The 111,056-nt window shown below is 38.8% G+C and overlaps 2 protein-coding genes across 4 annotated transcripts in view; both read right to left on the minus strand.

Moving 5' to 3' along the window:
* The window catches only part of LOC139140158 (cyclic nucleotide-binding domain-containing protein 2-like), a 19,217-nt gene extending 7,338 nt beyond the window's left edge, over window positions 1-11,879 (minus strand). Inside the window, exons 1-4 of the mRNA XM_070709216.1 lie at window positions 10,742-11,879; window positions 8,325-8,513; window positions 7,011-7,180; window positions 6,112-6,274 (exon numbers count right to left, since the gene is read on the minus strand). Coding sequence (XP_070565317.1) covers window positions 6,112-6,274; window positions 7,011-7,180; window positions 8,325-8,513; window positions 10,742-11,602 — 1,383 coding nt within the window. The 5' untranslated portion in view covers window positions 11,603-11,879. The remainder of the gene's footprint in view (window positions 1-6,111; window positions 6,275-7,010; window positions 7,181-8,324; window positions 8,514-10,741) is intronic.
* Window positions 11,880-38,910: 27,031 nt separating this feature from the next.
* On the minus strand, window positions 38,911-109,812 carry LOC139140159 (uncharacterized). 3 transcript variants are annotated; one of them, XM_070709218.1, is made up of 7 exons: window positions 109,042-109,812; window positions 58,120-58,218; window positions 55,165-55,399; window positions 43,258-43,427; window positions 41,840-41,914; window positions 40,678-40,800; window positions 38,911-40,294 (listed from the first exon to the last, which is right to left on the minus strand). In XM_070709218.1, exons 2-7 carry the CDS (start codon window positions 58,184-58,186, stop codon window positions 40,071-40,073), a joined length of 894 nt encoding a protein of 297 aa, XP_070565319.1. In that variant the 5' UTR covers window positions 58,187-58,218; window positions 109,042-109,812; the 3' UTR covers window positions 38,911-40,070. The 3 variants fall into 3 exon arrangements, with proteins under 3 accessions (XP_070565319.1, XP_070565320.1, XP_070565318.1); XM_070709219.1 differs by lacking the exon at window positions 109,042-109,812 and adding an exon at window positions 106,151-106,555; XM_070709217.1 differs by lacking the exon at window positions 109,042-109,812 and adding an exon at window positions 80,834-81,024.
* Window positions 109,813-111,056: the final 1,244 nt, after the last annotated feature.

Genomic DNA, 111,056 nt, shown 5'->3' on the forward strand with positions numbered 1-111,056 from the left:
AAAAACTATCACCGAAAATAAAGTTAACTTAGAATGAACATGAAAACAATGCATGACTGGCTAATTTGATGACTGGAGATACATTTTATATTGCCGTTTAAATTGATGTCTATTTTTTATGTCTCTTATACTGCAAGGTATGCTGTTCCATAACTTCGTTGCAGCATACTTAACTGTAAATTGACCTGCTTTGTGTCTGACTTTTGGTATGGCTAAGTCTTTCCGAACATTTTGCCTTGTACTGTACACATGTGTGATAGGGGTGAAAAAGTCTAAAAGGTATCTGGTAGCCTAAAATTCAAAGCATCGTGTACGAAAAGTGCGAGTTGTAATTTATGTTGTTTGAAAATGTCAAGTATACCTAGTTTCTTGAAAAGTGGTGCTGAGTGTGCTGTCCAAGTACTAAAGGTCATGATGCGGACTAGCTTCTTTTGTATTAAAAAAATGTCATTCAAGTATGTGGGACATGTGTTTCCCCATACCTCTAGACCATACATAATGTGAGGAAGGACAAAGGCATTATATAATAGTACAAGGGTAGACTGTGGCACAGTATGGCGTAGTTTCAAAAACACACCTGTCAGTTTGCTAATTTTCGTTCGTACATGTGTAATATGGTGTTTCCAAGAGAGATTACTGTCCACAATTACCCCTACAAATGACGCACAATCAACTTTATCGATTATTTGATCCTTCAAAACGAGGGACCCATTACATGACAGGTTTTTTCTACTACTTTTATAATTGTGAAGTTCGTTTTTGTGGAGTTTATGGTCAGTTTGTTAGCATCACACCAGTTAGTCACATTTGCTAAATTTCCATTAACATCGGTTAAATTAATGAGATTGGACTTGTGTCTAATTGTGTGGAAGAGATTTGAATCGTCTGCATACAGTCTGAAATCAAAATTGTCAGACGACTTGGGGATATCATTTATGTAAATGAGAAAAAGAGTTGGCCCTAAAATCGAACCTTGGGGAACACCGCAATTTATATTCATATTATGAGACTGTACACCGTTGATGCTAACAAACTGACTCCTGGAAGACAAATAACTTTGAATCCATTGACGAGGTAAACCTCTGACACCGTAATACTCTAATTTGGAGAGCAAAATACTGTGATTTATAGTGTCAAAGGCTTTTGAGAAGTCTATAAATAAACCTAAGGTGGGATTTCCTTTGTCAATTTCATCAAGGAGATACTGGGATAGGCTGATTAGTGAAAGTTTAGTACTATAACGTGTACGGAAACCATACTGGTGATCATATATTATGTTATGTTTATCAAGAAAATACAGAATCTGTTTATTAACGATTTTTTCTAAAACTTTACTAAAAACTGGTAGAATTGAAATAGGTCTGTAATTTCCCAAATCTTCCACATGACCCTTTTTGTAAATAGGCAAAACCTTAGCTATTTTAACTCGTCAGGAAACTGTCCCCGCGAGAAAGACAAATTTATGATATGACATAACGGCAATGAAATTTCGTTCATGGCATCTTTTACAAATCTAACATTAATATTGTCATGACCAGTTGCCTTCCCAATATCAAGTGAAGCAATCGTGTTCCTAACATCATTTTCAGTTACAGGGCGAAGAAAAAAAGAATATGGGTTGGGACTCTTCAAATAGGTTTTAAAATCTGCCATGGGTTTCGTCGTGGCATCTATCTTGCTAGCAAGGTTTTCACCTATGTGGACAAAAAAATTATTAAATTGTTCGGCTATGTCATGTAAATGAGAATATGTTAATGTTTGATCACCTGAAACAACTTTAATTTGGTGTGGGATGTTCAATTTCTTACATTTCTGTTTACCTAAAATTTCATTAATCACTTCCCACATCTCTTTACTATTACTTTGATTAGCCCTAAGAAGATTTGTGTAGTATATTTTTTGGCCTTTTTAAGAATATTAGTCAGGATGTTTCTATACTTTTTAAATGACTCAATAACGGTTCTTTAAATTCATTTTTAATCAATTTATTATACATTTTGTGTTTTATATTTATTGAATTTCTAATACCAGATGTGATCCAAGGTTTGCGTTTTGTTTTCTTAACTTTGTGACTAGACTTTAAAGGTGCATGTTTTGAAACAACATTGAGAAATTTTGTACTAAAAATTGATATGCGTCATTGACGTCCCCATGGCAGACTAGAACATCTTCCCATGTTTCTGCTTTAAGATCATTACTAAAGGCGTCTTTGTTGTACTTTGATAAATCCCTGGAAAAATTATTATTGCCGTCCGATGTCGGCGTACAGAAATTATTAAAAAATACAAAAACTGGAAAATGATCAGACATGTCGGCAACAATTATAACTCCAGCATCAATACGTCTGTCACATAAATTTGTGTAAATATGGTCAATAATAGTTTGGGAGGTACGGGTGACACGAGTTGGGTGTTTAACAACTTGTGTATAATTTAAACAAGTAAGAGTGTCCAAAAGCTTGTGAGAAATGTTAGAACACTGACATATATCGATGTTGAAGTCGCCAACTAAGATACAACCATGATATTTACGATTGATATTACACAATACATTCTCAAGTCCATCAATAAATGAGACTTCATTATCACTAGGTGCCTATAAATAATACCAAGAACATACTCTTTTCCTTTCTCAACAAATTTTAACCATAGTGACTCGGCATTTGGGACAGAAAAATCATCAAGTACAGTATACTGCAAGGAAGAGTGCACATACACTCCCACCCCGCCACCTCTACCATGATCTCTGCATCTCAATTCCAAGGCATAGTCTTGGATATTGTACATGTCCTTGTTATGGATTTGCCAAACTTCAGTCAGGGCTATAACCTTAAATTTGTTATTAATACTATCTTCAAATACGTAACGGAAATCATCAAAGTTTTTACTCAAGGATCTAATATTTACATGTGAAACTGAAAGTACGCGGTTTCTATTTGAGAATTTGTCATTGAAATCTGAAATATGTAGGTGCCACTAGATACTTCAAAACATTTGTGTCTGGTAACTGCATGGTTGATTGTCGAAGTAAAATGGAGGATGGGATTAAAAACCATTTTAATTTTTATAACTTACTTTATTTTGATCAAATCTGTTTCATTTCTGATGACAATTGAAACCGCATCTTGTTCTTTTTTAACATAAATGTTACCATTATATGTCCACAGGTATTTATAATGCAGAGTCTTTCTCCTGTCATTGGCCTTTTTCATCAGATTACGTTTGATTGGTGTTAGATTTTCATTGACGTACACTTTGTTTTTGACGGCGTAGCCTAGTCTGTCTGTAGTAGTATCTTTCAGTTTCTTTCTCTCGTTGTAAACTTTGTCCCGCGTTCTTCGACTGGCGAATTTAACGATGACTGGTCGATGCCTTGTCTCGTTGTCTTGTCTTTCCTGTCTTCCAATTCGATGGGTGACTTCAAGATCATCGATTGTTACCCCGGGATCGATGCGTTTTATTACTGTTAGCGATATGTCATCTGTATTTTCATTCTGGGTTTCTGGAATACCGTGAATTTCAATGTTTTGTCTTCTACTATACTGGTTTTGATCTTCTTGTTTTTTCTCAAGTTCAACCATTCGTTTCGTCAATTCCTCATTATGTCGCTGTAGCCGCTGGTTGTCATGTTGTAACTGGTCTATTTGACCTCTCATTTCTTCGACCAAAACGTTGAAGTATTCTAGGGAGGTGGTAATTGTAGTTTGAGATGTTTTTATCTCATGAATATCCTTCACTACAGCTGGCAGGCAAGCCAGCTGCTTGGTAATGTCATTCAATTTCTTGTCTACCATGGTACTGTCACTTTCACGGCATGAAACTGACATAAACTTTTTACCGTCTTTCTTTTTCGTGCCTGTAGCTTTTGATGGGAAACGATTTTCCTTACAATTTCTGCACAGACATAAATCTCCCTGGGTAAAGCTGACACCAGAGGTTTCAGCACAGTCGTTGCATTTCAGCACCGTCTCATTAGCATTCATTTGCATTGGAACAAAAGGACTTCGCAGAAGAGAATGTTCGGCTTTCCAGTGCAGTCTGTACACAAGACGGAAAGTTCGTTTTCTTCTTTTAAATGTTGAGAAAATACGACAAGCAAAGTCTTGAAAGTTACCTCAGATAATCATAAAGATGATATTCCAGGATGGTCGTGAGTAGATGTACTGATAACCATGTAAAAATAGCAAATTGAAGAGACGAAGTGACGACTTGACTTGCTCGGGAACAGCGCCCTCATCATAATGAGGGCCCCTCAAACTTTTCAAATTCTTTTCTGATCTACCACTTGTGGGCATTCATTTAAAATTTCTTGATGTAAGAAAACTTTCTACTGTCTTTGTTTATCCAAAATCGAAAATTTTATTTTTCTCCATAGAGTTACCAATGGGAGCAGGCGGCAGAAGTTGCAACTGAAAATTGACCTGAGGGCAGCACTGCCCTCAGGGCAGTTCAGAGCGGAGTAAACATGTGCACAACATTCAATGACGTCACTGCACTATGCATTATGCCATAATGTGTAAGGATAGGAACTGTATGTCTGCCTTAATGGCAGCTCAGATGTATTGCTGCCCTCAGGGCAGACCCGGGTAGATAGGATAGGAACTGTATGTGTGCCCTGAGGGCAGCTCAGATATATTGCTGCCCTCAGGGCAGATTGGTAGATAGGATAGGAAATGTATGTCTGCTTTTAGGGCAGCTCTGATATATTGCTGCCCTCAGGGCAGATTGGTAGATATACACTTATGCAATGCTGTAAGGATAAGAAATGTATGTCTGCCCTGAGGGCAGTTCTGATATATTGCTGCTCTCAGGGCAGATTGGTAGACATACACTATGCAACACTTTAACATGTATGTCTGCCCTGGAGACAGCAATACATCTGAGCTGCCCTCAGGGCAGACATACATTACCTATCCTTACAGCATTGCATAGTGTATATCTACCAATCTGCCCTTAGAGCAGCAATATATATCAGCTGCCGTCAGGGCAGACATACATTTTCTATGCTCACACACCAATGCATAATTGTATATCTACCAATCTGCCCAAAGAGCAGCAATATATCAGAGCTACCCTCAGGGCAGACATTTATTTCCTATCCTATTTGCAAATCTGCCCCGAGGGCAGCAATATATCTGGGCTGCCCTCAGGGTAGACATGCAGTTCCTTAGTGACGTCATTGAATGTTGTGTACATAATTACTGCGCTCTGAACTGCCCTCAGGGCAGCGCTGCCCTCAGGTCATTTTTCAATTACAACTTCAGTCGCCTGCCCAATGGGTTGGCGGCCATTTTGAATTTCAAATATCGGTTAATCTCGAGTAATTTGTTTCTCCAGAAACAAAATTTGACCCCCGATTTTTATTATTGATTTTGAAAGAGAATTGTCGAAAGATTACTTTTAGAAAATATGAGCAAAAGTTTTAGTCTTTCACTTTCGAGGCGCATACTACTTGAACGCAGGAAATAATTCTCTGAAGCCTCTGTGCCCTTTCTATCATTGAAATTGACATATATTTTCAGAGACAATAAGTTTTAATTTCTGCCGTACATTAGTTAATATCGTCTCTTTTGTGTAGATGTGGTATCGAAATATATGACGTGTCTGTTTCTGGAATGATGTAGGACAGCATTCATGGCTTCAACTCCAAACGATAATTTGATGGCGTTGCCTGATTAAGCTAAATTTGTCAGTTTGGGACAATCCTGGTGGATGGAGAATGTTTCAACTTGGCATGGTACGCTTACCCATTCCCTACACCAGGTACCACCACAGTGGTTCAAGATGACCATGTTATTACTGTCGTTTTCTGTTTGTGTCTTTGATCTGGAAAAGTGTCTACCTTGAATATTGAACCTGTTTTGATGTCATTCTGCTGTATCACAATTTATATTTGTGATGTGAAAGCAGGCATAATTGGTCTTCAATGTCAAGTGTAACGGCCCCTGCCTCGCTGGTTTTAAAATATTAGTCTTTATGTAGGTGCATAATAGAGATTCTTTAATATTTGTAACACTTCTAATAGGGAAAATAAAAGTTTGTAGAACAAGGAATGAGTTAGGTTTGGCCGCAGAGCAGTTTTTCCGTCATGATCGTCAATGCTGTAACTTACCCCAAAGGCATCTCCTCTAGATAACACAGCTTCTGTCTTCACAAATGTCCTCCTTGTTGCAGGGTTTAACTCTTCTGTGTTGACGAACACGGAGCCGGAATAGATGAAGTAAAAGTTCTGTCCAATATGGCCTTTACGCAATATAATCCGTTCTGGCTCTATCCTGTTGACAAGATAATTGAGTCGTTCCAAGTGAGGGTTGAAATTGTTGATTCTGACGACATTAATCTATTACGCTCTGTCTACCTTGCCGCTGGCTGTCGACATGTGTGTCTGTTTGTCTGACTGACATAATCTATCTGCCTGGCTACCTATCTCTGTCAATTTCTGTCTTTGCCAGTTCATCTGTCTGTCTGTCTGTCTGCCTCTATATCTGTCTCTGCGTCTCTGGCTGTATGTCTGCATCTCTCTCTCTCTCTCTCTCTCTCTCTCTCTCTCTCTCTCTCTCTCTCTCTCTCTCTCTCTCTCTCTCTCTCTCTCTCTCATACAGACATGCACACGCCTCTCCATGTTGCAGTGCGGTTATATATGAATATGACGAAATTAAGTACTGGCTAGTTAAATAAATGTGTAAACATATCATACTTTTAATTTCTGTGATGTAGTATTGTAAATAATTTACATTTCTCTCTCTCTCATACACATACGCACACGCCCATCTTATCATCTCCATTTTGCAGTAAGGTTATATACAATGAATATGACGAAAGTAAGTCCTAGTTAGTTAAACAAATGTGTAAACATGCTAATACTCAAGCACACAAATGGATTTAAGTTAACCCTTTCACCCCCAGTTCCCTGTGTACAGGTCCAACTTTACCATAGAAAAAATGAATTTGGGACAAACCATGGTGGTAAAAGGGTTAAACAGTGAAAGACATGATATTTACTTGACTCACAATTCATATGTAAATGCTTTGCACATCACCATCTGTATCGTGTGTGTAAATTTATCAAAACTTTTCAAGCCTCTGAGGAGAGCATGGATTTGTCTAAGTTCACCGTCAGTGCGCATGTCCGAGGGTTTCTCAATGATCTCCTTAGCCCAGTTGGGAACCCGTGAAAATTCCTGAAAAAGAGCACTCACAGTAAGATACGAGAGGTCACCTTACCGAGACAAGTGTACGCAAACCAAATATAAGTAATATCTAAAGATGATTACGCGAACAACCATAGAAACAACTGAGAGAAAACGATGACGCAATCCTAAATTTTATTACCACCGCAGCACATAAAACTGGTACACTGTTATGGCTTGTTTTTCTCAGCTCAGGGAAGGACCACTATTTCTTTGGATGGGTAGGCCGTCTATTTTGTTCGCGTTCCAAGATTTGACGCTTTTTTTTCAGAGTTTTAGTTGGCAGAACATGTATACGTACATTTTTTTCCAGATACCTCACTTTTTCAGTTTCAGGTAATGTCGGTATATATTTGGTGTGTAAAAGCAGCAAAACTTTCAAAGTTTTGAGACAATATTCGTTAACAGCTGCTGAGATTTTTTTTTTATTTTGGACATTGCACCTCAATTCCTTGCAGACCCCCTTCTTCACATACGATAAGGTCGGCGTAACTGTTACAACTTTATGTTAAAAGGAATTTAACACTGAGGAAGTGACAGCAACGTAGTCGACTTGGCGAAACTGTTTGACTTCACCTGTTCACTCCCGCCTCCCTATAAACAGGTCCACAATCACCATTTGATAATAATTGATTTGGGCCAAAACAATGTAAGGTAGAAGACTCCTCGGGGACAGATATACGGACTCTCGAACTTTTACAGTACGTTTTTGGTCTACCACTTGTTTGGGCTCATTTTGAAGCTTATGGAGTAACTTAAATTTTCAATGGATTGGTTTTGTTAAATCTAAAATTCATATTCACCGTAGAGTTACCACAAGGTTGGCGGCCATTTTGAATTTCCAGCACCAGTAAATAATCGAAAATTTGTTCTTCTCGTGTCAAAATTTGCACGGTGACCCCAGATTTTTCTTCTTGATTTCGAAAGGGAACGATTTAAAGTTTCTCTGAGGAAAATGTTGGCAAAAGTTTAAGTATTTCAATTTCGAGACGCGAAGTACCTTGGTGAAAGGGTTAAACTTTAGCAAACCAACGTAACTTTTCTCGGTAGATCTGAGAGTTGTTCAAGTTTGCGCCAGCACTATCGAATACTACTCCTAAATTTTGAAGTGCACAACACGCGACTCCAAGTTTACCTTGGTGCCTCTCATGAACTTTGCTTTGTTGAACGCCATGTCTGAAACTACTTTGCTGTTGTACACGGTGTGGTAGTGGGACTCCGCGGCAGTCTGCATGGTCTTCTGTACTGAGAATATCTTCATCCTCTTGGTGATACCACACAGCCGCCGTACAAGCCGTATGATCCGCTGAAACCGTTGCCGCGCCTGTGAAGAAACGGGGGAATACTGATAATTGCAGAGACATGTGTATCGGTGTGACGTCATTCACGTTCATGGTCGAATCTACAAGGAAGGAACCAACTCTTTACCAAGAAACCATATAATCAATGGTAAGTAGGGCTATTGTCAATAATTCACGGGAAAAACGGAAAGAAGTTTAACAATATAATTGATTTTGGTCGCTTGAAATCTGTCTAGATGCTATAAAACTTCTGAAATGTCAACAACTGAATAGTTAATGAAAGAAAAAATGGAGCTTTTCTCTATTTTAGGCGATGTACTTGTCATATCAATGAATTCCGAACACACCCAAAGTCAACTCGTGTTTTCTGTGCATGTTAAAATTTCAAAGTCAATGACTTATAAGTCGAAATAAATAAAGAAAATATTCGTCTTTTGTTCCTTCACCAGGGCAATTTAAGTGAAACAGGCGGCAATATTTTAGACTGAAATAGCAAGTCTTCGAAATGATACCATTTTCCAGGTCAGCCCCCATGCTTCCATTTCAGAAACGACGCGTGAAATAAACACTGAAACTACATGCTTATTGTTCGTTTTTAAACCGGAGATTTGACCTGCTTTAAAATTTTCCATGGACTTGAAGATCTAGACTACACGTATAGGTCACTGTCAGGTATTATCTGCGTCATTGGTAAACGAGTACGTTATATGGGGATGTAAAACACATTAGCCCACTATTGTTTCTGCGTCGGGATAATTTTGGACATCACTGTTTCCTCGTCAATATACGACAATAAAGTCGAACCGCTTATCAGGGCATGGATTTGTGATCTCTTCAAATGTGAAGGCAACAACACTTACCACATGACCAGAATTTTTTTTTGCGGAAAGACCGCAAAGATAGAACGGCAGTTTGAGTGAACTAAAACAGTCAATTTTGCTTTTAATATCTTTACCGTAAGACGTGTTGCGATTTTGTCTCTAGTCAACTGCGATGTCGTGATGGGTATGATAATTGACTCCATCCCACTAGGGAACGGAGGCAGAAAGTGAATGATGAATAGGGCTTGACGTATGAGTACCATCATCATCTTCATACTTGCGAAATACTTGAGTTACAAATGGATTTAGTGATTAATCCAATTAAACAATCTCTGTATCGAACACAAATTAGGTTCACTGTCAGACGTCAGGAATCTGTGAGAATCCGTGATGGAAATTTTGTTTCTCGCAGATCTGGAGACGGTGATGGCCGCCAAAAATGCGAAAAAAATTGAAAATAAAATTTTCTTTCAAAGATCTACGTTAAGATTTAGGAAGTAATGGGTTGGAATGTGCACAAAAACAGAAAACCTGGTTCACCATTAACGTTTCTTAGAAACGTGCGCTGAAGTGTTAAAAATGGATAGAAATAAATAAATACATAACAATAAGGTATGACTAATCTATCCGCCTTGACGGCCGTTATTTTTGCCTCGTTACTCTTCAGACAACAAACCAAAGAATGCGTTATGTTTACGAAGTCCTACTTGATGGTGCACACGTAGTTTCTGGTCCTCAATGGACACAATGCAGTGGTTGTACATGTCACAGAGAAGCTTTGAATCACCGAAGTGCGATAGCAGAAGAATATAGAATACAGAAATGAATTACAGCCGGCAGGGTAACATCCATTATAGAATTTGTGACGCGGTATCGCGAGAGACAGCGACTTTATCCTTTCCAGGAATAGATAACTCTTTTAATACACCTACCTGAAATAAGTCCATAATTCACAAGGACTTGCTTAGTGAAATATTAAATTGTTTAGTGTACCACGAGTAATATTGTTATAAACATTCATATTTAACGAGGTATCGTTTTGATCATAGATGACGAAACGTGGCAGTATGAGGAAACGCATAAGCTTCGATAGCTTGGTTTAAGAGAAATTGAAACCTAATGCATGGCATGCAAATTTTTGTTTGTTTTTTTAACGTTTTCTCCATATGCCTGTAATTTTTACCTTATTCTAAATGCATGGAGTATTCATGAGACGTTCTTTTGCATGAGCTAGGATCCGAAGTTTTGCGCAAGCGAGAGTATATCTGTTCCAGCAGGGCGATTATACATATCGCAATGAAGTTGACAAATTGCCCAATGTACGAAAAGAAAACAACAACTGAAAAACGAAAGAAGTTTTAAATACCGGCCTCATCGTTAAGCAATGACATGTAGCATGGTTTCGAATTTCACAGTCAAGTTTAACATACCCTAGCTTTCCTTCGTTTGATGAAATCCGCATCCTCATCGGCCTTTCGTTTCTCTTGCAACCACTTGACAAGACTTTCCGCCGACATCGTTGAAGAGCGGTGTTTCTTCAGCATCTCCCTTCGTTGGTCTTCGCTCATGCGGCTCAGCCTCCGCGCCCTCGATTCGGCCCTAACTTTTGACAGAATTTCCTTGATGAAGTCTGTCTTGCCGGCCTTTACGGACGACGACGACGCGGAGATCGTTACATCGGTGCTTATCGTCGCTCTCGACTCGGACTTTCCGTTCGAAAGAGATGTCCGCGAAAGTCTTCGATTTTTGTTGTTGTTGGCTGTGGCTGGCCGGCCGGGCCGGCCGTTGATTCGCGCTCGCTTACCTCGCATGCTTTGAGGCGGGCATGAATCCGATCTGAAACTGGACATGATCGGTGATACAGATATAGCGCTGTCCTGGCCACTGCTTCGACGGTCCTGGTTTTCGCTGGTTTCTCCACTTTTCCGAAAACCTTGGAGGGTCTTGTCACTGTTCAAACGTTCTTGGTTGCTCTCCATGTCTCCTGACGCTGATGATTCACACGATGGTTTGTTTACAGGGAAGACATTCCGGCTGTTATTGCCACGCTGGGTGTGATCTACCAAATTGTGATCAACAGCGGCAAAGAGCGATAAACTTGGATCATGGTCACTGCGCGCTGTCGTTATGGAAACCGGCATCAAATACACCTTGCTGGTTCTACCGTTGAAATTTATCCTAGGTCTGCCGTCGGGAGGTGTTCCAACTGACGGTGTCTTGTCTTCCAACGACGAATTCTTGTCACGGCAAGCAGTAAAACTACAGACATCCTCACAATCATTTGCTGGCATCTTGTCATTGGCGAATTAAAAAAAATCTAGTGTTACAGCTACCGTCGTTAAAGCCACAATTGTCCGTTTCTAATAGCTGAGACAAACAAAGGGAGACAAACTGTTAACGACTGCGCGTCGCTCTGAACAGGAGACAATACCAACTTTTACGGCCATAATTTGCCTCGGCTCCGGAACAAAGCAATACGAGCGACGATCGCTAACGGTGACGTAATCGGACAGGCTATGGTCTGCTCCGGAGATGTCGTGAGTGGGCCAAAACGCGCTCTCTTCAAAGCTAAAGAATTAAAAATACACAATAAAAATATTTTCTGCTGTAATTTTTATCGTCCTCAAAGTGCGCATGCGTACTTAAAATCACCCTGGACACCACATAAATGCGTGGGAGAGGTGTGCACTTTTGATCATTAACCAAAAATATCTAATATAAGTGAAACAAGTAATTTTGAATAAATTCAGAGGTCATTTTCCTCTTAATCTTTTCATCTATGTGTCAATAAATGCTAAGAATAAGATTTTATGAAAGTTCCGTAAAAATGTGAATCAAACAATTTATAAAGTCCAGTGTCGCATAACGATTATCTGGTGAAACAAAAGACATGCCTGTGGAGCCATAGTTTATTATAAAGTCGCGGTTCGATGGCAAAACGATGAAATCGCCATCATAAATTTTTCTAACTAATCGTTTAACGTCCCCAGCACAGTTCATTTTGACAATAACATTGATCGGGTTTTTTTTTGCAAAGCTTGGATGTGTTTGTTTTTCCCTCGATCGAAATTTTCCGAATGAAAACGTGATTTCTGGTTTTTACTTTACGAGTTGGAACATTTGTGTTTTTTGTTTGACTTAATCGATACCTCACTTTAGGAAATCATTGCTTTTTTATGCATTTCATCACCGAGGTGGTACGTAACGGAAATTTGCGACCTGTCTGAACAAAGGCGCCACATTTCAGGCGAATCGACCGTTTGTCAAAAACTGTGTCTCGGCATCGGACGAGACTCGGTCACGTGACTCCGTCGGCCCGTATACTTTGCTCTGACGAAGTTTAAATAAGGTATTGAAGAGGGCTTTTATTGAAAAATATAGTCAAATTTTGTGAACTTCTCCGCTTCTTCTTTTTAAATAAAACCCGAATTGTTACATGTTTGTTGAAGGGTCAGTAATGCGAACTTTTAATGAATTTTTCATTATTTATTTTTATATTGTATATCAATTGCAACTTCTTATTCTACTCCCCAAAGAATGTTGAAACACCCACTATTTAGCTTGTCAACTTAGCGTCTATATGTGTAAAATGCATTGTTATTGTTTACATTTGAATTCTTGTCCGGACCAGAATTCACTTGTCAACAACAACAGCGCAGTCTACACATGTACAGGCTGAGTTTACAAGCTCAATATTGTGTATATCAAAATGCTTTGGTGAGTAGAACAAGAAATTATGGCTGACATTAAAAACAAAAATAATGAAAAAAATCACCAAAAGTTCCCTAGCCTTTTGAGTACTGTATGTGATGTGTTGTGCAAAATGTGAATACGCGGAACTGTCACTGGTCTATTCTCAATTCAGAATGCGACTCAGGGACAGATGTTCGGGCACTCAAATGGGAAAAAAACAACTTTTTCCTGGCGTTCTTCTTGTAGCAGACTCATTTTGAAGCCCATTGATTGAGAGAATGAAGTTTTCACACTCTTGATCGTGTGTCTGTGTGTGTGTCTTTGTCTGTGTCTGTGTCTATCTGTGTCTGTGTGTGTGAAAATGTAAAATTTAATTTTCGCCCAAAGAGGAATATCGGCCGGTTTGATGATCAAATATCGGTATGTTTTAGTGGTTTGTTTCTGTAATCCAAAAAACTGCATGCGGTGACCCCTGATTGTGTTTTGATAGTGAAAGGGAAAAATTTAAGGTTTCTTTGATGAAAGTTTTAGCAACAGGTTGACTGTTATCTGTTCCGTACCATAACGCTTCCCTTCCAATAATTCTTCCCATGATGCGTCACGCGCCATGTTGTACCTATTTATTAGGCACAATCAAAGTCACCGGGTATTATGAATGTGTACACGATCATAACGGCGGCACATAAATCTTACATTTGCGTTTTTCTATTCATAAGGTAAACTGGGATTCTGAGTTTAAATCCGGAAAACAATCGTCTGAAACCTATACTATAATCACGGCCCTTTTTGCCCAGACATGTTCATCAGAAAATGAATTCAATTGAATTTTGATCAGCGAGTAACTGCATTTTTAAACTGTCGGATTTATTAAAGTAATTATAGCTGTAATCTTTGATAATTTTAATCAGAAATTTGTCCTAAAAACATTTACATAAATATTTTTATCTTCGGAGATTATGTTTCGAATGATGCAAAGCATTAGACTTTCCAACACAATGCATTATGTTCAACAATAACTCTTTTTCCAGTGTCTACTAAACAACATAAGGCGTTATTTTTGATAAAGGAAATTCTTCTCGGACTCAAATTCAGTCATAATCTAACGCAGACACACTGAGATTATCTCGTTTCTACCTCTCATGGTACACTGGACATAAATTACGCGGTACAGGCTGTGTTGACAAACTGAATACTAGGCATTTCAACATTACTATTGGAGTAGAACAAGGATGATAATTTTCAAAACATACAAAATAGTGGAATATACGTAAAAAGGTCATTTAATGGAGCTCACTTGCTGTCTTTTAGAATAGCACTGAAAAAAGTGGGGTAAACATGTTTTTAAGTCCATGACACGTAAGATCAGGCGAAAAGAATCCAGAATATTCCAGCTTCATATATACGCACCTGTTAATTACTTGACAGGGTCATCGTATCAATGGACATACTGGTGATCACGTGGTATCATTGGACACCTGAAGTGTAGGACCATCCATGTGAAAATCGAACAAATCATCTGTTCGCAACCAAGACTGTCATTGGCGTCGTGCAACATCGGGGAAATCCGGCATAATTCGACCTATTCGGTTTCGCATGAAGTCATCTTTCTGACATCAAACCGGTTTTCAAAGTATCGCAGACAAGACGAATCAGTAGGCCCAACACACCAGGTGCACCAACAATCAGCTTGTCCAAACAGAAAAGGTGGACTCACGGTCACAAGAACCATGAAATCTTGCTGTGAACGTTTGCCAATGAAGATCTTTTTGACGAAGAAAACTGAACGTTTCGAAAACGAGGTGCGGAATTCTACGTTTGCTCCCTTGCCATTTGAGCGATGCTGCGTCCACGATAGCGGAAAAAAATCTACCAATGAACGCAATGGCTGATTCAAACACGGCATGTGCACTCAATATTTTCACATACGTGGATAGGGAACTGGCAAACACGAGCATTCCTTTCCAAATAACCGGAAAACGAAACACAACAAACTGGCGTACTTGCATTATCACTTCCGACGGCTGCTATGACAACGCGTCCATTTGAGGCCCAATGAACGGGATCTATTCGGCATTCTGTTCTCTGACACTCTGGACAGCCTGCGGTGCCGTGGCGCGCGGTAAAAGCCCAACATATATTTAATGTATTTTCTTTACCGTTACGAACTAACAGCCGCTTAAATTGGAAGTTGAATAGTCGAGAGAAGTACAAAAATGCATTTTTATACGAGGGAGCAAAACATATACACGACCTTAAAAAGTAAATATGTACCCAATAGATATCGATGTGCATTGATTTTCTTCCCTACTGTTAAGTATTGCGCGTTCACACATAACAAGATTCACCATTCTTATAGCTCGCAAAGAGCAGTATGTTCCCCAGATATCGCGGCAGAGAATCTGATGCAGGCGAAGGTATCAACTTCTTTAACTCGATTCGTTTATCAACGCCGGTAACCTGCGTCGAGCAAGCCACCCATAAAAATGTAAAATATTTCGCACAAAAAGTTGAAGTGAATTTTGAGCCTATGTGTAATTTTCATTGGTTAAGTGGTAAACCTGTAATTGACATATTTTGAGAAAAATAGACATAATCGCTCACACAAAAGTGGCAAAAAAGTGCCTCTTCCTTAATCCGACAATGTTTCATTCGCGGAATTTACGAATCATTAACGGTGTATTCAGTACAGACGACGTAATGAAACTCCCATAGGATTGATGAAATTAATAGCATTTAAACGGTTATTTAATTTTCTGAGTTAATGGCAAATTACTGCGGCAGACGGGTGTTACTCCGACGACCAACCCGTATTATGTTATTTTCTTCTATTTTTCGACATCCCCTCTCGACGCAGGTCATCTCAATACACGCTAAGTGACGTCACAAGTTGACGTCACCCGCCTGTAGACGGCACCTCGCCGCAGCCGGTCTGGTCACGTTTTCAGACAACTGCTCCGTTGATATTTATTTTCCTTGATGCGAAGAAGGGACCTTACATCTTGCTTTTAGCGGAAATGTACCCGATAACAAGGAGGATTGTGGGTACCTTTGCAGATGTGGGAAATTCAAACTGCTGAGCGGAGCACGACTACAACGCGGTCATTTTTTCTGACCATTTGTTGCACATTCGGATGAAATGGGGATAATTTAAGTAATCGTGCTTGCTTTAATAGTTAAATCATTGTATGGACAAAGGGAACATTTAAAATTTTGAGCCATAGAATGCACAAGGTGACACCTATAAAGTCATCCAATTATTATGCTAATTGTTTTATCAGCCAAATTTGTTTTATAGCATATAAACAAAAACGTTAACATCAATTTATTCATCACTGTGCGCATGTGCATCTCGTTATCAATTATATTTGCCCGATCTTGATAGTGGACATGAACTGGTGTTAATTATTTCGAGGTATACTCACTGGTTGGTAACTTGTACATATTGCTGATATGTTGATTCCTCCAAGTTTAATCTGGAAAAAAATTAGCGTGACTCTTTATGAAACTTTGTCTTGGGCGGTCTGTATTTAGAATTCGTGTCAAAAATTAAGTATGCATATGAATCTTATAGTGAAATGCTATCATATATCCCCCGTGAGTATCGTATGGTGGTATATTTTTGTCTATTCAAGAATGCTCTTGAGTATTGTTGCATAGTGTGGGGCAATGCAACAGAAAAATATCATTGACAAAATTTTCACTCTTGACACAAACGAGCGTTACGTATACTTTGTGTACTAAACTTCCTTTTGATACTCCTTCAGAAAAGTCCTTTTCATTCATTTTTAATATTCATGTCATGTCGATTAAACATCGTATTTTTAACTGTGGGACAATCTTAAGGTTTTAAATGCATTGAAGCGACTTGTCCTCAATATTTATGCAGTTTATTGACCAACGTTATTTGCAACGTTCATGATCATAATATTATAGGTCTGAAAGACGGTATCAACTGGAATGTTCTCCTGTAGCTTCTCTCTTCTCGTACGTATTTATTTTTTAATTTGTAACAAACCATATTTTTCTGTATGAACCCTGATGGAAATTACTGTACATTAACTCGGTCACTCAGTAAAAGAGTAAATAATATAATATAAAATAAAACGGCGTTCTTTCAAATACAGTAAAGAGCCCAAACTTTTTGAGATCTCGTTCGAGTACATTCACTCGTAGAGGGCGCACTTGTTACAGAAGTGACTAATTCTGCGAGTGTCGCCTTGTGCTTCAGTTGTAGTAGGATTGATGCCTAATGTATCGTTCATCTGCAATTCGCATATTTCATTTCTATCCTATAGTCGCATTTGCGGTCATTTGATCCCGGTCTATTATATCAAACAAAAATATGAGAAAGTATGTTTACTTCTCTTAAATGGCAATAAGTTACCAATATACTAAGCGGTCTGGTAGCGTTCATCACTGACCTAATTTTGCAGACCTGTTATATGAAAGGAAACGGTTGTTCCAATTATCACTAAAAGACCGCATTCAAGAACCGTGCATTCATTGAATCCATCAAACAGGAAGTGTCCCAACGAAGCGTAAAGAGATCAGAATCTTCCGATGGCAATCTGCCTCGATGATAACCCGATTAAGGAACTAAATACCCACGATCCGCTATATGTGCTGTGATTTATCAATAATTAAAGCCCCAGTATTTGTAACTTTTAACAATTTTTTTCCTATTTTTGATTAAAATGACATCCTCAGTATATGAAAGTAGACCATAATTAATACTGACTCGCATGGTTTGCATGCCCAGCCCGCCTCACGATTAACAGTAAAAGGAGTGAAAAATGACTTCTTGTCCGGACCAGAAGTCAGCTTTGTTGACACACGAAACGAAACGTAATCACACCACCGCGCATGCTCAACCACATCTTCGCAAGATTTACTGTGGCGTCCGTAGAAACTATACGCTCTTCGTAAAGGTTCGGTCCATCGAAACTGGAGACTCAGCTAAAAACGCGCGAAAGTTGGTGAAATACCGGAAAGATATAATATGTAAGTGTTTACAGATTGTTCCGACTATAATGAGCCATGCAAACAAACGTCTTGAACAGCTAAACTAACGACGGAGGCAGTCGATTGTAAGCTTCATGCAAGGCATTGCACGTTGTGACCGACGGTATGGAGATCAAGTTTGCTGAATGAATTGAGAGAGAAAAACATATATGAATAAAAATTCAACACTTCACCATCGTAATCATTGAACTAGTCGTTTCTTCAGTATGGAGTATAATAAAAATTTCGTTGAAAATAAATGACGGGACTGATTCTACTCCGTCTACTCGAACGAAGTTTTGTGTACGGCCAGGCTAAGCTGCAGGCAACACAGCCTATCAACTTCGCATATCGTTGCCGTAATTGAAAACGCTCAGAAAGGAAAAATTATATCTTGAATGCAGTACAAAAGTCTCACTTATTAAATTTAAAAGTATTTCCAAATAATATCGATCGTAACGGGTATCTAATCCTCACAAGGACTACAGTGGTACAAATATCGGCTAGCTGCGATGCGATGGAGCTCCAGGCATGGTAGAAGTTCGAACACAAGAGAGATCCCGGCCTCACTGCAAAGTCGTCCCCTGCGCACCCGGCCCGACAGCAAACTAAGCGCTTGGTTTGATTCTGTTGTTTAATATTTTTGTATAAAATTCATGATACATATATCTGACTTTCACAACTGTACAATTTGCTTAGGACTGTGATTTGGGCTGTAGACTACAGACGATCGGAAGGAGCTAAGGCAGGCCCCAAATTTGCATGGACAATGCCCGGGACAATTATAGACGCAGCTCGATGAGAAAGTCATTCACATAACCTACATGAAGTGATCAATACAAAACTTTTAAACATCACTGGTTCTGAAAATTTATGATCAATGGTTCTGACCTACGGACTTTACACTGCGGCGTTGTTGTTTTTTGTGTTTGGCCGGCTGCTAGTCCTGTAAGGCTGTACTACATGGAGGTAGTACACTGTACAAGTGCAGCGGGGCCGGGCCGAGATTGGTGTGGGGCCTGCAGCAAGGTAAAGTTGACAGCGTCCATTGCAGAATGCCCGCGTGTTATCCTTTCGCGTTTGGGAGGAAATTTACCTCTGTATTCAGAATGCCTTTTTACCAGTATAAAAGCTAAAAAACTGATGCATCAAGAGCCAAGAGTCTGTAAATTTCTTAGCAGTTGCTCCATTGTTTTTTTCTAAATTGTCGCTGAGATACAGCCGTGCGTATACTGTTCCCGATCGTTCTGACTCAGGCGTTCACAGCTGTTTAGGGAGCCGTCATTATTTACGACCTGGGGGTCGGAGGAATTACATTAGAAACTCCGAAATTTTGAGTCACACCCCAGCCAACCATGATGACTTTGAGTAACCCCCTCTCTAACAGAAATTTTTGCTTACCTGAGCCCATGTAACAATATGTAGATATAAAAGCTCACCTAATAAGCAGTCTCCGACCATATAGTATTGTTAAATTTGGATGGGTAGCATGTCATTATGGTATGTTAAATGTCCAAATGGTTGTTGAACTCAAGTCAATTAAAATATACATTCCTATGATAATATAAAGGGTGGATTCACAACAGTTCAGTTTAGTCCTAGATCCTGTGCACTTATAGTGATATCTGTCGAGAACATTTCTCCATGACCGGCCTCTCCTTCCACCTCTGGTAACGACTGCAGAAAACTACTGTGTGACATCATCATCACCACTGTCGATCCTCATCTTTACTGTCGCTGGTGTCATTGAGTACATGAACAACGATATCATTCTCATCGTCACTATCTTCTCTTTCATAATAAGTATTGCTAGTAGTAGCAGGTACTTGTAGTTTTTTGCCTTGCTTCATCTAGTTGATATTTATTTGTTCTGGTAAAGTATTTATTTTCCTTTTATTAATATGTATCAGAGTAAAATATTTATTGTCAACTCATCATTATGCCATTGAAGACAGAGTAAGACAAAGAAAAAACAACCCCTTACAGATTTCAAGTTTTGAATGACCCCCAGGTCGTAAATACTGACGGTTCCCTTACTTGCTGCCAAAGGCCATCGCGTTCACTGCATTCGACAGCCTACCATACATTGCCAAACTATGTTGCTTCGATTTCGCAAACACCTCGCCGCTAAAGCATGAATCAGATGAAATTTATTACTTAAGTTACTCAATTTTGATGGCTATTTGCCTGCAGAAGTGAGCAAAGTGTATATAGTGTCGTCTTGATTTTACATCGGTACCCGGAGTTCTGAGTGACCAACTGCAGGGTGCGTATGCCGACTGCAGTTTGAATAATCCGTATATAACGCACAAGGTACCAGAATAGAATGTCAGCCTCCTCTGCCAAAGTTCTTTATCCTCTGAAACACAGTAGCAGTACGTATTTGAACAGAGAAGAACAAAATAAAAAAATAGTGACAATAATCACTGTTCGCTCCCAATAGTTATCAAAACAAACCAACAATTGTATGAAACATGGACATACACATACAGGCAGACTGACATTCACAGACTGACACAGAGTGATGACATTGACCCCAAGTGTGCCTTGGCCAATGAAGAGTGATAAAGATATAACAAAAAGCTGAATGTAATGATAAAATAGTTAAGTATAGGCCACTGAGGGTGAATATGTTACAGCAATTGATTAGTTTCTTTTCGTTTTCTACTTCTGTGATAACTTTTAAGACAATCAAACTACAAGGCAGTTTTAATATGTATTGACAAACATGTTATATTTTACAAGCACACAGCAAACTGTTCATGATTTTCATTTAAAATATTTGACATAGACTGAAATACATAACATGCAACTGATATTTACATTTTGCCCATGCACCAGATACATGGAGAGATTTCAACATACAATCATCAACTCAGAAACCCTACAGGGAAAAGTAAACATTGTTGTCTTCCAGAACAGCTGGTACATCCACATCTGGAGCAACTTACAAACTTAACCAATTACACAAGGATGATGACACAAGAGATAAAGTTAAGAAATTTAACTGTGGTGAACTTGACTATTCCTTTCAAATCCTTACCTAACTTGATTGACATCTTAAACTAAAATACACTGCATGGTTAATTGCACACAAAAATACATCAGGGGTGTACCATTTAATAAAAGGGGGTTGTCTGGAAGATTGATGAGGAACATTATCTTTTTTATCCGATACATTGTACATTCTTTTTTCCCACTATCCCACCTTTTCTTTTTGACAAACCTTCTGTGGCTGATTTTTTTTATTGACATTTGTTTGGATTTTTTTCAAAATCTGCCAGGACTCCCCCCCCCCCTCCATCACTCTTTAACATTGAAAAAAGCTTTGAATATATTTGTTGGAAACCAAACCTGCTGAAATCAGCTCAGCTATGTTTTCTCATTTTTTACTGCATTTCAACACCAAATACAGTAGTTTACCATTTCAAATGCTTACTGAATCACCGCATTATCTTAAACATAGGGCCAATGTCCCTGAAGCTACTATAGACATGGATACAAAATTAAGTATTTCCTCACTGTATGAAATCATCTCACTAAGGTCATCCTAGGGACCTGTTAGCCAAATATTAAAGCTGTCTGACCAGCGGTTTTGAAAAAAACAAGCGACCCAATAGTCGACAGAGCTCTGCTGTGTTATGTAGAGAGCAACTTTTCATGACATATGTATTGATGAAGAAGATTGAGATCTTTGATAGCTCATTTCAGGATGGCCTGACCTAAAATGGCAAAATTAGCTGCAAAAATACAAAATTGATGATTTCATCATAATTATGTATAAAAATGTATACCAAATATCAAAGCTATCACATGACTAACTTTTGAGAAACAAATATTTTGACCAAAAACGGCAAAAATTGACCCAAAAATACAAATATTGAAGATTTCATCAAATTTCACTGTATCACACTAAGAGAAACCCTAGGAACCTGTATACCAAATATCAAAGGCATCAGACAAGTAGTTTTTGAAACACATTTTTGACAAAAATGGTAAAAATTGCCACCAAAAATACAAAATTGCAGATTTATCTATATATCATATTTAGTTTATCTGTAGGAACCTGTATACCAAATATCAAAGCTGTCAGACGAGCGGTTTTGATGAAATAAATTTTTGACCAAAATGACAAAAAAATTCCTTAAAAATACAGATTTGCATATTTCATCACTATTTGAACAAATCCAAGTTGGGTTATCCCTAGGGACCTGTATACCAAATATCAAAGCTGTCTGACCAGCGGTTATGAAGTAGAAGATTTTTTACCAAAAACGCCTTTTTTGGCACTAATTTGCATATTTTCAACAATATCAAAAAATCAAAAAAAGCACAATTATTTCAGGTCAGCCCAAAGTACCTACATGCAAATTTTTCATGTAATCTGCTCAGTGGTTATTGAGTTTTTCAATTTTGACTGTTTTTACACTTTTTCATTTAATTTGCATATTTTTGGCAATGACAACTTCATTTGAACAAAATCTCATCTACAGCCCATCATCCATGTACACACCAAATATCAAGATGAAATGTGCAGCGGTTTTGGAGTTTTTGATGTTGACGGACAGACATACAGACATACAGACATACAGACATACAGACACACAGACATACAGACATACAGACATACATACATACAGACATTTTCCTAGCCTATAAGAATAGCTTCCATTGCCATATATACATATGGCTATGGGAGCTAATAAAACCATTCGCAGGTCATTCAGCCGGCGACCATGGGCGATTACCCAGGCAGTGTGGCGTGCATGGCAAGGCCCCAGGAATGTTGTAGGCTCGATGATGTCATCAGTATCGGCGTTCTCGGTCACGTGCACAGCCTACAAGTTGTCAACAAACCCGCGCGGCAATCCAACTCGATCGGGCAATATTTAGCGTTTGTATGTCACTACAGGAGCACAGATTTGGCTTATTTCTTTACTGAACAACATTTCACGATGGATGTAAGAGAATAACTTGTAATTTCGAACATAAAAAAGGTCAAAAGTTACAAATACTGGGGCTTTAATCGGTTAGTCACCGTATATTAGAAATAAAGCCAATACCTTTTGGGATACTTGTTAAAGACGGGTAGAATTTGTCATTTGCATTCTGGCCTGCTACTGTCGGTATATACTATTCTAAATTAGAAATTCTGCCGGGAGAAAAACGAAAATTCTCGTTAAAAATAACTAGTAGTGGGAATTCAGTTCGTAAATATAGTTTTAATACTGTAGTGGAGAAAAAAGTTATAAAAACTGATGGATTCATACAATGATAATATAATTAGGAAGTAAGGTCATGTTCTAGGTCATACGGTCAGTGTAACGATATCGTCTTGTTTTGCTTACAAGATATGGGCCCATCGGTCCACTCGCTCCAGGGAAAATTCTCCACTCTGGCAATCAAAACAAAATTTGTTCTGGCTAAATAAGAGGCAAAGCATGTGTCAGATAAGAGATTCAGGCACTTCAACGTAAACAAAGGACAACCGGTCTTGTAATTATCTCCCTTTCCGCCGTCGCAGAAGCTGTAATTACTCGCAAAAATGAACGGGCAACCGAAACTCAAGGCTAATTTCACAATTGGGAGAAATTAGTCCGTCTACGTTGTCTGTTTTAAGTACTGTCGAGAACAGTGAGTTGGCCTGCCGAGGATACAAATTTGGCAGCCGAATCTCCCGACTGACATACGTGGTGATTCTTCGCGAAGTCATGCTTTTCAGTTTTCTTATACCATTACGTTTTTCTTGCTCAAATAATGGACGTGATAGTATTGCACCGGACCGTTAATTTTCTATCGCTTCCATCATGAAGACTTCACGAGGTGGACAGGCGCCATCTCTGGCAGGTCCGCAAAGCTGTGTTACGAAAGCTGCAGAGGGCTATCGTACCTCCTACTTCAAAATTCAATTCTACTTCTCACTTCGAAATTTCGTTTCTAAATTTAGACAACCCGACATATTTCGCACTTCAAAATTTCGTGGCATGTCCATCCGTATGCCGTTCACCGCCACGAACACGTATTTGTCATAGCACTCTAACCGTGTACATAAAGTTGGTCATGAACCCTTGGAGAGGTGCGTAAAAGAAGATAAATACGATATCAATCAGATGTAAGGTTGTAATGATTTATAAGACTTTCAAAAGCAAGACACTGATACTTGCAAACAGAACGTTAACGGCTTGTCCCTTCCTGATCTCGAAGGTTCAGCGAACTTTCATCAGCTGTGTCGCCGTCTTCAATAAGAGGAATTGAATCGCGTGTTCAATAAGAGAGATTGAGTCGCTGGAAATGTAGGGGAAGCAGAGAACAGACTGGACGTGGTCGTCGAACTGTGACCTATGGGATCCAATCTACCACGGCAAAAGTACCACAAACCCTGGGATCATCAGCTAATAGTAGCGACTCGGAGGAGTAACGTTTGATTGATGTTAGGTATCTGACTGAGCCAACAGATCGCTCAGAGCAGCAATGTATACGGCAAATGAGAGACCTCGCAGGAATCCATCTTAATGGAATTTGATTCAGAGCCGCAGGTTACGCGAGATAACAGACTACACGTTTCAAAGTTCTACTTCAGTTCGAAAGGGGGGAGGAATCGCTCTCGCTCCTGTACTAGGCAGGTCATGGCTTGACTCTTGACCTTTGGACCTTTCAGATATGTGAGTGAGTGGGTTGGAGAAAGTCAGGATGCTCATACATGTAAACTGTGATTTTCCCTGAATCCCCCTTTCTGAAATGCGACCTTTTCTTTAAAATTGAACAACGTAACCCTCCCTGTTATCCAAATTTGAAAGTTTGGAATGTAACAAATTCGTCAAATCGTTTTCAGGCAAACATTTGTGTTTTCAAGAATGACTAATCTGTTCCATGCAGCTGATTCTCAGAAAGGTATACAAACTTTTGAATCTCCCTCTGGCTTAACATGGCTAAGTATCAAAGGAATCAAGTCTCGTTGTAACACTCGAATGTAATCGCAATTGTTTGGGTTCCATCGTATATACGTAGCTTCACATGATAATTTTTTCTTCAGAGTTTTTCAGCCATAACGTAAGGTGTTCAATATGAAATTAATATTCATTTTTAAAGTTAGTTGAGCTCCATAATGAAACAAATGCTGGTCTTTTTTTTCTCTGAAGTTTTTCTTGAGACATTATAGATTGTTACAGCTTTAAGCCAAAGGAGTTTGTTTTTTTCTCGAGGGTCGATGTAACGACATTCAAATCTAACATTTGTTCTTTTATTGCAATAAATTTTGAACAGAATGTAAGCATACCCTTATGGCACTAAACGCATCTTTACATGCGCCGTAAAAGCAAGTTTCAAACATCACAGATTTATTTAATTGTTGCTCAGGTAATATATTATTTGTTACTTAGAAGATCATTTTTGAGGGTAAAGATATTGTGAAGACATGTTAATTTTTTATGCATCGGGCACTACTACAGCCCCCTTCTACTGCCCTGAAATATTAAATTTGTCAGCACAGCGTATAGGAGTATTTGTGTACAGCCAGCAGTGATACTGTTGACAATTGAAAAGTCATTACAGACTATACGTGCACTACAAGGTTAACAAAGTGTGTTCCAACACGGAGCCCGAACAGGAAACTCATACTTGACATTTTACGGTGTATACTGTAAAATGTCAATTGTGTACTAACAACATTTATTTATAAGTAGAATAGGAAGCCATATATACTGGGTATGGTCGATTTCTGTGAACTATGTGAAGATGGCGCTCTCACTGTCACGTTTGTATGCATGCAAGGGAGACTTGTATTTTTAAAGGGACAAAGTCGGCCATTTTTCATGAATTTTGTTTGATGCAAGATACTTCTTATATTGTTTGACATGTTGAAAGATACTGAATGAATGGGTGACCATGCATATATTCGACCCCGGTTTTATACACGAAACATGAAACCATCGCGAAAATGAATTAATGGTCATGACCATTAATTCATTTTCGCGATGGTTTCATTTAATTTGTCTAAAACCGGGGTCGAATATATGCATGGTCACCCGTTCATTCAGTATCTTTCAACATGTCAAACAATATAAGTAGTATCTTGCATCAAACAAAATTCATGAAAAATGGCCGACTTTGTCCCTTTAAGGAGGAAAGCGCCTTGGGGACAGATATTCGGACTCTCAAACTTGTACAATATTCTCTTGGCCTACCACTCGTGGGAGCTCATTTTGAAGGTTATGGAGTAAAGTTTTCACCGCCTTAGTTTTGAGAAAATCGGAAATGTTATTTTCTCCCATAGGAATAACACAGTAATGGCGGCCATTTAGAATTTCAAGCATCGGTAAACATTGAATAATGTGTTTCTCTTGTACCAAAATTTGCACGGTAACCCCCCTCCTTACTTACATTACATTACTTACATTGATTTAGAAAGAGAATGGTCGAAATTTTGCTCTAGAAAAGTTCAAGTTGAGCAAAAGTTTGCTACCTTACACGCCTTAAAATAACATTAAAACTATATAAATATAAATATTAATGTAAATATCAATAAGTTGTCATTCCTTTGCTCTGCTGTCACTGTTTCGTCACATTGAATACATTTATGTGTTAAACCGATGCGATGTAATATTAATGTATGTACTATAGGACATATTTTGCTTCAAACTATTTCCATTACATAGCTTCTTTTCAAGTGATAATTCTTTTACAAAAAGTAAGATAAAGTGAAAACAATTTACACTGGAATAAAATTTAATAAAAATCAAGTTATCTACAGGGAAATGTACATTATTTTCCTTTAGTTTACGACACATCTCATTTGATTGTTGTAAAATGTTTTTCCGGCACTGTTGAAATTTTTTGTTTATCTTAGAATTGGCAAAAGTATACCTAACCTTTCTCTAAAAGATAATTTAGTACACTACGGCCCTCCTCCAAATTACTCTAGCCCACCCCTCACAATGACTGAAAACTCCCTTAGTGATGAAACTCTTGCGCCCCCCTCCCCCGACCATACATGGTGGATGTCCGAAGATCAAGCAGAGGATTAGTGAACGCATGGGACGTGACAACAATACTTGGTAAGTTTACAACGTTATGAAAAATACATGACATGAACCCTTGCACCATAAATACAAGCGCCGTCGACAATTTATTAACCAATATTATTCAACGACTCAATAAAGGGATCCACGGGGTACTGTACAAAATCAATAACACACAAGCATATTAAAATCTATTAATCGCTGTGATAGATTAAATAAAGTGGAAATTTATATTCCACTAGAGTTGATTTTCCGGGGTCTGATTGTGATAAATTGAATAAAGTAGGCTTGAGTTAGATAACAAGCTATCGCTTATACCATTGCTTCAAAAGAAATTCTACTAAATTACCTATACAAATAACATAAGGTATCTTATTTTATACTCCTATACGGATGTAAAGTCTCTCTCTCTCTCTCTCTCTCTCTCTCTCTCTCTCTCTCTCTCTCTCTCTCTCTCTCTCTCATTTTTCAGAGGAAAGGAAAAGGCTTATATGATTTTGAGTGACAAAGATGACCGCGGGTTCCATTTTAGTGTAGACGTGCTGTTGTAGGTTACCGTGACAGTATCTGATAGATTTGCGCTAAGGTTAACATGACTGTTTCAATTAAAAACTAACGTAATCGCTTTGTGCATCTATGATTTTACTGAAAGATATTTAGTAATGAATTATTCCGGTGTCATCCTAGAAATATAGCTACTTACTTATACATTATACGCCCATGCATTCAATACTAACACCACGCTTGTCTAACCCCACGCTACAAGCAAAGGGCATTACGCCGGCAACGTTACGCAAGGCCATAGTCAAGACGATTCGCTACACTACACTATACACTACGCTTTACACTAGACTGGACTGAACTAGACTAGACTAGACTAGACTAGATTTGGACTAGACCACACTTCACTGTCCTCAGCTCAATGCTCCCGATTTTCTAGAGTTATGACTGAAACATTCAACCACCAATCAAAATTTTTGTTTTCATACACAGAATATCCTTCACGCTGGGGCGAGGAAAATTAACAGGAAATTATGTGCCACGGTTGAAATTGTGTCCTGCGGGGAGGCCTAATATTCATTTTCCTCCAAATAATTTCAAGATGAAAAAACAATCTGCTGCAATGAAAGGCAACACAAGCATTTGAAATCCAAATCTGATAGTCAGATGTGGAACGGAGTTAGGGACTGGACACAAATTACAGGGGGGGGGCCGGCCGGTGTTTTTGGGGGTGGGTCGCCATTTTTCGCGCAAGCATTTTTGAAGGGTCATAAAATTTTGTGCAAGCCTATGGGGGAGGGTCACCTTTTTTCATGCATCAAAGCTGAAATTGCATGTGCACGTTATGGAATACTGAAAAAAGAAAAAATACCTCCTGGCACTTTCATTTTCTGCCATTACCATTTTCGGCGCGCCCTTCGGGCGCAAATTTCAGGTATAATCAACAATGTATTGATGATCCAAGCAGCCACATTGATTTAAGTTGTCATGATTTCTACTTATTCAACACTATTGTGCATAACTGTCCCCTATAATAACTCTTTCAATAACAATTTGGGAGATTACTTATTTGACATCATTCTCTCATTGACAATACATTGGGTATAGGTCGGTGTCAAACGTTCATGTCGCTGTATGTACATTTTTTAATTTTTGAGGACATTGACAGAATACAAACTGTTCAGAATAGTGCATAGTGTCATCAATAACAACTGGAAGCTTCAGGTCGAACAACTTTTGAATAACAATTTAGGATCAGATAACCTATGAGTTATTTGTAGTTTCCTCATAGCCTACAATGTATAGTGAATCAACATTTTGGTGAAATTCCAAAATCAAATTTCTTGCACAACCATTGACTTGAAACCACTCTAGTCTAATCATGAATATTAATACTAATAATTAGGTGTACATAAATGCACAGGTTTACCAAGTTTTGTATTGGAAAAAAATTATTCATAGTTTCATCATAGACTGCCATGTATAGTGAATGGACATTTCAGTGAAATTCCAAAATCAAATTTCTTGCACACCCATTGACTTGAAACTACTCCAGTCTAATCATGAACATTAATACCAATAATCAAGTGTACATAAATGCACAGATTTTCCTATTTTTTTATTGGAAAAAAAATTATTCATAGTTTCGTCATAGACTGCCATGTATAGTGAATCGGCATTTAAGTGATATGCCAAAATCAAATTCTTGCACAACCATTGACTTGAAACCACTCTAGTCTATCATGAACATTAGTACCAATAATTCAGTGTACATAAATGCACAGATTTACCTATTTTTGTATTGGAAAAAAATTATTCATAGGGTTTCACCATGGACTGCCATGTATAGTGAATCAACATTTCGGTGAAATTCCAAAATCAAATTTCTTACACACACATGGACTTGTAACCACTCTAGTCTAATCAAGAACATAAATATCAATAATCAAGCATACATAAATACACAGATTTGCCAAGTTTTGTATTTAAAAAAAATTATTCATAGTTTCTTCATAGACTACAATGTATAATGGATCCACATTTCATGCGAAATTCCAAAAACAAAGTTATTGTACACAGAAGCACGTGTTACCACCCTCTTCTAATCAAGCACAATTATGTCAATTATTCAGGGTCATATATACACAAATAGTGCATATTTTTAATTCTGAAAATCTTTTTTTACAGTTTTGTCATAGACCCCCATGTATAGTGGATCAACATTTTATGCGAAATTCCAAAAACAAAGTTATTGTACACAGATGCACATTTTACCACCCTCTTCTAATCAAGCACAATTATGTCAATTATTGAGGGTCCATATATGCACAAATAGTGCAATTTTTAATTCTGAAAATTTTTTGACAGTGTTGTCATAGACTCCCATGTATAGTTTTGTCATAGACTCCCATGTATAGTGGATCAACATTTTGACAGAAATTCCAAAATCAAATATCTTGTTCACATGTGCACTTGTAAACAACCCATGCTAATCAAGTATATCTATATCAGTTATTAAACATCTGTATATGAACAGATATAGCTAGTTTTATACTGGAAAATACACGTTCGTAGTTTTCTTATAGTCGACTACATGTATAGTGAATCAACATTATCGATAAAATCTAAAAATTACATTTTTTGTACAGGCATGCACTTTTTACCTGCCACTTCAAGCAAAGTACATTTACATGAATTATCACACACATATGATTTGATATTTCTTGGACAACGCGTTATATCGGCCACATTTTGCCTTCCTTTCGGGAGGGCGACTTAAAAAGTATAGCAAGTCAGAAGGGGGTCATTAACACATTGCGGGTTTTTTGGGGGGTATTGAGTAACAGGGGAGGGTCACTTATTTTCATGCACGGATAAGGGGGAGGGTCACTAATTTTGTGCATGAACTTTTGAAGGGTCACTATTTTTTACGCAGCGGTTTTTCGAAAAACACCGGCCCCCCCCCCTGTAATTTATGTCCAGTCCCTTACGAAGATCAGCTGTTCGATACCTTGGCACGCTTGTAAAGTATGTGCGATCCGGCGATAAAGCTTTAGAATCCAGGGGGAATTGAAAATTACAAGCTATTAGATGAGACTGCTCGCAGGTCACTGTCTAGATGAAAATTAATATCCTTGAGTATCACCACTGTAGACGGGACTGCAAAATAGTCAATAGATTAGGTTTACTGCAGTCTGTGAGTATTGGGTTAGCGGCAGTTTACAGCTTGAAAGTCCTCGGTTCTTTCAAATTAAAAAAATATTCTAAGTCTACAGACTTCAAATCGTGTTTTAGCTCGGCAACCTAGGAGAGCTCTTAGGGTTAGATGAAAATTTTCTTTGAAAATTCTTCGCAGAGGACCCAAATTTCACCATGGCAAACCGTTTTTAGTGATTTTAAAAACTTTTCTTGGTTGCCAATCAGCTTCTAAATCTGTCCAGTTCCGGAGTTTGCATCGATGGAGGACGATTTTTGGAAAAATAAAATCAGAAGCTTGTAGGCTGCAATTTTGTGAATTTCATTTTTTTACATGTTGCAAGCGTGGTCGACAAATCGTAACTTTAAACTCGCTTACAGAGAGAGAAATCGATCGTAATCATAAACGATTATTTCTAATATTTATGCGAATGCCAAATAATAATAACTTGTGTGTTTCCTGTAACCCCATCTACCCCTAGGTTATTTAAAACCTTCAATTTCTAAACTTCTTTTCGCATTTTCTAAAGTCACACATCAAATCACCGTACAAAGTATTGTTCTAGAGAAGCAAATTATCAAATAGTTACACTTGAAATTCAAAATGGCCACAATCCCTGTGTTAACTCATGGGAGGGGGGGAGGTAAAATTTTCGATTTTCACAAAAATAAGGAGGAAACTTTAGAGCATGAGCTTCAAGATGAAATCCACCTCTCCACACACACACAAACACGTGGAAGACCAAAAGAGTATGATAAACGTTTGAGAATCTGAATATCTTTACCCGAGGTACATTCTACCTGTGTTATCTTTAAGATATATAAACGTATTTACAGTTCTGAAGAGTGAATTTGTCGTGGTCATCTCTAACATATCTGAAATACCGCTGTATCATATTGTAAACATTTATGTTGCTGACATTTCAATAGTTGGATCTTGTGAGCTCATAAAACCCAAAAGAAAAATCTTCATTTTGTGACAGCCGTAGGACGAGAAACGAGGTTATAATTTTGTGTGACCTCACAAAGCAGTTGTGTACTAATCAGTCAACGGCTGGATGCAAATTTTAAGTTTTGGTACTGCGCGGATTCATTTGACGCTCGTTTATAATAATGCATGATCAACTTTACTTCAGGTAATATTTTTCTGGAAGGAGTTCCTGAAGTAGCAACGAAAACATCGAAAACAGCACCTATGTCAAGTTATTTATTTAGGACATTACTAATCAGATACATACACACACATTGTTGAAGTTATCGCACGGCGGAATATCATAAACGTGAAGTAAAACTTGATGTACCGCTGATAAGCCTAATTGCCAAGCCTATTTTTTCAAACAGTGCGCCCGATAGCAATACACGGGCGAGTATTTCAATCCATGTGGAACCAAACTTGTAGTTATTTGTAAATTCATCACGATGTTATCATCACATCTGCCGTCCCTCCAGAGAAGACATTTCATGCGAAGTTCAAACACACCGCCAAGGTAGTTTGATTATCGGGCCATTTGCACTTGACAGGATCAAATGACTTCTTTTAAAAGGCGACGCCGCTGCTTTAAAATTTTCGACACACCTAACTGAGTGAAAATAAGAGATTGTCAAAGTCACTTTGTCAGATTCAGAAAAATGCAAACCTCTTCATTCACCCGTGATTTTCGATATGCATAACCTTAAAATCATTTGTTTCTTTGCTTGTGTCGATAGCTTAATTGACTTTGTGTCCGTGTGTATGAGGAGCCTGTTTCGAAAGTTGGTAAGCGCATAGTCTGGTGGGAGAAAGCATATTACTGTTTAATATCTGCTAACAACGTCAATTTTAATCTCAGTTTACCTAAATTATATTTACATATGCTTTGTATAAGCTTTACGGAACTTGCTCAAATTTTAATAGACCTCTCAAATATAATCTTTGTGGATTTAAATTTTTCCTCAAATTAATGTATGTATGAACTGTCTCTCTTGAAGAAATAGTACGTTCGCTTTTCAGAATCTACACTGTTAGTAATTTCAACAATTCTTAAGTAGATATCCGTGTATTTGTGTGTTTCGTTTACCTTCTTTATGGTTCATCCGTGCATGCACTGAGATTTTTAGAGGAGCCTGTAAATTAATTGGGACTTGTTTCCCGTAAGCTGCCGTGAATGAATGATGGATGGATGGATTGATGGATGGATGGATGGATGGATGGATGGGTGGATGGGTGGATGGATGGACGAATCTTTGCCAATTTTGAATAGTATAGGCAGCGAAGTGTGGGACATGTCATCAAGCCGATGAATTAATTTACAGGATTGGCTTTGTTTCCTGTCTTAATTTGTTTCTGATCACAATGTCTAATATACGATGGACTGGAAGCAAAATGATGAAAACATTTTAACGAACTTGACTCTCAAGATTGTTTCCATTTTTCTTATCTCTTCTTTTGCTCGAATGATACTTTCATGTTAAAAACAACATATGTTGTCGACGCCATCTTTAAACCGCCATGTGTGCGAATGTTGACTCACAGTCTTAGTTGCATGCGTGTAGTCTGGTCGTTGGTGGCGCTGACTATTGAACTTTCTTACCGGCTGCAAAAATACTATTGGTCGGATTGTGGGAAACACAACTGGAAAATGTGAACCTTGCACAAAAGACGTGTCTTTATTTCTATCACCTCTCCGCAAGCTTAAGATACTTGTGTAATGCGATACCAAAGTAAAATTATGCTGTGAATTAACCAGTGTATATATATTGGCATGACTTTATATCCATAGACCCTCGAGAAAAAACGCGTGTCTAAGATTTATCTATTTAACATTACACAAAATCTAACCGACAGTTTCTCTTCGTGTGTAATTTACAAAATGTTTCCTTCTTAAGCTGTAATATTTCACAGTTATTTAGTTCAGCTCCCCATATAACGGCGCCATCGGCATTTGTAAATGATCGCGTATGGAATTTTCGTCGTCTTGTCCATCGTATAGAAAACACCGCAAATTAAAATTGATACGGTTCCGCATCGCTTAGATGTTTGATAGTCGCCCTGGGCATTTCAGGGATTATGATGCGCTTGTCTTATTTAATATCTGTAACACCGTATTCATCGACTGTAACGATTTTCAATTTTACTCGAGTTATCCGGTAATTGGGTGGCAGTCTGATTAATTTCTCAATCTTGTCAAATTATCCGCCCTCGTGGTGCGGCATGCAGATTGTCAACGGTTTTAAACATGAGCGTATACAAGACTGTAGGAAATGTCAGAAAGGTCAAATAAGCTGTTTCTAGCATCTTCGTTTCCAAATCGAGCTACTTATCACAACCATGAATAAGTTGGCGACGTCTTGCAAGCTATATTTATGTAGGTGACTAGAGAGCTATTGCGCAGGAAAAAAACAGAAAGAAGAATAAATCTCTTCACGATAAACTCTGTGTCGTTCAAACTGAAGTAGGGCGGTCATTCACCCACAAAAACTCGATCGATATCTTCAGTGTAATCGGTCAACGGTGCAGCTCCGCTGTGTATGTCACTGCACATGCACGCACAATTCAGAAAGCAATTAAGAAGAATTAAATCAGACGAAAAATTGAGTGAGCCTAGATTAAACAAGAGCTCTGATGTAATCGTACGACAATTGGATCTCAGCCAGTGCAGGCCAGTGTATTTTAGCTACAGCTATCATGAGATTCAACTTGTCAGTTATTTATATCGTAGTCTGAGCAGGAACGTTACGCGTTATCAGGGAATTTTTGATACTTACCGCGTACACGGACGGATCACTAAGGGGTTTAAACGAGAAGCTAAAATATTAGGTTCTCGTTAGTTTAGATTACAACTACAGTCAATCGTATTGTACTGCCTCGGATGCCGGAAGACATGCTGGAGTGCTTGAGGACACTTGGAATTAAAAGAGAGAGGTTTTGATCGACACAGTCGACAAGAAGAGACCTCTGTCATTCATCAAGGAAAAAGGATCATTCATTCCCTCCAACATGACTGGCAATGTATTTTAATTTAGTGGCTTACTTTGGCGTTCGAACTGCGGACTTGTTTTGCAGTTGGAGTTCTAGTATAGTCGTGGCTAATGAGTAACGCTCGTGCGGCCGAACAACGGTATACAAACAGCCGACACAGACAGCCCTACCTCACAACGACGCTTTTCCCTGAATTGTAGGTACACCGTGGGTTTAATTTCTAATACCGAATTTGCAGATCTAAAAGTTCAAGGTTCCTCAGTTTTCTCGATCAGAAACCAGTAATTTTCGGAGGTAAATGTGTAACTAGCCTCACGATTGGAGTTACTCGATCGAGCTCAAAGATCTCACAAGAACTGATGACCTTAAACATACATACATACATACATACATACATACATACATACATACATACATACATACATGTAGGTATCATGTACACTTTTTACTTCGAAAGATATGATTTTGTCGTATTGTCGTACTTTAACAAAATCATGTATTATAGAGAGCCAAGGCTTGATGGGTGCAACAAATATATTTATCAAAAATGATGTTAGACCTGAATGCGAATAATTCGTTGAGTTGTACCATGCCAAGCAAGGTATTCGCGGCATGGATTCACATGTGACGTAGATAAGGTTTTTGTTGAGCATGTGCAATAGGCAAGAAAATGAAAGCGAGACTATTCCTTCGGAACTTACGATCGCAAAATATTGCTACGTCAGCATTGTTATAGTCTGGTAGGGAAAAATACAATGTGGTTTTCGAGTCTTAATGCTTTAAGAAGAACCATATAAGCCGAGTTATTGGTTTGCATCGAACCGTTATCGGTATAAAATTAATGACATAACCGTAACAAAGGAAATGACGATTCACTAAATTAAATTATAACTAAAGTTAGTTCGGTCCAGATAAAATTTTCAAGATGTTAAAAATGTTAAAATTTAAATTAAACATGTTTTAATTATTATGTCTCATGGTTATGAAAATAAACTTGAAACAGGATATCAATAATTTTGTTTGTGTTTTATTGCCGATTAATTGTAGCATTCATTTATGATACAGTGATCATTTGTCAGCATACAAAACCATTTATCATGCACCCATGCCCACATTGGTGATGAATACTGTAAAATATCAGCCGTGATATTTCACAGTAAACGTTGAGATATGCACGATAAACGTCATCAGTTTTGGCGTGTTCCGGAACTACATTTGCAAATCGATAGTAAACGAAGTGCGCAAACAAAATGGCTGCCCCTCTTCACCTTCGATGCGATGTTGCCGACATACTTATTTGAAGGGCTTTGAAAAACAAGGCTATTTCGGTTACAGCTAAATATGTATATATTATGTTGAATCTTGTAGTGTTATCCTGTGGTTACTCCATTGAAATTCTCGTAATGTTTCAGTCAAGCTCTAGCAAACATTCGACCGTTCACATGGCATTGTCTACAGCGATGTCGCGCGCGCGACATGGCAATTCTGAGCGTCAACAAACAAATTAGTCGCCTTTCTCCGCTCCGTACGACGATTGACTGCGATCGAAATCGAAAGATTGGGTGATAACTCATCCTCGTGCGATTTGTTCAAAGTTTCAGAGAAACCATATTAGCGGTGGCACTGTACCATGTATCCAGGCGATGTACATTCCCAATCTGTGATTGTTTTTTTTTTCTGTTTGTTTGTTTGTTTGTTTGTTTGTTTGTTTGTTTGTTTGTTTGTTTGTTTGTTTGTTTGTTCGTTTTGCTAAAAATTTCAAGATGTTAAAATGTTTAATGATTAAATTAATATGACATGTCTACCGTTGGGGTAAAGGATAAAATCACTTTCAAGCGTTTGCACACTGGATTGCAAAATCCTACTTTTGAGGAGAAAAAATATAAGCGAAAGGAATGGTACGTTGCGATGAAAGAGACAGAAAATGACCAAGAATGTGTAACATGATGTGTAAGATTAATCGCCGAGCAGCTCTCAAAAATCAGAGGATATACATCTTATACCTGATGGCAATATCTATCTCTTTGATAACATATCTACATGTCTATTTTTTACTCAACTCACGGCATCGATCTCATTTCACATTTCTGTCGCTACCTTTCTCGATTTTTCAAAACAATTATCTCGGGCAAATGGCGGCGACGGCGCCTATTTGTATTACGAAGATTTCAGTGCGGAATCAGTTACTAAGTGTGGTCGTACTTTTTGAACTCAATAAGAAAAACGGGAGAGTATTTATTTTTCCAATGCCTTTTTAAATGTGACCCATTTTTTCTGATGTGTTATACTTTAAAGCCAACAGTGATCAGGTGTGCAAGGCTTGGTCTTCAGTTTGTGTAAGACTGGTTCATAATCATTTTACGCGCAAGCCGAACAGCTGAAGATGACGTTTGGTGACTGTAAAAGTTCAAAAACACTGACGTCTTTCAAATCGGTTGTTGAAAGGTATTGAATTGTATTTTTCCGGAATCGAACGACTGGTCTTACGGCGTATGTTGCTAAAGTACTGCCTTCTGGCTAAGGCTCTACGAGCACATTGTCACGCGGGACTGAGATATCGCGCATGCGGACTCGGTGACCTCGGTGCTTTAAACGAAGCTTTCACATCACGTTTGTTTTTCGGCGGTAAGGGTGGCGCCAAAATTTCCCCAAGGATTTCTCGAACATGCCGTAGATGTACCGCTGAGTCGGTTGTCACGGCGAAAGTGTTGTCACTTTCCCGATCAGAAAACCGAGATAAAGACGGTATCTGTTTTTTCAATCTTCTAAAACGATACCTGGTCGATTTTATCTCTACTTTCCACATCGCGTGTATCTTTAATCAGAAAATGGAATTTACGCATGGTGTTTTCTTGATGAAGACTTCTATTTTCTGTGACCAAAGATAATATTGATGTAAGGAACTATCCGATGCTCGAAGCGCGCCATATTTGTTATCATTCATGCAAATGAGCAAACGGGTATCGTTAAATGTAATCCAACGGGCATAACTCATTAACAGTGGAATGTATTCATGGACCTCGAATTGTGCAATGTATGTGAGGAACAACTCGACAAAAGTTACGTAAATGTTAAAATCAGAAAATTCGCCGAACGACGCGAGACATTTTATCCGTCTCCCTCGCGGTCCAGTATACAAGTCTGGCAGGTCACGACTCTCTTCATCCTCTTTCGAGGTCACAGTTGAGTTTTTCTTCCTTGCACTCCTTGTACAGCAAAATAATAGCGCTATCTGTTACCCTCCTTTCTCCGCGTTCCATTACGCTTACGAAACAAAATCTCGCGGCTAATGACAGTAAATGACAAGATACTTCACGAAAATGATACTGCACTGCTTTCGTCGTGATCGCTTGGGCTTCCTGTAGCGTCCACGGTAATGTTCTGATGCATCCTGATGTGTATCGATCATATTCCCCGATAGTTCCCGCCATCGCCTAGGATGTGACAGCTGCTGGGAATTTCGTGAGCCGACTACACTTTTGAGATCATTATTGATTATCTCAGAACGACTTAATGGACTCCTAGTTGACATTAATGGTCACAGTTGGTATTAACCGATGTAACGTTCTGACGACTTCACTATTCCTTAGGGTGCCGTGAAGAACGCTGGCGTGAAGTCCCCATGGGATTACATTTTTTGCATTTTGCACAGAACTGCCTTCAGGTCTTCCCTTCTTGACTTTGCTATCCGATTTCCAATACTTGATGCATGCTTAACTGTGTTACCTCTTCACCCGCGCAATGCGTATCATAACTGGAAAAGCTATTGCATCTACTATTTATCATTCCGGGAATATTACAGCAACAAATATTTTGTCTGCATAATACATTGGGTTTTAAATGTCAAAGCCGTCTATATACGCAGTCTGAGATGATGTTTTACGCAATTATTGATGACGACTGTGTTACGTAAGGGTTTTCGGAGTAGTTGCAAATTGGTGGCCATTTTGATAAGGGTGTAATTTGTCTACGTATTGTCCAAAGAATGTTGAATTCCCTCTTTGGCGTACAAAAACAAGATTTTTCATGCGGCACAGGTTTTAGGAAGAGGCTCTTTTCCAAATATACAGCTAAACCGAAATTCCCGGCTCAGGTGCGAAAAATCGTAGTCGACGGCAATGTAATCAACCCTTTGGTATGGATATGCCTCTATATTGGTGAACCCACTCCGACTCCTGTGTGCGACTACATGTAAATAGATAGAATGGCTACTTGTATGTAGTGAAACCAGAGATTCCTAAAGGTAAGGTTTATTTCGCCTTGGGTAAGATAAACACCTATACAATGTATTTATTTACATGTGTGTATACAAAAAAATAACTCCACGTGGGGAAAAAGCGTATTTGTGGGACATGTGTGTTCAGGGATCGCATTTCATTGTACAGTACCTATAGGTTTGCTCATTTCTTTGTGTCAGTGATGTTGAAATTCAACATTAAAACGTGCCGTATATTTTGACAAGCTTTACAGTTTGGCGGGCCCTACTAATTGCAAATGCTAAACTCGAAGTAACAGAAGAAAAAAAGTTTATCATCTTGATCACTTATTAAGTTTAGTCACAGGGAACGTTGAAGGTACTTCGGAGTTGTTCGCCGCCGCACACACGTGGATGGTGTTCCATGAGATGTTTTACTGGCATACACCTGGCAAAAGTGAGATGTATGATTCCATCTTGATGGTAATTTGTATCTAAATCTAAATGGAGTAACTAATCATGGCGTCTCAATAACCACAGCTCAGAGATTGGGGAATGCCCTGGCTGTAGGCCTAAAAAAAAACAACACAAAAAACAAAAGCAACGATGCATAAGCGACGACCAACAAGTTGATAACTAAGTCCCCTGTCGTTCGGTCATACTCTACCTGACCGGAAGTAAAGAATGTCCGACTTATCAAGAGTTCAAAGGTCATGTAAAGTTACTGATGCAGATGAGATATCCTGTTGACTTCTGGAAACGATTTCTCCAGCACGCTTTCGCAAACGCTCAAATGAGAAAATCTTCAGCAAAATTGTCGAGACACTTCGCCAACACTTCCATACACAAAGTTTCCTCTTAGCAGAAAGAGTGTCGCCGAGGACATTTGATGAAAGTGTAGAATACGCCACCATTCATCAAATAAATGTACATGAAAATAAAACCCATCCCTTTATCTCTTCGTCCGAGTTCCATAAAATTCGTTTACCACTTGACCGAAATAATATTGTACAACCTTAGGTATCGTTGTGGACAACAGTCTTCAGAAATCCCTTTGCGCAGGCAGTGTTGATGATACAAAATGATTCATGGCCTTGGTAGCTATTTTCTTGGATACTTGAACCATGGACTACGGAGTTCGTTGCTCCATACTTTAACAAAATCTCAACTACTTTTTTCTTTTCACACATTCGTCGTTTTTAATCTGACATTTCCATTCTGTCCGCGAGATAGGCCAGTTCTTTCGTCACTACTAGAGCCACAAGCTCCACTGTCTGACGTGTACTCGTCTTCCCTTCATAAATTTGGACCGTCGGTTTGGCGGCAAACGACACAACGGCGCCATTTCTCCGACTTGTAGGTGGCGTGCCGTAATCGCTGAGGGCTCTGTCTTCATTCAAGCCGGTCTCTGTCAGGCCAGGATCTGAAAATGTAACACGACAGGTTTACAAACAGAATTAAAGTAGTGCCGTTTGTCCGTAGGTTTTCATTCATGGTTAAATAAATAACCGAATCACGAATTTTAAATAAATCCGTCAGTGCACCTGCGGGTGCATACTAAAAAAGTGGTAAATTCAGATGTCTTTGTCATAAATTTGGAAGAGGTTCCGCAACGGAGATGATCAAGTTACCAGCGGTTTAAGATGAAATGGAGTTGAGCAAAGTGAAAGACTGGAAAACGAATCAGGCGCCTGGAAACAAATTAGGTATAAGCATAACCTATGGCACTATTTTCCATGTCACAAAGGTTGTTTAACTCAAAGATTAATTTGAAGAATCTTGACGTTTGTAATTTTAACCTCTGACCTGATCTGCGCGCACAGATCTGCCGACCCGTGCGGCTCAGTAGAAAGAGCAACACACAGGCAAAAAGTACGATGACGCTACCAACCACCGCACCGATGATTAAACCGAGGGACGTGTTTCCAGCTGAGAAATGGATAAAAAAAATTATCATGTTATTTGCAAACCTGTAACCGCAAACAGAGTCAAATTTCAAAGTACAGTTAACCTCAACATGACAGATTTCTAGGAAATCCTGTTTCGTTATAGGTATCTACGTCATGAGTCGTGGATACATGTTGCGTATTACGCGTTACGTCATAAATCACGTGTGCACTGTAAAGTTTTTGATTGTGTAAAAGTGAAAAGATTACCATATTTAATTGCGTTGATTGTACCAAATATTCAGTGCTACTTCGGTTATACAGCGAATGTTTTCAAACGTTGATGTTCAGGTAAAAGCGAACTCGACGAAGGAAGGTTATCACAAGATGTCGTCATTTACCAACTTTGGTGTCACGAAAACGTCAGACTATTAATTGTTTGACGTCAGATTTCTGATCATAGGCTATACATAATAAAATTATGTGATACCATTTTGTCTGTAGGTAAAACATTATATTGTCAAATGTTCAAAATGTTAGGCCTCAATTTCGCTACAGTAAAAAAGTCCCCATCAACACTCCATATGCTGAATCAGTCAACACAGAACCTTTAATGACGAAATGTATCTTCAACAGAATGCATATGGCAACAGTATGCATTGTGGGTGAAGGGTAGGTGTACTTGTCGTCATTTGTTTTTCAAATGTTCGACGACCTCAAAGTATACGATATGTATCAGAATATGAATCCCCGGTCAATCTAAAATTATCGGTCGCATTTGTCCACATCCTGCGATGGTAATTTGGCAACCATGTTTGCGATTGAATGTGAAAGTAGCACCACTGGAACATTTTGTCGGCGCATGATTTTTCTGCGTCAGCTACCAGCCCCGGACTAAAATCGATCATTCTATACCATAACTACAGGCGGTCGAATTCGTTTACTGGGATTCATTCAGGTTTTTAGAGAGTGCCAAAGCACAGCAAACCCAAGGGTAAAGTCTAACAGAATGGTTCTACACCCGTACATTAAACGATTTATTACCCCCGGTAATGTACAAAAAGTGAGAGAATATTTCTTACACGAGCACCTTTGATCCTTGGGAATACAGTAACCATTACACGAAACTTCAACGTCTGAACACAAATCACCATCATCTAGAAGAAAAAAGGTTAGACATTTTAGATAACTAGGAATCATTTGTATATCTTGACATCTCTGTATAGAGGTAAAAAGTAAAGAAAACCACAAGAAAGCGAGCGATATTATAACGAGTATATATCTCCTGTGATTCGTACACGTCAATAATATACACTGATTGCACTTTCGCATTAGTGCATAGTTTTTACATTGATTAAGAAGTCAAGCATCAGATTCAAGCAACCACATTCCATCAACCACGGTACCGTGATAGACGTGTTTTTATCTCAATAGTTTTCCACTTTGATAGTTAGGTAAATTTATGACCCATGTCCCGCGGCACACCCTGAGCCTGTTCACGGTAATATATGAATAGCGCGGGATCAACTGCCAAGTGATGCGTGAATTGCCCGAAGACTACGGATTAATTAGAAATAATATTTAAAAGCTATCAGTTATCCAACAATGTCAGTTTGTCTCCGTGGCGCAAGTCTTTCGCTTATTACTCAACTGATGTTTGTTTTGGTCTAAAATTTGCCGTCAATACAACTCTACATAACCTCAAAGATAAAACAAGATGGCGAGCAGTAACCGTTTGTCATCTATCGCATGGTAAACGGCTTGTTTAATTTTTGTTCGGTTCCCTATACACAGTGTGTGTTTTCTGTTCTCACAGTATCTACAATTTGTAATATATACTATTGCCGTTCCTAGATTCGACAAACTTAACGTTTAGCTGCAGAGGTCGTGCGATTACAAGATGTGATGCAGTGACGCTTTTACGGGGACAATATCTTGAGAGTTAAAGTGAATAGACGAAATTGCGTATTCACAGATGTGGCGATACAATACTCACACAACATTAAATAATGTAATCAGCAGAATACGTCACTCATAAATCGTACTTGTATTTGTGATAAAACCGTCAGAACGCTGCGAAAGTAGACTATCGCGTGTGTCTGTTAATTTAATCACCGGTAAAAGCGTTCATAAATCGATGGTTGGTTGCAAAAAACAGTTTAGGATAATGCATGTACATTTGACGCTCGGAAAGCGTCACGATGTATAGAAGCAGCCCAAAAAACTGTAGCTTTTGACAATTTTACGTTATTTTTTGTCCGTTTGTAAACTATATTTGCATGTTCAACTCTTAAATCGCGTTGATCTAAATCATGTCTAAGTCACAGAAGTGCCGCCACAGTGAAACCATTGGCCACATTTTAATATATCTCTACAAACAAGATGTCCATTATACGCACATTCATGATAATTGATCTTCAAGGCGAACCATCTATTGATTGCAGTTAAGTAACTTGCATAAGGGGAATATTCACGCTGACACTACGATGTGCATACTTACCGCGGACGGTGAGTTCTATGAACGATATCTCTCGCACGGCCGACGGCTTGTCCTTGTCCATGGCCGGGTAAATGATCCGGAATTCGTACGTTCCGGCGTCCGCCATCCTGACATCATTGATACGTAAATGTAATCCCTGATTTTCGAAATGAATGCGACTTGTGTCGTAGCTGAAGGGGAAAACAGAGATAAAGAAATCGTGACGTCACAAAGCAACTGGTGTCGTGTGCCGGGGACACAGGAAAACACAGATGCGTCAGAAAACGACTCAAGTCGTAGCTGATGGGAAAAATAGGAAATGCAGTTTCCTCCATCTGTTCAGTGCAATGGATAATTAAAAAATCGTGTGACGTCAAAATATTTTGTTTGTCTGACTTCAAGCTGAAGGGTAAAACAGAAAGACGTCACACATCCGATATTGCCGGTGATTAGAGATTGTTCGTGGTTGCAGTTATCCGTGTCTGTGACAACAAATTACCAACTCACCATTTCGCTGCTTGAATGTTCGGGGACCGAAGCTGAAAGTTTTTTGATAAGTTGTTAACCCTTTGAGTGCCAAAGTCGATTTTTGTTGCATTTTGTACTATAAAAACGCAAACATTTTCTTTCAGGTCTAGACAATTTTTTTTCAGATTTTTCCCAAACTTTCGGTCAAAAAGTGCAGCCAAAAAATATGTCCATTCGGTCCAAAATCATTGAAAAAATTATAGAAAAATTCATAAATATTGAAAAAATGTTTCTCTGATATTTTTGGTTGAAAAATTACAATGCTCAAACCAGCGTTAACAAGTTTTTCACCATTTTTGTTTTGTGTGTCGACTGCAAGTTCTTGTTCTACTCCTCACATGTTGACGCACCAACTATTTAGCTTGTCAACACAGCATCTCTATGCGAAAAATGCACTGTGTTTGTTTATGTTGAATTTTAGTCCGGATTAAAATTCACTCGTCAACAACAACAATGAAGTCTACACTTGCACAGGCTGAATTGACAAGCTGAATACTGTTTATCTCAGTAGAACAAGAAACTGTAATGTTGGCATTTAAAAAAGCAGTGAAAAAGAACATGAAAAGTTCCAGCTGCTATGTCATTTATTCGCTTGGAATAGTCTGTTCCAAAGGAAAAGACTGTATTCACAACACGGTGCTGGAAGTTCGTCGACCCTTTTTACACCTTGTTCTGCCAAAGATTCAAGATTCCTACACGAAGCTTCGACATTCTTCCACTGATGGCTGACAGATATTCGTACACTTCAATTTTTACAATTCTTTTCTGATCTGCAACTTGTGTGGATCCATGTTGAAGCTAGTGGAGTAAATTAAGTTTTTGTGGAAGTCTAAATTTTACTTTTCCCTGTGAAGTTAAATCAAGTATAGCTGTCATATTTCAGACATCGAGAAATTTCAGGTCACTTGTTGCATGATTGGAAACATTGCACAGAAATCCCCTGCTTATGGTTCTAAATTTATAAAAGACAAAGGTTTAAAGTTTTCGTGAGGAGAGTTTTGGGAAAAAGTTTTGTTTTTTTTTTTGTTTCGAGGCGCGTACCACACAACGCTATATATGAAACGACGGGCTCGAGACCTTTGCCCTTGTTCTTAAGGTAGTATGCGCCTCGAAAGTGAAAGACTTAAACTTTTACTCAAACTTTCCTTAATGAATCATTCAACCATTTTCTTTCATAATCAAGAATAAAATTGGGGTCGCCGTGCAAAAATTTTGGTTCAAGAGAAACAAATAACTCAAGATTTACCGATATTCAAAATTCAAAATGGCCGACATCCCTGTGTTAACTCAATTGAGAAAAACTAAGCCGGTGAAAGTTTGCTTACACCAAGAGCTTTAAAATGAATCCTTATAAATGGTAGATCGGAAAAGAATTGCAAAAGTTTGAGAGTCCTAATATCTGTCCATCAGGCGCGTTCTACCTTAAAGTGAACCAGAACTTCGAACATTGGTTCACCTGCACGAGCTGAGACAAACGAATTTGACTGCGACTTCAATTTGCAACAGAAACATGGTAAATCTACTATAATAGAACCATTTCTCTGAGATGTCCACTGTAAATACAAGTCGATGATGCATTGGCGAGGTAAAAATGTCGCATATATATATGAGTCGAAGAAAATAAATGGTCGAGACATTTTCAAAAAAATTAGCCGTAACATTTCTGTATGCACAGCGCAATAACCCCGAACATTAAAACCAAAATGTGATATACGCCGTTTTGTCGTGAAAATGATAAGGCTCAATAAATAAAACTTAAGACCTACTTGCGACATGTCGTAAATAACGATTTTACGCCATAGTGAAGCCATCGTTACTCTAAAAATACGACAGTGATTTACGGAGCCATCTTGCGGTTGGACAGTTAATGTCTGTCTTCGTCAAAGCGTAAGTGTGCGTGAACGAGACTCAGAGTTCTCACTCGTAGGCCAATAAATCAAGTTAATTACCTTAAATTTACCTTAATCGGAAATTCAACATGACCCCCGTTCCTTATGTTACTGCGCAAGGTGCCTTTAATAACAGGTTTTGTTTGCCGTCGTCGAATTTTCCCCAGATCTACGCTCTCGTCGGGTAAAAGAGCAAACACCGCGTCCAAACACGATATATGTCGAATACACACGACCAATTTTCTATGTTTTTCTCGGGCGAGACAAGTAAACCAGCTTTTTTTATTTATATCTTAAACATACGGATAACAAAAATTTTATGAAAGGTCCCTATGTAAAAAAATAAGTGCAAATGAGACTTGCACTAGACAAAAATGTTAGTCTAATTTTTCCCACAGGTTTCAGCGTGAGTCGACATACACTATGGACTAGGAAAACATTTTGATATTTTCAGTGGGCGAGAATTTACTTCCCGAGGTGCACTGTGCCTTCAGATCTCCGCTACCGATTGAAGTCTTCGCTGCAGGAAGCAGTCACCAATCTTGGGAAACTGAGGTGAATTCAACTTATAAGACAACGAATGCACACATACTTGACAGTGCGGAGCAAGACTCCAATATCGACGAAGTTAAATGACCTGTTCTACGATGCGTCGTTCTCCTTAACAATCTGTACAATTGACGGTGTGGATGTCACTTACCGTAATGACAGACATCTAACGCGTTAAACATCTATTGACTGGAAACTGGCCTGATTCAGCTTGTACAACCAGACAGTATCGATTTCTTTATGGCGATTTTCACACACTTTGTAATCTCTGATGATTGCCGATTCTAAATTAAGTTGCTACACGACTTGACCGATGACCGTGATTATCGTCGTTCATCCGTTCATCCTTCTCACACTAAACGACAAACTGACTCTTGTTTCTCACCAGTGGAAGCATTCATCAAAATGATCGGCGTAGGAATAAATCCGATGGAATATCGATTTTACATTCCTATACCCTGGCTGGCTCACCGAGAGAATCGAAGGGGTCAATATTTTTTATTGAATACCTGATTTTGTGCACATCGGTCGCGTCCAATGCAAGTTGTTTCTTCGTTCAACGTCCTCCTTTCATGATGCATACACACGGTGTAAGAAAGCCTATTCTAATTTTATAGTTTGATGTAAGAGGATCTCAGCGGTAATAACGTCAGATAGAATTCAGTTCCGAGATATCTTTAATACTGACCGATATCTTGGTTTTGTACTCTTGGCAAGACTTGTTTACAAGCATTAATATATACATTACTGTGTCGACAATCCTTTAGGCAGATATTCAGGTAATCTTAAAATTGCCCTGCGGGGTGAATCAAAATGGCGTCTGAGTGAAATATGATGAACAAAACTGATCCCCTGTATGTATTCCTGATCTACATGCAGAAGAGTGTGTTACAATCTTCAAAGGATAGAGTGCGTTTTTGACGATAGGAGGATTGAATATCTCACGGATGTTGTTGTCTTTTATTTTTAATGTGTTAGTGAAGTTTAGTGTACAAATTTGCTGATAGGTAAACCTGATTAAAAACGTGCCCTTAAAGGAATTGCCGTGTGAACAAATACCTTGCGGTTCTTATATAGATTGATTCTGAATTTTATTATACCGGCGTATCGGTCACGCCAATGCGTCTTTCTGATTGGACGAGAGCACACGCTAACCATGACTGAAAAAACCACTGTTTTACCAGTCTTAAAGCGGACCCCTCAACTAGCGTAGGAGCTTCATTCGGAGATAGAGGGCGAAAAATCGACTTTAGAACTAAAACAAATAACTAAATACATGTATATGGTGATTATTACAAGAGTAGTGAAAAGGTCTAGAATATTGCTTTTAGAACAGCATTATTAGAGCATTTGGTTCGGTGTTTGCAAAATAGTTTGCGTCACTTTTTGTCGTCTGCGTCGCTTGCATTTCATGCACTGCAGTATCCTTCCCGTCAGCAATGCTCTGTCCCGGGCGCTGAATTCCCCTTCGACGACGATCACTCAATATTTGATTCTACTTTCTCCCTTTTTGGGTGCTTAACTACGGAGAAAACAATTTTAACGCAGTAAACACAAATGTCGATATAATAATTGCTACTATATATAATGTAATAACAATAACCCCTTCGCCGGGTACACTCGATTTGGATAAAATTCGCTACATATATTATACAGGGCGAAACGTATGTTAAAACCTCAAAGGTGTCCCTGACCTCAAACATGTCCAAGTGCTAAATGTGCAGTAAGATACGGGGTTAAACGCAAGTCTGACATACGAGACTCTAGAGAAACGTTTTGTCTAGAGTCTATGATAGTACCCTATACATATCGAGGCTCGTGGCAATCGTCTAGCAATCGTCTAGCAATCGTCCAGCAGCTCGTGCTAAATATATATATATATATATATATATATATATATATATATATATATATATATATATATATATTTACATATATATATCGTGTATTGTACTAAAAAACTCGTGTTAACCCGCCTTTAGTTAAGATTAAGTTTTCACGAACTTGCTTTTGTAATAACAACAAACTTCATTTTTTTTAAATGGCCAGAGAGTTGAATCTTAACAGAAGAGAATGGTGGCCATTTTGAATTTAAAATATCGATACATGCAATTTAATTTGCTTCCAGTTGCTTCTCTCATCAAAAAATTGTGGGCTGGCTCCTGTAAAGAAAATGTCCAAAGTTAAATCATGTAAGATATGAGCAAATTTTTAAAAACTCATTGGCTGGATGCTTATAACCTTATTACTACCTGTTCCGATGGAATTGTTTGTTTGTGAAGCAACGACTTTCAAATTTTGTTCATACTATCATCAGTAGCTTTTATCTGTTCTTTCTCGATCTTGGTCTATGCGTTTCGGCTTATCACAAGGATACTATTATTTTTATGTGGTTTGCTACATTTTAAAAGAAAACCAGATATGAACTGAATATGCTCACGTGTTTTACAACAGGTTCATTAATAGTAGTGCGCTTCACAGAACAATAAGATATATGTTATCACTATAAGAAGCAGGCTTTTTTCAACATTGCACAGTAATCTCAGATTTTAATCACTAATTACAAAACTTTATTTAATATGCAAATGAGCTGTTAATTAACTTGACACTGCTCAATGCTTCATGGGACAATTAGATATCCATCAGATCAACATTTGTAGCACGTTTCATTTAATTTAATGCTGTAATTGTAGAGTAATGTCACTAATTACAAAGTCATTAAATATGCAAATAATCCCAAAATTAACTTGACACTATTCAATGATTCATAGCACAATTGAATATTGGTGCCGTAATTTCAGAGTTATATACCTAATTACAAAGTTTATTAAATATGCAAATGAACCCTTAATTAACTTTACACTACTAAATGCTTTACAACACAGTTAGATATCTGTTAGATCAGTATATGCAGCAGTTTTGATCACATTTGATGCAGTTATTTCGGAGTTATATGACTAATTATAAAACTTCATGAAATATGCACATGAGCTAATTATCAACTTGACACTGTTCAATGCTTCTCAGCACAATTGGATATTTATCAGATCAACATCTGTAGCAAGTTTCATCAAATTTAACGCTGTAATTTTGGAGTAATATCACTAATTACAAAGTTCATTAAATATGCAAATAAACCCTTAATTAATTTCACACAAGTAAATGCTCTTCACCACAATTAGATATCTGTCGGATCAGTATCTGCAGCAGATTTCATCACATTTGGTGCAGTTTTTTTGGAGTTATATCACTAATTACAAAACTTCATAAAATATGCAAATGACCTATTTGTTAACTTGACACTGCCAAATGCTTCTCAGTACAATTAGATATTTATCAAATCAATATCTGTATCCAATTTCAAAGACTTGGGTGCCGTAATTTCAGAGTTATATACCTAATTACAAATTTCATTAAATATGCAAATGAACCCTTAATTAATTTCACACTACTTAATGCTTTACACTACAGTTAGATATTAGTCGGATCAGTATCTGCAGCAGATTTCATCACATTTGGTGAAGTTATATCGGAGTTATATGACTAATTACAAACCTTCATAAAATATGCAAATGAGCTATTTATTAACTTGACACTGCCCATTGCTTCAAAGTATAATTAGATATATATCAGATCAATATTTGTTGCAAGTATCATCAAGTTTGGTACAGGAATTTCAGAGTTATCTCACTAATAACAAAAGTTCATTAAATATGCAAATGAGAAGGTAATTGACATGACACTCACAGCAGCATCATAATGTTCTGAGATTGTCATCTGTGAAATGTTTCATGAAATTTTGTGCAGTATTTCTTGATATATGTCTACACTGTCATTACCGTCCCCATAGGGAAACCATTGTACGGAAAAAAACGATATTGCATAACTTCATTAATATGCAAGCCACACTAACCAAAATCTAATCAGTTCTTGCAAGTAGCATATGGTACCTGTGTACAAACTCTGACTTGAATCCGTTCAGGCATTTTTGAGTTATCGTGTAAACAGACAGACAGACAGACACACACACACACACTAACACACACACACACACACACGGACAGACAGACAGACATCGCTATGACAATAGCCCACGTGTTTACACACGTGAGCTAATTAATTCGATGTGGCTCTATAGATCAAGTCAGACAGCAGCGAGTCACTGTTCGAGATTTAGCGGATCAGAGCTAACACAGATCAAACAACCGTAACATCATGGCAAAATTCCTCGATATGAAATGCACAAAAATTCGAATGTTTATCAATCGATCATTGTAAGAATTTCACGCTATAATCAGTTCGTGTGCTAATCTCGTTCATTGAAATTCCGTGTCTCTGTCTCCGAGGGAAGCCTTCTTGTTTCCAAAATGAAATCATTGTACATCAGTAAGTCATAATCAGTGTCTACATGAAATATGATCGACAAGCATGCTTACTATCCCATCAGGAGAGCGGGATTTCCTCTAACTATTAGTGAGCCATGTTCCACATTCCCCCCATGGGATAAAGTATCTTTGTTTCTATCCATGCTTTCGGTGATTAAATGTTCGCTTGACGTCAGCTGCAAAATATCTTAAGATGGAATATTAAAAAATCAACAGAAAGCACAGCTCCGGAAACACTTGGCTGGTGACTTTCCCCCGTGAGATTGGTCGGTAATCGACCACGTGGCGGAGTCCTCTACTCGTGTCACAAATTATTCAACTCTGTGTATTGACGAGAGCACGCGAGCGATATGCCCTAGAAAGTAAAACTCGTAAATCCTGACCAATGGCATGTACATTTACAGACCTAATATCAGCCACGTTGCCTGGGGTCAGATGATCTCCGCTTCCTTGGGATGAACGTACCAAGCTTAGGTATTTGGAGATAATGACCTGTTTTTGACTCTATATATCACACATTTGCTAGGTTGAGTGGGAAGAAAGTATGAGAAGTGTACTTTTGGAAAATTATCACTGGCGCCGTTGAAGGCACAGAATTTTCCTCTAGAAACCGACGTTTCGACTAACATGCTGTTTAAAGGTCTTCAATGAGACCTTTCAAGAAATAACATTGAATCATAAAAAAGATACGAGCTTTCGAAACCGCAGTATGACATCGTCTCGTTTTTCAACAGTATATCATCATATTTTACTATCACCGCGTTAGGGAAGTTCACGCTGTATCAGATCCGATTCGCCATGGTAAATCTTTTAATGGGATTCAGTCGTCGGAACTATACGTTCAAAGGTCGAATGCGACCCATACGACCAATGTAAACACTGTATCCAAAGTACCGTACGATGGTGATTGATGAAAGTTAAAACATGTCTGTCATAATCTACATCCTATAATTGAAATGTTGCAGCATTGATGATGATGAGGTGCATCTAGATATCATGCACGAAATACAATGTTTGTAAACAAGAAACTTGCACAGGCGCAGTTCCGACGACCGTTTCCCTTTAAGGTAGTATACGCCTCAAAAGTGAAAGTCTTAAAGTTTTGCTCAAACTTTCCCCAATTAAATTTTCAACCATTCTCTTACAATTAAAGAATTAAAATCGGATGACCTTGCAAAGATTGGTACAAGAGAAACAAATTATCTAACATTTACAGATATTTCAAACTCAAAATGGCCGTCATCCCTGTGTTGACTTATGGAAAAAAACTAAGACTGGTGACAATTTTTCTTACTCGGGGAGCTTAAAAATGAACCCCAACATGTGGTAGATCATAAAGTAATGGTAAAACTTTAAAAGTCTGAATACTGTCAAAAGTTACAGCTATTGGTTCTTTAATATGAAGCTGTAAATTGAAATCATATTTTATGCACGCCTATTGGTCCAGCCGAGTTTAGTTATGCCCTCAGTTCTTGTACAGGGATGTGACAATAAGTATAAACGTATCTTCTTCGCAGGCGCAACAAAAGTCGAAAAGTTGAGATACACGAGTTTAACAGGGACACCACTCGCAGGGCAACGTCTCGGTAAATCGATGTCGTGTTTACGAGCGAAAAAAACCCAAAAAAACGTGAGATTAAATTCATAGCAGCGTACGACAGCAATATTGATTATATTCCCTCCTTGGGGACAGAAACGTCCCGCTGTTTTTGAAATAACACTCATCGTAATGATAGCCAGATATCCCGAGGCGAGCCATGATTCACCACGAACCTGCTGGAGTACACTTTCTGACGATTTGATCAACGACAGTTTATCATTAAATGTAGAACATTCCCCTCTTGTCCTACGGATGGCGAAATGTTGTTTGACAAAACAAAGCTCAACAAATATTTCATAGCATTGTAAGACTAGTCCCAGGCCAAACATGCCGAGAATACCGGTGCTCGCTAGCGACGATTAAATCGCGCAAACACAGATTTACAGGCTTGTTCATTCCTCCGTCTTTTAGTACGCCCTCCTCAATCTCATCTGAGATTTTCCAGGCTCTCTAGTCTCTAACTTAATCACATATGGTGAAAGCCCTCGCCTGTCCTATAGAGTTTGTATCTTTTCTTTGAAAATGTTCATGATTGTTCTTCTATAAGTGAGATGCTTTATTAGTATTATTGATCTAAAGTTGGAAACGGTTAGCGAGGTCAGTACACTTTGTGTCTAGGAGACTAAAAGGGAACGTTGAATCCCGACGATGATATCTTACAGAGGCATACATGTTAAAGAAGTATGAAACGGAGTGTGCCGTTTCCTGCCCCATACTAATCTGTGGTATGCTTCTTTATGCGATGCTGCATTATGCAAAGGCATATGTCTTGTTAGGTTATGATGTGTTGTTGTACTGTGTTGTATGGTATGATATTACATTGGTTTGCTTTGAAGCATTGGCATTGCGCGAAGTAGACATATTGTCTAAATTGAGGTGTTGCCAACACTGTCAGGTGTAATTGTCAGCCGAGCAGTAATTCAAGTCGATCACAGTGAAATCAACTCTGCCAAAGTTAAAAACATCGTCTTACAGCAGGACAGATATGGTCAAAACAACTACACCTGAAAGCAAGTGATAAGACTTGGACAGTGTTTGGACATACGTGGAGGTGTTGTTTAGACCACGTCTGACCTCCTGCTAGACAATATTTCAACTTTTGCAGAGTTGATTATTTTATGATCGACTCAAGTTACCGCGTAGCTGTTGATTACACCTGACAGTGTTGGCAACACCTTGATTTAGACAGAATATCTAGTTCTTCTGATGCCAATGCTTCAAAGCAAACCACTGTAGATGATGTGTGGGGTGGTACGGCTAGGTATATGCTATGCTATGCTATCCTGCGGTGTGGTGTGGTGTGCTATGATATGGTATGCTATGCTATGATGTGGTATGGTGTGGTGTGGTATGCTATGCGGTGCTATGATAAGACATGGTGTTGTGCCTTATGGTGTAGTATCTTCTTCTAGTCCCCAAAGCATGTTGAAGCACCGACTAACTTGACTCGTCAGCACATTATAATTCTGTGTACAGATGCACTGTTACTGTTGGCATTTGAATGCTAATCCGGACCAGAATTCACTTGTCAATGATGCAAATGCAGTCTGTACATTTACAGGCTGGTTTACAAGCTGAATATATGTATATCTCATGATGCTTTGGGGAATAAAAGAAGAAACTGTAGTTGACATTAAAAGCAAAATCAGTGAAAAAAATCTTAAAAAGTTGAAGTCACTGGCCCTTTAACACGCGAGTGCCTTTCAGCAAATCATAATAGTAGAAAATTTGTTAGCATCGAAGTTCAAGGACAAGACAATGTTATCCTCCGATTATCGATCCTGGAGATCAAATTACCCTACTTTCAGCCTCGTTTCCCGTTTAAAGTTATCCAACCAATCAATCTGTGTGTATACACCAACAAAGTAGGTTGCAATTTAATTGGATACAGAAGGTCGGGGTAATCCCGTCATCCTCTTATAACGTAAATCAGACAATTTCCTGGATGAAAAATATACCTTAGCTTTACGATACTGTGCCAAACTGTGGCTTTTAAAAATAGTACGTCGGCCAATGCAAGTGCATGTGTACACCAAATACATTGAAAATGCATAAGAATGTCCGACATGTTGGCCGGCTTCAGGTTAGTAAATATATTCAGGTCGATTTTTATTTGAAGAGAGACTTGCACATATTTTTTATGGCAAACCAGAATCAGGTTATAGGGTCGCGTGACACTGACTAAGAAGACACGTTCTGGGCAGCTATACTGAGGTAATTAATATTGCCATTTGAAATGTAGACTCAATTATTCCAAGGTAAGCGAAAACAAAATGCTACCAGAGAAATGTAGCGTAATTCTCAGTGGCACGAATCAGGCGAGCTATCTACGAAGACAGCATACCATGATGACGCGTGACGGTGGACGCGCTCAGATGGACTGTACGAATGCAGACACTTCGATTAATCACTTCGACGGTAATTTACGTTCCGCGTTCGAAGAAGTGACACGCAGCGACGTCAGGTTTTATAGCTCCTGATTACCGTGGGTTACGAATGAAAGCTGTGTTATGTTCGCTCGTCGGACTTTGCCACTCGTGACAACTTAACCTTTACCCCCGTTTGAAACAGCAAAAGAAACGCGAGTTGACTCGGAAGTTAAAAGGAGCACAAGCAAAGCCCTTTTTCTGACATGTTCAATTTTGGGTACAATTCTACAAACAAGCACATGTATTTTTCCTATTATTATTATTTTCCCTACAGTTTATCGGAATATAAAGTATTAGACCTTCTAATTCATCGCATTGTGTACAAATACGTATTGATGTTGTTGACAAATGAATTCCAGGCCGGACTAAAATCCAGTCTTCAACAATAACATTGGACACTGAATACACATATGCTGTGTCGATAAATTGAACATTGGAGGCTTTTCAAAAGCATTGTTACAAAAATGAACCTAAAATAATTGAAATGTAGCAAAAGTTCAAGGTAAAGCCAGCTTGAAAGAAGACATACTGATGGTACTTTGACTTACGCTATCCTTTTGTTATCTTTGCTCCATCTAATATTGAACTGTGCGATGGGTAACGTGAAATCCAGTGACGTAATCCCTTTCAGCGAAACGTCATTTCCGGTCCAGGCGCTCTCCGTCTGAAGGTCGTGTTTGATGGTGATGAACTCTATGTGGGGGGAATTGTCGGGAGAGGTGGAAGGTCGCAGCGTTTGATGGAGGAGTGTATATTGATGACTTTCGAGCGTGTCGTTGTATCCTGTAGAAGATCAATACAAAGAAATGCTTGTCAACAATCTCGGTGATGTTTGTCGGGCAAAATGTCAGGTGCTGAACGCGTATCAATAAAATCATTTTTCCGATCAATTGATTATCATTGATACAGAAATGGACGGTTACGAATTCACCAAACTCGGTTTATGCTAAAGAAATGGCGGCTCTTGTACACGAAGAGAAATCAACGTCTAAACAGTACTGTCTATTTGTCTTTTTGATTTCAATCTTTAAAAAATGATGAAATAAAAAATAGAAAAAAGATAAGATCAAAGACGATTAAGAGAACTATACAATGATCGTGCACATTGTTGTGTATTGAACATATACTAGTGAGTGACTGATAACTTGACATTTAAATAAATAAAACGAATACATTATTTTATTCTATTCTATTTACATACAATCTGCTTCAAACTGACACAGTTTTTAATTAAATTGACATAGAATCACAATTTACTATGCTAATCGAACATGTGCTGTACAGCTCTTGATTTCAAAGTGTGATCTCATGCGCACATACAATATACGCTACCCACACACTCTATTCAGTCCCGGCATTCAAGGTCGAGTGTGCCTCGGGAACATATATAAGAACTCTCAAATGTTCACAATATCATTTTCATTTGGACCACCGCTTGTGGGGGGGGGGAGGATGGGCGGGGAGTTCATAATTTTCAAAGCTTCTGGAGTAAGTTAAGTTTTCAACTGTCCGTTGTATTTCTTTAAAAATCGAAAGCATAATTTCCTCCTTAGAGTTAACACGGACATGTCGGCCATTTTGAATTTTAAATATCGGTGATTTTTTGGTAATTTGTTTCCCTTGTACCAAATTTTGAACGGTGACCCGATTTTCATTCTTGATTTCAAAAGGAATTCTTTCAGGTTTTCCTGAGAAGAATTTTAGCAAACATTTAAGTCTTTCAATTTCGAGGCGTGTACTATCTTAAAAGGGAGCGAAAGTGTTTGTAATTCCAACTTCAAACAGCCCGCTCCCCGCTCAACAAGTAGTTATTTATCTTAAATTATTTCGTTAGTTGTAAATTTTGAACGAAACATAAGAACATCGCATTTTATGATTTTGTTTATTTTTGGACTCTAATAATTTATTCTGGAGGTTTATTTGTTCTTATACTCTTTAAGATCTAAATCATAATTGTTGATAACATGGATGCGTTTGAAATGACACTGTTGATGGTTGAACAGGTTGAACGCGGATATCGTCATGGTGAACAAGAACGAATTAGTGACATGAGTTACACACACGAAACGACAGCGCATGCGCATAGCGCATGTTCTGAGGATCCACTGAAGACCATTTTTAGCGGCGCCTTAATAATTCTGCAGATGTTGTTCCCGACATAATCAAACAAGAAGCTGGATTTTACAAACAGGATGAAAATTATGGAAAATGCATTAAAATTACCGCAATGGATATTTAAAGGGATACGGTCGTCGGAACTGCGCTCAAGGTCGTATGGGACCCATACGACCAATGCAAACACTGTATCCAAGGTACGATGGTGATTGACGAAAGTTAAAACATGTCTGTCATAATCTACATCGTACAATTTAAATGTTGCAGCTATGATGATGAGGTGCATCAAAATATCGTGCACGAAATACATGGATTGTAAACAAGAAACTCGCACAGGCGCAGTTCCGACGAATATTTCCCTTTAAGGGCATGATAAAACAAATGCTGTACGTGAAACACAATCACTCATACATTGTTCCCTGTAGACGATGATCAGTAATTTCGAGAAAAGCTTCTCAAGAAAGATGCTCACTCGAGCGTACACCCGGCTTCTTTGAAATTCATTGATCCTAAAAAGGGACGTTAATCATTGCAATGAATGATCGATTCGGCATATTCTTAGTAATTTCATACTCGGTTTGTCAGATTTTTTGTGTGATAAGGTTGAGCCGCAGTCTGACGGATTGATCAAAGTAATGGAAAATGCGTGATCTTTGCATTAATGTGTTACAAATTCCAAGGTCTAGCGATGCGAAGATTACAAGCTCCGGGCGAATCCGTTATTCCCCAAATGTCACGTTCAAGCCCCATTGTCGATCGATCTATCTGGTTTTTGCAGTCATCCATGGCAAGAAAAGAAATTTACTTTTTCATTCCACGCGTTGAAATTTCTGCCCTGTGCTTGTACTTGCGAGATTCAGAAACACGTTAACGTTGTATCGATTTGTTGTGATTGTTTCAGACAACCGATGGGGTGAAAAATCCCGTCATCCCGTTGGGCATCACACGGAAGGCCCAGATTCACGTTCTCAGGACTGGTGTAATCTCCGGGGCATGACACTGTAACCCTATACGCCATCAATCACATCGCTGTGCATCGCCCAAGCTGATACTGATTACGAATTCAGACTCAAACGAAATCGTGATGATCGTGTCTTGCCCGAATTTAGTAAATATTTCTAAACGGTATGTACATCGGCATGGTCACGAGCAGTACAACCACTCGTCCCGTAAATATTCGTCGTCACACTCGTTGATGAAAACCTTGCGATGTTTTGTCAGACACGTCTGAAGGATCCTCAGAACGTTACACGATCATCTCCTTGATCGATAAGAGAGGACGCTTCTCTCTCTGCTGTTAATGCACTCCTTCAAGAGGGTAACGTCACTGGCTACTTTACGCCAAGAATGACAGGAGCAAGATTTGAGGGGAAAAGAAATTTACTTACCTAGCGTCACCGTAACAAGAGCCAGCATTACTGAAATCTGTGTCTGCATAGTACTCCTAAAATACATGTGTACCGGTCATATTAGCCGTAAAGTTGCCACTGTAAGAGGAAAGGGAGACATCAAAAAAGTTATACGCGTCAACTAAGGCAGTCTTGTGATGCATGGATCTTGTCCAGCGTGGGCGCAGGGTAAAATGGCGCCTCGCCACGATCGCAAGAGGCGATAGCTCAAATTCGTCGAGTCACCATGGCAACATTGGTCAGCTTCGTGGATTGCGTTCGACAGAACACGACTCCGCCGCGAGAAAGACGATTACGTGATAGATTGGCAAAGTCATCGATCAGTCGAAACCTTGGCGTTATCAGCTGCGCTTGGCAGTTGAGCCCTGTTGGGTTTTCGAGTTGCGCTCGAGCAGATGTGCAGGGTCGCGTCTTAACCTAGAAATAGTCTTATGCCTGGCTTTCACAAACTCGAGCAATATTGTTCGTGATTTGTACGTGACGTTAGCTTTATTTCTCGTTTGAAGCGCCTAATTACAGACGCAGTGTTTTCCTTCAAACACGGCTGATGTTATTTATTTATTCTTTGCTAGGTGAAGGTACAAATGACGACTGCGGCGATCTCCACACACTGAACACCTTTGTTCGCTCAATACCCGCCCGCCACTGACATCATCCGCGCCGGTCAGTCCATGAGAGAATGTTTTGAGGACATGTCAGATTATCCGTGCCAAGTGTTGGCGCAGACAGTTGCATATCTGTTAGGGAAAGACAGATACAGGCAACCACGTGGCGACGGGATGGCAGAAGAGTGTGTGACTTTCCTATGATCTAACCAATGGAGGTGTCAGTAACGTGTCTCATTAAAATATCCGGCGTGGGAGGACAGAATCTCGCCAACGGATCCCGAAAGGTCTGCCTCTGCGAAATGAAAGAAAAACATCACGAAGGCGGCAAGGCTCTGAAAGGGATACCTGAGACGCCGATGTCGTGATAATGACTATCTGACTGCGGTATCTGAAGTGTCATTCCCGCGTGGAACATTTCTGCGCGCACTCAGACGAATAGAAAATGTCGGGCGTGCCATGTACATAGCCGACACCCGGGACGTAGTGTCGTACTCGGGTAATTGGTTTTGTCGAAACAAATTCAATCAGGAGATCTCTCACGGCATCTCATCGAGCGCACTTCGTGGGGATGTCATCATTTCTTATTGCACTTGAGTACTTGTAGATGCGTTCAGCGACTGACGATGGGCGACTTTCGGTCAGAACAAATTTACATAATGAGCATCACTTCCATGAACTATCTGTCAAGTTTAATAGACGATTAGTTTGTGTCAAATCTGAACGTATGTATACAAAGGGGCGTACGCTTTGACAGATCGATCTTCTTGGATTTCTGAGTCAATTCTCTCTCTCTCTCTCTCTCTCTCTCTCTCTCTCTCTCTCTCTCTCTCTCTCTCTCTCTCTCTCTCTCTCTCTCTCTCTCTCTGGTGTATATATGTGGTGTATATATATGGTGTATATATGGTATATATGGTATATATATATGGTATATATATATATATATATATATATATGTTCGACTGTGGTTTTTCAGGTTGTCCCCAGTGTTGTCGGTGGCGTGGTTATGATAAATTCGTTTGTAGGATATTACACACGTACCAATCTTCTGGTTCAAATAGTTTATTATAACAGCTTTTTGAAACTTTTTGATCTGTAGCACCTGAGGAAGTCCTACTTTTAGGACGAAACGTTGTGCTGTTATAATAAACTATTTGAACCAGAAGATTGGTACGTGTGTAATATCCTACAAACGAATTTATATATATATATATATATATATATATATATATATATATATATATATTATATATATATATAATGTACACAAGTATACCGTGGTCATTAAAATTAAAATATTCATATACAGCAACACCTTCATATCTATGAACAACTACCGCGATCTGATCGGGAAGAACAGAAAGTGATACTTTTACCAACTTTAATCTTAGAATACGCTCAAAGTATTGATGTTAATCATTTCGTGTCTTCAATATTCAACAGATCGATATTTTTGGAACACTGATCGACGAAAACTCCTTCGGGTAGTCTGTACTAAATTAGGATATTGACTCGAAGTTTTTACAGCCAGGTTGGCGAACTCTCGGAAGGCACGTCAAAACTGTGCCCGCGGGAGCTGCAACACGAATGTAGACCGTAAAGGTTCCATTGTCGGGTATACGGCGTGTGGCTGTGAGTTCAAACTCGCTGTAAACAGTGTACGGTCGCTGCATCCAATATCCACTGCTCTTGGGATTCAGTGGCTCGTGCCTTCCGGCGGACTGATATTTTTACGTCACTTCGTGACGCTCATCTCCCTTTACGCTTAAAACGCGAAAAGAGGTCTGAGCCAGATATAATGAAATAATCACATTTTTCGTTCAGCGGTACCCACTAATCCCCAGACCCCGGAGACCCCCATCTCACAGATTTACTAATATGCGGCTAAACTTTCGCTTATGTAAAAGCCTACAACATCTGCCGACTTATAAACTCATAAAACGTTTCAGATGTGCATAACGAATCACTGATAAAGACATAAAATGAAGATTTAAAATGTCTTTTGATACAGGTATGATGATTGTTTAATAGGATTTTCATAAAAATCCTTTAAGGCATTACACAGTGCGCACCACTTCAGCTATGATCAGTAAAACGAATATTATAGTTGATTCTCCGGTATATTCCTGAAACTAGAGACACAGAAGGTACAGAGTGCTTCTTTTGTCTATAATACAGGAGACCTGAAAAAAGTGCAATGCCTTAGAATCGCGCGGCTTACCACGTTTGGACAACCTATATTCTCAGGGCTCACAATAATAGTTTAATCCCCCACTCATTGAATGATTTTAGTAGCAAATTCCTGGAATGCGTTGTCTTTATCCCAGAAGCGTCTGGGTTTGAAATCCAGGGATCGTGATCTGGTGGCCTTGGTTAGCCAACTACTGCCTGTTCGTGATATCACTTCGGGGACTTCGTTCTAAGGTTAAATGTAATGAGGAAAGCTGGGCTTCAGGAAATTACACAGGAAGACATTCTCGATTAGGTCGATCATGATGGAATCGGATAAAGAAGTATAGTATGCGGGTGAAAGTTTCCCCCTCGACGGCTACGAGGCCAAGATAGATATCATTTTCGTCTTGCCAGGAAATTGATTTCGCTGGACAAAGTAATAAAAAGTGGTCCATGAAGAACAATGAACTAAGTGCAGAATTGATAAGTTATGTACACAAACCATTAATGACGGAACTAGGGATTATGGGTCGTGCCATTAAAATGGTCAAACAAAATATGTCAAAATCTGGTTCTTCGAGGCGTATTTCTCTACGGGAATGTCCTACAACCCTAGGGGGTAGATTATCAAACTCTTAAAGCGCTTGCGTAGATCAGTAGCTTACATAAAATAGGCAAAGTAAAAACGCGAATACGATTCAGACAACCAAATTCTTTCGGTGTATTGACAGCTAGTGATATGGAAGATTTGTAACTATGGTAAACCACATTTTTGCCATGATGAACGTTTATAATACTCGCCTAGTATAAACCAAAGATGTCGTATTATGCCGATTTTGTCGGCCCACTTCAGCAGTAAGACAACTTTTGTGAGACGCATAATATCACAATATGTGATCATATCATTGATCAAATGTTTTGACTGTTGCTTGGCAACCATACGCGACTATGGGATTAGTCGAAAGGCGGTCACTCCGATCAGGTTTATATGCTTGCCCGCCTTTTATAAAAGCCATTCACGTCACCATTAATTGATTTCCTGTTTTCCCAACGCGGTGAGAAAGTAAAAGGATGCGGATTCATGGAGCTCTCCGTTGAACAAAAAAAATATCATAATTTTCAAGAGTAACGAAACAGTCGCATTCCATAATTAGAGAGGACATTTCTTGGGAAAAAAGAACTATAAGGTACTGGGAAAAACTGACGTAGAATGACATAAAAACGTTTAAAGGGGCAGTTCGCAATCCCTGGTTCTCGCATTAGACCTTGTTGACATTTAGTATTTACATGGTGCTAGCCCTTTGTTTCCCATTGAAAATTTTCATCAAGCTGGTCAATTTGCGTGTGGATAAAACTTATAAACAATATGTCCCTTTAATTATATACCTGTGAAAGGAATGTAAACTAAAACAGTTTTTAAAGGGGCAGGCTATTTATCAGCTTTATCTACACACAAATTGTACACATTGATAACAATTTCAATGGAAAACAAAGGGCTTACACCGTGTAAATACTCAATGTAAACAAAGATTAATGCTAGAACCAGGGATTGAGGACTGCCCCTTTAAGCAGACAATAGATTTGACAGCAGAATGCAATTTGCAAAATCGTAACACTATAAGATGGCATACAAGGACATGGCCCCTCATAGACACTGTGTCTATGAGGGACCATGTCCTTGTATGCCATCTTATTTGTCTCACCAGTTGACTATCGATAGGATCAACTGCCAAACTGTTGATTCCCCTCCCTAATCCCCTTCATTAATTTCTTCTACCGATCACCAACTCGGAGGCTTATCGCTCTGACCAAATAACTCGTCAGCAGCTCCTAAGGGAAAACACGAATATTGCTTGCAATACCCTGTGCTGATACCTCAGGTTGCTGTAAGTAAGATACTGATGTTAACTGTTTAAATATAAACACTGGAGAAATCAAGACTGCCTTCTACAATCACGTTTTCCCTACAAGTCGACCATCCTCGACAGAAAAGGAGTATGGCCAAAAACTATCCCTGCCTTGGTTCTGATGAGCGTAAGGATCTAGATTTATTGGAAATGCGAAAACTTTGACCGTATGGAAGGTGGCTACTGGGAGCTTAAACTATGATTCTCGCAGAAGCGAATAATTTGAAAATATCGCTTAGTTCAGAAGAACTTGCACGAGAACAAAGACTGGTGTTAGTAGGACAAGTCACCGTCCCTCCCTAAGCGGTGGAAGGACGTACGGTGGTCAAGTGACACGTTAAACACATAAAGGCTTATTTCGTATCGGTTTTGATTAATCTGACAAAAACAAATGTTAGAATTCAACGATGCTCGGTCCTTGATCAAACAGTGTATGATGAGATCGTATTGTATCTAGACCTTTACCGACGCCAAATACGTCATATGCGTTTCCTTCTACAGCATGACCTACAAAAGGTTTTATTCCGTTCGCCCAAGGCCTTTTCTTTGCAAAGGAGCAAGAAACGCGATAGTTGGAAAGAAATTTTACAATCGTGCGTTACTAGTATTTCAACGACTTCAACAGCTAGATTTTCCTGTCAGCAGTCCAAACATTTTAGTGCTCACAACAGCAGACAGATACAAGTTGGGAAAGTCTTACAAGATTACAACAATATTCTAGTCACCTACTATTTCTAAAAGGTATGTCACAGGAGCTGAATAGTTTAATTTCGTCATCTCAGTACAATATGTGGTACACTTTGCTTCAATACTATGTTTTGTCCACTATACAGCACTTACATCTTTTTCAAAGGCAGAAACGCTATTTTTTTCCACTATTCTGGAAATTTTTGTTTCATTTGAGTGAAATTTTTGAAAGTTGAAATTTGAAATTTTTGTTTCATTTTTTGTTTTCATTTTTATTCCAGGGATTTTGAAAAATTTTAGTCAGCAATTAGTCTGAAGCATTTCCCTCTTCACCGTAAGAGGTCTAAGAGTGCCTTCAGTTATTATGCAGAGTTGGATGACAAAATGCTTGGGTGCTCATCTTAATTTGGAAAACTTTAAAAGGGTGGCGGTTCGTGTCTATTTTTGCACCGGGGGCGGGCGCGTCACTTGACTGTATATGTCCACCCACTCTAAAAGCCTTTTCAGTCAAAAGGAAGATGCCTTCAAGGAAATGAAGTGATTCTCCGTACGTGCTTTTCTCTGGAAACTGTAGTCTGAATACTGCAAGACTTGCTTAAAAAATGATGAAAACTGTCATTTTGCCAAATCCTCCAGTGTGTAATCTTTAAATTATCCCATTTCGAAATCAAGGGTAAAAATCAGGCCTCGTCGTGCAATGGTTTGCCCTAGAGAAAAATATTCCCAACTATTTACCGACTCTTTGAATTCAAAATGCCCGCTTTCCTGGGTTTACTCTAGGGGGAGTAATAAATTTTCGGTTTTCACAAAAATAAGCCGGTCGAAACTTAAATTATTATATGAGCTTCGAAATGAACCCCCGGACTAATAAATGGTATAATACCAAAACAGTATTGTAGAAGTTCGAGAGTCCGAATAAATGCCGCCCGGGCGTATTCTACCTTAAATGGAATTTCAATAGACTGTGACGCCAAATCATGGACTGTAGTTTCTCTAGGGTCTATGGTCATATACAGCTCATTTCAACATAACTGTAAATACCAAAGCGACAAATATATCGAAAAAGTAATGCAAATTTACTAAACCAATAGCCCGAGATTATGAACTTTAACCTCCTCTAAGGGAGTCGTCAATTTTATTAGTGGATGGGCGTTCATTAACTTTGACAGGGACACATGCTGAATTTGCCGGTTTGTCAGCGACCATAATAACTGAACGATTCCTGAGAGAGAAAACTAATTGCAAAGATAGTAATAGGATGATGTAGACCATTTTTGTAAGTTTTTCTGCCCTATGGCATTTTTAGTGTTAATACGGTCTTTCGGTCTTTAATTAAGATTCCTTTTGACAGTGCTTTGTGTATCAAGAAGCTGAAATTAAATCTATCATATGTTGAAAGTAATTTCAAAACTTTGCGGTCAAAGCTGGAACCTTTTAGGTATTTATATAGTAAATGCAAGAAATTGCGGGTCGTTAAAGTGAATGAATTCACCAGTGTGGCATCAGAGATACGTCCCTCGAGAATGATACATATAGCGACACACAGGACCTTAGGGACCTGCACGAAAATCAAGATATTGATATGTCATTTTGACGATATCTGTGATATTTACAGTAAAGAACCGTATTTTGTGTTAATGTTTTCCTCTCTCTCTTTAGTTAATACTTTAATTGAAAACACTGAACACTTGAAAACACACTACTGTTAGTCTGTAAACGCTGACTAATGAGCTACGAGTTAAACATATCACGGGATCAAATCAATCAGACAACATCTCGCGAATTACAGATGACCGCGAATTACAGATGACCCGAAAGAAATTCTTTCACGTCTTCAGCATATCGCGAGATGTTTGTCAGACTTGAAGTTTATCTACCAACATGCTCGGTACATCTTGTCAAAGGGAGGGGTCGTCGGGTCAACGTACCTAGGATACCGTGTTTACATTAGTCGTATGGGTCCCATACGACCGGTGAGCACAGTTCCGACGATCCCCTCCCTCTTAACAGTTGTGATTTTCTATCATTGTACCATGTCTCTCCTGTGTGCTTTAGGGAAGATGAACGTATAATGATGATGATGATGATGAGAACAATCAAAGTAAGACTTTCATGGCCATATGGTTGTGATGATAAAATGAGAATAAAATCAACTCATTGAGATTGTTTTCTGGAACTTTACAAGTCAAAAGCACCCAAAATCAAATATGGAAATGAGGCTAAAGTAATTAAATTCTTTGTTTTGCGTCCCCACCCGCGTAGGTTTTTAAGGTTTTCATGAAAAACACACACAATGTATTTGAATAGGAAATTTTAGGACATGACCGCTTAGCTTTTCTGAAGTTAAATTTTGTTACAATTTTTTATTTGCTGCAATCAAATTACATTGTGTTAATTTTCTTATGTGTTTTTTTTCAGCCGCTTAGACTCGTACCTTTTCCCATTTAGAGTGGACGCAAAACAAAGAATTTAATTACTTTGGCCTAACTGGAACGGGTATAGTCATCCTTAGGAACCTATGAATAGGCTTTAAAGCTATTACACAAGCAGTTTCGAAACATTATGATTTTGTGTCAAAAAATGACAAAATCGGGTCCAAATATTTACAGATCTAAGTTTTATCATCATTTGATTTTATGATGATAAGGTCATCCAAAAGAATCTAAAAACCTAATTTGAGACCTATCAGACAAGCAATTCCTGTAGAAAAGACTAATGAACCAAAAAATGGGGGGGGGGAATGTTATAAATAAAAGCATGCAAATTTTATGCTAATTTGAATAGATATCGAATATATGACTCCTATCAACTGTTATGCCAATATCAAAGTAATAATGCTATATATTATTAATGGAAATTTTGAAATGTATGATCAATCATAATTATATAATTTGTTCTTAATTGTGCAAGCCATATCCAAGATGTCCACTCAGTTCTTAATCCAAACATTCAACACACAGAAGCTTGTCACATTTTGTGTTAGTTCTTGAGTTATGAGCGCCACAGATTTACGTCTAGAGACGGACAGATGGACGGACGGACAAACAGACAGATCGGCACACAGAGGGACTGACAGAGTGATGATACTGGCCCTCAAGTATGCCTTCGGCACACGGGAGCCAACAATAAAAAATAATCGAAAACTTGCGTCATCGATATTTCAAAGGAGTAGCAGTCGTCTGTTTGCAAGTGGTCCGTAGATAATTTAAATCGACGTGAGCGTATACTTTTGCTGATACAATATACCCTGTCCATGGGGATATACGAAGAATAACGGTTACAAGGGTCACATCCGGGAGATTAGCATTCTTGATCCTCATCCATAATTATCAGGCTACGCGATTTCCATTGGGACCCATCAAAGTGTATAAGGAGGGAAGATTAGCGACAGATACACAGTGCTGACAGTTACTAGTTATTCGCGTAGTTGCGTGATCCCGAGCAAAACGTTAAACCCTGTAAGTTGTCCCGTGGTAAACGTGCCTTTGCAAATGCTGCACCCTTGTTATGGAATCAGCTCCCCTAGATAGACAATGCGATAAACTGACGACTTTTAAGACAAAACTGAAGACCCTTCTTTTTAAAGTGGCTCACAATGTCAGAGATCAGCGTTTGAAATTTTGTCTACCTGTTTGACTACAATGATTTTTTGGGGGGGTTTACCGTGATTTTTTACTATCTTGTAAAGCGCCTATGAACTTTTAAGGAAATATGGCGCTCTATGAATGTTTTAAATTATTATTAATATTATTATTAAATAATCACTGTATAGATTCTATATAGGAACACGTGTCTGTAAAAGGAGGTGCCTTTGCAAATATAAGCACAGAAAGGAGAAGGGACAGACAGAAGGAATAAGAAAGAACACTTGGCAATATGTGACATCCATGTTTAAGAAATAAACGATGTTATCTTTGAAGACTTTGGGCTTCTACTCTGTTTCTGTATCCCGACGTCCTCTCACTTGCTATTCCCCGAAGGGAGACAGTGATAAGTAATACATGGTGGAGAATCCGGGTATCGATCCGCCTCTCGCTAGCTATTCCCCGAAAGGAAATGGTGAGTAGTAATATAAGCAAGAATAAAAGATGTAAGACACAAACCGACTGTGTTGCCAACTTGGACACAAGAATATTGGGGTAAGGACCACCACAAGGTACAGCTGGTGGAAATTTGAAACTATGACTATCAAAAACAACTGCCGGTGATCTTGAAATTGCTGAAATTTAATGAAGTGAATGCGTTCGCTAACCGATATAATGTATCCTTTTCAGCTCTATATCTATCTGAAGAGAGGTTCAAAATGTATTTTTCGGGTATCGGTGTCACGTCGATTATCGCCAAATCGTAACCATGAAATACTTACACGTGTAGTTGCGACACTGAAAGAAGTGTCAGACTGGCTGGGATATCCATGAGACCTCACACTACATACTTCATTGACACAAAACGTATCAATCCATCGTTTTCTATGGGTCACTTCAGCCCTACATTCCATCGCACACTCGCCCCGCTGCGTCTCCTGTTTTATATTCATTTGTGTGGTTATCAATCACATGTGCTTTGTACAAATGGCAGTTTTACGTGTAGTTGGGGTCTCGTAACAAATATTTTCAAACTTTTGCTGAAACAGGAAACTTGAAACTGTGCTCTTTCCTAATCAAGAATGCAAATAAGGGGTCACCATGCGACGTTTGGGAATGGATAAATAAATTACCTAAACCTGACTGATATTTGAAATCCAAAATGGCCGCCACACTCTGTGTTAACTCAATGGGGAAAGAGTAAAGTTTGGATTTTCACGAATTTCAGCAAAACGGTGAAACACTTCGCGCACACACTCTATAGGTTTCAAAATGAGTCGATCAAGCAGCAAGACAGCAAGCATTATAAAAAATTGAGTGTCAGAATATCTGTCCCAGAGTAGCATTCTACTTCTGATATATCTGTCAGTGAAATTTAAAGCCCCAATAGCTGCGAATGTGTAAAAAATGTATTCAGTTTTCCAAAAGGTTTCTTTGAATAGACCCCTGGACCCATGAAAGACTAAAGAGTATGTAACACTCTCATCAGTGTCGAAAGTGGCATGTAAATTCAAACGTTTTAACATCATTTTAGATTTCCCGCTATTTTCAAAAACTAATCATATGACAGAGAAAATAAAGATTACAACAACTAAATGTTGGCCATCGTGTGTTGTGCATTCAAGTTAATGGCATCATGCTATGAACACGGTATGATAACGATGTGTATGTGCAGGAGATAATGTGGTTTTTTAAGCTCTTTTCCATGGGGCGCCATTTTATAAGTGCGGCAACCGTTTATTATTCAGCCTGTTAAAACGTGTAGACATGGTCCAAAGTAGCGTGCAGTGATACTTCTATACATGTCCCTTATTTCGAGCATTTACACAAACCAACTTTGGTCTGAAAATAAAATCATGAACAAATGCATGAAATTCGCAGCCATTGGGGCTTTAACTGTACGTTGACCGCCATGCTTACATTGAGAAAATTCTCACTGATAACTTCCACATATTGACTAGACTTGTAATTACGTACTTATTGAATAAACTGTTTTGTTCAGACTCGGGTACAGTGACGTCATTCTGTAAAATCGCTTGCGTCATGATCATGAAAACACAACGCTATGTTGCTTCGAAGTAAACAACGTTTCCTTCAAGTGTTGCACCGTCGTGGTTTCGACGAGTTTGCCCAAGCTTAAATGACAAATAAACAAGACGCAGACTACAATGTCAGGTTTAGACGTAAGAAATTTCAAATGCCTAAATAAACCTTGTTTAAACAAGTTACGACAAGAACCTGAATCTTTGAGGCGTCATAGACAAATTGAATTCACCAGAGCGCTTACACGCTTAGCACATTAATAAGCGCCACGAGGCAGTACGTTGGTTAAAGTACAGCTCGAAAGTCGAACCGCAGGCTTAAAAGTGCTTGTACATCAATATTGTCGATTATTCCACTCGATCTCACTGACGTAGATTAAAACAGGGGCCCCCGTCGGGCTTGACATTCGCAATGATTGTCATGCTACGATCGACGTCACTTGCTATCATTAAATTATTTTTTTGAATAAAAAAAGAAATTGGTTTTGACAAGGCAGAGTGTAGACAAACCACAGTGTCATCCTCGTTCGAACACCTGATCCTGTCCACCAAGTCATCGGGGGCGATGCCAGCCAGCCGTGTAACCTCGAGGGAAACTGCGTTCTTGCCCCCAAAAAGTAAACTCCCCTGCTATATCAACAAGGTGACCAAATATGGATGGATAATAGTGAGTGTAATACCATCATACGGTGACTCATTATAGCAGACATGGCCATCAAATATTGACTACACTGTTCTGACTTGTACACGTGCACAAAGAATTCTGTCGTACTCTATATTCTGGAGTACCCTGACTTGACACAAAATTCCACTGAGATCCTCCGAAACATATTTTCAGCAAAAACTGGAAAATATGTTTCTTTACATTCTCTCGAGGTTCACACTTTAATAAAGTTGATCACATGACTGCTACACGTGATTTTCAATGTGTCGTATGCTTTCACCGAAAATGCCCCATGCATGTTGCAAAAGGCATGCTTAAGATTGAGATTCCAGGAAACAAAGTCTGCACCATGGAGAGAAGTTTGACAGCTGTTGCCGATTAGAAATTAGCGCATTGGAAATATTAACAGCGACGAAAGCTTAATAAATAAAACGGAACTTCACGGTAGATTTGTGTAAACACAGGAAATACCTAACCGTGCCGTTCGCATGACTTTCGTTCTGAACTGCGCACGTATCTGTCGGGCAAACGGCTAAATCGTCCTGTAATTTCACACAATAGTTCGTAACCTTTGCGAGAGATTTTGTGCGGAGTTGAAATCTACATGTAGGCCTATGGGTTAAGATAGTATGCGACTCGAAAGTTGAAGACTTAAACTTTTGTTCAAAATTTCCTATACGAAATTTTCAACCATTCTCTTACCAAATCAACAATAAAAATCAAGGGTCACCGTGCAAATTTTGCGATTTTTGAAATTCAAAATGGCCGCCATCCCTGTGTTAACTCTATGAGGAAAAATTAAATTTTGAATTTTCGAAAAACTAAGAAGGTGAAAAGTTTTCTTTCTCCATGAGCTTTAGAATGAACCCCCACATGTGGTATATCAGAAAAGAATTGTAAAAGTTTGTGAGTCCGAATATCTGTCCCCGAGGCGCGATCTACCTTAAAAGACGAAAACACACTATTCCGTTGAAATGAGGACGGCGGACTACACCGGAAACTGCGAATCTAGGTTGTTGAACCAAAAACTGAAATTTGGTTGTCGAAGTGAAATACCGTGATTTCTGTGTTGTTAAAATATATTTAAGAGCGCTGTAATGAGATAGTGCTTCTGACTGTTAAGAACTGTTTACCACGTTTTTATGACAAGTCCCTCTAGCTCCAAGAACTTTTCACTAGTTTCGTGAAAAGCCTCTTCGACTTCGGCAACTTTTTACGGTGTCTTTGTAAAACATGCGGCAAGCCAGTAACGAGGTTTCATATCCCGAAGCACGGCGCGTTATCCACTCTCTCGTTAATGGTTGTACACGGTTCACAAGTATGCGCCATCAGCGTGTTTGCTACGAGAATTTGGGAAAAAAGTAATTTACTCGCACTTAGGAACTACGGGAAACATATATACTAGCCGCCGTCTCCAAATGACCACCCGGCAGGTGAAATAACCTGTAAGCCTGGTATCACTTGGATGATGCCGACTTTACACCCTCAAATAAATATCGTGATTATTTATAAAAATCATGAAATACCTATGAAATAATGACATTTAAATGACATTTAAAGGACAAGTAACTGTAATTTTGATGATTTTTCACTAGTTTTGTTTTTAAAGTCAACAACAATTATTGTTCTACACCCTAAAGTACGTTAAAGGTATACTGTCACCTGTTCAAATTTTGCCACAGTTACCATGGAAAGAGAAAGTCTAACCAATCACAGATTTTAAGCGGGTGGCCGCTTTTAAAAAACAGCACCCTCACATAGGCATTTTGAATACCAAGGAACGCCCCTTTGACCATATATGGGCATATTTAGATTACAGGTGACTGTATACCTTTAAGATACACAGTATTCGGCATGTTGACTCAGCCTGTAATGTGTAGACTGCATTGTTATTGTTAACAAGTGAATTCTGGTCCGGACTAGAAAACAAATGTAAAATTCGATAGTGTAACAGTGCATTTTACACGTATAGACGCTTTGTTGACAAGCTAAATATAATATGTTTCAACATGCTTCTGGGAATAGAAAAATAAACTTGAATTGATATTAAAAAACAAAAATGGTGAAACAAATTTTCAAAAGTTACAGCTATTGACTGGCACTTCAAGTAAAAATAATGTGGCATGGTTACATATTTGCTCCATCAAACATACAAAGGGCATTGGGAAACTTTTATAGGGTAAGAAAGCAGCTATGAACAGAATGTCAAAACTGCAAAAGTTATAGCCACATATTCCGATCTTTAATACATCTGTTCACGTTTTTTTTCTAATGGCGAATCATTGATTTTTCACTCGGGACCGTTTAAAACAAATGTGCCGCCATGATGTGCCGTCGTACGTTTCCTCAATGCATGAAACCAGCTGGAACGCCTCTTTGAATATATGTAAATTTCAACTGACCGAATAACACGAACGGCTTAAACTTCAGGGTATCTGCTGTTTTACTAAATCGACACACGTCACAGGGTGGCATCAAGTCAACGGAAAACGATAGCGGTAAATTACCCCTCTTTCATCGCTGACCATGTGCACCCATGCTTGAATCTTTGAACACGTGAGCGGCGAACGAAAAGAGGAATGATTCTATGATTCGAACCGGCGATTCGATGGCGTGATATTTAACTACTTTATAAGTCGCCACCTCTATCTGATCCAAACTTCGTGCATGGTCTTCGGCTTTCGATGTTTGATCTCTGTGACTTCATAAACTCACGCGACTTGTTCGTCTTCCATTATTCGTTCATCAATTGACAATTTATCATACATACCTAGTATATGTACGTCTCCTGTGATTTGATATTATATTCAAAAACTTTGATCACCTAGGTACAGCATTGTAACGGAATTAATCTCGTAGTAAAAACAGGACGCACAAAAGTCCTTATTTATAAAAAAAAACTTTTGTAAAAATTACAGACGAACTTTCTGCTTTTTGGGATTGGTAAGAAGTAGACTGCTCTATCAGTCGCTTGGCTTTTCCCGGACCTTCGCGGTCGTCACTGGTTGGCCAAATGTTCTGGGTTTCCCTTTCACCTCGCCATCAACGTGAAAATGTGCCAGATGTGTGCTAACCAGCCCACAGATTTGGAGCAAGTCTATAGGTAGGAAGTAGGAAGTAGGTTGCAAAATTAACTACCGTAGTTTTCTCTGCCATAAGGTACAATGCGCCTCGGGGACAGATATTCGGACTCTCAATTCTTCACAATAGTTTATTGACCTATCACTTGCGGAGGCTCGTTTTGAAGCTTATGGAGTAAATAAATTTTACACCGACTTAGTTTGTGAAAATCGGGAATTTTATTTTACCCCGTAGAGGTGACACAGAGATTGCGGCCGTTTTGAATTTCAAATATCGATTCGGTAAATATTGGGTAATTTGTTTCTCTGGTATTATAATTTTCACGGTGACCCCAAGTTTTCATTCTTGAATCTGAAAGAGAAAGTTTGAAGGTTTGTTGATGGAGGTTCACGTTTTCTGCGTCTATCCCTCCCTTATCCTTGCTCGGTGACGTCAGGTAACAGGAAAAACAACAACCTACTGCATGAAGTGGAGGCACTCGGATTTTTAACTACGTTCTCTGCCGCCACCACAGAAGCAGCGTCTATGCCTTGAAGCATGAAGAAATGACAAAAGTCAAGAAATATTATCCATAAATTTCGCATAACGACTGGGAATTGATATCGTTTAAGGTGACTTCACGAGAAATCGCTGATTAATTTCGACTCCTTAAATCCATAGGTATATTTTAACGGGTATAGAATCAGTAATATGCACGGGTGTGGGTACATGTTTAGGGCTCGTCCATAAATGTCGACGAGCTCTACCCTGGAACTTAATCATTCTTGCTGCAATCGCAATGAAGTAATTAATCACAAAACGAACGCTGGGTGAAAATTGAAGTCGTTCCCGTGTTAATCTTTTTGACCTTTTTCAGGTGTGCTTTCGTAGTGTAGTTGCGTTTCGCTTGATTGCATTTAGCATTACTTCCACCGTGTTTATGTTTCGTGCACGCCGAATAAACCTTTTTGATTTTAATGTATTTTTGTAACATTTATAGCACCTATCGCTTAACGAGCTCGCGCTCACGTCGTTTGTCATCGGGGCGGTTTGCACGCGCAGAGGACTGAAAGAAGGGTCCTGATCATGTACATCTGTTTTACAGGGACATACCAGACTCTTACTTTAATGTGTTGCGCAGTCTTTTAAACATCTAAAAAGATTGGACTATATTATGCAACTGTCTCGATTTGACCTAAGACTAAAGAGAGCAAATGGCAGCCACGTATTGCAAATGTTTGGTACGTTTGTTGGTAAATTTTGGCTAGAAAGATTTCCGAAGTGTCCCCGACCTTCTCCTTTATGGGTAGGATAAAATATGCTTTTGATTACATTGTAATACCAACCCTAAAACTAGGCTAACAATAACACTGAACGCCTCTAAGGGTATGCTTTTCCTCAAAGGAAAGTTTCCTAATTAGGCCACATAAAATGTGTTTCCGGTAACCCTAAACTTTTTTCTCATTTTCAAAAATCACGCATGATTATGGCGAATGTCGCTGTTTTTGATTGGTCACACTGAAATTAAAAATGGAAATTAGAAAAAGTTCCCGACCTCCCGACCGACCTACCATATTTTCCTGAGGAAAATTATTCACACAATTATTTTCCTTACGCCTTATGCTGATTTCAGCTTTGGAGATCCGAGGAAAGCTTGTTATGGGGATAAAGCGGTTGTTTAATTCAAAGGTTAAACGATGACTTCTTAAATTTCTTTGTTTTGTTTAGTTCTCGAAAAAATACATGCTATACCAACATTCGACTAAATTACGAGCACCACTTTCAAGACAAATTATTGAAAGACTACACACGAACAGCACCATGGCTTGGACAGAGTGAGGGTATATAGTCACGACGCGACGAACCCAAATCTCTCTGGGCAGTGTGGGCTATTCGATGACCCTTCCATAAACATGAGCACAATATACGGCGGAATCTCGTCTTTGCTTGGCATAGCCCCGGAGCAGGATCTACTCACAGTCATGAACGGCAGAGTTTCACCTGCGTTTGCTTGTCAGCAATCAATGCCTTTATGAAGAAGTTTTCAAAACAGATGCAGCGCTGTCTTTAGAAGCAATAGTAGATCCCTGAGACTTTTTATCGTAAGTGTCCGGCTGTTACTTACGTCATTAAGATACTACCTGAGAGAAGAAATTAGACACAAGACTATTAGTTTGCAAAATACACTTCCTCTTTGACACCTGCCACGGCGCCAGAGGGGTAGAAGCTTGTAACGTAGAGAGGATGCGATTCAATGTCGCCTATACTCATTGCGAACAAGTCTCGCCCTATGCGAGACCTAAGAATACGTGAAGGAAGCGCGCCAACGTCGACTTGCTCCAAGTTTGTAGGCATATCAATATCAAAGCAGAGTAAATTGAAGGAATACACTCCAGCAGACTGCCGCGTTATTATGGCAAGCTGCTGCGTAGATCGAGGGGTAGAGGCGCCTGTCAATCAAGCAAATGTGTTCCCACGTTCATTTCTAGAGATAAGAATATAGATTGAAATTGGGGTAGAATGTAGAGGGAATCTAATGAGCGATAAACGTTGACAAATTAATAATGGTGCCACGACAGAATTCAGCGTGGTTTGTCTTTCCCTTGAAGACACGCTGCAAAGCGCTACTGAAGGAAAGACGATTGAAGGGATGTTGATGATGATGGCGATGAAGACAGTGATGATGATGATGATGATGATGATGATGATGATGATGATGACGACGACGACGACGACGATGACCATGATAACGATGATGACAATGATGGCGACAAGGACGACAACAACGACGAAAAACGATGGTCATGATATTGATGATGACGATAATGATAATGAAAACGATAATGGCGGTGATGGTGATGATGACTATGATGATGTTGATGATGATGATGATTATGATGATGATGATTATGATGATGGTGGTGATGATGATGATGACGACAACGACGACGAAGACGACAACGATGATGATGATGATGACGACGATGATGGTTATGATGATGGTGGTGATGATGATGACGGAGACGATGATGATGATGATGATGATGATGATGATGGATGATGATGATGATGATGACGACGACGACGACGATGATGATGATAATAACAGTGATTATTGAATGTGATCATCACTGTAAAGATAGACACAACGACGACAACAACAATAGCCGCAATATAAACAATATTGTTCATTATTATCATTATCATTACCATCATCAAATAATTCTCAAAATCTTACCACACTACTACCCCTCAGTACATTTTATATCATTCGGTTCCCGATTTAATTATTTTCACGAAAGTTTTATAATTATATTATTTTTTAATCTATCCTTTTCCACGCCATCATTTTTCCCCGATTGAAGTTCAACAGTGAACAACGTTTGTCCAGTGGAATCAAAGTAACAAATTCTCCTTGAACTGCTCCAACGTACTGACCTCGTTGAATCAAATCACGATCTAACTAATTTCAAAAGATTATTCAGATTATTTACGTCTTCGTCCCTGTGTCTCCTGGGAGCTACATCTATACCGCTGTTTGATATGGCGACGCAACGCTTTATTTCAATGATTAATCACGCGAGCGGAAACGCCACTTTTTATTCATCTTATTCGACTGTCTCGAATTATTAAGGGTACCAAAAACCAACAACATTTATTTCCATCTTGTGAACAGCGCCAGGACATCGAAAGTACATTATTCTCAAATGGAAATATCACAGGTACTTTATTTCCAAATGGAATTATCATGTCCTTGGATTTTGATATGAATGATTATTGACTTCACAAAGTTCGCCCTCCTCGTCGCTACGTTCAATTTTCCATTACGTCTCTGGATGTTACAAGACGACTGAATGAAATCCCGCTGAACAAGCGAAATGTCAATACCTTATCGGATGTACAAATCACACACCACGTTCTGACGTGGGCCTAGTGTCTTGGTTATCACTTAAATGTTATTCCATTCAATTCATCGATTACATGGCTTCCAAAGACACCCGCGTTGTTTTGCGGCTAGAACAGGCCCACAAGGTTACTTGTGCGTAGGACCATTCGAGTGCAAATGTCTACATAAATCTCTCTCTCTCTCTCTCTCTCTCTCTCTCTCTCTCTCTCTCTCTCTCTCTCTCTCTCTCTCTCTCTCTCTCTGCATGAAACTTAAGTAACGCATATATTACTTTGTACTTGAAGTAATTTGTGTTATTATTTATAACACTCTGCTTGTAGCATCGAGCACTGTAATTTCCCGCGAAACACTGTATACTTTGATAAAAATAAATAAATAAATAGATAAATAAATAGATAAATATATATATATTACTTATATATATGTGTGTCTTTGTTTATATATCATAATTTATACCATTTGTATACATATATGAACACACACGCGTATATACAACTTATACATACACACACACACACACACACACACACACACACACACACACACACACACACATATATATATATATATATATATATATATATATATATATATATATATACATATATATCGAAGTATACAGATGTCCTCGTGGGAAATTACAGTGCTCAATGCAAAAGCAGAGCGTTATAAATAATCAGATTACTTCAAGTACAAAGTAATGAAATCTATTAAGTTTCATGTATCTCATATATATATATATTATATATATATATATATATATATATATATATATATATATATATATATATATATATATACTATCCATACATGATCTTATATATAGTGAAATACATTCTGTCGCGTCGTTACTGCTGACAATAGCGAGTAAAGGTACATGATATACGATCAAATTGTTATTTTTCTAATCAACAAAACGTTTCAGACACTGTCAAAAGTGAGATCATTTGCCACTTCTCAAGGACTGCTTGCATCAGGTGTGAAGACGACTAGTCCTTCGGGACGACAGATGTTTGAAACTTATGCGTTGTACGTTTCATCAGAAGCGTATAAATAACATAACAGAGACAACTTAGACAAAGGCCAGGCCGTCAGCTTTGTGTGCGATTCATCACCCAAGCGTGATAGAAAAGGCATAAGCAAGGTCATGTGAAGGTTACAAGAAATATACATGGAAATAAGCAAATGTTGATGTCAGTTATATTTGCATTCGTCCTTGGCGGATCGGAAAAAGCGTCCTTGGTCGTTTTTTTCATTTAATGTTATCTAGATATATTAATTACGCGCATTTTTAAACGTCTGTATATACCTGCGCAGTTGTATATACACTGTATATACAGAGCGAGAGAGAGAGAGAGAGAGAGAGAGAGAGAGAGAGAGAGAGAGAGAGAGAGAGAGAGAGAGTGTGTGTGTGTGTGGGGGGGTGGGGCTTATTACACGCATTTTAAATAAAATATGCGCAGTCTGTATATACCGATAAAATTATCTTCACATCTGTAATTTATGATTTCTTGTTTATATATGTTGGTATTTGCGTCAACGTAACTGACAGTGTGCCAATCTACGCCCAACAGTGAATATAAAAGATCACCAGGGAATTGTGTGTGAAACAAGCGTGCCAGATGTGATCGTAAACGCAATGATCATTTGGTTCCCCCGCATTTCAGTTAAATTTGATGAGTGTGAACTCAATGTAGGTTACGAGCGAATATGTCGTTGGAAAACGCCGCGTTGAATAGCACTGTGTTCCACACATATATTCAGTGACGTTGGTCTTCCTTCGTTCAGTCCAGAGTGAAATGTTGAATTTGCTATTTGTAAGACTGCAGATCTGGCGCCTTAGAAAGACTCTCTTTCCAAAAAATTAATATCGCTTACTTACCGGTCTTGTATACCAAGCACTGGCCACCGGTTATGAATTGTACGCGTAATGCTAAAATTTTTAAATACACTGCAACCGGGGAGGGGGTGGGGTGGGGGGGGGGCATTTTCGCAATGTCACACTGTGTTGAACGGTAGGGGATTAAAGGTATACTGTCACATGTTCCAATTTGCCACAGTTACCATGGAAAGAGAAAATCTAACCAATCACAGATTTTAAGTGGGTGGCCGCTTTTTAAAAACAGCGCCCTCACATGGACATTTTGAATACCAAGGAATGCCCCTTTGACCATATATGGGCATACTTGGATTACAGGTGACTGTATACCTTTAAAGGAACAGTAGCTGTAAGTTTGAAGTATTTTTCAGTTTTTCAATTTGCATGTCAAGTGTAAGTTCTTGTTCTACTCCCCAGAGCATGCTGAAACAGCTGCTACTATTTAGATTATCAACACATTGTCTATACATGTAAAATGACTGTTATTGGTTACTCATGGATTAAAATCCGGACCAGAATTCACTAGTCAATAAAACCATGCATTCTACACATGTACAGGCTAAATCGACAAGCTGACTACTGTATATCTCAACAGGCTTTCGGCAGTTGAACAAGACACTGTAGTTGACAATTAAAAAAGTGAAAAAAATACCGCCGAAAGTTACAGCTACTGGTCCTTTAACCTTGGAAAAAGAACAAGTGTGGCACCTGTCTGGCCGTTACCAGTATAAAACTAAAACTAAGACTAAATATAATGGAACGATATTTTATAGCTTTATCATGCTGCCGGGCATAATCAAAGCAAGTACGTGAGTTCATATATCTTTCGTTGCGGCATCCAACAGTATAGTAGGATAAGTCATGAGACGGTATCCGCACAAATCAGAAAAAAAAGGCGGGTCACATTTTTTTCCCTCGGGCGGTTTTGACAAAAAAACAGGCGACGTCATGCGAGAAGCCGGGCCGTGATTAAGACCAACATTAGCTTAGTTTGGGGGGAATAAAAACGTAAATTTGGGTAATGATTGTGACAGATGTACAGAGCGAGGACGACAGCGCGGCCATTGGTGAATGACGTTTTTGTACCATTGTTGCTGACAATCGGGAGAGAGGAACTTCTATCTCGCCCAAGGGCATTCGGAAATGACAGATGGAGCGTTGCGGGTTTCCAAGACCACAGTTGCTCAAATTTCGAAGGATCATTATGTTTACTCTATACACCCACTCATGAAACGAGTAAGTTTTTAAAGTCTGTGAACTCATTCGTATACACGCATTCTTTCTACACGAGTCGAAGCGGGGTCGAAGCATGATATTACGAAAGCAGACATTTTAACCGCCGGTGTTTTTGCAACGGCTTTAGGCAGAGTAGCTTCCAAACGTCGCTGTAACAAAAGGTGATCGTCACACGCATGACGTCAGTGTAAATAATAGTATTGATTGGTTGAAAACAGTAAAGGTTCGTCTTTTTTGTAAAATCACGGTAAAAACACAATGCTGCCCGAACTTGAAACTTGGCGTTGAAAGTTATCAAGTACTATGTGCATGGAACGACATACCCTGTCGGCTAAAAATGAATAAAAAATTAACAATTGAATCAAATCTATTATTAATATAGGGCAACACCAAGGTCAAACGAAGGTAAAAACTCTATTTTCGGCAACTAGGAATGTCTATCGTTTCCCTGAAATCCGACTATCGGGCAAACTGTAAATGCTGCAGTTATTCTGGCTGAGATAGCATAAAAAATTTCCTCGGCTGAAAAACCGGGGAAATTATCCTGGTACCTTAATCACAGTAAGAATAGCAAGGACGTCTAGATTAAGGAAAATGATATATCCCAACCAGCCCGCTATTGTACATGTTCTATTGTCCAATTATTCTGTAGCTTAGCCTGTGTTCGCAGGGGTTTGCGGTGAGCCATCAGGGCAGAGCAACAATCATTTCCGCTTTAGCATCGCTTTGCCAAGCCATCGTCGTAAACCACGCGCCTCTTTACGGCAACAGCTCAGCGCTACCTTGATTTTTGCGCAGGTCAGCGGAGCGGAAATCATTGCTCTGGCAAGCGAGAATGTGCCAAGCCCGTCACTGTTCTACACAGTCGACGAAATGCAGTACAGTGTATGTTTATCAGTCAGAAAAGTGAAGTGCGTGATATCGGTTAGAAAGCAAATAGCTCTTTTTACCGTGAAACTGGTCGATGCACAGCAGGGACGCCCAACTCCACCGGCTAAATCGATGGCGACATTGTGATCGTCAAGCGGCACTGGTTTTGATTCGCTTTCCCGAATTCCGCAGGACGTACATGCAGCGACGACGGTTTCCCATCGTCCTTGCCGTTGACATGTGTTCACACCGAATGAAGCAAGAAATCTGCGCCGAGTTGTTTGGACTAGTTTATGATACAGTAGGGGTGGCAGGACACATAGTGATGTACTAAATTTTACACACCTTCTAGTTAAATCGAAGCCATTATGATCACTATTGAATGTGGGAATGGCATATATATATATATATATATATATATATATATTATATATATATATATATATATATATATATATATATATATATATATATATATATAGGCCATTCCAACATTCAACAGTGATATACATACACAAAACAAATACATGACTATTTTCACAAGGATAAACAAGTTTACATTCCCACTATAAATTTGTTTCGCATGGCTGCACAGGTCGGGTGGTTGTGTTCGACTGTAGACAGTAGAAGCGATATATTGTTGATGGTCCGACTGGTGAAGTTCAAAGTGTGAGTTGGTGTATGTTATGTTTGGAGATGGGTCGTTGAAGATAGCCTTTTGTTTGACGCATTGGCACCTGAGAGAATTCTGGGAATTTGCATATATTTGGCTGATAGTGATAACATCATATTTAGAATGGTTTCTGTCCATGCCAATATCAGTGTAGCAATTTACTGACTATATGAAACAAAATTTGCAGCGCGAATGTAAACTGATTTATCTTTGTATAAATACTAGTTTATCTAGCTCTGCTTTGGTGGCGGGCATTCTACTAAAGCTGATCTTGAACCTCACACATACGTATATACATACATACATACGTACATACATACATACATACATACATACATACATACATACATACATACATACATACATACATACATACATACATACATACATACAGACATACAGACATACATACATACATACATACATACATACATACATCATACATACATACATACGTACATACGTACATACGTATATCCATCCAACCATCCATCCATCCATCCGCATACATACATATATACATAAGTACATACGTACAATGTATAAGCCCATCGTTTTGTAAAAAATCCATTAATTTTTAAGTACACTGCGGTCACATTATCTACCGTATTCGTGAAGAATGATTCCGTTCACTTTTCTGAACACGGATTATAATATTTCTATAGAGAAACACGCGTGTAATCTGATTTGATACGTTCAAAGCCGTCACAACAATGAAATCGTTAGTGCAGAGTCTCCATACATAGCCCAACATGCATTTTATCGCAAACCTGGAAACGAATCTGGATCCACTGCGATTTTATCACGCCTCTGGCATTAAATTTTTTTCTTCAAACAACAATGTCGCCTTTGTTGCAGTCTGCTCAAATTTTCTTCCCTGGGTTAGATTTTCCACCTCAGCGTGTGTAGCATGTTGTTCTGTAAAACGTGATATCTCTTCAACGCTGTCCCGGGAACAAATTGTATCCAGCAAGGTTTCGAAGACGTTTTAAATTACTGGAAGTCTAGCAATCAGGCACTCTTAATACAGGAACGAAATCAATTTTCTTGCACCTACCGAGGAAAATTAGCCACGTTTCTCTAACTTCAGCCCATATGTCATTTAAAAACATCGAACACGAGCTTTTATGCAACAAAATACCAGGAGGGCTTTTTCAATGACTAAATTTTCGGTGCAATAGAATCTATTCATACATGTAATGCATACTATGAACTTCTATACAGCGATGCGAATAGTGCGCCAATAGTGCCGGCTAAATGATGCCCCTCGTTACATTCTTTAAATTTATTACATTGTAGAATGAGTTATGTATTTGGAAAGGTTCTTTCTTTCGTTTTACTAACATACATACATCGAAACGTACGTACGTACATAGATACATAGATACATAGATACATACAGACAGACAGACAGACAGACAGACAGACAGACAGACAGACAGACAGACAGACAGACATACATACATACATACATACATACATACATACATACATACATACATACATACATACATACATACATACATACATACATACATACATACATTTAAAATTAAAAGATAATGGTATTCGGGTCACATTACAAACATATAAATACCTAATTTGCGACACCTTATGTCAGCAAGCAATTCTGTAAATGCCATCTTGAAAAAATCTATAAGCTCATCAGTAGTTTCAAAGCAAGCTAGGGCATTCAAGTACGATGTATTAATACACACGGTGCTTTTACCATCGTACAATCCGTCTAACCATGCTTAATGTTGCCCACATTATCTTGTTCAGTGATGTACACAGAATAGAGGTTCATTCAAAACTCGCAATTTTGACAACCAGGGGTTAACTGTAACCCCACACAATGACACACCTCACGATATCGATGGATTACGATCCCGTTTTTGGTGTTGCAGAGATTTTAATCGGAGTCTGCGATCAATTGCCAGAGTTCACCGAGCGCGATAATCAGAATGCTATTCACCCTAGTTGCTATTCGGGCTTGTAAGGATTCTATTGGTCATAGGCCTACTGGTATTAGCGCTCGATCTTACATTTACGGAAATTGGGTAAAGCCTTGTCAGTTTCATCCTTGATGCCGTTCATTCAGACTTTACAATGGCAACACAGTTAATATCTTCACCGTGTTCACCGCATAAAGAATACTCACGCCATCATATCATGTTCGCTCTGTTGAGAAGCCTCGGGACTTCTCGATCACTGAGAGGGGGGAGAGAGGGGAGAGAGAGGGAGGAAAGATAAGATAAGATTTAGTACTGAGTCTCATTCCCTGTATTTGATCACAATACTCAAAGTTCCCCAGACAACAGTTCAGTCCGTGATTTATAATGGGTTTTCATTCATTCAAAGGTCTACGCATGTAACTAACACGACTGGACATTCGATTACTTCCAACTTAATAGAAATGCGTCAATGAAATTGACTTGGAATTTTGTGTCTGAATGTTGGAGTCAAATATCTCCACCCAATCTTTCCATGATTCGATTGCAGGTCGATCCAAGGACGTTTGAAGGCATTTGACGTTTATGTCCTCCTACTTGCTTGGGAATGTCCTTGGACGGTAAGGTATCTCGGCAAGATTCAAATTGACACTGCCATCTTGCGGCTAAAAAGATCTTCAATAGAAAAGTGATGTATCTGCAAAGGGGCTTTAAATAATTTTCACGGAAAATGACCATATTACAACCGTGTAAGCCTATTTGTTTATTGACATCGCCATTGGGCAGAGTGACGGCATTTTCACTCCCACAGAACTTACGGTGGCGGGAGGAGTCAGTAGGTAGCGTATGGTACCTGTTCGAATTTGCGTTTAGAGCCGGAGGCATACCTCGGGTTCAGAGTGAAAAACGTCATCTCGCTGCCAGCGGTATGCATCTCCCCCGGAAGCTTTACGTGTTCCCCGGAGGCCTTATCTGAGAGAGGCGGACATATAGGCACTTCACTGTACTGCCGAAGCCCCCGTATTCTCAGTGTTAAAATGTTGCAAGGAACCGCTTTGATTGTCAAGGCTACATTGAAGTACGAAAAAAGGTATTGCCAGTCCATCCATCTATCCAAGGGCTGTTTGTAAGTGTGATAGAGACCGTTGATAATGTCTATGTCAAGGTCAAGAATACCTGCCGTGGTTCATGAATAGTTAACCACCCTGTCATCATGGAAAATGTTGAACTCACACTAAAATCGGGATTTTTGAACAAGTCATCAGAAAACAAACAAAGCACCAGAAATAAAAAAATGGCATATTTTTTGAGAGCGAGGCAATGACCTTGTCTCAAGAATATGAACAAAGTACACCTTTGTCGAGATTCTACAAAAACAACGATTCTAAGGATGCCTTTTCATCATAAGACGAGTAGTCTTTCGCACAGTACGTTAATTAAATTCAACGCGTGTCTCCCTCACAGGCAGCGCTGAAGGCCATTAACTTGTCATATGCATTCTACGTCACAGAATCCTCTCGCAAGGCTGTCAATTTTCGATTTCGAATTCTGTGAAATCGCAATCGGATCCACATTCCCATCATGCTTATCTGTAGAGCACACGCAATATTCAACACGCAATTAAACAGAATATCTCGCCGCTTTCTCACCCCCACCTGAAATTAGAAGGAAAATGCCATTCTGCTAAATTTCATGATCGATGATCCTCTTAAATATATATATATATATATATATATATATATTATATATATATATATATATATATATATATTATATATATTTATATATATTTATGTATATATATATATATGTATGTATATGTGTGTGTGTGTGTTTGTGTGTGTGTTGTCGTGTGTGTATTACACACATACATATATAAATATTCAGAGAGAGAGAGAGAGAGAGAGAGAGAGAGAGAGAGAGAGAGAGAGAGAGAGAGAGAGAGAGAGAGAGAGAGAGAGAGATTGAGAGAGCATAAAATTAAGGCTTATACCGTTGAATATAGGAGCGTTTTCCGCAAGTACTAGTATTCAAACGAAGTTGGCAACTGATATAATATTATCCCTGGTTTTCGAATTTACAAAGGTCATGCGTCAGTAAAATTGTCTTCACACCGGATCCGAAACTGATGCTGTCAATCACTGGTTTCCTATTTCCGATTTCGCTTTTTTTAAAAACAACAGCCACGTGACAACAGTGGCTAGTATCATCATTATTAGCGTCGTCACTGTCGTCATGGTCACCATCACAATCACCCAAAAAACCATCTTCATCGTTATCAATATCATAAAGCACGACGGGAACTATTTTTTTACTTTTGAATGCTGCATTTTTATCTTGATAGAAATGCCTGTGTCCGAGCAAATAATACAATTCAATAAATGCTGATTGCAAAAAAAAGTGACTTCATAGATTTCTTTCGCCTCGTATTTGCTTTCCGTTTTGAAAGTCCGTAAAACATGTTACTTTAACAATATCAAATCAATTACCGTCGTTTTTCTGTTACGGCTGAATTCTTGGAAATAGCATATTGGATAAATCCAACGAGGGTCTTTACAAATCAGTACGACTAGTGAATAGAACTGCAAGGGCTTCACAGCGTCGGTTTCGCGCTTTTTTGGCATAAACACGCCTCCCTCACCCCCCCCCCCCTCCGCTATACCTACCCAAATGCTCTCCGTCTCACTTGATCGCCACGGATGATCATATTTTCAACAAACACGCTATTGTGCGGCTTCGTTTGCTGATTCGGCAGTACGGCTCGCGAAAGCGTTGTACAGCCGCAAAAGGTTGATGACTCAAATCGTTTCCATCGCTTCCTGGAATTGAATCAAGGCGTAAATGTCCGGTAAGGTAGCTTGACAAAACAATCCCACCCCTCCGAGCCAATGCAAGAAAAAAGTTATTTGTTTAAAAACTTTGACTTTTCAGAAACCTTTTCTTTAACAAAATATGCATACACACACACACACACACACACACACACACACACACACACACACACACACACACACATACCACACACACACTATATATATATATATATATATATATATATATATATATATATATATATATTATATATATATAACAACAATTGAGACACACTTGTTTCCCCCATTTTCGTGCCTGAGTATTAAATTGTGTTACTTTGCATACAAATATTCGCCAACTGAAATGGCAATCATCGGAGTCCATATATATATATATATATATATATATATATATATATATATATATATATATATATATATATATATATATATATATATATATATATATATATATATATATATATATATATATATAATACCGACACTGGTTTGTCAGATTGTCTTGGTGCGAAGGGTTTCAAATGTCACTGTCTGCAGCATACCCGTGAAATTTAGTATACATGCACAATTTTACAGCAAACATCCTTCGTACGCATCAGTTTCTAAGACACGCTATAGGTGTACAAGTGTTCTTTAAAACCGAAGATATGGGCTGTTGGGGCAGTTCTGTGATTTCAATCAGTGCACAAAGAAGAGACGATGCTCTTCTAATAAACACCACTTCATAAATGTTTTGCAACGGTTTCGATAGATTTGTTACGCCCTCTAGGACGGGTTTGAAAACAAGGTATCTTGGATTGGCGCGAAAAACAACAATTGAGACACACTTGTTTCCCCATTTTCGTGCCTGAGTATTAAATTGTGTCACTTTGCTTACAAATGTTCGCCAACTGAAATGGCAATCATCAGAGTCCATTTGAATCACTTTGAATAAACGTATTCACCATGTTGTTGTCGTATTGCGACAACCACCGACACTCTATAGGTGTCACTCAAGGTTATACTGCAGTACAGAGAACGCAGAAACGTATGTTTTCATTCCGCAGACTAGCCAACTCTACCTGTTTCTGTCTTTGTGTCTATCTCTGTTTGCCCCCCTCTCTCTCTCTCTCTCTCTCTCTCTCTCTCTCTCTCTCTCTCTCTCTCATATCACATATGCAATGAACTCCTCGTCACACCGGCGTTGGAGGCACTCTATTGTCACGATCTCTACACTGGGATCGCGACTTAAGGAGATATGAAAGACAACCAGCTGTGAAGAAATCTCCCATTACGTTGCCAAATAATCGGAGACCGCCATTTTCGAAAATGTCATAAAGACGACTTTTCCTTGACATCATCGCATTTATTGGAATTTATGTCATACTGACCAGCGTCAGCGATAATATAATCTGGGGTACAAAATATTTGACGGACATATTTGCCTCAAATTTATATAAGAGCGCTCTGAAATCCCTCTCAGAATCGAATATTGAACAAGTAAATAACGTGCTTTCTTCACATTACCGAATTTGCCGAAATTTCGGAGAAAAAGGTAAAGAAATTATCTTTTGTACACATTACCTTTATGGTGTTAGCGACATATGCAAATCCTGAAATGTGTTCAATTCCATACCCACAGTTGATTCGAAGCGGCTCTATACCCGAAAGAAATGATTGGTTATTGAATTTTACGGTTATTACCTTAGATGTGTTTTACTGTTTACAAGCGCTGCGATGTCGCCAAGCATCGGCAATATATTACATAATGCAAATCAATGCTTGGAAAATCTACACATCCAGGGGCCTAGCCGAGATTAGAATTAGAAGCAAGGGTGTATGTTTATTCTACATAACCGAACAATCCTATTAAAGACGACAAGACGTGAAAACTCATCGTGTCATGGTCCTGTATCACACGAGCGTTGTCGATAAGGAGGCCAAACTAAGTGGTGTATAAGGCATTTGACGACGCCCAACATAATGAAATATTAAATTGTTCTATATTAGCGTTAGGGGGCTAATTAGGGATGCTCTCGTGCAGCGGTAAAATTAGTGGCTTTTCCCATGTATTGAGAAGAATGGTGTCAAACTGAATCGCTCTTCCACCACCAAAGTGCAGAGCAACCATCGTCAATTCACCCCACAACCATCGTCAATCTAGCCCACTCACGGCAATAAACCAGGCTACTGCCGTTGATTGGATCGTAAACTTCGGAGTCTTCTAACGACGAGCCGTCTGATCCATTAACAGTCGTGACGGCTCCTTTGACAGGGTCAAACTAAGCGGGTACTGTGTTCAACCTGCTCTGGTTTAATTGAGCGGTTTATCATCGCATCCCCTCTCATGCCGTCTTAGTACATTTGATTCAATTTCTTTTAACGTCGCCCTTAAGAGATTTGTCCCCGTTTTAAAGACCACTGTACAAGTGTCGAACGGGTGAACTGCACTGATAAATGAGAAATTAAGCTTTCGCGTCATGTGTTTCAGAACTCAAATCCCTGTTAAATCCATCTTTTGTGCCGTTTATGATAGGCGGGTCAACTCTTTACTAGTATACTGCTGCGCATGCTTAAAGTCAACAGGTCAGGTTAGGTTAGGTCACATTTAAGTCAGGTTAGGTGAGATCAGGTCACAGCTAGATCTGGTCGGGTCAGGGCAGGGCAGGTCAGATAACAGTTAGGTTAGGTCAGGTCACGTGACTGACGCCGCCTCGTTCGTAAATGGTACGGAAACTACAGTCAAGACAACGTAACTCATAATTATAGTCCATCATTCCTACTGTTGTTCACAGAAATTCAAACAAAAACAAAAAACACAAAGGGAATAAATAAGCAAACAATCAGAGCTACAGCAGACCTGCAGAAGAAACAAACTCAACATAATCAAAATCATAACAATTGATAAAAACAAAAACAAAACCAGAATAACAAAACACAGACGAAACAGCCGAACTGGAAAGATGAAATGTAATCAAGGAATTTGTAATCGCAAGAAGAAATCTATCATATTGTTAAATCATGGGTCTTTTTTCTCTAGCCTTCCCATGGAATGAAACTACTTTTCCCACCTTTGAGTCTTTTTGTGCTTTTTAGGAGAAATATCGGACCTACTATACACCACTGACAAGCAAAGTCTTTTTTGAAAAAACAAACAAGAACGCGCATAAATCATTAAGCGCGACACAACATGATACGATGTGATATGATATATATATATATATATATATATATATATATATATATATATATATTATGACGTATGCTATGTACATACATATTTTATATTTTGTACATATAAATAGATGGATGTACATGCGTATAGTTAAACATGTATATATATATATATATATATATATATATATATATATATATATATATATATATATATATATATATATATATATATATATATGGTCTGATGATCGCTACAGAGAGCACATGTAGCGTGAAACTCTGAGTAACGCCTAAGTCCTGTGTTCTACTTGTTATCATTTTTTACCGTATATATATATATATATATATATATATTATATATATATATATATATATATATATATATATATATACTGTATACATACGTATAATTATACAAATGTAATATATCATGTTGAATTAAGTTATGATTATTGAATATAGAAGTTACATTGTATGTTTACCACATACTATTACGTATATACATAGTGTTGTATTGAAGTGTTTCGTTTTGTTGTGAACATTAATTCTACCATAGATATTACGATTTATTAGCATGACACAAAAAATCACTGACCCACTTAACCACCCGCTGTGTATGATTTCTGTCTTGACACGCTTATGGGTCACTGCCAGCTTCAGAGCTGTCCTGATTCATGATCGGGTGCAGTGCACACGAACTCACCGTCTGTCACATTTCCTGTCTTTTCACGTAGTGGACATCAGAAGTTATGGAAATATTTTCCTGAGCGAGCAGAGAATCTGTTTGATATCGATACGTACGAAGTTCGGTTTTGGAGTAAAGGGAGGCGGGATCGACATGCCGATTCCATGGAAACGAGCGGATTCGTCATGTCTTTGTATGAGGGATGTGGGCGACTAGCGGCACGTTTGGGTGAACCAGATTACTGAATATTTTTGATAAATTCGTCGAGATCTGCAAAAGATTACCGTCTTATAGTTGTAATATGATACAACACCTTATCTCAACCTAAGGTGTCCGAGTCGTATCCAAAGACTTTTCAATCATTGATTATGTCTTGAGACGGCGGAGTCGCTTAGGAAGGCACGGAATACCAGCGATGTTACGTTGTTGGCGGTAGTTCTTTATTAGTAACTAGTCTAGGAACTCCTAGAGCGAGTGAGTGATGGTCCAAATAATAACACGGATGGTCGGGCAGTAGTTTTAACTGATGCCACAGGCAGGTTACGTTGACATAGAATATCTAACAACGCACAAAGACGTAAATAAATCAAGGAAAGCGAACAGATAAAAGAACTCCCCGTTGTTTTTTAAAGCATTATTTTGGCTAACGAGACTTCAAATCCCAAATTCATTAATAAAATATGTTTAGTCTCGTGACGTCACGTGTTCTCAGCTTCAAAGGCGAATATCACTTTTGCGACACACTCGATGGCCAATTCGGTCACTAAGTTTGATAGCTGAACCATCAAAGAGTGAGTTTTCAATTTATTTTGGACTGCTGACCAGAAACTGTGAGACTGTTCTACCGTAGGGTATCTAAATGTATTTGCTGTGCATGATGACTTGGTGTCGTCGTCTAAAATTCTCTGTAACAGCTGTAAGCTAACAGCGTGAGTATCAATGACTATCTTTGATCTTCCTTGCTTAGAATCTGTCAGAAATGTATAACGCTCCTCAAAATACATATATTCAGTGTACAGACAAATTCGGAAAGCTGAGAACCAAGTCTTAAGGTTGTACGCGCCTTGAAACTGAAAAACTTAAACTTTGCTCATACTTTCGTTAAGGAGATTTTCAAACATTTTCTTTCAAAATCAATAATAAAAATCAGGGGGTTATCGTGCAAATTTTGGTACTAAAGAAACAAATAACCTAACATTCATCGACAATTTTTAATTCAAAATGGCGGCCATCACCTGTCACTTTGTGGGAAAAATCAAGTTTCCGATAATAACAAAACTAAAAGATTAAAACTTTACATATTCCAAGAGATTCAAAATGAGCACACAAATTTAAAGCGGTAGACCAGATACGTATTGTAAAAAATTGAGAGTACTACTATCTGTCCCCAAGGCGCATTTTATAAACTGATATTGAAAATAGTACAGACACTGTCAAATTTCCATAGGCAAATTTTCGTTCTTCCCCGTTTCCAGTTTAAAAGCCGACATTTAAAAACTTGTTAAGTTGTTTTAAAATTGAACGCTCTTAAATGCTCAGACTGTTTTGGGAGCAAAATGCGCGCCAAATTCGTAGATTCACGTCTCGAAAATGAAATACCTGAACTTTTGCTCCAACTTTCATCAAGGGAACTTTCAACCGTACTCTCATCAACAACAAAAATGCCAGGATTCAAGGTGAAAATTTCGGTACTATGGAAACAAATTTCCCAACGTTTACCGATATTTGAAATTCAAAATGGCTGCCATCCTTGTGTTAATGGTATAATAAATATTCTTATATTTTTCAAAACTAAGCCAATGAAAACTTCATATACTTCAAGAGCTTCCAAATGAGTCCCCACAAGTGAAACACCAAAAAAGCATTGAATATTCAGAATACCTGTCCCTAAGCATTCTACCTAAATGTATATGGTTGCAAACGATGTAGTTAAATGTATATTACCCTTCGTATATAAGTATCAGGCAGTACATGTCGTGCTACCTTTGAATATGCAATTAGATGGGAATGGAGATTTCTTCAAAGCTGTGATGTTTATCACATATGTTGTTCCGTTTCCTATCTATCGGATAGCAAGTACGCACTGCACTGTAGTCGCGCACAAAGGCATTTCTTCAACAAAAACTCAAGATTCACAGAACGCAACTGTCATTCCGTAAAATGTTGGTCATGCTACGGACAATTAGATGACAGACATTCATGTTGCTAGCGGATACCAGAACAAGACAACACGTGACACCACCGTGTTGTCGGCTGAGTTCACCGGGTCGCTGTAAAAGCATCAGGGGATTCTAAAAAGCCTGAAACACTGTCTTGTATAAATTAATCTCCGTAGGGAAAATGCAAAATGGAAATTAGTATCCACAATGGATGCGGATGCAAATGATGAAGAATTATTTTCATTTGCTTGGTTTCCAGACTTGGGCGATGTTTTCCAATTACAGGAATTGATCACTTTTTTCCTTCTGAGAGTAACTGATATTAGAATTACCGAGAAAAGCTGTTTCATCGGAAGTACACAGCTCATTACTTCGATGCAACGAGAGTTATGTCACAGCGAGTTGTGCAAACACGCATGCGTGTTAATTGTCTAGTTTAACATCTACGTGTGGCACATTCGACTTAATCAGTCCGCTAAAAAAAAGCGAAGAATGCTGAACAGATGTCAGTCTGAAAATTCTACTTTTTAGAGATCTTGTATCGTAAACTCCACTGTGACATAATTCAGAAATCTTGTCCACAGAGAACGCACAGAAGCAAGACAAATTGACACTCAAATGGTCGCATACCCGATAAAAGTATCGTTATAAGGTCATGGGAAAGTGGCCAAGATCGGCATATCTGTTGTGGGTAATATCGTTTCTACTTAATCATCATTTGATCGGTAACAGTTAGGAACACGATTGGAACTAATTTGGAACAATTGGATAGTGAACTATATGTCGATTTAATCTGCAAATGTAAGCTAATCTGATTTTCTTTGCAAGCAATGCACTTGTTTTATGTGTAATTTTTAACACTGCAACATTCAGCTATACAGCACCCAACACTTTTTAGAAATTTGAAAAATTTAATGATCCGATTCTCCCAAATTAGTTCCAATCGTGTGTACGATTCTCGTTAAAACAAACTATTTTTACTGGTAAAAATCAGGTTGAAGACAACTTGTCACCAAAACCTCTCCAAAAATGTGACCGTTCCTTTCTTATTAAGAGTGTTTTGCAAAGCCATTCCTCAAATCTACAAAAAAAAACCACGTCCGTGTTTTCGCGATAACTCACTATTGTATTTCTGCATACATAATGGCAGCAATTTTGTATTCTTAGTGGTAGTAAATTAGACCTATTCGGATCTCTGAGAAGAGTACTAGTAAATAAGTTTTTAATTCGCAGAAACCCGTGTGTATCACTTGATTTTAAAAGGGGAAGGTAAAAATTTCCTTGACGGATGTATGGTCTATCAATTTTGAGACGTTCATTATTCATGCTTTAATAGCATTGTAATTAGGATGTACGATAATATCTTGCAGGAGATTAGAATGTCGACAATATGGTTTTTTTTCGCGCTTGAATTAAATATGACAATTTTCGGGAATTTGTATGTCATTGACTCTTCCCATTAAATTTCTGCACTTTTTTCTCGGATGACCTTTCACATGAAAATATTCTTTTTCCAAAAACAGCTCGGATACAAAACCTTTGAAAGCGACTTTTGTTCTTATTTTAGCGTTGCATGATCACTGCTATCAAGATCTGATGGTCGATCCCTTTGGGACAGTGAACAATGTGTTACATACTCATCTCTGCAATGGGAATTGGAAAAGTGTTGTACTATCAAACATATCTCTGGGTGCATTTTAGCAAACATACGTGTGGCAGTGTCTATGGCTCATGTAAGGTCAAAATAGGGCGATGGGAATCAGTTTGCTCGTAACATTCCACGATAAATCTCACTTTGTCGTAGGGAAAACTTCTGGTAGTATCTATTCCTAGACATATGCCACATACAGAAATTTCTTTGGAATGATGATGATGATAATGATGATGATGATGATGATGATGATGATGATGATGATACTGATGATGATTGTAGTGGTGGTGGTGGTGGTTTATTTTACATGGGAAACATTATTCACGAATTCTCAGAAGATTAGGGCAACCCTAGAAGTTACCAGAACTAGTGAAAGAATAAGCTTTCATGAATTGTATATGTATGAGATGACCTTAGTTTGTTATGATTTGCTCCTGGAAGCTTTAGATGTAATCCATTTTTAAGATATACAGCTACAGAAACCGTAAACACCCTGGAACAGAGGAATGAAGCCGACAAAAAACTCGAGAAAGCTAAGCTTTGTTAAAGCTTCAATCCCGAAACTATACGTCTGTAGGTTTCGTTTACGTAAGTCCATTACGTGTTTGCCAAGTGAGAAGAACACGCTCAGGAAGTAAGGTTATTCTACGTACGATGAAGCCTTCTAAACCACTCAAAACCTTTTTGTTTCAATCTTATATGTCTTCATTGGTATGGTTGGATCTCTACATAACATCGTAGGGGTTGATCGACTGACGCAACAATGAACACGTTGAGACAATGTACCCGATAAATCGGCTATGATCAGGGAAATAGTAGATAGACGTGCAATTACACGGATGTACTTCAAAATTGTTCAGATCAGCGATTTTATCTCTCCATGCGTACATTTGGAGTTCGCTGTCGCCAATGACGTATGGTCATTAGACTGCCTTGAAATCCTGTCAAGTATCGCTACGTCACTTGAATGTAAACGATTAATTCTGGCGAGACAGTAGTTGACAAATAGAATATTCCAAATATTTGCGACTGTCGTAAGCGTTATCTGCTTACATTTACAATCCCTTGCTAGGGCAAGACGTTCAGTTTGAATCTCGTCACTGGTTTTTTTTTTGTGTGTTGCATTATACATACTGCGGACATTTTGCTATGGCACGCAGTTGGTATGGGTGGGTACTGTAAAGTTACGTTTTAATTGCTGCATTTTATCAGAAAAATTTTAAGAATAAACAAACAAAAAGACAAACAAACAATAAGCGATTGTTCTTTCACAACTCCCATTTGCCATGTACGTATTAAAGGGATACAGTCGCCGGGACTGTGCTCAAAGGTCGTATGAGACCCATACGACCAATGTGAACACTGTATCCAAGGTACGATGGTGATTGATGAAAGTTAAGGGGAACATGTCTGTCATAATCTAAATCGTATAATATAAATGTTGCAGCTCTGATGATGAGGTGCAGCTAGATATTGTGTATGAAGTACATTATTTTAAACAAGAAACTTGTACGGGCGCAGTTCCGACGACAGTTTCCCTTTAAAGATGATGAAATCGGATTTTCAGCCAATAATAACAGAAGCCGCAAAGAGCATACGCAAAAAATAATGGGAGACGAAATAAAAAGATGGGAATAAAACAAAATATGTTGAGCGACTCTTGTAATTTTTCTACACATTTAGACTTGGGAGAGAATGCATCAAATTTTGACCAATCAGTGAACACAGACTTGTATGTGGCCATGGCAACGATCATAAAGATCGCGACGAAAAATACGCAAACGCACATTCTGTATAGATTTTTTTATCGGCTTTGGCGATATATCTGATGGATACTGTTTTCGGCGTACAGAATTCCATCATCTTGAGTTTCACAATTCCCGAGACTCAGTCAATCTCACGTTTCCATCTTAGATAGCGTTTCTGCGGCGATCAAATGATCTTATTAAACACTGATGCCGAAGTTGCACTTCAGATAATGCAACCGCAGCTTTCCATCAGTCTATTGTGCGAGGCAAAAATAAGCGTAATCGGAAAATTGGCTTTGAAATAACATTTTCGAAATCGAATTACGGCTAATGATGAGAAAAATTACTAACACTCCACTGTTTAACTGTCCGTGGCACTTTGAAGTATTTGACAATGTGTATAATACGCGTTGAGAATGCAGGCAGTTGTCAATATTCCTTTCACTACGACGTTATTTATATAGGTTCCTTCCCACTCGATTCTAAAAGGAGAATCGATAATTTGGGGCGATGGCTCGGTAAGTGGACGTTTCTCCCTGTCCAATCAGACGGTCACAGTGTTACAGGGAAAGGCAGCTAGTAATAACCCTAGTAATACCCATATATTTATTTAAACACATTCAAAATTCATGCACAACCATACGGGCACAAAGTACAAAATCACAAAACAACTGAATCAAAAACCATGACGGAATGATATATGGGTTTCCAGTCGTAAAAAAACGCAGGTGATGTTAGTTGTTTCGAAAAGTGTGAGCACATGCTGTTCAACACTTGCCGCCCAGTGAGTCACGGCAGATGATGGTTACATTTTAATTACAATTCAAACGCAATTGGTTCTATATTGAATAAAATATCTACACAATCATCATATCTACATAATCATGTCAGTTAGATCCACTTCCAACACATCTGGTTAAGGCATGCAAGGATGAATTAGCCCCAGTTTTACTTCGTATTGTAAATTCTTCATTTTCCTCTGGTGTTTTTCCTAATATCTGCAAAACAGCTATAGTTCGCCCACTCATTAAAAGAATTGGTCTTGATTGCAATGTAATGAAGAATTATCGTCCTGTATCCAACTGCAGTTTCCTAGACAAGTTTTTGGAGAAATGTGCATTTTTGCGTCTAAATCAATATTTATCTGACAACTCCTTGTACGGTCGTTTTCAGTCTGCTTATCGAGAGGAGCATGGCACCGAAACCGCTCTTGTACGTATGCTCAATGATGTAATGCTATCTCTTGATAAACACCACAATGTTATTTTAGTTTTGTTGGATTTGTCAGCCGCTTTTGACACTATTGATCATGACATCCTTTTAGGCAGGTTGCGTTCTAGATTTGGTATACAAGGGACTGTTTTAAATTGGTTTGAATCATTTATAAAAGGTAGAACGCAACAAGTGTCTGTAAAATCTCTAGTGTCGGATAAATGTATTTTGAAGTATGGGGTTCCACAGGGATCAGTACTTGGTCCCGTGTTGTTTGCTTCGTACATGACTCCGATTGAAGACATCATCACACGTCATGGCCTAAATACTGTAATATATGCAGACGATTCAGGGTTGTATATTGCGTGCGACATCCTAGCCAGCTCTGTCGTTGTTGCATGTGTAGAGGCTTGTGTGGATGAAATTCGCAATTGGATGATGGCTAACAAGTTAGCTCTGAATGATGGAAAAACCGAGGTGGTTTGGTTTAGACCTCGTACTACTAGTAGTACAGCTAGATTACAGTCCACTTCCATGAATGTACGTGTAGGTGAGGCCATGATTTCACCATCAACTACTGTGCGTGATCTTGGTGTGATGCTAGACTCTTTCGGACTCATGGATGAACATATTCGTCATGTTTGTAAAGTCGCATCTAATTCACTTTGGAGGATAAGTAAGATTCGCAAATTATTAGACCAGTCTTCTACTGAAAAGTTGGTACATGCATTTGTTTCATCAAAGTTAGATTACTGTAATAGCTTATTTTATGGTGTACCTAGTACCTGCATACAAATTAAGCAAACTTCAACACATCCAGAATTCTGCTGCTCGGTTGGTAACCAGGCGGAAGTTCAGCAGTCATATTACACCCATACTTAAGGAATTACACTGGCTTCCGATTGAACACCGTGTACGTTTTAAAATCTTGTGTCTTATTTTTAAAGTAATTCATTGTAAATCAGCGCCATCATACCTAGCAGAACTTTTAAGTATTGAATGTCCAGTTCGTAATACAAGAAACAGTGCAGGTGTTAGACTCTGTCCGTTTTCAATCAAAGATCATGGAAAGCAGCCTTCAAAAATATATGGTGACAGGGCTTTTAGCGTTTACGCACCTAAACTTTGGAATAGTCTGCCAATTGAGCTCCGGATCGTCAAGGAATTTGTTTTATTTAAGAAATCTTTGAAAACTTTTATTTTTCGCGACTGCTACTGCTTATACTAGACTGTGTGATTTTTAAAGTGTATGGTTTTAGTCTTTTATGCCAGTTCACATTTTTTTCTTATGATCTTAAATTTAATTTTTTTATTTAATTTCTTTCTGAATCGTTTTAATTTGATTGTTACTTTTTCATTTTACTATTTTAATTTATATTTTTAATTTTTACTGTACTGTACAGACCGCTGAGACAGTTTTGTGTAGTGGTCTTTAAACAATAAATTATTATTATTACACACTTCTACATGCATCTACGTGCTCACGATACCTTCTAAGAACATTTTAAATGAAGATAATCTATGAAACTAAGAGTTATTCATATCAATCACGTCAGTGATGCATCTTAATATGTCAAATCCAGAGACTTCGCGACTGAGAACTATTTTCATGAATTTAATTCAAGACAAAGTCTCGCATATACGAGCAATAAGTCAGCAAGGGGCACAATAATGACCCATGGGATTCCCTATACATTGCTGATAGATGTTTACTCCAAACTTTCCAAATATGCAGTCGACCATGGAATTATAACATATTCACGAAGTCCTTCTGTGTATAGTATATCTTTACATCAGATGGGCTCAATAGAATTAGTACACCATTGAGGTGTGGGACTCTATCAATCTACGCGTGCGCGTCTGTACGTGCAAGGAGAGCGTATACACTATGCGAGTAACAGATTACTTACAACCATACATCTATTTCAATTAATCTCACCTACATGACCTCATAGTAAACATACAGTTTCCATGAGGTGGGACCTTAAAATACATGTCCCCAAGATATTTCCATTCACTAGTTTTTACTAATCCATCCTCTTTCAGAATATTTTCAAACTAATTCTGCACGAGTGCGTGTTATACCTACTTGCTAGACCTTGTATCAACTTGATCCACCGACGGTGTCCTGGGATAATCTTTTAGCAGGTGCTCATCGGGAATATTGATAGTTCGTGCGGTCCATTAGCTATACTCACAGTACACAAGGTTTGTTGGTTGACACAGAATAAATAGCATGCACCGTATAGGAATAGCTTTAACATATTTCGTGGCAGGGTGAACTCGCCTTAGTGATTTAAGGGACATACAGGGCAGGCTGTACTTTGTCAAGGTCGATGAAAGCAGCCTCCGTGCATTTTTCTTAGTACTGAGTGACATTCAAGTATATTCAAGCGTGTTATATTCATGCGTATACTACGCATTGTGTCCCAGTTACAGATAACGTCGACTTTTACTACGCTCATTAGGGACGAATTTTTAACAAAATTTACGCCCAAGCAATCAATTGATTAGAAAAATGTAATCGGCTTTCTATTGATCCTAAGTCTACCTTGAAGGCGACTTCCTTTCAAGGAGTTCTCGGAAATTGAATTTCTCCCCTATATTCTCTCTCCGATGATGCTATGTCAGTTTGGGTGCGATCACAGTGATGATTCGTCCGAATGGCCCCTCTACAATTATACATGGTGCGTTCTTCTTAAAATGATTGATGCAAGACTAGTACTCCTCTTCGTGCCGAGTAATATTCACGTACTCACAAACAATCTAGGACTGTTAGTTTCTGATTTGATTTATCGACGTCGATAAAAAAAAATACTCAGCCACGCAGGATGAACATCTCTTAGGTTTCCTATACCTTTCATTCATAATAATTGAAATGTATCTGACCCAGCGAACACGACTGTGGCGACAGCAATCCTCGATACGCTGTGCAGTGAACCAACATTTGCTTGATCTATCATTAGGGCCCTCGGCGCGTGTAGTCAGCCACGGACGCCGACTGAAAACGATTTCATGTCTTCGCATAACTCTCGACTTTCAGAAACATCTAAAGCACCATGCAAGGTTATGTGGTTCAAACAGCGAAATCCAACGTATGTATCAATATCTCATTGATGACAGTAGCTAGAATGAATTGTATTCCTGCATGGATGTGCCAAGATTTGGCGGGTCTTTTTTTCCGGAACGCATATTGGAGAAGCTCCTTTCCCGAGCCACAAAGATACGGCAATGCCCTCAGCGGTATCAGTTGACATGAAATGTAGACGGAGCGGAAACATTTTTGAGGAGATGAAGAACGATGTTTATGTCATATTCATCTTCCGTTAAGGGACGATTCAGAATTTACTTCCAGGGGGAGGGTGGAGGATTTTCTATTTTCTCGGTGATTTTTTTCCATGCCCCCCCCCCTAGTAAATTATAGAAAAAATCTATGCCCCCCCTCATCTTTCCTGTTTTTTTTCCATGCCCCCCCCCTAATATATACATGCATGCTTATACGGTACATTATAGACATATCTAGTCTAACAAGTTGCAGGAACTGTAGGGCCTAGTGGACATTAATCGATGATATAACAAATCATTTCAGGGTTATGTGACGATAAAAAGAATGATTTGCAGGGACTGCAAGTTGCACACTTTTGGAAAGGGTAGCAATAAACATATCTGGTTGTAAATTTCTAAAGAAAAGTTAATTACTAAATATGAATACTTTTTGCGTTATGTCTCACTGATACATATGATGCACCCAAAGACAAGCAAAGATGTCAGTTAGAAATGGTGAACAGAAAATCAGGGAGCAGATAATTGGCAAAGTGATATATATCTTGAATATTAATGGTACATCATTTGCAGATATCCAGATATTTCTGGAAAGTGACATGTACATGTACATGCACACGTTCAGCATACCGGTACATTTTCATTTGATGATGCTGAATATTTGCAGACTCACGGTGAAAGTTTTAAACATTAGGAATTAAAATTGGTGAAAGCCAACTTGTTTTTAATTTTCTCTTTTTTTCTAATTTGGTTATCATAAAACCAAGTAGCTGCCACTGAAAGCAAAAATGCTGAGGAATATTTTAGAACATTTCTTGGACAAAACACCTTATCCAAAACATGAATTCACATTTTATTCTGCTCATTCCATTCACAATCCAATGTTCATATTAAAATGCAGACAACCCTGTGCAAGTCAAAATTCACATTTTGTCAGCAGTATTTTTCAAAATTGACAGAGCATGCATATTTCAAATTTTTTTTAACAAACTTTAATTTTAAAATAGTCATGATGCGCATGTTTTCAGATGACACGAAACAATAAATGTTAATTTGTTTTTTTGCCTTTTCTGCCAGCCGCCACTGTGAAATCTTTGATTATACATATCAGAATGAATGGGACACATAAGTATTAGCATCAATACACAATGTGTAAGCCTATCCACATTTCTCCTAGCCTCATACACACTGAGATCACTTCTTGGACTACAGCAAATTCTTGTGTACACAATATTTCAACAATCCGACACCATAGCATTGGCGCAGTGCCACATGATCTTCTGGATGCACATACAGGATTATTGGAAAATCAACCCTTTTGTAAATTTTTCACCATATATTTTTGACAGTAATACATAATATTTTTATTTTCAACATTAAAAAACTATTCGCTGAAAAGCACCTTGAAGATGAGACGGCCATAAATTTATTTCAAAAAGTTTATAGTAGATGTAAGCACTGTAAAAAGTTATGTAGAACATTTAAAAAATTTAGAAAGGGTAAAATTGATGAGAATGAAACATAGAAAAAAGGAGCAGAAAAGAAGAGTAGCAGTAGCAGTAGTTTACTCAAAGGATGAAGTGGGTATATATTTGGGGTAAAAAACCTCAATTTTTGTATTAATGATAAAAATTTATTTAAGTCAAAATCTAGACAGTATTTTCTGAAATGTAATATTTCGCTTGAAAGGAGAGTATATGTAGAAAAAACAACTATTTTATTTGGCATTATCCATCCTCATTTTAAAATTGTAGGGGTTTAAAGACTGACACTCTAATAATTGATTAAAATCATGATCAGCAAAATTAAAATGCCTCTTATTCAAAATGCCTCTTTTTAAAAATGTAAACAAAACCAATTGATAGTTGTTGTGTTATATAGCATTTAAAAAACATAATGTGAAATTTCAGAAAATTTGACCCAGCCGGAGTGGAGTTAAATTCTTTCGAAATTTTGAAATTGGGAGGCAAAAGAAGCCAAGAAATCGGGTGGTTTGCATACATTTGCATAAATTAACACTTCTTTATCATGCAACTTTCAACTGCTTTACAAGCTACAAGGTAAACCCAACCTTAAAAAGACATTTGCTGTAATTTTTAGCATTTGTTCAATGTTCATCTCTGTGTATCAGCATTTGTTTGTTATTCTATCACTACATAGAACACCCAATGCTGTATTTAGCAACATACCAGTGTGAACATAAATGACCATTGTTATTGTTGATAAATGAATTCTAGTCTGGACTTGATCTGAGATCTCTTTTCAACAAAAACAACCCTGACTGTTCACTGTATGGTTTGTATTGACATGCTAAATACTGGACATTTCATAACGCTTCAGGGAGGAGAACAAGATACTGCTATAGATGCATAAAACAAACCACTGTGAATATTACCGAATTTGGCAGCTAAAGGAGTTTAACTAAACATGTTGAGTTTATCTGTCACCCAGGTAGCGTCTGTGGTTCTCTTTTGTAGAGAAAAGAAATTCTGGGCAAATATTGAATTGATGTTTTTTTTCCTTGGCCCCCCCTAAAAGATTGTGGTATTTTTGTCTGGCCCCCCCCCTAAATTTTCTTGGGAAAAATGGGTGGTCCCCCCCTGAAAATCCTCCACCCCCCTGGAAGTAAATTCTGAATCGTCCCTAACAACAATTCATAGATGCCATGCCTCTCACACCGTGGTGTATGTGTTCACATGTCTATCATGAGAACCCCTAATATTAACGTGATCGAACTGGCCAAGTACCTCGTACGTCAAACATATCATACATTTATAGTTTTGTATGATTTGTAAGGAAGATGGGTATCCCAATTCACACATTCTTTCGCAGGATGAGAAGGTGACCTGTGAACTACACTAATCAATGTGCGTCTCACTTCCCATGACATAGCCATGTCCACGTTAAGAAAGCTTGCTTGACACCGTGTTATCGAATTATAGTTGTCGTACATGTCATTATCACAATCAAAAGGTGGCCGCTACCCACGACAATCTATGCCACTGCATAGCTTGACTTCGAGTATGCGAAACCGAAATGAGCACATGGCTTCTAAAGACAAACAGCTCGACTCCGCAAGAGATATAGTATGTTCTCATAAGGGGTCGTTGGAATTTCCCAAAATGCCCTATACATGTAAATCTACGAGACGAGCTACATGGGCCAACCCCTGACTACCCCCTCTCTGTCTGTCTCTGTCTGTCTGTCTGTCTGTCTGTCTCTGTCTCTGTCGGTATCTCTCTCTCTCTCTCTCTCTCTCTCTCTCTCTCTCTCTCTCTCTCTCTCTCTCTCTCTCTCTCTCTCTCTCTCTCTCTCCCCCCCCGACACTGATGTGACGACAATGCACGCATGATTTCAGTGTACTTGCACGGTCAAACCTATTCTATTTATGGCGGGTCAAAAAACGCTATGACACTGTCACTAAATGTTCGCTGACAAAGTATTGCGTGTAACATTCTGAATAAGAAAGCACACGAATAATTAAAACCATACCAACTATGAGGACGAATATGGGGATCTACTTTTTGAACAAAATAGGTGTTCACGTTCGGCTATCTCTTTTCCATCTGTCTAAGAGAGCAAAGTAGCATCATTTTAATATTATATAGAATTGCAAGCATTTTTTGCATGTGAGAAATAGTTTCTGCTCTTCATCTCAACATGATCCTGTGACCTGCAATGCTCTGCTATGAACCTGTCCGTTACACATAATACGCAACAGTAAATATTGATGTATGATAATGGCGTACACTCAGAGTAACTCGGACAATTTTCAAATGAAAGGTGACATTTTCCCTCTTAGGAAGAACGCGAACTTCTCAGAGTTCATAACTCTAAAATCTGACAATTCATGCAATTGCTGGTCTACAGCTTATGTCGAGTCATTTTGAGACAACAATTCGATCACGTTTTGCTCCAAACGTAAATTTTGAGACTGTAAAACTTTCGTTTCAATGGTGCGCACTATTTTTACGAATCATTCTGAATTCGACAGAAAAAGGAGCGGCTCGGTCGCGGTTGGGAAGAAAGGCATCTAAGTATACTGTTTAAAATTGTGTAATTCAAACGAAAGTACAAATTGCACTGATTTAGCTCGTTTATCCGTGGGCAAATAATCTACGAAAAAAATCGATACCTTTTGCGATAATAATCTTTGCTATGAGTCATTTGATACGACGAGGTCGCACAGCTGTGGCGTCGATGTTAAAAGTTACTGCCATCGACCTGTGTAAACAATGCGCCTCTGAGTTTGCGAATCAGGAAAGAAATCGATCTAAAGTAATTTGATTTTTGACAGGATGATTACCGCTCTTGGAAAGATGAAACTAAGGTCAACGACCTGGTATTTAAATTGAGGCCTGGCGCTGACCTATCGACCGGAGCGTGGAAATTGGATTTGGATCCGGGGATTGGAACAACTATGCGCGGACCGTCGTGAAAATTGGCTCCCAACTGACACGGAAGATTCTGTTTTCCTAAACGCCGTTGGCTGTTGCCTTACTGTGCCTATCGTTTTATTCCGCAATAATTGGGTCGCGTGAGAGCAGACGACACTGCATGTTCAGCGGGGCTTTCGACAGAGTGTGTTTTTCTCGATTGCTATACGAAACAAACAACGAGGGAAAATTGCTGAAAAAACGTGAACAACAAGCTAAAAGACTACATCCTTCTTTATTCAATAAGCAAGCAATGAAACCGGACAATGAAGTGTACCTTATTTTCTGCGCTAGAGACCGTTAGATTTTATCTACAAGGCATTTCTGTACACAGGCATTTCTTTCTGTTTTATCTAAAAATGGCAGATAAAGAGGGGTCATCGGTTCTAATCAATGAGTTTCTCGGATGGATTATGGCAGTTGCATTCGATCACGTTTTGCCTCATCGTAATTTTCGAGCTAAAATTATCATCTTCTGATTGCCCGGCGTTCTGTTGTTTTTGCGGATGAATGCTCGGACGCACGCGAGGCAACAATACGCCGTGACGAGCCAATTTATTTTTTTAAAGCTAACAACACGTTATCGTGCTGGGTAGGCCTACACTGACGTCCCTAATTCCTGTGAACTAGAAAAGAGAGAGAAAGCTGCCGGTAAATTGTTGTAACGACTTGATGTAAAGATATGGTGCAAATGTTTACCAAGCTATCGCGTAGCAAAAGTGACAGACATTTAAAAACAAAAAATATTTGAAAATTAAGAGGGAAAACGAAATATCAAAACTAGCGAAGATATTATTTGATTGAAATATAGTTCTTCCCCCGGGCACCGGCGAGATATGTCATTTTCACACAAGTGCCATGACTACAGGTTAAGAAACACGTGAAAAACATCTGCTGTGATTATTGATCGTCTGAACCAACAAGTGCATTTCTTGTAGACCCATCCTTTACCGTACTTTGTTTCCTATATGTACACTTTAATTAAAACATGGCTGTACACACATCAAGAAAACTAGATTCGCCATAGTCAAAGGTGTTGAAACAGAAGTTATCCTGCGTTTCCATATATATATATATATATATATATATATATATATATATATATATATATATATATATATATATATATATATATATATATATATATATATATGTCCTCGTGGGAAATTACAGTGCTCGATGCTAAAGCAGAGCGTTATAAATAATAATGCAAATTACTTCAAGCACAAAGTAGTAATATATGTTACTTAAGTTTCATGCATCCTGCCGTCTTCAGACAGAAGAAGTGAAAGGAATTTTAGCTCAACACTCTCTCATATATATATATATATATATATATATATATATATATATATATATATATATATATATATATATATATATATATATATATGTATGTATGTATATATATTACCCAACTGTGTACACACACACACATATATATTTGTGTGTGTGTGATGTGCTCTCTCCCTGTTTGTGTGGGTGAGGTTATGCTTGTGTCAATATTACGGATGCGTGTTTGAGCATAGTCTTCCCTCTATGGTTCGAGTAAATAGTGAGTGAGACGTGGATTGTAACCAAATAATCTTAAAGTTCAGTTCGGTCTTACCTTTAAGCTTGATACTCTGCCTTTACAACTATATCAGTCAAAAAGAAGAATGGAAACTGCACCTTTCATGAAATCGTCAGTTGCAAAAATCGACTGATATTTCTCACAGAGCGGTATACGTCCATGGGATGGGCGTGTGCCTTTCACAGCATCAGTGGGACCCTCGATGTGAGGCGAAATCACAACCAGTACAAACCGAAACGCGGAGCAAATTTTTATGGAATCACGTGGTATTTCTCAACTTTTACTCAGAATGAAAGCTGGATCCACAATACTACTGTACTATAGGGTTAGCGACCTTAGTGGTCCCCAGATAGTGTACCATCATCCATGATGGGGTGCCGAGGTTGTTCATGTTGACAACCCCCGCAGGGCATACGGCCATCAACGTACCATTCTATTCGTCGAGCCCTAGACCGAAATAGCAATGACGGGGCAAGGGAGACATACCCAATCAGTGACGAAGCGACAAAGCCGTGTACACGTAACTGCAAATGACACATTGTATTATTTGCTAAAATGCAATGACATAACGCTACTATGAAGTCACAACTTTCGACAGAATTCGTTAAATTCAAAGGCGTTTCGAGGTAAAGTTCCGTATGCATGGTGGCACTATATAAGTTCAATCAATAACGAGTCAATAAAAAACTAATTTCTCTCGGTGGAGTCGCGAGGCACTATCAGGCGTATTGACATGACGTCATAACATGAAATGTACCTCTGCCCATTGCATGCTTGCAATTTAAAAAAAAAAGAATGATGTCACATTATAATGAAGGTACGTCACTCCATTGTTGAAGACACACTCATACAAACTCGTGATATCATCAGAGAAGCCCTGCCGTTTACAGACCCGCACTTCACAAGTTTGAGCGGTGTTGATAGCAAACCAAAGTTCACGCCATAGCTTTCAGCGTGTTTTATTGCCATTCAATATTCAGGTCTTGCTCTGCCGACACGCGTGTCCCTGGGAGATATGGAAGTCATACTCTCGCAGTCGATGAAAGTTCCGCCTCATGAAAAAAGACCGAAATTGGTGAATTTATGACACCATTGTTCCTCATATAGGCTCTCTTAGTTGTGACCTGTGGTGTGCAGTGTCAAGGCAGTCTTTCTGTTGTATACTAAAAAGTCTCGTTATTTTCTAACATGTTTTAAACAGTAGAAGAATTAGTGTATTTCCTGAATAATAGACGATACTCAATACAGTAACCTCATAAGGGCAAGCAGCTTTAACTTTTGATGATTTTACCACTATTCTTATTTTAAATGCCAATAGCGGTTTTCTGTTCTACTCCCAAAGGTATGTTGATACATCTACTATCTTACTAGTAGCTTGTCAACACGACGTGTACGCGTATAAAACACACTATTATTGTTTACGCTTGGTTTCTAGTACGGACCAGAATTCACTTGTCAACGTTACGATGCTGCCAACACATGCACATACAGAGTAAAATCATCGCAACACCCAGGGACCTTTAAAAATACGTGTTGATAAATTTTCTGCCCACAGGACAGCGCGCCATAAGGCAGAACTGTGTTTTCTTTTTGTCAAGGACAGACTCCGCCCAGGGCTCGGCTATAGGCCAAAATCTCGGGACTCCCTTCGATCAACCAGAATCGGTGGCTACTATCAAGTTCATGCTTGACCGCACGTGGTCTTCTAGTTCTCGTTTCAAATCCAAGTACCTATCATCTCGTGGTTTCTGTTTCCCGGGTCTCGTGAGAAAAATATGGATATATAATTGTAAGGTACGTTCTTTGGATGGGTTTACATACTGTATAGGCCATTTGAGTAGTGAGTTTCTGTATTGAAATATTAGCATGAGGGCAAACAACGCAGGTCGGGAAGGCTATCCGTCCTTTGTTATTTTGTGTTACGAGGGAAATAACATCGTGTAAAACACATTATTCACTAATACGTCATGATCAGAGAATAACAGAGGGCGTGGTGAGGGTCTCCGCCTGGGGCGACACCTTATTTTGCTATCATCTGTACATGGAAAGTTAACATGATTTATCCCACTCCGATTATGGCAAGACAAAAGGAAATCACAGAGCTGTGTCGCAATTAATGAGCACGCTAGGTTCCCTTCTCTGTAAACATGATGCACCCGTCATGTTTCAGATGTTTTCCTAGACATCGAGAAATCGTACGATTGAAAAGAAAATGAGGATGGAACACCGACGAAAAGATATTTACATCAAATACGCGCGCAAAATTCAGGTAAAACGTTTTGATCGTAATCGATAGGATGCACACAGCTGCACAGACGCTCACCGGGTGAAAAGTGCGCGATATGCCGCGGATGTGAAACCGGGCATTGTACGTCTGCAACGAATCGTGGCATCTTCTTCAAATGGAAAACGCCCGACTATTGATTAAACAGCCGTGGAAGTTTGTGAGTTGCTGTCATGTCCATAACTCTCGTCGTGCAACCGGCGTCCGCAATTCTATCGACAAAGTGTCGGCTAGTGCGTGGCATGCAGCGTAAATACGCGGAAATCGCAGTCTGCAGATGACATGCGGGCCTAGGAGATAATAGGAACGTTGAACGACTCGGGGAACGTTGTATGCGATGATAGGCGCTGCCTATGGTTTATTGCTGTGTCATCGAAACTCGGTGTGAAGAGGAGTCTTCACTAACACTGATAGCATTGTCTGTGGACTGACCTCATCTACAGTGTTGACAGCACACGCCTAATATTGTTGTACTGTTGCAACGGTATGACGATACGAATACTCTTTTATAGTAGGCCTACTACGTGGAACAGTGTCGGTGTAACATCACAAAATACCGCATATTACAGGCTGACAGTTCAGTAAAGAGACAAAAGCATCCATTTCGCTACTCTGTTAAAAACCGTTCAGAAAAACTACTTACCGAAATCCGGCCAGAAAATTCTGCCTGTCTGTGTGCGTCTCACTTGGGTATTTTCGAAATCAGCGGACCGTACTGATTCGACGTTCAGCTGTCGCCGTTGCGTATGCACGGCATGCTAATCACAGCATTTGAAGAACTGAATATCAGAACCCACTTGGTTTGATTCAAACTAGACTGAATCGGCGAGAACTGACAAGCGTGGCGACTGGGTGAAAAAAAAAACCGAGCTTGATTACAAGGGTCCAGGGTTTGGAAACCATCCAACTTCACCTCAATTGACACACACACAAGCCAATCCTATGACATCACATGTAGGCCTGCATACGTATTCTTTAACGTTCAATATTTTTGCAGCGCCGGATACTTTTCAAAGTGAAAAAAAAAAATCCCGCGCGTAGAAGCGATTCATTACTCGACCGTCAGAAGTCTGGAAGTTGAAGTAGTGGTTACAGTGAGCAGTCTGCATCGGCTAGATCGAAAGTTGGCGTCAAGGATTTTGGTCTGCGTCTGCTGAGGGAGACAGCTGACAGCCAGCCCACACTTTACCACACTGGTTTGCGAATGGAACTGCCGAGAACACCTCGGCACCGCATACATTGGCACAATATTTCTGCAGACAAGTAGCGCTATTGAGTTACATGAATCAGCGTGCCTCTTGTATTAGATTCATCCCCCAATCAATCAAGGTCTTTAATACTTATTACCGTTGAAGCGGAACAGATCTTCAGGTGAGAGGAGGCGTGACATGCGCAGATTGCACGGCCCGACGATCGCTCGTGACGTCAGAGTGCGTCGGGATGGATGTAACCATGGAGCCGAGAGGTGGAGTGGAGAGCCTGCGGCCGATGCAAGCAATCGCACCCTGTAGAGCAAACGCGCTGTATTCAACCAGTCAGACTGTCGTGTGGTGTCATTAGTGTACTTTTAATGTCGGAAATAAACGTTCTTAGGCCCCTGCAGAGTCGCTAAATATAAAAAAACAATCGATAGTCGTAAACAAGTTGATAACGTCAGTCGAGTCGTGAACAACAATAAAACCGTTTGTTACATCCCCTTTACATCATGGGCTCGTTAAAGAAAGCAGTGACGACAAGTTTCCTTAACAATTTGACATGTTCAATAGCACGCTGCACTAATATTTCTATCATGGAACAAATTATCATGGCGTTCTTAAATCTTGGTCGCTCGACATGTTTACAAGAAATATCATTTGTGTAGTGATCACAGCTCTCATTGGTGGAGAATCTTCTGACAAATGGTAAACTTCAGGTCGCTGTGGGCAATCAAAAGTATCATAGTGCAGATATTCCATCTCTGGACTAACTGTCAATCAACTTCCGATGTAAACCCATGGAGGTAGCTACCTCAATGGTACAAAATAGCACAGCACGCATTACATGTGCATTGTGACATGTTATCAGTCTAGTCTCTCAGTTCCTTGCGGTAGTATGCGCCTCGAGAGAGAAAGATTTAAACTTTTGCTAAAACTTCCTCTACGATACATTCAACCATTCTCTTACCAATACTTACACAAAACAGGAATCCCCTGTGTTAACTCTATAGAGAAAAATTAAATTTTTGAATTTCAAAAAACTAAGGCTGAAAATTTGTCAGACTCCAATAGCTTTAAAATGAGCTCCAACAAGCGGTAGATCAGAAAAGTATCAGAATAACTTTGAGAGTCCGATATCTGTCCCCGAGAGCATTCTACCTTAACATGTTTGTCCCCAATGCCCCGCAAACAGGTCCACTATCATGATTGAAAGCAATGAGTTAAGGCCAAACCACCATGGTGAAAGGGTTAAACCTAGTCTCTCCACAGATGTCAGTTGAATTTTCATCTAGCCCAAGATGAGCGGGTTCAGATGTAATGAAGTACATGTATAAAAGGAAATATGATGGAAATCTTTTGAGATAACTAGATAGTGGCTACTCAGGGCAACAACCTTCATTCTCGAATTATGTAGTGCGCTTGAAAATTCAGAAATGTACAGAAAGACATGCTTCTTGAATGC

Source organism: Ptychodera flava, chromosome 9 (genome assembly GCF_041260155.1).
Source record: "Ptychodera flava strain L36383 chromosome 9, AS_Pfla_20210202, whole genome shotgun sequence".
NCBI lineage: Eukaryota > Metazoa > Hemichordata > Enteropneusta > Ptychoderidae > Ptychodera > Ptychodera flava.

Coding starts and splice junctions, on each gene's coding strand:
- LOC139140159 (XM_070709218.1), bottom strand. CDS start 58,186: ATGTATTTTAGGAGTACTATGCAGACACAGATTTCAGTAATGCTGGCT. Junction 41,915..43,257: donor CATAGAACTCACCGTCCGCG/GTAAGTATGCAC, acceptor TTTTTCTTCTAG/ATGATGGTGATTTGTGTTCA. Junction 40,295..40,677: donor GATCTGTGCGCGCAGATCAG/GTCAGAGGTTAA, acceptor TTACATTTTCAG/ATCCTGGCCTGACAGAGACC.